The following is a 144,179-nucleotide window of genomic DNA, read 5'->3' as shown; positions in this document are numbered from 1 at the left end:
CACCTGTGACCCCAATTATGGAGGAGGGGGGTGTTGGATGGGTTGGTTGTACTTGTCTCGCGGCTGCTGTACTGACTATTCATTTTCCAATTTGATGGATTATGATAGATGATTACGCCAGTAAAATCGGGCTTGGTGTTCGTGCATCTGGAAAATCTGGGTGTGGGAGCACCTGCCCAGTTGTGATCAGGCAGAGTTTTATCCCACCCAGGTGTACCGCTATGGTTGATGCATAATCAAATCAATTGCACGTCCCTTACTTCAACATTTCCCCAGTGTAAGTAGCCAACCACTTACCAATGTACCCCTTGCATTGGCCCTTCACGCTGAAGCTGTGTGGCATCGAGCCAGTGGGGTCGTTGAAACTTGTCCTGCGGGAGCAACAGGGTAAAATTACGAATATCATATAAGTGGTCATGTCATCAGTTGAAGATGAGCCGAGTCACACATTGCTGTTGGGAGAGTTAGGGATACAGGGTACCAAGTCCGAATACTATGTAGAGTCAAAGCGGGGCAGCATCGCCCACCAACCATGCAAGTCTAAACACCTTCCCAACTGACGCACCACACAGTCTAGCGATTACTAGCTTAGGGTCACTGTGGTGGAGAACGGGAACAATGCAAACATATCATTAGACGGCATCCTACCTGGAAGGCCATCCTTCACATGGAGGATCCCCTTAGTAACCAGAGAGAGGATTTGGAAAAGATAGTTTATATATATATATATTGATTCACTTAATTCAAACAAAGAAGGCGCAACCACCCTGCGAGGCAAAGAGGAGGATAGAAGGCCAAGTTGCAAATCACAATAGAACACGATCCTACACTATGCAAAAAGAACAGAAATATACACATTGAGCGCAAATGGGGCCATAGGCTAATATATGACATAGAGGACCAGATTTACTAAGACTCATGCAGTGCTGCATTGCATAGCGTCAGAATGCATTGTGCTGCGCAAGCCACTTTTGAGCATCATGGAGACGCAAGGGCATATTTACAAAAAGTGGCGCATCCCTGCATATCAGGAGAGATGCGCCACTTATTGTGCGCCATACCTCCGCCACCATGGATGCGCCGCATTTACAATGCGGCGCACCATGGGGCAAAAATGGCACAGATGCGTCACGCATCTGTGCCGTAAAAGTGGCGTATTGCTGGAGTTGTGTCGCATGCGCGACGCAGCTCCAGCAATGCTCTGGGGGGCCCTATCTTGTTAATGCTGCGTCAATCCTTATGCCTGCTTCAAGCAGGTGCAGGATTTTGACGCAGCATGGACCCCAAAGTGACTGAGTGAAATCTTGTAGATTTCACTCAGCCACTTTTAGGAGGTGTTCCTGCACCTGAACCCCCCCACCCCCCTGTGCAGAAACGCCTCCTTCTGGTGCAGGGCATTACAATGTGACGCATTTCCTAGATGCGTCATGTTGTAAATACCCCGCACCATGGCACATCTTTTGCGCTGCCGCTGTGTTACAAAAGTGACAAAACGGTGCTGTAAAAGAGGCGCAAGTGGCTTGTAAATCTGCCCCGCAGTATTTACTACACGGTGCACCTGACGCAGGGCTGAGAGATGCATCGCGCAGGGTGCCGCAGAGCTGTAGTTCCAGTGCACCGTGAGGTAATGAAACAGGTGCCAGCATGAAGCACAGCTGACTTGTGTGCTGCAAGACACCTTTACATGGCTCAAAACAGATTTGTATCACGCAGGAGGCAGTTGTGTAGCATGATAGTTCAAAAAGCCATGTAGCACCAAACAATTGTTAATTCCAACACACCGCCATTTTGGAGGCAAGGAAGGAGCTTCAGGTAGGCAGGAGGGCACCAACCCTGAAGACTGGCTGAAATCTAGGTCAAGGAAGTGGAAGGTCAATTTCACAGAAGAGGAAAGTCACGTTTTGATCACTTACATGACAATAAATGAGCACCTTTTGTTTGTTACCTCTGAATTACCATTAGCCAAGAAGGATGCCTTATGGCAAGTGGTAGTGGAAAAGATCAATTGTGTAGCATCAACAAGAAAGGATGAGGACAAGAAAAAGCAATATGATCACAAATGAAGGAAAAAAGAGAAACTGGCCAGGAACTTGAAGGCTGCAATTAGGACTGGAGGAGACACCGATGTCCAGAAAGAGTTGATCCATGTGGAAGAGCAGGTGTCATCAGTCATTCCAGCTTAGTTGGTTGCTGGATTCGAGGGCATGGACAGTGCTGACATTGAGGACCAACAAGATGTTCTGGGTGATTGGTAACACAATACATGTAATATATATGTTCAAATTGCCAATATTATCAGCTACAAATACATGGCCAGATTTACAAAGATGTCAAACAACCTAATGCTTAATACCCAAACGTATTCATATATCTAATAACGGATATCTACCGTTTAAATTAATACATCAACACTGACCCAAATAAGGAGAAAGTAAATCTTTAGTAATCACCTTTCTTCTAAGCATTAATTCTGCAAAGTTGTAGGTATGCTGTCCAAAATATACAATTACAACGAATACAAATAGGGCATAAATAGTGATGTTGTGACTGAGTGATATAGGTGAAACAACAAATATACATATATAAAGATGAACTTTGTTCAGAAATCCACTGTGAAACACAATAGTCTCAAGAGATTAAATTTGTGTCTTTTGGTCTTTGGGACTTTGTACAGTTGGATGTTTGTTAAAAGTACGTCCACGTTTCGACCCTAGTGTTGATGCGCTGATTTATGAGCATCCGAAGCGGGTCTTCATCAGGACTGGGAGGGTTGGACAGCCTTCTTGTTAGGTGTGGGATTCATCTGTTCCTTTCATGATGATGGTGCTTGTCAGCCGACAGGCACATGTAGTGCTGATGATGCACTGCTTCCTATATAGTAGGTTGTTCTAAACCAGCCGGTGGGGAGATTTCATGGGTCTGGGTGGCTGTGGCAATTGCTCTGGTGAGGAAGGAGGACGTCTGTCAGCGTCAGGTCCTGGTTGTGAATGAAAGGATACCATGAACCCGTTGTGACTTTCAATAATAATCTTGAGAAATTGGGCCATACATCTTCACCTTCTAATGTTTGTGCATCTGAGCCATCTACCATCATCCCTCCTACAGTAGTCCAACAACAAGAAGGTGAGGTTGAGCAGTCATCAGAGGATGAAGATGTACAGTTCCCCATTTGAAACCTAGAATTTCTTGTTGAACATTAGTGAGTTATTTTAGGCCATTATTTATTTTGTCATGTGTTCGGCATTCTGCCACCTTCTTTTCAAACTACTGCAGTCTTAAATTGGTGACATATAGTTTATCTTGTTGTCTGGTCCTTTCATAAAGCATCCCTTTTAGCTAATGGTAATGCTCTCTAGTGTACTCATAAGGTATGTATCTCAATTTGTGGGTGTATTTTTTTTGCACTATTGAATTATTTAGATGTTGCTTAGCTTACCTCCTTTAAATCAAACTTTAATAAACATAAGTTCCCCATAAACGTATGTGGGGGACAGCAGCATTGATAAAAAACATAAAATTATCCTAACATGTCAAGAGCATCTATTTGTTGTTATATTATGTGTTATTTCAGATTCAATGACATGCCGCTGCGATGCGTTAACAGAATAGAGACTCTGCACCACACCATAATACCGAGGATTCAGCCACACAAATCTGGGTCTGAACTGAGGTGGAGAAGTGAGCTAAAGACTGATTATGGATGCAATCCAAATCTGTGACTAGGGGTGAGTGGCTGAAAAGTTTCAGTGTTCTGTCCATTATCTCCTTGTGTTTGCTTTGTTTGCCCTACGTTGGCAGGGTATGTCCAGACGTCGGTCCCTTGCTCACTTTGACACTGGATTCAAGCTAGCATGGCTGATGAAGGGTGTTACCCAGAAACGGGTCCCAGGATGCTTGTTTCTGGTTCAGGGAAGACCGGGCTTGGCAGTTCGGGCTGGACTGTTGCCATGATGCATAGGGTCAAGACTGATTTGCATATAGCTGGATCTGAACTGAGGTGGTGAAGTGAGCTTAAGAATGATGATGGATTCAACCAAGATCAGTGACTGGAGGTGAGTGTCTGAAAAGTCTCAGTGCTTCATCCATCATTTCCTTGTGTTTGCTTTATTAGGCCTAAGTTGGCAAGGTATGCCCAGATGTGGGTCCCTTGCTCACTTTGCCACTGGATTCAAGCTAGCCTGGTTGATGAAGGGTGTTACCCAGAAACCAGTCCCAGGATGCTAGTTTCCAGTTCAGGGAAGACCTGGCCTGGCAGTTCGGGCTCGACTGTTCCCATGTGGCATGGGGCCAAGACTGATTTGCGCATAGCTGGGTCTGAACTGAGGTGGCAAAGCGAGCTAAAAAATGACCATGGATTCAACCCAGATCTGTGACTGAGGGTGAGTTTCTGAAAAGTTACAGCTCTGTGTCCATAATCTCCTTGTATGTGCGTTTCACAGATACAATATACAATATCTAATTTTAGATAAACATTTCACAGATACAATATATAATATACAATATTTAATTTTAGATAAACATTCAAAGCCGTGTGGCTGAACAAATATTTTAGTGTACAAACACATGATTTCCCCTGAGCATCGGTTTGTGCACAAAAATATCTTAACCTGCATTCGCATCTGGTACATTTCACAACAAAAAATGCCTACCCTCTTAAAGCATGTCCAAAGCCAAGTGGCTGTTTTACATAAAAATCTGCTATTGTATCTTGATGAAGCAACCACCATTTTAATTTGTAAAAATAAAATCAACCAAAAAAAGATTAGCCCACAGCCAATCCTATCCCATAACAATGGGCGCCTTGACGCCCATTGGGCTATGTTTGCGCATGATAAGACCCCTTTTATTATTATTTCACCTGCCATCGCCCCTAATGAACATGTTAGAAAACAAATATGTGCAACCTTAAGTAAAACATAAATTCAAACGTGTTCAAAACAAACAATACCCCACTAAAACATCTCTATTTCATTGGTCCATGCTTGGTTGGAAACATAATAGTGTGAAGCTGCAGATTAGAGTTGGAACAAAAATACCCAGCAAGCAGCTGCCATTATTTACCAAACACTACGTTCATCGGGCATCATACTCCAGGGGAAACATTGCCATACCACTATATATTTCTCAAATCCCCATAAGGAAATTTAAGAAAATGGGAGAAAAAAAGGAGAAAAAAGAATTAACAGAAAATACAAAAAGCAATGCTTATCATGATCAAATATTGTTGTTGAACGGCTCAAAAGGAATGCGAACAATAATTGCAGTATAGCTATACTCATGCAGTTATCCCAGGTGTACATGCATCTCTTCATCCAAGTTAAGGGCGCAAAGTAACCTCTGTTCAGCTGAATGATATATTCTGATTTCAACCTTCTCAGGGAACCCTTGTCATTTCCAAAAAAGGAAATCTCATGAGAGTCCAGGAATGCTGTTGGTGCCAGTGTCGTGCAATTGGATTATTGGGATCTCTGTTTCTAATTATGCGTTGGTGTTCAAGGATTCTCTTCTTCACTGGGAAGGTGGTACTCCCCACATATTACAACCTGCAAGGACACATCATGAGCTAGATGACAAAATCTCTCTTACAATTGATAAATGTCTAGATCTACATCTTCCTACCAGTTATTAAAGTGTGTCTATTTGTTTGTGATGTGTACATATGCCTTACAATTACCACGTCTATAGAACCCCTGTTGTTCCTTAAGCCATGAGCCTGTGTTACCCTGATGACCAATGGGGTAACCATGCACCAACATTTCTTTAAGGGACCTGTTCATCTTGTATTTTACTTGTGGATGTGGGCTCACAAGATGCCCTATGACATGGTCCGATTTGATCAAATTCCAATGCTTGCTCACCAACCATCTCAGTGAGTCGGTTTCATTGATAAATGTGGTTCTGGGTCTTAATACCTTATCCCTTTATTGTTTAGGCTTTAGTGTAAAAAAACTTTCTCTGTTTGTACCTGTCAGCTTCGTGCACGATGTTTTGATGACCTCATCTGGGTAACACCTGGCCTTGAATCTACCCACCAATCTGGTTTGCTCTGTCTTAAAGGCCCCAGGTGTGCTGTTCTTCCTCTTTGCTCTGAGCAGTTCCCCTTAGGCGATGCTTCATTTCAAGTTAATTGGGTGATGACTTTCCAGCATGTCTTTTCTGAAGAGGCTTATGTGAACGGTTCCCTCTTTTACCCTAACCAGAATGCCAATTAACTCCATGGTAGTCTTATGTGACTTTCAAGTGAACTTCAAGTTCAATTCATTGCTGTTCATCCAGTTTAAAAAGGATTCTAGTGTTGTTTTACCCTTATGTCCTTAGTCTTCCAGCTTTTTGCAGGGACAGTACAGTTTTAATCACGAAAATAAAAAATATCCCTTAGAAAGCCAGTTACATCTTAGTCACTATTGATGTGGTGTCTTCATACACTTGTATAGACCATACATTGGGGATTGAGGCCTGCAGGTATTTTTTCGGGGACAAACCTATTTCTATGTATGGCCACTCCAGAACGCTTCTCAGCATGCTGAGATTTTGTCTAAAGAATAACATATTTCGCTCCTGTACCTGTTTAAACATGGGTTCCTGGGTGGTCCAGGTCAGATGGGTGTGCCTGCACCTCCAGATGATAACCTGACTACTTAGGTGTGCAATTTTTAAAAGAAGGGTTCATGACGAGCCTGCCAAATCTCACAAGACAATTTGAAGCCGCTTCCAAAATGGAGCACAATTGAGCGGGCTCAGCACCCCAGTGCTAAAAGCGCCTCTGCTATCCTGCAGTGCATGACAATACACTACCTAGACGTAGGGTCACTACCCTTTCTAACCTCACCCGTGCCTGGGGACACCCTTTCCTACCAGGACATGCGCCAGTAGGTGCAACCGCAGAATAGAGGCCAAAAGAACAGGGCCATCACCCAGGTGATAAAAGCGTTCTGCTATCCCACCATTTGGGACAATACTGTTGCAATTAGCAATTGAGGTTCACAATACGTACAGATCACAAGCCCCTCATGTTTATATTCTCTGTGAAAGGTCTGGAGAATTGCACCCCACGCATCAGTAGATGGATTCTAGGTTTGGAGCATTACAATTTCAAGATTGAACATGTACCAGGCAAAGAAAATACCATTGCAGATTTTCTCTCAAGATCACCCTTACCCGAGGATGGAGAATCTGAGGAAGCGCTGGACAGTCCGATCATGATGATGGATTTCCCTGCCATCACGGAAAAAGAGTGGGAAGATGGAATGAAGGATGACAAAGAGCTGGCTGTCTTAATAGAGCATGTCAAGAAGGGGTGGCCAAACAAGAAGAGAGATGTAGAAGCTGGAGTGGAAGAATTTTGGGAGATCAGAAATTAATTAAGTGTCATCGGAGGAAAGGTCTATTGCAATAACAGGGTGATACCTCCCAGGAAACTACGGAAGAGAGTCATTGACTTGGCGCACGAAGGTCACCTTGGGCGTTGTGCCACTAAGGCAAGAGTAAGAACCAATTTCTGGTTCCCAAAAATGGATGCCATGACAGAAGAAGTGGTAAAAGAGTGTGGAGCTTGTGCTAAAAGCGACAAGTCCAAAGTGATACACAAGTCCCCGCTGTCTCCGGTGAGTGTCCCGAACAAGCCATGGAACAAGTTGGCAATGGATATCATTGGACCCATGCAAAATCTGGGTGTGCATAAAAGATTCATGTTGGTTCTGATCGATTATACTTCACACTGGATTAAGCAAATGTTTGTGCACAACATCACTACCAAATCGGTGATTCAATTCTTGAAAGAGGTGTTCTGTGAGGAAGGTATACCTTCCTCATTGATTACTGACAATGGGGTACAGTTCACCTTGGAGGAAATGCAAGAGTTTCTGAAAACTTCGGGCATAAAGCATGAAACCACAGCCCTATATTGCCCAAAAGCCAACGGTTTGGTAGAAAGAGCAAATAGGGTCATCAAAGAAAATATTCAGCTCGCTGCCATCAATGGGCATGACGTAGAAGACTCTTTGAGGGAATGTCTGTGGGCCTACCACACATCACCCAACAAGGTAACTGGAGTCTCTCCCTTCGTGTCTTTACGTGGGAGGGAACCATGTACCAAGTATAATCCCAGCTGGTTAAATGGTGGTGAGGTCAGGGAAGTAGATTGGGAGGGGACAGGAGAAAAGGTCAAGCTACATCAGACCAAGTACAAACAGTGGTATGATCAAAAATATGGAGTGAAGGTTCAAAAGTGGGAGGTGGGAGACATGGCGCAAGCCAGAAGAAACACCAAATTGGGAACCACTCTTAGCAAGTTTCACTCTCCGAGCAAGATTGTTAAAGTTTTAAAAAATGTGGTTCAGTTTGAAAATGGTCAATGGTGGAGTTTTGACAACATTGTAAATGTACAGCCATAACCGTGTACTAGGTATCCTGCTGTTCCCCATTGTCACCATTCAGCTTCCTGTACCCTTTTCCCTTCCTGTTCCTCAGCGTTATAATTGTCCTCATTATAAGGGAAGGAGAAGTGTTGCAATTAGCCTTGTTGGTATCTTTCTTCCACCCTCATCCTTTCTGCCCCATTGGTTTCTTCCATACTGAAGCTCCTTGTAGAATGTTGATGTGCTCTCCCGTGAGGAGAGTGGATGGCCATTAAATGAGCTTGTATTCACTTCAGCGTCCTGTCATCATTTACACTTTCAACAAATACACTACCTGGACTTGGGGTCACTAGCCCCTTTTGACCTCACCTGTGTCCGAGGACCCCCATTTTCCACCAGGAGGAGCACCACAAGGTGTGACTGCAGAATGAAGCCCAAGGGGGTGGGGCCATCCTGACAGCATAAAAGCTCTTCTGCCATCCTACTGTGCGGGACAATATACCACCTGGACTTGGAGTCACTAGCCCCTTTTGACCTCACCTGTATCTGGGGACCCCATTTCCCAACAGGATAGATGCCAGGAGGCATTACTGCAGAAAGGGGCCCTAGAGGGAGGGGCATCACCCCTGCACATCTGATATCCACTGTCAGTCAAAAGAGGAGACCAAGAATTTAAGAGCCATTAATTGGTAATTGTAAGCTTTAATGGCATATGTTCCAATTTCTCTGATATTTGTTTATATACCAGCTACTTCTAGGTATCCCTCCAATCTGAGATGCTCAGTGGAGAACAGACAGCAAGAACCCATGTAAGGTCGGAGTCACAACGAGATCTGGCGCTCGCAACCAAAAGATGTAAAAGACTCTTTGAATATGGATATGGATGACAATATCAATATTGTGAATTTTTCTGATCATGTGTTGACTAATACTGAAATAAAAGTACTAAGCAAGGGACTTGGTTTTTGTCCTAGCGCCACATCTGACTTTTCTGTGTTTCACATTAGTTGTTTTAAGTTTATCAGAAACATAAAGCTGTTTAAATATTTTCGAGACAGGTTGCAGCCTACAAACAGGGGTTTACGAATGAACATCAATGACTCCAATCCATCTATTAAGGATATTAAATATGTACATTTAATCTTGAGTTTAGACGATCAGGGTGATGTTCCCAGTTTGGAGTAGGTAGCTGTGGATTTGGATCTTAAAACATACACAGATATAGACAGTGGTTTCAAAGTCAAGTCAAGATTCACACCTCACTTACAGGGAGGTAACAATATTGATAGATTTCAACAAAATGTCATGTCTGATCTATATAAGCTTGAAGACAAATACCATACAAATCATAGATTCAAAAGGCAGAACATTACTTTGGAATTACGTAAGGCAGTGATGAATCTCAAGAGAAAGGACTAGCTTGTCATCCGAGAGGCTGACAAGGAAGGCAATATAGTACTGATGAATCATCGAGACTATATTGTGGAGATTGTCAGACAGCTCAGGGACACAAGAACACACATACAATTAAGTGACAATTTCATCAAAGAAACCAAAGAAGTAATATACAGTCAACTGAAGTCTTGGAATGCACAATGTCTAATCTGGGATATAGAGATGAAATATCTGTATAATGATGTACCAACATATCCGAGCATTTACTGCCTATCCAAAGTACATAAGGGAGGGGATTTACCCCCGGGGACACCCATTATAGCTGGAGTTGGATCTCCCACCGAAAATATCTCGGAATATATAGATCTATTCCTTCAGCCTTTGGTGAGTAATTTGCCCTCATTTATCCAAGATGCTGGGGATGTCCTCAATAAAATCGGAGATGTTGACTGGGTATCTGGACATTATGCATGTATGCTCGTTATATACGGTAGCTTGTCTCCTTTCTGGTGAAGAATTGGCTTGGTAGTTTAGTCTGCCCTGTTCCCATGATGCACTGGGCCAGGGACAGACTGATTTGCATATAGCCAGGTTCTGAGCTGGGATGGTGCAGTGAGATAAATAACGGTGATGGATCAAGCCCTGATCTTTGGACTGGGTAAGAGTGGTCTGCTTAATTCAGACACTCTGTTCATCACCACCCCCCTTTTCTGAATCGTTTTTGGCCACTATAGGTGTGGCAGGGTATACTCAGACATGAGTCCCTTTCTCACTGTACCATCAGGATTCAAGCAAGCCAGGCCGAAGACGGCTGAAATGCCAGAAGCCGGTCCCCGGTAGCTTGTCTCCTTTCTGGTGAAGAATTGGCTTGGTAGTTTAGTCTGCCCTGTTCCCATGATGCACTGGGCCAGGGACAGACTGATTTGCATATAGCCAGGTTCTGAGCTGGGATGGTGCAGTGAGATAAATAACGGTGATGGATCAAGCCCTGATCTTTGGACTGGGTAAGAGTGGTCTGCTTAATTCAGACACTCTGTTCATCACCACCCCCTTTTCTGAATCGTTTTTGGCCACTATAGGTGTGGCAGGGTATACTCAGACATGAGTCCCTTTCTCACTGCACCATCAGGATTCAAGCAAGCCGGGCCGAAGACGGCTGAAATGCCAGAAACCGGTCCCCGGTAGCTTGTCTCCTTTCTGGTGAAGAATTGGCTTGGTAGTTTAGTCTGCCCTGTTCCCATGATGCACTGGGCCAGGGACAGACTGATTTGCATATATCCAGGTTCTGAGCTGGGATGGTGCAGTGAGATAAATAACGGTGATGGATCAAGCCCTGATCTTTGGACTGGGTAAGAGTGGTCTGCTTAATTCAGACACTCTGTTCATCACCACCCCCCTTTTCTGAATCGTTTTTGGCCACTATAGGTGTGGCAGGGTATACTCAGACATGAGTCCCTTTCTCACTGCACCATCAGGATTCAAGCAAGCCGGGCCGAAGACGGCTGAAATGCCAGAAACCGGTCCCCGGTAGCTTGTCTCCTTTCTGGTGAAGAATTGGCTTGGTAGTTTAGTCTGCCCTGTTCCCTTGATGCACTGGGCCAGGGACAGACTGATTTGCATATAGCCAGGTTCTGAGCTGGGATGGTGCGGTGAGATAAATAACGGTGATGGATCAAGCCCTGATCTTTGGACTGGGTAAGAGTGGTCTGCTTAATTCAGACACTCTGTTCATCACCACCCCCTTTTCTGAATCGTTTTTGGCCACTATAGGTGTGGCAGGGTATACTCAGACATGAGTCCCTTTCTCACTGCACCATCAGGATTCAAGCAAGCCGGGCCGAAGACGGCTGAAATGCCAGAAACCGGTCCCCGGTAGCTTGTCTCCTTTCTGGTGAATAATTGGCTTGGTAGTTTAGTCTGCCCTGTTCCCATGATGCACTGGGCCAGGGACAGACTGATTTGCATATAGCCAGGTTCTGAGCTGGGATGGTGCAGTGAGATAAATAACGGTGATGGATCAAGCCCTGATCTTTGGACTGGGTAAGAGTGGTCTGCTTAATTCAGACACTCTGTTCATCACCACCCCCTTTTCTGAATCGTTTTTGGCCACTATAGGTGTGGCAGGGTATACTCAGACATGAGTCCCTTTCTCACTGCACCATCAGGATTCAAGCAAGCCGGGCCGAAGACGGCTGAAATGCCAGAAACCGGTCCCCGGTAGCTTGTCTCCTTTCTGGTGAAGAATTGGCTTGGTAGTTTAGTCTGCCCTGTTCCCATGATGCACTGGGCCAGGGACAGACTGATTTGCATATAGCCAGGTTCTGAGCTGGGATGGTGCAGTGAGATAAATAACGGTGATGGATCAAGCCCTGATCTTTGGACTGGGTAAGAGTGGTCTGCTTAATTCAGACACTCTGTTCATCACCACCCCCCTTTTCTGAATCGTTTTTGGCCACTATAGGTGTGGCAGGGTATACTCAGACATGAGTCCCTTTCTCACTGCACCATCAGGATTCAAGCAAGCCGGGCCGAAGACGGCTGAAATGCCAGAAACCGGTCCCCGGTAGCTTGTCTCCTTTCTGGTGAAGAATTGGCTTGGTAGTTTAGTCTGCCCTGTTCCCATGATGCACTGGGCCAGGGACAGACTGATTTGCATATAGCCAGGTTCTGAGCTGGGATGGTGCGGTGAGATAAATAACGGTGATGGATCAAGCCCTGATCTTTGGACTGGGTAAGAGTGGTCTGCTTAATTCAGACACTCTGTTCATCACCACCCCCTTTTCTGAATCGTTTTTGGCCACTATAGGTGTGGCAGGGTATACTCAGACATGAGTCCCTTTCTCACTGCACCATCAGGATTCAAGCAAGCCGGGCCGAAGACGGCTGAAATGCCAGAAACCGGTCCCCGGTAGCTTGTCTCCTTTCTGGTGAATAATTGGCTTGGTAGTTTAGTCTGCCCTGTTCCCATGATGCACTGGGCCAGGGACAGACTGATTTGCATATAGCCAGGTTCTGAGCTGGGATGGTGCAGTGAGATAAATAACGGTGATGGATCAAGCCCTGATCTTTGGACTGGGTAAGAGTGGTCTGCTTAATTCAGACACTCTGTTCATCACCACCCCCTTTTCTGAATCGTTTTTGGCCACTATAGGTGTGGCAGGGTATACTCAGACATGAGTCCCTTTCTCACTGCACCATCAGGATTCAAGCAAGCCGGGCCGAAGACGGCTGAAATGCCAGAAACCGGTCCCCGGTAGCTTGTCTCCTTTCTGGTGAAGAATTGGCTTGGTAGTTTAGTCTGCCCTGTTCCCATGATGCACTGGGCCAGGGACAGACTGATTTGCATATAGCCAGGTTCTGAGCTGGGATGGTGCAGTGAGATAAATAACGGTGATGGATCAAGCCCTGATCTTTGGACTGGGTAAGAGTGGTCTGCTTAATTCAGACACTCTGTTCATCACCACCCCCTTTTCTGAATCGTTATATACGAGCATACCTTGTGAATCTGGTTTGAAAGCAGTACGCCACTTTCTAGACACCAGACCAATTGAGGGCTGTGAAGCACTGTGTTGTAAAAAAAGAAATAAAAACCACATTTCTCTACACATCGCGACTTCCTTGGAATGAAAAGGAGTGTGCGTGCAAGAATATGCATTGGACAAAATTGTGGATTGCACAAGGATAAAAGTGACTTTAAGTGATGTGCGCGGGTGTTTTCTGTTCTTTGTTGATGTGGCAATCTGCTACGCAGTTGGTGGGCAGATGGTCATTCTTTAATGCTTGAGGTGGATAAGCATTTCACACCAAAGTTGCACTCAATGTTTAGAATTCAAATTGTATAAGTAGGTGGATCGTTTTTCGGAAAGAAAAGAGACACATTTTGATGTGCAGATCTGGTTAGCAAATCCGTCCTCTTGTGATGTTCATACCCATGTAAGATAGACTAGGGATACCATACAGGAATGCCACATCTGCCAGTTCAGCACATGGTCACCTCCATCTATTCACCCATTCCTTCACCTGGGAGGCTGTTCTGGGAGAGGTGGGATAAGAAATGGTACATACCAAGTGCACCCCATGCCCTGTTGAAATCTGGAGGCCTTCCTCATGCCCCCTCCATAATACCCTCTATCCTCACAATAGTGCACTTCTGAAAATCACCTAAGAGAGGCACTCAGGTGGGGAGGGTATGGGAGAGGTCAATGAAAGAGGAGATGGGTGGTCTCACAAGACGGCAAGTGAAAATCAAAAGGGTGCTAGTGATGCACATTATTGATGATGTGGTACATCTTAACCAAACAAAGAGGCACTTACTTTATATAGTTAAGAAAGAGTATTGCTGCTTGTTGGATATTTACCTCTTTGTAGTCTTGTGTTTCTTCTCTATTGGAGAATTCATATTATCACAGATATCTGGATAAAGATGCACAAGGAACAATTATATTGCAAAATGCACACACGGTCGCTGGAGACATTTGCTTGTGGTCCATTACACAGATGTAATGTAGAATGCTCATTGGACATTTACCCAATCTGTAGTTCTTAGTAATTAACCAGGAGAAAGTACTCCAGTTAGGTACACATTTTGTTGAAAACTCTGTTGTCTTATCGGATAAAGGGGCAGGGGAGGATTCATTCCTGTGCAGTCACTCACACAGCTACTGACACTCCCACACAGACACTTACATACCTACTCACAAACCCACTTTGCCACTCCAACATCTACTCACAGATCCATACAGGCAGCCACTAACATCCACTGACCAATCCCTGCACCACTCACACACCCACAAAACCACTTACACACCCACTTACAGAGCCATACTTCTACTCACACACCTACTCACAGTGGAATACAGCCACACACACACACACACACACACACACACACATACACATACACACACTAAATGACATATACAGCTAGTCACACACCTACTTTCAAAGGTCACAGGTTACAGTTAGCAAATAAAAATGTTCGAAAACCTTAGAAATTCAGTAAAAATCCCAAAGTTTACAGAGCCATTATAATCAGGAAAAATAATAAAAATAACCTTAGAAATTCACTGAAAAAACTTAAGGTTTCAGGGCCTTTATAGTTAGGAAATAGAATTAACAAAAACCTCAGAAATTCACTAAAAAAACAAAGGTTACAGGGACGTTAGAGTTGGGAAATAAAATTAACAAAAACCTCAGAAATTCACTAAAAAAGCAAAGGTGACAGGGATGTAAGATTTAGGAAATAACATTTTAAAAACATTAGAATTTGGCTGAAAACAACAGAGAGTACAGGGATGTTATAGTTAGGAAATAGAACAAAAGAAAACCTAGTCAGGCTCAGATTTCACTCATGCAAAACAAGTGAAATCCAGCAGTTATAGTTCCTTGAGCTAACTTTAACTAATGCCCTCGAAATGCACTGCATATGGTCCCACTTATTACATCACTCATGATATGGTCAGTGACATTACTGATGACATCTCAAATGGCATCACTAATGACATTACTGATGATATCATCCACATAACCACCCACTCACACCCCTTACAACATCTTGTATGCTCACTCACACAACCACTCGCATACCCATTTACAGACCCATACAAGAACTCACACAGCCACTAATTCCTCCAAAGAGCTACTCACACACCCACTTATTCAATCATAGAGCCATTCACCCACTCATTCAGCCACTCATACAACCAGTCACTCACCTAAACAGTCACTCACACACCTACTCACACAACAATACAGCCTTTCAACACAGCCAAGCACTCACCCATACAAGCACTGACTCATACAGCTACACAACCCCTTACATAACCATTCACACATCCCTACAAGCACTCCCATATATGCTCATTCACTCATATAGTTATCACACAGACACTCACTCTCAAATAGAACCACTCAAACACCAACTCACTTAACCAAACACTCAATCAAACATCTTCTCAGTCACACACATCCACTTACATACCCAGTCACTCACTCATATAGTGATTCAGACACTCACTCACTCACCCACACAGTCACTCACACAGCCACTCACTCACCCACTCACTATTGCAGTCACTGGTACACTCACTCACTCACATAGTTACTCACAAATGCACTCACCCACATAGCTACTCAGAATGCTATTATACACTCATACTGCCACTCAGGTACCCACATACACCAATACAGTCACTCAGACACCCACAAAACCACTCACTCACACACCCATGCATCCATTCAGATATCCACACAACACACCAATACAACCTCTGACACAACCACTCACATGCCTACAGACCTAGCCTGAAATCCACACGCTAATCCATACAGTCACTCATGCATGTACTCACACACCAATGCAGCCACTCACACTCCCAGTCACCATCTGATACAGTCAGTCGGACACCCACTCAGATTACACATGTTAGAGATAGTATCACTCATTAGTACTGCAACTGGTATACTAATCTAACTGAGGGCCACTCTAGTTTAATAAACTGTGATGTTGCTATGAGATTTAACTTAGCCTTTGCATTTGTTACAAGGAGTACAAAGCGGCATGATTATGTACCTTATGTGTAAAATTTCAGACATTCGTCTGACAAGTATCCTTTGTATGGCCTGGAATTTTGAACATGAACATATACAAACTACTGTCAAGCTAATACACTACTTTGTACATGCCTTCTACACATTATAACTGTCATGAAGAACAATATTACATTTATCTTTAAAAGTAAGTAAGCAATTCATGGCATAACTGTTGTAGTCAAACCTTTATTAACAGTCTCTCATATGGTTTCACATTCTTCATCCAGTCCACAGAACATGGTATGGATAAGCCCTTATTGTAAAGTAAACCATACCCTTGCTCCTCACATCTAGAGTGATTGTGTATTTGTCTAATAAGATGGTAACAGTACCTATGATCCAATTTGAACAAACAAGTATCGAGATGTACTCAAATGTACCAATGGCCTGGACATAGCAAGCTACTACTGTGCCAGCAGCACTATATTTCGCACACACTTTAGTGTTCCTGCAAATATGTTATAACCATAGCAGTGTGTAGGTGTACTCTCAAATTACCATTTAGGTACAATTTAATCAAATATGGAGTCATCACCCTTATTGGCCAATTACTACAACTCACATAAAGCATTGTAAGAGCGACAATACCTTCATGTCATGTTTCACTATCATCATAGCCAAAGCTTGACTCAGAACATATAGAATAAACAGTTAATATCTTGAAATAATGCATTCTTATACACTGCAACACATAGAAACATTCTGGTGAATAACCTTTCTCTGTGATGTCACTCAAAAATGTTGAGCTCTGACAACTGTATGGCTACCAGGGAGCCTATAATGCATATAACTTTAAAACCATGCACATGTATTTAATTTGCTGTGCAATTTTGGTCTCATGCACTGTAAAATGACAATGACTCAATGATCTGTATGATGTACACCATAGTACAAAAAATGCTAATTCTGGTTCTGTTAGAGTTCTAAATATTTGAAAGCTCTCCATATTACTGATTGGGCATGACAGACACTTGTGATATTGTCAAAAAAGAAACATGTTGCTGCTTCATACTTGCTAATTTGTGAATCTAGGGAAGAATTTAGAAGTGTACAGTGATTTTCTTAAATAAATAAGAAGTGAAATAACATAGCCAGAAATATTGAACAGATTAACATGTAAAGCAAACTCCTAGTCACAATAGGAGTTTCTAAGTAAGCCTAATGATTTTTAATTAGGCTTTTCATTAGGCTGGGGATATTTAGCCTCAGTTTCCTACCATTATTCACAGATATACTAACAATGTTCAAGGACTTTTCTTTTTTAGGAACATTTCTAACATCAGAGGGTCCTGCAGCCACGGTAACAACTCCTTTACAAGTTTTCAGTGAAGATGCAAACCCTGCTGGCCCTTATCTGGAAGAGGTACAGCCTGGTCCAATATGTGTATCGGGAAACGGCAGCTAAGGGGAATCTCACTCAATTCAACACACCATCTACAAAAGTTGATGTGTCCCCCTCTCAGTAACATTTATTAATAGTCTCTGCTGCCTGTCGCCTATCTGCAACCTCAACATTGTCAGTGCGCATCCAGGCTTAGATCTTGTTTTACCATTGACTGCTGGTACAACTACATCTGCAGGTCAACCAACATCCAGTGGGATGTTGTCAATCACTTAAGGCCACAGGGTAATAGGGGGGACCAACATCAACAAACCAGAGTGAGCTCACTCATACACATAGTTTCGGGGTAGCTATGGGCTAACATACTATTGGAGCCAACTCCGGCATGAAGAGCAGATGGGCCAGTTTATAGAGCTCCTTAAAATTACCAAGGATGTACTGAGTGACATTAGGCAGTTGCAGAGGGAGTACAATGTTTGCTCTTTTTCTGGAGTGGTGCAAAATGGATTTAGGGACATATGTTGGGCTATGTGTGACACCACTACACCTGTATGTAGGGCCTGACCATCAGTGGAAAAAACACCACCTCCTTCTACAGAAAGAGAGTCCCTGCAAACCCAGCAGACACCTGCCATCCCTGGAAACCCTGCAACTGATGACCCATTGGTCACTCTGAGGAGGGAAAGTTCATCAGGACCAGTGGCAGACGATCACAACAGAACAACCACCAAGAGGCGCAAGTAATTTCCTCCTGTGCAGCTGCAATATTGACTCATCGGACAGTTTAAATCTTATATTTCCCTTTAAGTACTATATGTAAATTGTACTTTTGGCCCCAACCATTTACAACTGAACTTAGAAAGATCTCACACACCCCGGCTGTCAATTCTGTTTCTGATATAATGTTGATGATATTTTGCTTTGCCAAGAAAAGGTCTGCTTTGTTCTCCATGTAACCACTTTAAATGAATATATGGGTTTTCAATAAATCAGTACCATTCTTGCACTCCATGTCATTTCTTGTGTCTTACCTCCTTTGTGTGTTATGAAATTGTGTTGTGTCAGTAAACATCTTACCTTCTCTCCTGTATCTGGATGAAGTTGTATACCAATAATCATGCCAAATCTCAACTACTACAACATGCACACAGACCATTTTACAAACAGTAGTACATTCAAAATAATTGGTAGAGACAAACCATTTTCAGGTGTAAATAAATGTTAGTCACATAATACTGGAGATGTAGAACATCCTAGTAAGCAGAAAGCTTTATTTTCACAAATCAAAAATTTCCCCCATACAGAAGTAAGTCATTCCTGCTAACAGCCAATGGCATAATGCTACCTGTTACAGCTGAGACAGTGTTTTTTACACGCAAAACTGAGTACCACAGCAAGAAGGAATTTCAGACAATTTCAACATCTGTATGCACAAAGTATGCTACCTAAGCGGTATGAATCACAACAGGTGTAGCAGTCCACAACCTGTAACTCTAGATAGTAATATGTGCACATATGTCAGTTTACTCTTATTTACCATTATGGGGAGAAGTTGACAATGACTTCTTGATGCAAATCATGTTGTTTTTCTTCACCACCATCATTTTCATTTGTCAATATTTAAACCTTACCTTATGACTTCTCCTTGTAGTCATCATACTAGATGAAAGGAATATTTCACAGCAGGGAAATGCTGAGCAGCATACAACAGAGAATTGTTATCTAGCACACTTTCTCAGGTGAGTAGATGAGGGCTCCTTCAGACTTGTCCACACACCGGAATCTTGCCTTCAGATGCCCAAACGTCTGCTCCACAGGCTGAAGAATTCTAACATGTGCCTCATGGAAGAGGACTTATCTTGTTTTTTTTTTTTTTTTTTAGTCCTCATACGCCAAAAAAGATATTTTCAGAGTGAGTTGTTCTGCGAATCTTTATGGATGCTCTTTTTGCAGACACCCACTATGTACCTCATGGTACTGCCAGATATATATTCAGCTCAGTTCTTCCAACTTTCCAGACCCATGAACTGATCTTAGGGTGGTTCACTCTGCAAAAAGGCATAATCATTGGACAAAGTCGTTCATAACCTATCCAACCAGTTGATACATGGAATCCAAAAATGTTTCCTTTTCTTCCAAGCCACCTTATCCAATCTAAGAGTATGCCTGATTGCTCTAATCCAATCTACATATAGCGGTGCAGTAGCACTCACCCTAAGTTTACATATTTCTCTATGCGCAAGAATAATTAAGTAAAGAAATAACTTAATAATGTCTTGAGGGAATTCCTCATAATTGAAAGGGATTCCAAAAAAAACTTGTTGTACACTAACCTATATATCATAATCAAAGAGGACTTTCATACCTTCTTCTATTTCAGACCAAAAATTCATAAGCGCAGGGCAGGTCATAAACATGTGAAGATCATCTGCTTTTTCCAGGTTACACTTTGGACAACATGGAGTAGGTCCCTTGGAAAATTTAGCAAGCCTGGCCGGAGACCAATATACTCTATGGAGAGAAAACAAGTGATTCCGCTTTAAATTGGCAGGTGATACTGTAACATGTAGTAAATCAAAAGATGCTTGCCATAAATTCTGCAAGTCGACATCCAAAACTTGGTCCCTCCAAAGTTGTTCTGGGAGACCAAACTCTCCATCTTCTCCTTCCAGAATTGTCCAATAAAGCACGGATGTTTCTACTTTTCTTGTTTTCTTCAATAAAAGTTCCTCCAGAGCCCCCTTGGCACCAATATCCACTGTCATAGCCTGGGCCCAGCTTCTGATTTGTAAATATTTAAATTTAGATAAGTTTTTATCCGTAAGATCAGAAATCTCCTCCCAGCTCAAGAGGTCCCTTCCGGCATAAATTGGCCCCATAATTTGATATTTGCGCTCTGAAGTGGAATGGATAATGAGTCTTTGGTCCACTCTGGAGAACATGGTGAATCCCAAATTGGAGCCATCGCAGAATAATATGAAATGTTCAACACCTTTCTTACTCTGGCCCACACATATGCCATATCTCTAAGGACCTTTAAACGCACCTTCTTAAAAAAACGCGTAACACCAAACTTAAACAAAAATCCCTGAGTCCCTCCCTGAGTCTCAGATAACATAGTTCAAAACATAAAGTCTGTTTCGGTCCCTCCTGGAGAATCAAATAGCCTTATTCCTGCCTTAAGTAATAGAGTTCAGGCATTCCCCTCTTCAGAGCTTTTTCCATGCAATCCTTATGCCCTTTGAGGCCCAAATAAATGAGTTCCATTTAGCTTGAATCTTAGTTAATCTAATTTCTTTAAAAGCATATTGAACTTGCTAGTGCCCTGGACTTCTCCCAGTCAGGGTTCCGCCCAAATATAGCACAGAGTCCACCCTCCTGTCTGTCACTGATGATCTACATATGTACCAGGACAAGGGCTTCTCAGTCATCTTGGTTCTATTAGATCTGTCGGCAGCGTTCGACACCGTGTCTCACGCCATCTTGACGGAACGGTTGTCAAACGCTGGCATTAAGAACAAAGCCCTTATCTGATCGCACCCAGAGAGTCACCATGGGTGCGTATCGCTCAGCGGAAGTAGAGATCTCTAAGGGGGTGCCACAGGGCTCCTGTTTGAGCCCCACCCTCTTTAATATTTACGTGGCACCCCTGGCAGGAGTAATGCATAGGTACGGCTTCATCCCCGTATCATACGCAGATGATACGCAGCTCCTTTTCCCTTTTAAAACTCTCTCCGCTGAGGTTAGGAACTCTTTTTCTTCAGGCATGAAGGCAGTGGCAAAATGGATGTCCTCCAACTACCTCTAATGCAATGTCAGCAAAACGGAGGTCATGTTGTTTAGGGAGGCTAAAATGCTATGGACTCCGGAGTGGTGGTCATTAGACTTAGGAGCAGTTCCTGAACCTAAACAGGTCGTGAAGAATCTGGGATTCGGTTTGACCAAGATCTGTCACTCAAACAACACATGAACTACATTTCAGGAATATGCTTCTATACCATCAGTCTACTACGCAAAGTTTTTCCGCTGCTTCCCGACTCTGCTAGGAAAACCCTTGTTCAGGCAATGATCCTTAGTCGGATCAACTACTGTAATGGCCTGCTGCTTTCTGCCAATGAAGGGGTGTTGGCTAAGCTACAGGTCATTCAGAACACAGAAGCTCGCCTTGTTCTCAATGCCCCCCCCCCCGAGAACTGCCTCGAAACCCCTTCTTGAGCAGCTGCACTGGCTCTCAATCCGACAAAGAGCCAAATTTAAAATATGCTGCCTGATTCATAAATGTCTGAATGGACAGGGGCCCATCTATCTCGAGCAGAAGTTTATCCCCTACGTCCCAACACGATCTCTCAGATCTAGTAACAATCTCCTCCTAGTGGTCCCCCGTGCCAAAAAATCCAGACATGGATGTAAAGCTCTGTCCATTACTGGACCCAATCTGTGGAACAAACTCCCTCTGTCTCTGAGACAATGTAAAGAACACCTTACATTTTGAAAACTTCTGAAAACCACACTGTTCAAAAATGATATCTAGTTTCCATCTCACGCCTCCTGTTTACTGGCTTCCAAAAGCTCAGAGATACTCCAGTTGGAGTGGATTCAAGCGCTATACAAACCAACAAATAAATAAATAAATAAATAAATAAATACATATTTTGAAATATAAATATTATTTTAGGTAACAGCATCATTTTAACAATATTGACTCTTCCAATTAAGGTCAGGTGACGAAATGACCAGCTTTTTAAGGATTCCGCTATTTCCCTCTCAATTTTTGCGAGATTTTTATCAGCGAGTTGGTGTATATCCTGCATGATTTGTACTCCCAAATATCTGATTTCATGTTTTAAAATTGGAATTGGAGTTGCAGATGTTATATTCCAACACATACATTCTGATTTAGATTGATTAATCTGATATCCAGAGATTTGACCGAACTGCTCTGCTGCACTATATATAAGAGGGATTGCCTCAAGGGGATCTGATGTATATAACATCAAATCATCCGCATATAGAGAGACTTTTTTCTCCCAGTTGTTGTATTTAAATGGTGGATTATTCTTATCTTGTCTAATCTTTTCAGCGAATGATTCAATGTATAGATCGAAGAGCAAGGGTGAGAGAGGACACCCCTGTCTTGCCCCTCTTTTGATTTTTATGGGAGAAGATAGGCTTCCATTTATTAATATTCTAGCTGTTGGAGCTTGGTAAAATGCAGCTATTGATCTACAAAAGTTCCTACCCAAATTAGACCTTTCTAGTACTTTAGCCAGAAATTCCCAATTAACGCGGTCAAAAGCCTTAGCGGCATCTAATGTAATGACCACCAGTGGAGTTTTATGGAGAGAAGCAACATCAATTGCACCAACTAAAGCTTGTATTAAATCTTGTATAGAGCGACCTCTAACAAAGCCCTTTTGATCTAAGTGTAATAAGGAACCTGCTACCCCATTCAATCTCTCAGCCAAAATTTTTGCCATAAGCTTGTAATCTGAATTAAGAAGAGAGATTGGCCTATATGAATCACACTGTGACGCTGGATTCAATGGCTTAAGGATAAGAACAACTATAGCTTTGCTCCAGGAAACGGGAATTTTGCCACCTTCCTCGAAAATAGATGTAAAAATCTTCTGCAGAACTGGTGTGATTACAAGTGCTAAGACTTTATAAATCTCAGAAGGCAACCCGTCCGGACCGGGGGCCTTGCTTCTTTTAGCTGAGTCAATTGCCGAAGCTATTTCGGTCAAACTAATCTCTCTGTTTAGATTCTCCGATGACTGGTCATCTAAACTACGAACCTGATATTGATTAAGCCACGTCTGAATTAATTCTTGATGTGGAACTAAACCCTCTTTATATACTTCATAAAAGTGATGGAAAAAAGCCTGTTCAATATCAGCACTGTTCTCTGAAATCGCATCAGTATTACTCAGCTGTACTCCTTTAATATTATTCTTCTGCTGTTCCTTTTTCGTCTTCCAGGCTAAGAGCTTCCCGCTAGCTTCACCATATTCAAAGTGTGCAGAGAGCTAGCCTGCCATCGTTTCCTCAGTCTTTCATCTAATATCTCCTCCAGCTGCAATTTACATGCTATTAGATCTTCTTTAATATTGACTCCTGCTTCTAAAATGGGATCAAATAAAGCTCCTTCTAGGACCTTAATTTTTGATTCGATCTGCGAAATCTGTGCCCTATATGCTTTGTGTTTAGCAAGTTGAAATGCCAACAGCCGCCCTCTTAAAAAAGCTTTATATGTATCCCAAACGACCGGAAGTGTAGCTGTACCTAAGTTAAATTTAAAAAACTCATTTGATTCAACAAGCAACTTCTCTGTTACTTCTTCTTCCAAAAGAATACTCCTATCTACAGTCCATCTTTTGGTACACTGTGGGCCTAACAATTTAAGAGTTAAAGTAACAGCGGAATGGTCTGAGATATGCGCACCTAGATGTTTTACCTCCTCCACTTGCTCACATAGGTATTCTGCAATTAAAAAAAAAGTCTAATTTAGATTTACGACGTAGTTTCTTATTGTGGAATGTAAATTCTCTTTTAGTGGCGTATTTCTTCCGCCATATATCATTCCAACCAAACTGGTTGATTGCATTTAATAATACTAATCTAGTTTTAGGGTTATGAGAGAGCTTTGATTTATATGACTTATCCAATTGTGGATCAAGCACTAAATAAAAATCCCTTGCAAAAATCACAGGATCCTCAAAATCCAAAAGCTCAACCAAAAGTTCTTTAAGAGGGAGTGTATCATCTAAATTCGGACAGTAATATCCTACGATTGTGAATTTATATGAATAGTATTTTATTTTTGCTATGACCCATCTCCCTTTTTTTATCAGACCTTGAAACTAACAATGTAAATTCAGGATTGGATTTAATCAGTATAGCCACCCCTTTATTAGAAGTTTGCTGCGAAGTGGATATCACATGCTGAATCCATTTTTTCTTAATACATATATCTTTTAACTCTTGTTCGGTAGAGTGAGTCTCTTGTAAAATAAAGATATACTCAGGTGCAGCCTTTAAATATTGAAATATCCTCTCTCTTCTATGTTTGACCCTTAAACCATTTACATTCCATGACATAATCTTAATATATGCCGAAATAGCTATCCTATCCTGTGACATTTTTTCTTCAATAAGTATGAACGACTAAGCATAAAATTTGGCGATTTGGGCATTTTTTTTTCCCCAAATGCTCCCCACCCAGTGCCCATTCCTCCCCCCCCCCTGTACAGACCCTCCCGTGCTCCCCTGGAGAACCCCCCTTTTTCTCTTGGCCTAACTCAGGCCATTGAGGCTCCTTCCCCGGGTGTCCGGATATCATTAAATGTTGGTATAGCTAAGAATATATAGCTGAGAATATTAATGATAGATCTATAGCATGTAATATTAAATGCCTTGCTCCCTTTTATTGTCATCTGTGAGTAGTTGGAGATATTCTTCCGCCTCATCAAGCCTTTTTGAGACTTTCATTTTATTTATGTACATCACTTTTAAGGATGCAGGAAACTTGAGTTGAGCGGTAGCGCCAAGTTGTTTAAAGGGATCAAGTAGTTTACCAAGCTCCCACTGCCTAGATGCTGTAATTGAAGATACATCAGATCTAATCTGATATGAAAAGCCATCTACCGACAAAGAGCTACTTTTTAAAGTCCTATTGATTATCTCTTCTTTTAGGGTGTAAGTCAAAAAGTTAACTATAATCTTTCTGGGTCTACTTTTATTTGGATTCAGTCTGAATGGGTCCCTATGGACTCGTTGAATGTCTCTTATTATTTCTTCTTCTGACAACTCAACCTGGATCATTTGTTTTATTAGTTTAGCCACAAACTCTTTGATATTTCCCCCCTCGGCCCCTTCCGGGACTTTCAGGAGGCGCAAATTATTCCTCCTTTGCACATTTTCTAAGGGCTCCATTTTTTCTTGATATCCCTGTTCATGCTGTCTAAAATCTTCAAGTTTCCTAGAGTGTTGAGTAGCAAGCACTTTGAGATCTGCTACCGAGAACTCTAGTGCAGTAGTTCTGGTAGCAAGTAGATCAAATTTTTCTTCCAGCTTCTCACAGTACAATTTTATCTATTGCTGGTTGTTCTGTGACGCTAGGAAACCACTTTTAACCTCATGCCTAAGGGCTTGTAACTTTAATATGACGGACTGATCCGTGGCTGATATATCTGAGGGAGTTGATGGTATATCAACCTCACTATTGGTATTAGTTATTGGAGTGGAGGCCTGCCCTTCCAGCTCAATTTCTTTAATTTCGGACCTTTGCATTGTGTTGCGCTTTAAGGTTACTGTCTGCTCAAAACCTTGATCTGCTTCTAAATCTTCCAAAGACTAACATTTGTTAAATGTTTGTAACTCCCTTAAAGGCTCCACTGTTGAGGTCCTATCAGAAGGTTTAAGTTCCAGTACTGAAGGCACTGATTTAAAATAAGCCCTCAGTGACGGAGGCGGTTTAACCTTCGCAACAGGCTTCTGTGTTTTAGAAGTACTCTTTTTACCAGCCTTTTTTTACAGATTTCGCCTTAGATTTGGCCAGCGCCGCTGATGGAGTATCTATAGAGCCATTTAAAGCAGCCTGCTTTCCTCCCTTACTTCTGAGCATATAACCCGGAAGCCTGGCTTTCTTGAGTCTCTCTTCCTGACATACGCGATGAAAAAGCTGATGACACTATCTCACCATCAGTTGACAATGACTTCTTGATGCAAATCATGTTGCGCTTCTTCACCACCATCATTTTCATTTGTCAATATTTAAACCTTGCCCTATGACTTCTCCTTGTAGTCGTCATACTAGGTGAAAGGAATATTTCACAGCAGGGAAATGCTGAGCAGCATACAACAGAGAATTGTTATCTATCACACTTTCTCAGGTGAGTAGATGAGGGCTCCTTCAGACTTGTCCACACACCAGAATATTGCCTTCAGGAGCCCAAAGGTCTGCTCCACAGGTTGAAGAATTCTAACATGTGCCTCATGGAAGAGGACTTATCTTGGTGCTGTTGGATTTCTCATTGGGGGTAACAGCCATGGTCTACTAGGATAGGGAAAGTCTCCAAGAATACATACAAATACCATATTTAATCTATAGTACAGAGATGCAGCACAGTTTAAGGAAGTATCAAAAGAGATTTACACATGTATTGAGATATAGCACCTACCAACAAACAAGGCATTCACATTTCTGAGTTGTGCCATTTGCTACTGGATGCTGATATTGTGTGGTACAAAAATAATGGGTGGATCCAATGAATTTTGCATGGACCCTGGAGATGTATAAATAAGGTAGACACACTTCTTGATCATTTATGGAATGAACGTTTTTCCTGTTGAAGTACACATGTTCCCTGAGGTGTGGTGGCATCAGGGCAAGGTTAGTCCCATCAATGGCTCCTAAGATGTGGAATGCGACCCAAATCATAAAAGTCTTTCTTCACACTGGTTATTTCCTTATCCGTTGTGGAAATTGAATGAAACTGTTACGGTGCCTCAGCATTGCTTCCAGGAATTCACTGAGCATACCACTAAAAGTCACTTGGAACATACCATTGCAGTCACCTGTGGTGTGCTGGAATGATCCACTGGCAGCAAAATGGAGGACTAACATGGTTTGCAGAATAGGTGGTATGGTAGTAGTATTTTGGTTTAGTGGCTGAAGTTGCTGGTCAGGTTGATGGGTTAGATGTACTACTGTTTGACTGTTTAAGCAATAGTTTTTATGCATTGTCTTTCCTGCATGGTGGCTAGGTCTGGGAAAGGAGGGAACATCCTACGTGCCTTTGATGGTGTTTTCGAACTCTAGTTTTTTATTATGTTCACTACAGCAGTCATGCTTCCCTGTAAAAATCTAAGAATGCAGTAGTGTACTTTTTTTCACCTCATTATCCATATGCGACTGAAGATCCTCACATTTCTTGCTTTTGGCCTCATCACTAAGCAAAAATTCTGTAAATGGTCGCCACATGGATAATATAGCATTCACTGCCTCAAAGATTAAGAACCACCGGATAAATTACACTGTTGGGAACTCTTTCTTGATGCCACTCAAATCATAAAATGAAAAATATTTGTGTTTTGATGCCCACGCATAACCAAATAGTGCACCAGAATAGACTACAAAGTCAATAGCATTCTTTATTACCTCTGATGACTGTGAAGGATGCTTTTAGCATACCATCTAGCAAGTGGCTGGGATCTCTTATAGGGAAGCACTACAGCTCAGGTATCGATTTTGACAGGTCATCACACATCTTTTTCATATACTTAGCTGAATCACTGCAAATACAAACAATATGACTCCAATGTTCGTTTAACTTGATAAGAACTTTTTGCTGCAGCATTCTAAGTGACACTGCGTTCCATGTTTTCCAAAAGTCTGGTGCCATTTTTTTACCACTATCCCAAATGCTTGGTGACAGCACTCTTTTTACATATACCTGTCACTACACCTTGCATTGAATGTTTGAATCTTGGGGTGTTTGGCAATTTACCTACTATCAGTTATGACTCACTAGAAAAGATGGTTGTTATATCAAAAGTTTGAACCCATTCTCTGTCTGTTAGTAAATGAGATGGTACATATTGGGAAAGATTCTTATAAAACCAACCATTTTACCTATCAGGGAAAGAATCAAACGTAGCCAAAATATCAAATATGATTTTGATATTTCCTAATCCTCTATAGTTTATCAAATAATTAAAAAAAAGACCTAAAACATGCTTCTAAACCCTGCATCTTTAGACCAAAATCCACACAAGTGGAAAAAGCAAAAGGATGAAGAAACATTATTTTAGTGACATCCCGAAACAATGAAACTCAAGAAGAAGAATGTTAGCCCTGTCTTTCTTGCTGCTGCCTTGTATAGCAAAGTTACATTGTATTGGCCCCTTAGGAAGAAATAAAAACGTCTCTTTCATTCTACTTTTCCTTTCTTTAAATGGCATTTAGTTTGTGGTTGTGCAGGTGTTTATCACTGTTTATAAGTATACATTGGTGACGGCTGTTTCCCTTTAGGTGGAGTTTGATCCATTGTTATAGGTTTAAACCTAAAACAGGATAGCCTACAAATACATAATGCTAAGCTATATAATTGAAGATAAAAGTAAACACCTATATTAACCAATTAGTCCTCTACATGTGTTAAACTTCCAACAAACAGTCCACTAAATGGGTTATTGACATACATTCTTTGTTCTATGAGTGTATCAACCGACACTCACTCATGTGCACATATATTGAAACCTAATTTTTACAGGTGACAAATGAGGTTGTGACATTAGATATAAAGGTTGGATGGTCAATTACTAATATTTTTTTTTACCTTCAATTTTGATATTCATTAATGGAGATGTGATTTATACCATGCACAGTATATGATTACAATCCACTTGTACCATTGCACATATAAAATATATTTTAAATATCGTTTTTATCACTTAAGTTTCTTCTGTGTTTCCAAGATTATTTCAAGCATATTAGCTTGTGCTATGTTATTCCAAACAATATTTACACTAGTATAATTTTTGTATTGCAGTGCTTGACGACTGAATCAGTACAAACAGTAATAGTATGACAGGTACATTTACCTTTCAGCTACATTGGTTAACATGGTTGATTGGTTCTAGAATGTCCAATAGGTATGGAATACATCTATTGACACAGGTAAATGTATCAATGATGTAAACGTTTTCCAATGGATTTTCACTTGCCTCCTAGCTTTGATATGGGCCAGACTTCATGAGAACTGCTCCCACAGAACTGCGGGCTACCATGGCAGAACGTACTGGTGACAGGGCCCCTAACTTCACTCCCAATGAGTTGGGCATTCTGATGGGTGAAGTCCAGTCCCAGTACACGCAGCTCTATGGAACACCACACCAACAGGTAAGCAAAATATAGCTCTATTGTAATGAGTAATCCAACTCCTGTTTAATTTCACAGGTCTGCTTCTATTTGATTATACATATAATGTAGATATGTGTGACATGTAGAAAATTTGTATGCGCAAAATAAGTTTTGTGTTATTCTTTTTGCCTCTTTTCTGGTTCTTACACTTGGACATAGGATTCAGACAAACATCTCACTGCCTCTGTTGGATATGCCATTTACTTATACTCCGGATTGGATTGCTTTGGTATAATAGTAATAAAAGGTTTATTCTGTAGGGTGCAATTCTTCACATTTTTACATGTATGGTATGTGTAATCATAGAGGATGGCAAAATGTATATGTTGTTCAGATATGCAGGTACTTAATGGGCCAAGTATGTTTCCTACCGCATTATGCATCTTTGCAGGATGTCTGTATAGGCATACAATATTTTGGAATACCGGTCATGAATGCTGCCTTTAGTACAAAATCAATGTTGCCAATGCTTAAAAAAACATAGGTTATATATACATTGGTGTATATCACAACAAATATGTACTAAACACCATGTTGCACTGTAAGTGCAATGCATATAGTTGATGATAATTGAAAACTGATTTTCAGAAAAGTAAACAGCATAAAGGTATGAGTTTTAGATTGTGAAATGTCACACTACTGATACATGTAACCCTTTGTTATCTTATTTTATATGTTCCATTTCTTAGGTCTGCCCCACATTGAAAAGGAAATATGTGTGGCGTGGTGAGGATACGAATGGAGTGAGATGCACGACACCGGGTATCCGCTCCACCGTGTCCTGATACTGCTGTTGTTCCCAGCCGCCGGGTCTGCTAACTGGGGCAGGGAGCTTTACCTGGAAGCAGTGGCACTATGGGGAGCTTCTGGACGATTGAAGGGGACTCTGTCGTGCCCAACAGCCTGAGAGCCTTGGAGGTTCTCCCAGAGTTCGCTCCCACTGCCATCTTGGGAGATGTAACCTGCAGCGTGAAAGGCTGCTAAGCCACAAGCCAGGGTCTAGGGTACTTAGGTGAGGGGGTACCACAACAGAGGGACCCCAGAGTCGGTTCTTGCCCTTGGGGACATATGGACACTGGGGGCCATGCGGAGGCGCCTTTTACACTCACCATGTCCCGGTGCTCCTGTTTGTGCCTGTCAGACTGGGAACGTTGGAGGCTCCCCCGGAGATCCATTCTGCCACCATCTTGTGAGACGGGCCCTGCAGTGTGAAGAGCCGCTGAGCCGCTGTCTCGGGACATGCATGTGAGGAAATAGCGTACCGGGGTGACCCCGGAGTCGGCGTTTGCCCCCTGAGACTTTCTGGACACCGGGGATGGTGTGGTGGCGCCTTATGCCTTCACCACGTTCCGGTGCTGTTGTTGTTCCCTGCCTGTGGGGCTGCTAACCAGGGCAGGGTGCTTTGCCTGGAGGAGGTGACACTGAGAAGAGCTCCTGGCAGTTTTAGGGAGACCCTGTCATGCCTGGGAGCCTGCAAACGTTGGTGGCTCCCCCTACAGATCGTTTCTGCCACCATCTTGGGGAGTGAGCCCTACAGCGAGAAAGTGCTCTGTGCCGGGAACCCAGGCCTGGGACATGCTAACCAGAGTGACCCCGGAGTCAGCGCTTGCCCCCTGGGGCCTTCTGGACACTGGAGACAGTGCAGCGGTGCCTTGTACCCCCATGAGATCCCTGATGACAACGTAGCTGGGCCCGGCCGACTGGATCCATATGGTGCAGCGACGACATATAGACCAGGGAAACACGGTGAGTTTTGTAGTGTGATTGAACTGGGGAGGCCCCGTTGAGCAGTGGGAGAGCCCTGCGATGCCCCGGGCCTGACAGTACATGCAAAGCATGGCCTCCCACTACCATTTTGTGGCTTGACCAAAGCGGAGAGTCCCGATAGGTTACAACTGGGTTCTGAATCCCCCTCACGCGAGGCGAGAGTCCCCCCTTTTTTTTACTTCATGACCTGTTTCACAATCTGTGGAACAGAGAGGCACCCCAAGCTACCTCCCACTTCATGGGCATTGCTGTGGATCAGGGGACCTCACCTGGCATATACTAGCAATGGAATAGTCAGCTAGGGGCTATTAGAGAGCTGTTGGACATCTATTATCTCCTTGACCAAACCCAAGTCTAATCTGACCATACAGGGTAGGGATTACCACACTTGTGCTATTAAACACCCTTTCACTTTGCCTTGGGGGCTGGGTCTCATCTACAGTTGGAACTACGGGCTCCACCAACCATTCCGCCATACCTCCTAAAAACAAAGCAAATAAGGATGCTGAATCCATCGCGTCACGGGACAACCCAGTGACGTCCCTTTGGTCCAAAACAAACTTGCAGGTTCAGGAAGACTCTAACTCCTCCATCCCGGCGTCAGGGAAACCCAACTCAGAAGTGCCAATCACCCAGGCATTTATGGCATCCTTTCTGTAGGAAATCATGGATGAAATTGGATCCCTTAAACAGGACTTCAAAGCTGGGATGCAGGATATCCGCCGGGAGATCACAGAGATCGCTGGTAGAGTGGACGATGGACACTAGGGCAGAGGATCTTGAAAACTTGTAAAAAAAACTGACAGAAATAGAAGAGCAACATATCACCCTACAGCTGAAGCAAGAAGACCTTGAAAATCGCAGTAGGCAAAACAACTTGCAAATTAGGGAGGTCCCACTGGGGACGGGAGCAAAGGACATTATGGCATATACGGCAGAAGTTCTACAGACTGTCAGAGAGAACAAAGACGCGATGCCACCTCTGCTTGATAGGACTCATCGAGTCTTCGGCCCTTGCAGTCAGCCTGACTTTATCCCAGACATCCTTACCAAAGTTCATTACTTTGCTTACAAGGAAGCCATCTTGAAAAAAGTTCAAGGAATCAAATATGTTTCATATAATGAAACCTCAATTCAAATCTTCCAGGACCTGGCTCCGGCCATGCTCTGGCAGAGAAAAGACTTCAAAACGGTGATAAACAAGCTCAGGGACCTCAGCATTAAGTACCAGTGGGGCCACCCCATTGCTCTGATGTTTGTCTGGGAAGGCAAACAATGTGTCATACGCTCCCTGCGGGAAGCACAACAGCTTTGGCAGCTTCCTTCAGAGCCTACGGGAGAGGACATGTTGTCACCACGGGAAAGGAGAGATGGGCCCCTCTGCCCGATATAGTCCACAGTCATGCCGCCCCGGTCCAAGCACCGCAAGCAAGCACTTGAATCTTCCCAAGTCAAACAAGATATCATAAGCCACATCCATTCTCTGAGCGGTTCTTCTTCTACAGCTCGATCAGCAGACTATAAGAAGTGAAATTTTCTGGATATGCCTGTTCTCAGATCTTCCCTGGCGACTCTTACAGCTAGTTTCCAATGACACCTAAACTTCATCCTGTGACATAAAGTCTTGATTCCCCTGCCTCCGATAAGATATGAGATGTTGCATACACCTGCGGGCAGCACCCTGATCTTCAACATGGCGCGGGATGGCTTGGGGCATCCCCGCCATCAACATTGATGTAGATTTCGGTTTAGATGGCCCTGTGGTCGGAGCAACCAATACCTTTTCTTGTACTGTCACGGGCCGGTGGCAGTTGAGACCCACAAACCGCTTTCAGCTGCTGCCCCACCCCTTCTCAGAGTTTCTTAGGAGAGGGACTTTTCCTGAATAACCCGTCGGATTTACAATGGGCTGTTCTTAACAGACTTTGATATCGTGAGGCCCAGTTGGCCATTTGGTATTGTATTTCTTATGTTACCTATCTTTCGCCCTTCCCCACTTGTTAATTCTTTCTTTCTGGATGCAGTTTTTGGGGGACTGTGGGATGGGTGTGCTTCTTTGTGGCATTTTTGGTCTGGCTCGAGAGTGTTCTGTTGTTGTGGTGCTTCGTGAAGAACACCTACGGGGTTGTGGTGGGGTATTGGGATAGTTGCATGCTTATGGTCTTACTATGAAAGCTAAAGAGGGTTCTTTTCTTCTCTGGAAATCTTATGGCTAGTCCTATCACATTTCTCTCCCTCAATGTAAAAGTGCTGAACTCCCCTAATAAGAGGCATCAGGTTTGGCGATATTTACTGCAGCAAGATCCCGATGTTATCTTTATACAAGAGACTCATTTTCTTTCATCAGATAAGCGCCTCATGGCCTACCCTAAATACCCTACTCAATATTGGGACTGTTCCCTTTCTAAAACCAGGGGGATAGCACACCCTTTTAGACCTGACTAGCAGGCAATGAATACTAGGGATGTGATGGATGATGATGGGAGGTTTATTAAAGCTCAAATGACATGGGATAGGTGGTCTCTAACCTTCGGTAACATATCTGCCCCTAACCAAAACCAGGAAGCTTTCTTACGCCTACATCTTATAGATCTCTTACAGACAGTCACAGCACCGATTCTTCTTGGAGGGGACTTTAACCTGGTTTGGAACTTGGAATGGGACTGTACTGCACAGGCACATCAGGGAACTGGGGCGATGTCGACAGTGGTGAGAAATTTCATTAGGACTTAGGCTTAGTTGATGCATGGAGACATCTACATCCGGACACTAAAGATTACTCTTTCATCTCTCATGCACACCGGTCATATTCGCGTATTGACTATTACTTTCTCTAAACTTTCCTTGATATATGTACTGAGGAGCGCAGAAATATCTTATATATCTCTATCAGATGATGCGCATGTTCTAATATCGGTACAACCCCCAACCCACGTAGGGAGCCCATTCCTCGATGGTAACTGCCCCCCAGGTCCTGTGGGATCCTGTAGATGTGGCAGATATCCAAAAAGAGATAGAGGCCTTCTTTCTGACCAACACCCTTATTGACACCTCTGCAGCCACTAGGTAGGATGCTTTTAAAGCCAGCATTCGAGGGGTCATCACATCCATCTCTATCCCCAGAACCTGAATAGTGGAAACCACCCTCTCTAGGGATATTAAAATCCTAGAATGCAAATATCACTTGCAACCATCCCTCCACAATAAACGCCTCCTTGCTGTATTGTGGGGCCAATTGCAGCGGAGGTAGTACTTACCCCCAAGCCAGGTAAAGAGCATTCCCTACCTACATCATATCGCCCTATTGCTCTTTTAAACACAGACGCCAAGATCTACACAAAAATTATAGCAAACTGCTTGGAACCTCATCTTCCGGGTCTCGTTGACCCTGATCAAGTGGAATTAATCCGCCAGCGACAAGGGCCAGATAATATCCAGCGGGTAGCCCACTTGGTGGAAAAAGCACACTATAGAAACATACCTGCCTGCCTGGTGTCCCTCGATTAGGAGAAAGCCTTTGATCAAGTGGATTGGGGTTTCCTCAGAGCGGTTTTCTAGAGGGTGGGACTGGGCCCGTATATGATGTTCAAACTAATGGCGCCCTATGCGCAACCTATCACTCGTATTCGCTTCAATGGGCGTCTCACTGTCCATATCTCCATCCATCGAGGTACCAGGCAGCGGTGCCCCCTGTCCCCGTTATTGTTTGCTTTAGCGGTAGAACCTCTGGCCATTGCCATCCGCCGCAATCAGACTATACGGGGTATCCCTATGGGGGATTATGAACATAAAGCCTTCCTCTTCGCTGATGACCTCCTTCTATCACTTTCTTCCCCCTCTACCTCCCTCCCAGTGGTAGCTACTCTCTTGCAGTCTTTCAAAGAGGCATCAGGATACCAGATTAACCTAACCAAGTCCCATGCCCTTAACCTTACTCTTCAGACCGTAGAGGTCCAGGGCCTGAGGGAACTGATCCCGCTACAGTGGACTGATGAATCTATTAGGTACCTGGGCCTAGATCTAACTCTCATGCTCTCCACATGGACTTTGTCCAAGTTGCCTAGATATAAACGCGCTATCCGGGAGGAACTACATAGATGTAAGGGCCTTCTTCTTACATGGCTTGGCCGCATTAACACTATAAAAATGTCTCTGCTCCCCAAAGTATTATACCTCTTTCCGTACCTCCCCACTGCAATACCACAGTCTGACATCCTGGCCTTGCAACCGGATTTCACCAAATTTTTATGAGGGAAATCCCGACCATGCTTCTCTAATAGGATCTTGATGCTGCTGCAATACCGGGGAGACTGGCATGTCATAATCTTCTGGAATACTACTGGGCTTGTCAGCGCCGGTACATATCGGAATGGGTGGTTCGTGAGAGCGAAAAGCACTGGTTTCACTTAGACCATGCAGTATCCTGCAGACCTTTATGGGACTTGGCTTGGCTCTTGCGTGGGGCTCGACCTCGCAGTGCATACATTGCTACCCCCACGAATAAAGTCTGGGAATCTGGGATAAACCAGCAATACCCCGGGGGATTAATACATTCCCCTCCTCTAAATGCCTATAGCATGTAACTCTATCTTTCTTCCTGCTATACCACCACAGGCATTTCTTGCATGAATGGATGGTGAATGCTGAGTCATTCAGGACCTTTTTCGGGGCGACAAGTTCCTTACATTAGATCAATTCAGACAGGCTATTCATCTCATGGAAGGGGCACAAATGCAATATTACCAGATACATCATTGGCTAAATTCTGAGACCTTCACCCAAGAGGTCACCAGAGAACTTACTGCTTCAGAATCCCTGGTTTGCAAATTTGAGTGCTCAAAAGGTCTAATTTCCCACACGTACTCCATGCTACAGCATTCCCAGAGCCCCATACCTCACGGATATCAAACACGGTGGGCTTCAGATTTGGAAGCGGATATACCACCAGAGGGTTGGGACCGACTATGGCGGGATAACCCAAAGGTATACCATAGTATGCCTCAACGCGAATCAGCATACAAGGTAATGATGATGATGGTACTATACCCCAACCCTCTTGCACCAAATGTTTCCAAACTTCCCTCGACATGCTGGAGGTGCCAGGGAGGTAGAGGAGACTTTATTCATATATAGTGGTCATGTCCGAACCTCACAATGTTCTGGAAGAAAGTCCTCAGTGACATCAAGGAGATAGTGGGGTTTCCTATTTCTTCTGCACCGATAAGTACCCTACTGGACATTAAGCCTTTAATACTAACTGCGATGACACAGACAGTTTTCTTCGACTTACCAACAGTAGAACCCCATATATTGCTTGAGATATTGTGGTTCTCCTCCCAGTGTCTTTAGTCTATCACTGGAATGTGAACCCACTCGAGATAACTTGTGATAGGGGGTGACACTACAATCTGCCCCTTTCTACCATAGCATCGCTCTAGGAGACTGATCGAGGGATGTATTAGATAGGATTGATTCCACCATGTATGCTCTTGTCAGAATGTAATACTATGTAATGTGGATAACTGGCCTTAATTTGTTGTTCTTCTTACAGGGAAATGGGTCCTCAGGTTGTTTGATCTTTGTTGTCTGTTATATATTCAATAAACAGAATTTGCAAATAAAAAAGGAAATATGGAGGGCCACTGCTGCTAAAGTGCAGACCTTGGGGGTCCCTAATTACCGTAACTTACACTGCTGTATGCGTTGGTAGGACCTTCAGCACTGGACAAAGATGGTGGCAGAGGTCCAGTTGGGTAAGTCCTCCCAGCAGAAGAAACGGGTGTTGCGCACCCGACCCCCTTGATGGCCTGCATATTACTAGTGGCCTATTCTCTCCTAGATGGGGACCTAAAGGCCAGATAGCAGCCACAAGAGAGTAAGTAAGCTGTTGAGTGTTTTGCCTGTTATCTGACTTTACTTTTTCACTAGTAGGTGGAATACATATATAGATGCATATGTTTAGGATTAGAAACTAAGGGCTAGATGTAGGTAAAATAGATTTACCGATTTTTAATTACCGAATTTTACCGATTCGGTACATAAAAATCGGTAAATCTAAGCTGTGGACATGTAGGTATTCCAGATGTGCTGGAATACCGAATTGGCAGTATTCGGTATTTACCGATTCAGTAAATACCGAATCAGTAATGCCCATTCATTCCCATGGGCTTTGAAGCCCATAGGAATGAATGGGCATTACCGAATCGGTATTTACCGAATCGGTAAATACCGATTTTCACAAGGGTGCAGGGGGTGTCACTTTGACACCCTCTGGCACCCCCAAAACAGGCTTGGGTGCCATGTGGCAGGCATACATGCCCTAAGGGCAGGTCTGCCTGTCACATGGCATAGGTGTACATGCACACATGTGCATGCACACCGGAATCGGTATTTTACCATCAAATTGGATTTGATGGTAAAATACCGATTCTGTAAGGCCTCTGGGACTCAGAAGAGTCCCACCTACATCTGGGAGCCTCAGATTCGGTAAATTTACCGATTTTTTATTTTACCGATTCGGTAAAATTACCGAATCGGTAATTTTACCGAATCGGTAAAAAAATGCCCCCTACATACCTGTCACCCATTTACCGATCGGTAACGGACAAAATCGGCCGTTACCGATCGGTAAATGGCCTGAAACGGCCACTTACATCTGGCCCTAAGAGGTTACAGATATTTAGGCAACTGTCATTTTATTTTATGTGCATAGAATGAATATAGAAAACAATTTTTCTGAAGCAGTTCATTTTCAAAAGATGAACCTCATTCAGGGGTCGTTTAGTTACAGGGACAAAACATAAAAATAAAATAGAGAATAGGGTGTATTTTGAACAACATAGGAAGTCTATTATCATACATTTGCAGTCAGGGACGTGGCCCGCAAGATGATCGACCAGCAACGTGAACAGGGGGCTCCCAGCCTTGGAAATGAATCTTGCAGCATCCTGCCGATCTGAGGCTACGGGGAGCCCGGTAGCGAGTGGAGCTGTTCAGAGATGACGATGGGGCACATTTGAAGCCCTCTCAGAACCACCGTGAATGACGGGACACCTGTGATTGAGTAACCTCTCCACATGGAGCCTATGACGGTTGGGAAGCCTAACATGGAGGCACGTAATGGGCCCTGGCCGTGGCCGTGTGACTCGGGCACTGAAGCCTGGAAGGCTGGCGGCATAAACTGTACATGGAGAGGACCCCCCACTGCACCCGGAGGCCGCTGCTGGAGGAGGGAAGGGATAGCGTGTAGCAGAGGGAGCTGCTACACTTCAGCTGGACTGGTGCCAGCCCTAGGGGCCTACATGCACAGCTGCTTGCAGCAGAGACAGATGAATTTAGGAGATGTGACAGTGAGCTGAGGCCCGGGAGCCCACGCCAATGTATACTCTTAGGGACATTCCTATGGGACACTCTTGTCCCCCCTGCTCTCGGACTGCCAGTTCCCCCACAATCGTGGGGGAGCACAGCAGGCGCGCAACACCCATTGGGCTCACCGGGCTACAGCCCCCCCCCGTCGCCTCCTCTGCCCGGGCTAAGATCACACGCACTGAAATGGTGCAAGAAGGCTGCGCATCAGATCCGAGAATGTGATTGTTTTAATGATTTCTGAGAGGCCCAGCAGCCCGAGCCAGACAGCGAGCCTCTGAAAAGTTTCAGCGAGTGAACCCCCTGCCCTGACCTCTTGTGTTTACTTTAGAGTGGCGCAGAGGTGAAATCCTTGCCTGAAGGCAGGGATTTCACCTAAGCACTTGATGGGTTGTGAGCATGGGGTGTGAAGATGTGAACAGCAGGGGGAAGGCATGGCCAGTTAAGGTGATGCTTTTCCTTTGTAAAGGAATTTCTGCTGGCATCTTAGCCCAGGGTGTGCTGTCTGTGCACTTGTATAGATGTGTATTCCATACAATTGCACAGACAGCAAACCCTTGGCTATGACGCCAGCAGGAATTAATTTACAAAGGAAAAGCTTCACCTGCACTGGCCATCCCTTTCCCCCTGCTGTCTGTGCATTTGACCCACATTGATCTACACAGTGAGACCTTCGGGAGGGGCTGGATGCCAGGACACAGTGCTGCTGATCAGCCAGACTCCACAGTATAGTATCAGAAGAGCAGGCAGCAGTTTTTTGTGTAAGTTCCAGTAACTTTAATGCATTTTTCAGCACAGCATTACCTACTGCCTGCATATCAAGGTTACTGTGAATGTTGTTCTTGACTTACATACATAGAAACGTCAAAGAGGACAGTCCCCTCCAAATATGCAAATGTAGTGTAAGTTTGTATTGTTCATTTTTTTGGGGTGCTAGTAGGTAATTTTAGAGTTCAGGGTGGGTATGGGTTATGGGGTGCCAGGGGGGAATTTATGGTTCAGGGTGGGTATGGGTTATGGGGTGCCGGGGGAATTTATGGTTCAGCATGGGTATGGGTTTTGGGGTGCCAGGGGTAATTTTAGGGTTTAGGGCAGGTGTGGGTTTTCGGATGTCAGGGGGCTATTTTAGGGTTCAGGGTGGGAATGGGGTGCCAGGGGACATTTTAGGGTTCAGCGTGGGTATGTGTTTTGGTGTGCCAGGGGTAATTTTAGGTTTCAGGGCAGGTGTGGGTTTTGGGGTGTCAGGGGCAATTTTAGGGTTCAGGGTGGGTATGGGTTATGGGGTGCCAGCGGGGAATTTATGGTTCGGGTGGGTATGGGTTATGAGGTGCCGGGGGGAATTTATGGTTCAGCATGGGTATGGGGTTTGGGGTGCCAGGGTAATTTTAAGGTACAGGGTCGGTGTGGGTTTTGGGGTGCCATGGGATTAATTTTAGGGTTCAGCGTGGGTATGTGTTTTGGTGTGCCAGGGGTAATTTTAGGTTTCAGGGCAGGTGTGGGTTTTGGGGTGTCAGGGGCAATTTTAGGGTTCAGGGTGGGTATGGGTTATGGGGTGCCAGATGGGAATATATGGTTCAGCATGGGTATGGGTTTTGGGGTGCCTGGGGTAATTTTAAGGTTCAGGGTGGGTTTGGGTTTTGGGGGGCAAGGGGGAATTTATGGTTCAGCATGGGTATGGTTTCTGGGGTGCCAGGGGTAATTTAAGGTTCAGGGCGGGTATGGGTTTTGGGGCTCCAGGGGGGTGATTTTAGGGTTCAGGGTGGTTTTGGGTTTTGGGGTGCCAGGGGGTAATTTTAGGGTGTGGGGTGAGTATGGGTTTTGGGGTGCCGGGGAGGGATAATTTTAGGGATAGGATGGGTATGGGTTTTGGGGTGCCAGGGGTAATTATAGATTTCAGGGCGTGTATGGGTTTTAGGGTGTGAGGGGGTTAATTTTAGGGTTCAGCGTGGGTATGTGTTTTGGAGTGTCAGGGGTAATTTTACGATTCAGGGTGAGTATGGGTTTTGGGGGGCAATGCATCAAACTAACAAAAATGTGTGCTTTAATTGTTGTCCAGTTTCAAATGCAGAATTTACCACATTTTTTTCTCAGCTTGACCTGAGCATTAACCGATCCTGATTATTTGCCATTTTAGCTCCGCCCCATTGATTTACATTAGCCACGCCCCTTCATCTGCCATGTTAGCCCCCCCCCTGAAATTAAGACCTAGTTGCGCCCCTGGAGCACAGCACAGACCTGGTGGGGCGCCTGGAGGGAGATGTTGAGGAGTTGGCTTTGCACATTGAAGATGCCAGGCGGACAGGGTACCAGTACTTGCAGTGTAGGCCAGGCCTTAACTTGCAAGGGAAGTTGTTTAGCGGTGGGCGGAACCCGTGGAGTTTTACTCCATGGAAATCCACAGAGTCACATAGAAACTCAGCAAGATTCTGCACCCATGCCTCATTGAAGAGAGGAATGTAGAAAAGGACCTTAAAGGTCAGACACACGTGCACGCACAAAGGTGCACAAACATGCGCTTATCCTGGTGTGTCACAGGCAGAGATAAATCATCCCAAACTAGAGTCAATCAGCATTTACTCACAGATGTATATATTTAAACAGACCCACTGGCAGTGTACACATTTGAGAGGGCAGTAAAGCTTCCATCGCTCAGGCGTGGTATTTTGAGGAGAGAAGCATCAGCGGAGCCTGCGTGCCCCAGTGGTGTCAGCGTGCTCTGCTATTGCACATCCATCACTCAGATTGCCTTCTCCTGGTGACTGTAGAGGTTTATATCCCGGCTGTCTGCCGTGGCTCCTGTAAAGTTTTCTCATTACAGGGCTACTTGTGCTCAGTTAGACACAAATGGAACAGTCAAAAACAGGCCCACCCCCTTTTTATTTTCGCCTGTGCAAACCTAACATTTGGCATCCATTTCAGATGAATATTAAAAGAACTTTCTCAAATGTTTAAGAGGAGCATATATAAGAAAGGCCTCACCAGCACCATCCCACTGTGTGTATGTTTGCAACAACATCATAAGCTTGTTCAAATCTCACGTCCGGTTGTGGCAAGTCTGCAAACTCTAACTTTATCGACCACAAGTTAGCCTTTGGGACTGTGATAACATTGAATGTTATTGCTGAAAGTTTTAGACATGCCAGCCTATGACACTATGGTGCAAGTGCACTTGTCTGGCTGCAGCAACCTGTGGTATAACTGGGAAACACAAGCATAGCATTTTATGTTGCTCAGAGCATTTTTATTAATCCAGCTTTGAGAGGATGGAAGCACCTAGGGCCTCATTTATGAAAAGTAACGCATCGCTGCGTGAAAACAGCGAAGCGTCTCTTTTCACTGCGCCCTCCTTGCGACACCAATGATGCGTCATATTTACAGTATGATGCATCATGGCGCAAGGAGTTACAGATACGTCAGTATTTCTAACGTATCTGTAGGTGCAAAAGTGACGCATTGCTGGAGTGTGTCACAAAAGTGACGCAACTCCAGCAAAGTGTCCTTTCACATGGGGCAAGCCCCATGTGAAAGGGTCTGCGTCAGTCTTTCGCCTGCTGTGAGGCAGGCGTAATATTTTGACTCATTTGAGTCCTAGAAGTGGCACAGTGAAATCTCATAGATTTCACTGCGTCACTTCCATGACCCTTTCTTGCGCCAATACGCCCCCCTTGCATACATTATACCTGGCACAGGTATAATGTGGCGCAGGGGTTTACAAAGTGACGCATCTACCTAGATGCGTCACTTTGTAAATATGGTGCAACAAGGTGCATTTTTTACGCCACTGGTGCGTCACATAAAGTGACGCACCGGCGGTATAAAAGTGACGCACAGCCTCATAAATGAGGCACCAGGTGCGGGCAACTACATTTGTAAACTGATTTGCTCTTCGCTAAATTACATTTTCAAAATACAGACTGATGAACAGTTGTGGCAAGTCTGCAAACCCTGAAAAAACATTTGCATTATTAACCGCAAGTTAGCCTAATGGCTGTGCTAACAACACTTACCAAACAAGGGAGCAAGGAAACCCCCCTTATCCTTACCCCAAAGCTTTCCTTCATCTACAATCTATTGCCTTCACTTTTTCCACCCTCATTTCTTCACCTCAAGAACATGGACTTGCAGCACATTGCCCTGAAATCACTAACCTGTCCATGGCTCATTGTTGGGGTGATAGGTGGATAGACGGCACTCAGCGTCTGCAAATCCACATCCCTGCCCCATCTCATGAGCCAAGCAGTCATTAAAAAATCCAGCTTGCTGATTGGCCAAAGCCTGCAAGCATGTGCCAACCGGTGCATTTAAACTTGCCTTGTTTGCTACTTGTACTTTCATGCTATACATTTAGGCCTACCCTGTTAATTGAACTTGTTTTACAAGTTTATAAATGCAAAAATTCTAGCTCCCTTAGAAATTTACTGTACACGTTTGTCGCAGATCTTTGGGTTTCCATTTTGCAAAAAGCAAATCCAGCCGCCACCGGTCTGCTTCATCACTGTAGGGTGGGTGCACAGGCAAACGCCGCCATTCAGCAGATGGAAGAGTTTTTGCTAAGCTCAGTTCTCCAAGTGGAACGTGGAGTAGCAAAACTCTGTAAATTCCTGGGGAAGTCCTCCATCTGAGCCACCCACAATGGTGATGCTCGCAGTGTGCTGGGGGACTGCCCACCACTGGAGCTGAACCCCCAGATAAATCCCTAGTGATGCCCCCAGTGCTAAACTGCTCGGGTTGGAGAAGGGGCCTGGCAGGAAGATCTGAAGAGAGTTACTAGGGGACTCCGGCGTGACCTGCGGTTTGCCAGAGCTATGGACTGGGAGTGTTCCCTGAATTTTTGTGATATTGTGCATCCAGACGGATGAGTGCGAGGAGGTACTAGACCCTGCTGGCAATTGTTCCATACACACCTGGTTACTGTTGGGCACTGTGAAGTTGAAGGAGGCAGGTGCTTTGGCTGTGGTGATGGTGAGGGGTGTGGGTATGGTGGTAGCCCAGTGTTTATTGTGATTCCTATCAGACTACGTGTTGTTACTGTTTCACTATGGGCTGGTGGTACAATGCCCTAGAATCCCTTTGTGCCAACTTCAGACTGAGGCGCAGGGAGATCCCCATAATATGGAAGATATTCAGACAGTCCTGCAGTTGTATTTTGAAGTAAATTAAGAATTGACGATGCAGAGGAGGACCGAGTTGGGTGTCCTGAAGGTGAAGGTGGTGAAGAGAGCCTTTCTGAGTTCTATGACACTAGACAGAGACTGGAACAGTACCTGCTGGACGATGAGGAGATATTGACCCAACTCGAACGGAAGGTGAGGAACCATCAGGTGGGGTACTGGTATCTGAACAGCACAGGGTAGCAATTCAATTCAAATAGTCTATATTCGATTACATAATCATAAAAGACATTTATAATTTAAAACAATAACCATCAAAACATTAGAATTCATTCCTTACAAAATACAGCACAGGGTAGCAAACCTATGGGACATATTGGATTTCTACACAAGGCAAGAGTATAGACAGCTGCTTCACAAAGAAGGAAACATATTGTGGTGACTACTAGCATGGCTGCTCAAAAGACAGAGACCCCCTTGTTGATTCTATCCTTGGTCTGAGCAGATGGAACTTCCGTAGATTGCCAACGTGGTATAAATGTGTCATTACCTGATCACCTCGTAGGGGTGTACGGGACCTGTGCTGAGGACACAGTAAATAGGGTGTGCATCTTCCTCCAACGAGTTGTTGTGCCCCGGCTCACAGAGACCCAGAGGGAGGAGTTGGAGGGAGCTCCAAACAGAAGAAATACAAACAGTCAAATGCAACATGGCCCATGAGAAGTGTCCAGGTCCTGATGGTATTCAGGAGGACTATTTGCAGGCTTATTCCAATTTACTGATCCCCAAACTACTGAAGACATTTTTGGAAGTCAAATGCCAAGGTACACTACCACTGCCAATGTATGAGGCTGTTATATTAATGCTCTGATAAGCCAGTCAATGAACCAGAAGATCTGGGGTCCAACAGCCTGCTGTCCATATTTTATGTGGATATTTAAATTCTTTGCCTGTGATGAGATTGCAGCGTATAGTGATAAACCTGGTGGTTAATGATCAATATGGATTTATGCTGGGATGGGGTACTCAGAAGAACCTCTGACGCCTTTCTCATGTGATGCACTCGATTCAAGGGATAGACATGGAGGCAGCCCTAGTGACACTAGATATCCAAAAGGCTTTTGTCACCCTGTGATGAGAGTACCTGTGGTTGATGGTGCAACGTATGGGACTGAGGCCAGGTTTATAATCCTGGGTGCAACTATTGTATACAGCACCCACTGTGAGGGTACAGACTGGGAACATTGTGTCTGACATTCTCCATATAGGGAGGGGTACAAAACAGGACTGCCCCTGTCCCCATTCCTCTTCTCCTTGGCCATTGAGTCACTGGGAATCTTCCTGGGACAGGAATTTAGAGATCAGGGAGTGCATGTCAGGGACACTATCCATATCATATCAATGCATTTCAATGACACCCTCATATACTTCACTGGCTGGCTGGAGGACTCACTGCCAGTGTTATTGGGAAAAATAGAGGACTTCGGGCAGCTATCCGGATTACATGTCAACAGGCATGAGACAATCCTCTTTCTCTTAGGAGGTTTGGTGGCGTGACCATGGACTGACCTCCCAGAGGTGGGTTTACCCTGGGAAACAGAGAAGTTCTGGTATTTGGTATACAGGTAGCATATGACCCAGTGTCATAGCGCATCAGCGTAGGGAAAGCAGGGGCAGCCTTAGGCATGTGCAAGCTGTGCACCTGCACAGGGCCACCAAACCCCAGGGGCCACCATGCCAGGCCTAAGGCTCTTAAGAAATGGTGCGGGCCATTGCCGGGGCCCCTGAGGCTCTTAAGAAATGGTGCGGGGGCCCCAGACGGGGCCCCTGATGCTCTTAAGAAATGGTGCGGAGGCCCCGGCCGGGGCCTCTACCTACGCTCCCTGCCTAGGGCCACCATGAGCCTAGAGCTGCCCCTGGGGCAAGGCTCCGCCCTTGAACACTGACACAAGGCAAACACCGACGAAATACAGTTCCCATTAACCCTCGCCGCACAGGTGCGTGCACACAAGGACGTTACGGGGAAGTTCGCTTATAGAGCTTCTGGGCTCTGATCCAGTGCCTTTTGTTCTTGGAGTTGGAGCTACGTCAGACAGATACAGGTCGGATAAGGGTGCTAGGTGCACCAAACTCACTGTTTTTACTCTGGCTTGCTATATTCCGTATTGGAGATACTAGATACTATGTTGTTAAAGCACTGCTCAGTATGTGAGCACGGGCATTTGCTTGAGCCTCTGAAAGACTTAATTGGAGGAGCATTCCTTGCCCGTGGACTGCTTTCAATCATGGTTTCAAGCTGGATATTCCTGGGGCTGTGGCAAAGTGAAAGATATTGCATGAACCACTCCTGTTCACTCGTGTAGGTGAGCTTACAAATATGTTGCTCATATCGAGTGAAAAGTGGAGAATACGTTTGTTTCTGTGGTACTCTGGATAACGGTATTTAGTGGTCCGCTTTTACCCGCTGATGGTGGCTTTCCTTGTTCTCCTAGATTGAGGATTCATATACCACGCACCATAGGAATTAAAATGCTGATTATTGTGGATCCAGTTACTTCTGTTTTCCCCTCTAAGAAGCATCTTATGGAAATTTAGTGGAGCAGGATCAGGGAAAAGAGGGTGAATTCTGTTATGGGAAGCTGTATGACTGCTTTATTCCTTGCCATTAAGGACTCTCCCCACTACGAGGAATACTGGGACATTATTACAAAACCGTTAGATCGTAAACTTTATCACCAGCTAAGAGTAGGTTCTCTCCTGCTCAGAGGGTTAACCTGCTCGTGGAAGTCTGGTAGTTCTGACAAATGTCCCTATTGTGTGGAGGAGGTGGAAACAGTCGACCGCTTCCTCTTCTGTTGCCCAACGTATTCACAACCCAGAAAAGCCTGGCTGAGGCCTGTATGTTGCTCGCTGGGTACCAGATCCGCATTGGTTGCCAGAAGAATTTTACAATCTGAAACCTCAAAATGTATTATTATATGCGTATCTAAATTTGTCAGTTGGGCGTGGATAATTCGGTCCCGGAATATGAGACCCTAAACATTGTGTATTTTATGAACTATGTACATTAGCAAGATTGTCTACTTCTCATGAATTTCGTTTTTAATCACCCTATGTTTTATTGATTGTTCCAGTCGCGAGTCTTTGTATACCCAATTTAATAACTTTTTATTCTTGTTTTTAATATGTTTCGTATTTATGGATCTTATCATGATATTTTACCTGGATTTGTGCTGTATTGTATAGTATGTCTTTTATGATGCAAATCGAATAAAGACCTTCTTGACTGACTGCCGATTATTGTGTTTCATGGGCAAGACTATCATATGATGTTGTGACAAAAAGCAAGAATAGGATGATTGCCTTTTGATGTTTATATGGAATGGATATTGCCAGATTTTTTTCCGTTTGTTTTGCAACAGGGGTTGTTCGAGAGTTCCAAAAAGGCACTGTCTCTCTGCCCCTGTCAAGATTACCAACCACGCCTAGTGGGTATGTGAAAATATGTTACTTCCTCTCTGATTATTTAAGCCTTTCCTAGGCACCACATTAACACGTCCAGCCTTGTGGTTAACAATGTGTTTTCTCTTTCTTGTTTTTGGGTGCTCATAGACTAATGTAAATTGGATCAAGAATCCTTACCTTCACTTGGCAAACCAAAAAGGCCACATCTTATTTTATTTTTAGGTATCTCTATTGTGTGGTTTGAATAAAATACTAGCAAGCAATTCTGAGAAATACAAAGCACTTGTTGACATTGTACTGATTGCATTCTTTCTACCTTGTCTCCCTCCCGCTGTTCCTTTTCCTACCTTCCCCCACTTGATCACCTCTAGTGTCTGTATTTTACCAATCAGACACTGGGGATATCAGTAGGTGGACCATACTAGCATCAATCAAATCCTGAGGATACAAGGCACCGTGACACCCAGGCCCTCAATATGATCTCAATCTGGGGTGGGGTGGAGATAATTTAAGTATTTCCATTCAGTTCTGGAACACACTGCCAGTTTCAATGACGGGCATGGTTGTCTTGAATAAAATGGTGCTGCTGCCCTGGTGTCTCTACCCGATGCAGTACTCTCCTCTGTGACCTGCTGTGCTCCCTGTTCACAAAACTCAATAGCCTCCTGGTGTCATTGGTGTGGGTGGGTAGAAAAGTAGAGTCGGACTGGATATCTTATAAATGGACCCTGTGGCGCGTGTGCTGGGAGTCAGATCTGGGGCTGTTTTACATGGCTTGGCTCCAGCGCTATGTGGCATTGTAGTGCGCATACAGCAGTAACTGGGGAAAACACCTCCTGGCTGGCCGGAGATTATGCCCTCCCCAGACTGTTGACTCGCAGCCTTAAGGGACCTCTACCTGAACAGCACCTTTGTGACTGTGGAGGAGGTTGTACCTTTGTTCCAGGTAGGCCCCAGAACTATTTCCAGCAATACTCCAAACCTCCCCATACAGCGCAGGAGATCTGGGTGACATTTGCGGCGGTACCGGAGGAGTCATGCATTCTTAGTGTCAGACCGGACCGGGGCTCTAATAGGGATCTCATCTTCAGACTTTATGCATTCTAAAAGAGATGAGATACCTTGATATTCCATCAGTCCACAATAGATGGGCTGCGGATCTGAATGAACCACTCACAGATGAGATTGGAAGCATGCTTGTGCCCAAGTGAAAGACACAACTAGTAATGTGCATTTTAAGCTCACACAGGGGCATATTACCAACAAGTAGCGAAATTTATCGCTAAATTGGCTTAGCAATGATTTTTTTATCGCTGCCTATCGCTGGATATGTTTAGCGGAGAAAACATGCTATTGGCAGTGTTTTTCTCCATTGTGCTAAAATATCCAGCAATAGCGGCAAAATGCGTGAATATCGCTGACAATACAGCGATATTCACGCATTAGCGACGAAATTCTCTTAGCCATGTTATCCACCTCCCATTGGATATCATGGCTAAGAACTTGTCTGAGCAGGCGTTAGTTTTTGGCGATAGCGGGAATATTTCCATCGCTATGCCTGCCTTGCTAATAGACGATAGCGACGTTAGCGACTGCTTTCAGTCGCTAACAGGTTGGGTACGCCTACGTTGCATGTCATTAGCGATAAATCTCGCTGACATGCAAAGCGGGCCCCAAACCACTCGCTTTCGCCTAAAAGCTGTCGCTAACATCAGTTAGCGACAGCTTGCTAATAGAGCGATAGAATTATCGCCGCTAAGCGGCCAAAAACGGCTGCTAAATCGGCGATAATTGCCTATTGCCCCCTTGGTAATATGCCCCACAGTTCTTTTATCTGCACCCAGCTTATCTTAGGCTGCAGGGTTTGCACGGAATATCCTCAAACCAAGTAGAGGGATGCGGCCCGGCTAATTTTATTCTTGTGGCATGAGGGTGCCAGAAACTTGAGTCCTACTGGGCATGGGTAGTACGGACACTCCAGGGGGGGTAACTGGTACCAAACTGGAGCTAACCGCTCACCATTGACCCCATGGCCTCCATCTAATCCCCAAAACAAGGAGGAAGATTTTCTTTACTAGCAGGTTGCTCATTGTGATTAATTGGATTAGTATACAACCCACCCAAAATGACCAATGGACCTACGGGAGTGGACTGTAGTTGAGCGATGGAGGCTGAAATGGGTGAGAACTAATGAGCATGCAGAGTGTGACCAAGATGTATGAGGAGAGATGGCGGAGCCATTGTCAAGAGTGGAAGGGAAGGGTGGAGATCCTCAAACGGTATACTCTGATGTGGATGCGGAATCCCATTTGGTGGATACAAGCAATTGGTAGCAAAGTGAAGTTGTTGGGAGGCTGCACACCCCCTTCTCCCCACTGTAGAAACTGGAGTAGTGTATGTCTACTGGGCTTGTCATCTCCGGTACATATCTGAATGGGTGGTTTGTGAGAGCGAAAAACACTGGTTTCTCTTAGACCGTGCAGTATCCAGCAGACCTTTATGGGACTTGGCTTGGCTATTGCGTGGGGCTCGACCTTGCAGTGCATACATTGCTACCCCCACAAACACAGTCCTGGAAATCTGGGAAGACCAGCAATACCCTGGGGGCTTAATACATTCCCCTCCTCCATATGCCTACAGCTTGTAACTCTATCTTTCCTCCTACCATACCACCATAGGCATTTCTTGCATGGACGGATGGTGAATGCTTATTCATTCAGGACCTTTTTCGGGACGACAAGTTCCTTACATTTGCTCAATGCAGACAGGCTATTCATCTCATGGAAGGGGCACAAATGCAATATTACCAGATACGTAATTGGCTAAACTCCGAGACCTTCACCCAAGAGGTCACCAGACAACTTACTGCTTCAGAATCCCGGGTTCGCAAATTTGAAGGCTCAAAAGGTCTAATTTCCCACACATATTCCATGCTACAGCATTCCCAGAGCCCCATAACTCACAGATATCAAATACGGTGGGCTTCAGATTTGGAAGAGGATATACCACCAGAGGGTCGGGACCGACTATGGCAGAATAACCTGAAGATATACCATAGTATGCTGCAACGCGAATCAGCATACAAGGTAATGATGATGATGGTACTATACCCCAACCCTCTTGCACCAAATGTTTCCAAACTTCCCTTGACATGTTGGAGGTGCCAGGGAGATAGAGGAGACTTTATTCATATATGGTGGTCATGTCCGAACCTCACAATGTTCTGGAAGGAAGTCCTCATTCACATCAAGGAGATAGTGGGGTTTCCTATTTCTTCTGCACCAATAAGTACCCTACTGGACATTAAGCCTTTAACACTAACTGCGATGACATACACAGTTTCCATCGACTTCCCAACAGTAGAACCCCATATATATTGCTTGAGATATTGTGGGTCTCCTCCCAGTGTTTTTAGTTTATCACTGGAATGTGAACCCACTCGAGATAATTTGTGATAGGGGGGGACACTACAATCTGCCCCTTTCTACCATAGCATCGCTCTAGGAGACTGATCGAGGGATGTATTAGATAAGGTTGATTCCACCATGTATGCTCTTGTCAGAATGTAATACTATGTAATGTGGATAACTGGCCTTAATTTGCTGTTCTTCTTACAGGAAAATGAGTCCTCAGGTTGTTTGATCTTTGTTGTCTGTTATATATTCAATAAACAGAATTTGCAAATAAAAAAGGAAATATGGAGGGCCACTGCTGCTATAGTGCGGACCTTGGGGGTCCCTAATTACCGTAACTTACACTGCTGTATGCGTTGGGAGGACCTTCAGCACTGCACACAGATGGTGGCAGAGGCCCAGTTGAGTAAGTCCTCCCAGCAGAAGAAACGGGTGTTGGGCATCCGACCACCCTGATGGCCTGCATATTACTAGTGGCCTATTCTCTCCTAGATGGGGACCTAAAGGCCAGATAGCAGCCACAAGAGAGTAAGTAAGCTGTTGAGTGTATTGCCTGTTATCTGACTTTACTTTTTCACTAGTAGGTGGAATACATATATAGATGCATATGTTTAGGATTAGAAACTTAGAGGTTACAGATATTTAGGCAACTGTAATTGTATTTTATGTGAATTTGCACGTTTGCAAAAGGTGAACCTCATTCAGGGGTCGTTTGGTTACAGGGACAAAAAATCAAAATAAAATAGAGAATTGGGTGTATTTTGAACAACATAGAAATTCTATTATCATATATATGCAGCCAGTGGAGTGGCCGGCAAGATGATCGACCAGCAACGTGAACAGGGGGCTCCCAGTCTTGGAAATGAATCTTGCAGCATCCTGCCGATCTGAGGCTAAGGAGGCCGGTAGTGAGTGGAGCTGTTCAGAGATGATGATGGGGCACATTTGAAGCCCTCTCAGAAACACCGTGAATGACGGGACACCTGTGATTGAGTAACCTCTCCACATGGAGCCTATGACGGTCGGGAGGCCTAACATGGAGGCACGTAGTGGGCCCTGGCCGTGGCCGTGTGACCCGGGCACTGAAGCCTGGAAGGCTGGCGGCATAGACTGTACATGGAGAGGATCCTCACTGCACCCGGAGGCCGCTGCTGGAGGAGGGAATGGATAGCGTGTAGCAGAGGGAGCTGCTACACTTCAGCTGGAGTGGTGCCAACCCTAGGGCCTACCTGCACAGCTGTTTGCAGCAGAGACAGATGAATTGAGGAGCTGTGACAGTGACGTGAGGCCCGGGAGCCAACGCCAATGTATACTCTTAGGGACATTCCTATGGGACACTCTTGTCCCCCCTGCTCTCGGACTGCAAGTTCCCTCACAATCGTGGGGGAGCACAGCACAGACCTGGTGGGGGGCCTGGAGGGAGACGTTGAGGAGTTGGCTTTGAAGCCAGAGGCCTGTGGAATTTAGAATGCACATTGATGATGCCAGGCAGACAGGGTACCGGTACTTGCAGTGTAGGCCAGCCCGAAGAGGGGCTGCTGGCTTAACTTGCAAGGGTAGTTGTTTAGCGGTGGGCGGAACCCGTGGAGGTTTACTCCATGGAAATCCACAGAGTCACATAGAAACTCAGCAAGATTCTGCACCCATGCCTCATTGAAGAGAGGAATGTAGAAAAGGACCTTAAAGGTCAGACACACGTGCACGCACAAAGGTGCACAAACATGCGCTTATCCTGGTGTGTCACAGGCAGAGATAAATCATCCCAAACTAGAGTCAATCAACATTTACTCACAGATGTATATATTTATACAGACCCACTGGCAGTGTACACATTTGAGAGGGCAGTAAAGCTTCCATCGCTCAGGCGTGGTATTCTGAGGAGAGAAGCATCAGCGGAGCCTGCGTGCCCCAGTGGTGTCAGCGTGCGCTGCTATTGCACATCCATCACTCAGATTGCCTTCTCCTGGTGACTGTAGAGGTTTATATCCCGGCTGTCTGCCGTGGCTCCTGTAAAGTTTTCTCATTACAGGGCCACTTGTGCTCAGTTAGACACAAATGGAACAGCCAAAAACAGGCCCGCCCCCTTTTTATTTTCGCCTGTGTAAACCTAACATTTGGCATCCATTTCAGATGAATATTAAATAAACTTTCTCAAATGTTTTAGAGGAGTATATATAAGAAAGGCCTCACCAGCACCATCCCACTGTGTGTATGTTTGCAACAACATTATAAGATTGTTCAAATCTCACGTCCGGTTGTGGCAAGTCTGCAAACTCTAACTTTATCGACCACAAGTTAGCCTTTGGGACTGTGATAACATTGAATGTTATTGCTGAAAGTTTTAGACATGCCAGCCTATGACACTATGGTGCAAGTGCACTTGTCTGGCTGCAGCAACCTGTGGTATAACTGGGAAACACAAGCATAGCATATTTTGTTGCTTAGAGCATTTTTATTAATTCAGCTTCGAGAGGATGGAAGCACCTAGGGCCTCATTTATGAAAAGTAACGCATCGCTGCGTGAAAACAGCGAAGCGTCTCTTTTCACTGCGCCCTCCTTGCGACACCAATGATGCGTCATATTTACAGTAAGATGCATCATGGCGCAAGGAGTTACAGATACGTCAGTATTTCTGACGTATCTGTAGGTGCAAAAGTGACGCATTGCTGGAGTGTGTCACAAAAGTAACGCAACTCCAGCAATGTGTCCTTTCACATGGGGCAAGCCCCATGTGAAAGGGCTTGCGTCAGTCTTACGCCTGCTGTGAGGCAGGCGTAATATTTTGACGCATTTGAGTCCTAGAAGTGGGGCAGTGAAATCTCATAGATTTCACTGCGTCACTTTCATGACCCTTTCTTGCGCCAATACGCCCCCCTTGCATACATTATACCTGGTGCAGGTATAATCTGGCGCAGGAGTTTAAAAAGTGACGCATCTACCTAGATGCGTCACTTCGTAAATATGGCGCAACAAGGCGCATTTTTTACACCACTGGTGCGTCACATAAAGTGACGCACCAGCGGCATAGAGGTGATGCACAGCCTCATAAATGAGGAACCAGGTGCGGGCAACTACATTTGTAAACTGATTTGCACTTCGCTAAATTAAATTTTCAAAATACAGACTGATGCACAGTTGTGGCAAGTCTGCAAACCCTGAAAAAACATTTGCATTATTAACTGCAAGTTAGCCTAATGGCTGTGCTAACAACACTTACCAAACAAGGGAGCAAGGAAACCCCCCCTTATCCTTACCCCAAAGCTTTCCTTCATCTACAATCTCTTGCCTTCACTTTTTCCACCCTCATTTCTTCACCTCAAGAACATGGACTTGCAGCACATTGCCCTGAAATCACTAACCTGTCCATGGCTCATTGTTGGGGTGATAGGTGGATAGACGGCACTCAGCGTCTGCAAATCCACAACCCTGCCCCATCTCATGAGCCAAGCAGTCATTAAAAAATCCAGCTTGCTGATTGGCCAAAGCCTGCAAACATGTGCCAACCGGTGCATTCAAACTTGCCTTGTTTGCTACTTGTACTTTGATGCTATGCATTTAGGCCTACCCTGTTAATTGAACTTGTTTGACAAGTTTATAAATGCAAAAATTCTAGCTCCCTTAGAAATTTACTGTGCACGTTTGTCACAGATCTTTGAGTTTCCATTTTGCAAAAAGCTAATCCAGCCGCCACCGGTCTGCTTCATCACTGTAGGGTGGGTGCACTGGCAAACGCCGCCATTCAGCAGATGGAAGAGTTTTGCTAAGCTCCGTTCTCCAAGTGGAACGTGGAGTAGCAAAACTCCGTAAATTCCTGGGGAAGTCCTCTATCTGAGCCACCCACAATGGTGATGCTCGCAGTGTGCTGGGGGACTGCCCACCACTGGAGCTGAACCCCCAGATAAACCCCTATTGATGCCCCCAGTGCTAAACTGCTCGGGTTGGAGAAGGGGCCTGGCAGGAAGATCTGAAGAGAGTTACTAGGGGACTCCGGCGTGACCTGCGGTTTGCCAGAGCTATGGACTGGGAGTGCTCCCTGAATTTTTGTGATATTGTGCACCCCAACGGATGAGTGCGAGGAGGTACTAGACCCTGCTGGCAATTGTCCCATACACACCTGGGTACTGTTGGGCACTGTGAAGGTGAAGGAGGCAGGTGCTTTGGCTGTGGTGGTGGTGAGGGGTGTGGGTATGGTGGTAGCCCAGTGTTCATTGTGATTCCTATCAGACTACGTGTTGTTACTGTTTCACTATGGGCTGGGGGTACAATGCCCTAGAATCCCTTTGTGCCAACTTCAGACTGAGGCGCAGGGAGATCCCCATAATATGGAAGATATTCAGACAGTCCTGCAGTTGTATTTTGAAGTAAATTAAGAATTGACGGTGCAGAGGGGGACCGAGTTGGGTGTCCTGAAGGTGAAGGTAGTGAAGAGAGCCTTTCTAAGTTCTATGACACTAGACAGAGACTGGAACAGTACCTGCTGGACGATGAGGAGATATTGACCCAACTCTAACGGAAGGTGAGGAACCTTCAGGTGGGGTACTGGTATCTGAACAGCACAGGGTAGCAATTCAATTCAAATAGTCTATATTCGATTACATAATCATAAAAGACATTTATAATTTAAAACAATAACCATCAAAACATTAGAATTCATTCCTTACAAAATACAGCACAGGGTAGCAAACCTATGGGACATTTTGGATTTCTACACAAGGCAAGAGTATAGACAGCTGCTTCACAAAGAAGGAAACATATTGTGGTGACTACTAGCATGGCTGCTCAAAAGACAGAGACCCCCTTGTTGATTCTATCCTTGGTCTGAGCAGATGGAACTTCCGTAGATTGCCAACGTGGTATAAATGCGTCATTACCCGATCACTTCGTAGGGGTGTACGGGACCTGTGCTGAGGACACAGTAAATAGGGTGTGCATCTTCCTCCAACGAGTTGTTGTGCCCCGGCTCACAGAGACCCAGAGGGAGCAGTTGGAGGGAGCTCCAAACAGAAGAAATACAAACAGTCAAATGCAACATGGCCCATGAGAAGTGTCCAGGTCCTGATGGTATTCCGGAGGACTATTTGCAGGCTTATTCCAATTTACTGATCCCCAAACTACTGAAGACATTTTTGGAAGCCAAATGCCAAGGTACACTACCACTGCCAATGTATGAGGCTGTTATAATAATGCTCTGATAAGCCAGTCAATGAACTGGACGATCTGGGGTCCAACAGCCTGCTGTCCATATTTTATGTGGATATTTAAATTCTTTGCATGTGATGAGATTGCAGCGTATAGTGATAAACCTGGCGGTTAATGATCAATATGGATTTATGCTGGGATGGGGTACTCAGAAGAACCGCTGACGCCTTTCTCATGTGATGCACTCGATTCAAGGGATAGACATGGAGGCAGCCCTAGTGACACTAGATATCCAAAAGGCTTTTGTCACCCTGTGATAAGAGTACCTGTGGTTGATGGTGCAACGTATGGGACTGAGGCCAGGTTTATAATCCTGGGTGCAACTATTGTATACAGCACCCACTGTGAGGGTACAGACTGGGAACATTGTGTCTGACATTCTCCATATAGGGAGGGGTACAAAACAGGACTGCCCCTGTCCCCATTCCTCTTCTCCTTGGCCATTGAGTCACTGGGAATCTTCCTGGGACAGGAATTTAGAGATCAGGGAGTGCATGTCAGGGACACTATCCATATCATATCAATGCATTTCAATGACACCCTCATATACTTCACTGGCTGGCTGGAGGACTCACTGCCAGTGTTATTGGGAAAAATAGAGGACTTCGGGCAGCTATCCGGATTACATGTCAACAGGCATGAGACAATCCTCTTTCTCTTAGGAGGTTTGGTGGCGTGACCATGGACTGACCTCCCAGAGGTGGGTTTACCCTGGGAAACAGAGAAGTTCTGGTATTTGGTATACAGGTAGCATATGACCCAGTGTCATAGCGCATCAGCGTAGGGAAAGCAGGGGCAGCCTTAGGCATGTGCAAGCTGTGCACCTGCACAGGGCCACCAAACCCCAGGGGCCACCATGCCAGGCCTAAGGCTCTTAAGAAATGGTGCGGGCCATTGCCGGGGCCCCTGAGGCTCTTAAGAAATGGTGCGGGGGCCCCAGACTGGGCCCCTGATGCTCTTAAGAAATGGTGCGGAGGCCTCTACCTACGCTCCCTGCCTAGGGCCACCATGAGCCTAGAGCTGCCCCTGGGGCAAGGCTCCGCCCTTGAACACTGACACAAGGCAAACACCGACGAAATACAGTTCCCATTAACCCTCGCCGCACAGGTGCGTGCACACAAGGACGTTACGGGGAAGTTCGCTTATAGAGCTTCTGGGCTCTGATCCAGTGCCTTTTGTTCTTGGAGTTGGAGCTACGTCAGACAGATACAGGTCGGATAAGGGTGCTAGGTGCACCAAACTCACTGTTTTTACTCTGGCTTGCTATATTCCGTATTGGAGATACTAGATACTATGTTGTTAAAGCACTGCTCAGTATGTGAGCACGCGCATTTGCTTGAGCCTCTGAAAGACATAATTGGAGGAGCATTCCTTGCCCGTGGACTGCTTTCACTCATGGTTTCAAGCTGGATATTCCTGGGGCTGTGGCAAAGTGAAAGATATTGCATGAACCACTCCTGTTCACTCGTGTAGGTGAGCTTACAAATATGTTGCTCATGTCGAGTGAAAAGTGGAGAATACATTTGTTTCTGTGGTACTCTGGATAACGGTATTTAGTGGTCCGCTTTTACCCGCTGATGGTGGCTTTCCTTGTTCTCCTAGATTGAGGATTCATATACCACGCACCATAGGAATTAAAACGCTGATTATTGTGGATCCAGTTACTTCTGTTTTCCCCTCTAAGAAGCATCTTATGGAAATTTAGTGGAGCAGGATCAGGGAAAAGAGGGTGAATTCTGTTATGGGAAGCTGTATGACTGCTTTATTCCTTGCCATTAAGGACTCTCCCCACTACGAGGAATACTGGGACATTATTACAAAACCGTTAGATCGTAAACTTTATCACCAGCTAAGAGTAGGTTCTCTCCTGCTCAGAGGGTTAACCTTCTCGTGAAAGTCTGGTAGTTCTGACAAATGTCCCTTTTGTGTGGAGGAGGTGGAAACAGTCGGCCGCTTCCTCTTCTGTTGCCCAACGTATTCACAACCCAGAAAAGCCTGGCTGAGGCCTGTATGTTGCTCGCTGGGTACCAGATCCGCATTGGTTGCCAGAAGAATTTTACAATCTGAAACCTCAAAATTTATTATTATATGCGTATCTAAATTTGTCAGTTGGGCGTGGATAATTTGGTCCCGGAATATGAGACCCTAAACATTGTGTATTTTATGAACTATGTACATTAGCAAGATTGTCTACTTCTCATGAATTTCGTTTTTAATCACCCTATGTTTTACTGATTGTTCCAGTCGCGAGTCTTTGTATACCCAATTTAATAACTTTTTATTCTTGTTTTTAATATGTTTCGTATTTATGGATCTTATCATGATATTTTACCTGGATTTGTGCTGTATTGTATAGTATGTCTTTTATGATGCAAATCGAATAAAGACCTTCTTGACTGACTGCCGATTATTGTGTTTCATGGGCAAGACTATCATATGATGTTGTGACAAAAAGCAAGAATAGGATGATTGCCTTTTGATGTTTATATGGAATGGATATTGCCAGAATTTTTTCCGTTTGTTTTGCAACAGGGGTTGTTCGAGAGTTCCAAAAAGGCACTGTCTCTCTGCCCCTGTCAAGATTACCAACCACGCCTAGTGGGTATGTGAAAATATGTTACTTCCTCTCTGATTATTTAAGCCTTTCCTAGGCACCACATTAACATGTCCAGCCTTGTGGTTAACAATGTGTTTTCTCTTTCTTGTTTTTGGGTGCTCATAGACTAATGTAAATTGGATCAAGAATCCTTACCTTCACTTGGCAAACCAAAAAGGCCACATCTTATTTTATTTTTAGGTATCTCTATTGTGTGGTTTGTATAAAATACTAGCAAGCAATTCTGAGAAATACAAAGCACTTGTTGACATTGTACTGATTGCATTCTTTCTACCTTGTCTCCCACCCGCTGTTCCTTTTCCTACCTTCCCCCACTTGATCACCTCTAGTGTCTGTATTTTACCAATCAGACACTGGGGATATCAGTAGGTGGACCATACTAGCATCAATCAAATCCTGAGGATACAAGGCACCGTGACACCCAGGCCCTCAATATGATCTCAATCTGGGGTGGGGTGGAGATAATTTAAGTATTTCCATTCAGTTCTGGAACACACTGCCAGTTTCAATGATGGGCATGGTTGTCTTGAATAAAATGGTGCTGCTGCCCTGGTGTCTCTACCCGATGCAGTACTCTCCTCTGTGACCTGCTGTGCTCCCTGTTCACAAAACTCAATAGCCTCCTGGTGTCATTGGTGTGGGTGGGTAGAAAAGCAGAGTCGGACTGGATATCTTATAAATGGACCCTGTGGAGCGTGTGCTGGGAGTCAGATCTGGGGCTGTTTTACATGGCTTGGCTCCAGCGCTATGTGGCATTGTAGTGCGCATACAGCAGTAACTGGGGAAAACACCTCCTGGCTGGCCGGAGATTATGCCCTCCCCAGACTGTTGACTCACAGCCTTAAGGGACCTCTACCTGAACAGCACCTTTGTGACTGTGGAGGAGGTTGTACCTTTGTTCCAGGTAGGCCCCAGAATTATTTCCAGCAATACTCCAAACCTCCCCATACAGCGCAGGAGATCTGGGTGACATTTGCGGCGGTACCGGAGGAGTCATGCATTCTTAGTGTCAGACCGGACCGGGGCTCTAATAGGGATCCCATCTTCAGACTTTATGCATTCTAAAAGAGATGAGATACGTTGATATTCCATCAGTCCACAATAGATGGGCTGCAGATCTGAATGAACCACTCACAGATGAGATTGGAAGCATGCTTGTGCCCAAGTGAAAGACACAACTAGTAATGTGCATTTTAAGCTCACACAGGGGCATATTACCAACAAGTAGCGAAATGTATCGCTAAATTGGCTTAGCAATGATTTTTTTATCGCTGCCTATCGCTGGATATGTTTAGCGGAGAAAACATGCTATTGGCAGCGTTTTTCTCCATTGTGCTAAAATATCCAGCAATAGCGGCAAAATGCGTGAATATCGCTGACAATACAGCGATATTCACGCATTAGCGACGAAATTCTCTCAGCCATGTTATCCACCTCCCATTGGATATCATGGCTAAGAACTTGTCTGAGCAGGCGTTAGTTTTTGGCGATAGCGGGAATATTTCCATCGCTATGCCTGCCTTGCTAATAGGCGATAGCGACGTTAGCGACTGCTTTCAGTCGCTAACAGGTTGGGTACGCCTACGTTGCATGTCATTAGCGATAAATATCGCTGACATGCAAAGCGGGCCCCAAACCACTCGCTTTCGCCTAAAAGCTGTCGCTAACATCAGTTAGCGTCAGCTTGCTAATAGAGCGATAGAATTATCGCCGCTAAGCGGCCAAAAACGGCTGCTAAATCGGCGATAATTGCCTATTGCCCCCCTTGGTAATATGCCCCACAGTTCTTTTATCTGCACCCAGCTTATCTTAGGCTGCAGGGTTTGCAAGGAATATCCTCAAACCAAGTAGAGGGATGCGGCCCGGCTAATTTTATTCTTGTGGCATGAGGGTGCCAGAAACTTGAGGCCTACTGGGCATGGGTAGTACGGACACTCCAGGGGGGGTAACTGGTACCAGACTGGAGCTAACCGCTCACCATTGACCCCATGGCCTCCATCTAATCCCCAAAACAAGGAGGAAGATTTTCTTTACTAGCAGGTTGCTCATTGTGATTAATTGGATTAGTATACAACCCACCCAAAATGACCAATGGACCTACGGGAGTGGACTGTAGTTGAGCAATGGAGGCTGAAATGGGTGAGAACTAATGATCATGCAGAGTGTGACCAAGATGTATGAGGAGAGATGGCGGAGCCATTGTCAAGAGTGGAAGGGAAGGGTGGAGATCCTCAAACGGTATACTCTGATGTGGATGAGGAATCCCATTTGGTGGATACAAGCAATTGGTAGCAAAGTGAAGTTGTTGGGAGGCTGCACACCCCCTTCTCCCCACTGTAGAAACTGGAGTAGTGTATGTCGGTTAGACATGGAACTTGGACTGAGTCACTGTAAGTTGCAATTGGTAGGACAATAAATAGATCAATTACACCTCCAAGTCTGAACATCTCAGGCAAATTGTGTATTGCTATTGAAGATAATGCTGCAATGCTTAAATGTTGATGAATTTTCCCAGCACACGATAAGCCAAATGTTTATGTGTCCTGGGTGGGAGACGCAACATCATTGATGCCTGCAATCGCAGACGATGGTCCCTACAACACCTCGCAGATCAGGTCAATTGAGCACAGATGTTCCTCCGTATTCACCACAGCCACTGCTGTGGATGTATGAGTGTCATCCAAGGAATGAGTATTTGTTGAGGAGCCAGTGTCCTTTGCTACAGGAGGCTGTGGAGACTCTAAGAATGCAGACATCAACATTGGAATACGCTGAGGACACTGCAGAACATGGGCCATTATTGGTTCCAGTAAAGCATCAACGTCCAGTGGCACAATTGTTGGAAGTGTCAGACAGAGATCCAACACACATTCTTGTCTGCAGAACAGGCATTGGAAGACAGGCACAATACAGTTGATCAGACTGGTCTAAATGACAAGAACCAAGACTTGCTCCGTTCTCGAAGACGAGGTGTGCCCAGATGGATTACCACGCAATCCCTGTATCAGCGCTCCAAGAGCATTTTTTCTATCTCCTTTGTGATTGAGACGTCCATTGCGTAGCAGAAAAATGACAATCAGGATACCTGCTATTAGAAACAGGATCAAAGTAAACACTCCAAAAATGCTTCCGAAAACGAAGTGTATGAATTTGGGAATACCTCCTAAGAGTGTCTGAAAGGTGCTTAACAGTCCAGAACATATGGTCCTAAATCGGTGGACAATACCTGTCATATCAGACATGTTAAAGATATGTTGTACCATTTCTGTGAAATGGAAAGGGCAGTTTGCTCGTACTAGTGCCTGTATCTCACTCAAGGACCTTGCAACCTGGCTATCATAAGTTTCTTGGGCGGAGGTTAAGGGCACGATTTGCTGTAACAGTATGGTTTTCATTCGGCTCAGAGTGTCAAACCGTATAAAGTAAACATTAAATGAAGGCCCTAACAGTGCCTCACGGACTGTATGGGTTGGTGGAAACAATACTTGCATTCAGCAAATAACTCTGGAGTTTACAGTGACAAGATATACAATTCCCGGGAGCATCCCACAACAACCGTGATAATTCAGCATCAAGTATTCCCATTGGAAAGCAACTCGAAAACTGGATTAATCACTGCAATTGTGGACCCTTTCAAGTGACAGGATAATTTAGCAACTGAACCATTACAGGCCCCAAGAAGCATTATATCCTGGTATATGAGAGATCCACTTAAGGAATTCTTGCAGTTGGTCCTGCTTAGGAACACTTCCATGTCCCCATTCCTACAACAAAATCTATATGGCAATTACCAAGATTCCTTGATGAATTCCCCACCCATTGCTTTATGTCTGCCTGCCTGTCATTCTAGGCAATACTGAAACTGGAAAGCGGTGACCGGTGATGTGATATGGCAATGGATTAACCATATTGTGGATGGTGACTCTGCCACGGTAAAAGGTAACATCCAGTTTTTCAATACGCAGCAATGTATATTTTGCTCCCCCTTGTACCATTGTTATATGCTTCTCAGTTAGATTGTATGCAGAGAACAAGGACATACTGTTGATAAATCACCAAGGCACATAACCAGTGCGCAATGATGGCTTGGCAGTTCAGGCTGGACTGTTCCCATGAGGCACAGGGTCGGACTGATTTGCATATGGCATTTCTAAACTGGGGTGGCAGAGTGGGCTAAAGAACGGTGATGGATTAAACCCAGATCTGTTGACAGGGTGTAAGTGTTTGATTGGTTCATATGCTCCATCCATCACCACCCCTTTTTGTACGGTGTTGTTGTTCTAGGCAGTACTGGAACTGGAAAGTCGTGACCGGTAATGTGATATGGCCATGGATTAACCATAATGTGGATGGTGACTCTGCCACGGTAAAAGGTAACTTATCCAGTTTTTCAATACGCAGCAATGTATATTTTGCTCCCCCTTGTACCATTGTTATCTGCTTCTCAGTTAGATTGTATGCAGAGAACAAGGACGTACTGTTGATAATTCACCAAGGCACATAACAAGTGCACAATGATTGCAGCGTCCAGCATAATAGCATAATAGAACATAATTGTGATTGTCTGTGTTGTAGTATGGACCAGTCTTTTTCCAGTATATCTATAGCAGAAGATACAATGTTGCCCAGTGAATTTATCGTGGAGGTTAATGTAGTCATACCATTGTCCACTACAGCTAACATATTTTCTAGGTTAATTTTATCTATTTTATGAAGTCTCTCCTCAGCATCTTGTTGGGAGATTTTCCAGATGTCATTATAGTAGTGTAATAGAAATGTTTCTGATGTTGCTTTCGGAGACCTAATAAAAAATTCCTTAAATCAACCTCATCTGAGAGTAAGGATGAGTGCTGTTTCACCTGGGACAGTGTTGAGGTTTTTAGCCAATCAAGGCACAACTTCATACCACTGTATGATGTTACTACCCCCGGATGTTCTCTTTGTACATATTGCATGTCTGGCTTATGGATACTAAACCCTTTGGTGGTACCCTCAAATCTTGAATGACATCGGTGGGTGTCCGTGGGCCAAACTGAACATCTCTTCCAATTGGGGTCTGAAGTATTGTACTGCATGATGTCATCTATTGCATCCCCCACACATTATGTAAAATTGATGTGTGAAGGTGTGGGAAACCGTTGTGTGTTCAAATCTGTGTTCTTTGCTAGTCCAAGTGAGGAAGTCTGTTGCACTGTCTCATTCAGAAATATTATCTGTTGCGGAATGAGGCACGCTGAGAATAGTGCTTCTGTTACCTGAACTTGCCATTCTTTAGAACCCCAGACTAATTTTGTGTCTATAGTGTCCTTTCATAAGTCGAAACCCTGATCAGATAGTTGGGCAATAAAGGATGCAGAATAAATCTGTTTAGTATTAGCAAGTATATTTTTCTGTGCAGGTGTAGGTGCAAACGTATAGTATTATGAGGTCAGTACCAATGTGTTAAACCCTGAAAAATATTAGAATTTCTGTGCAAACGTTTTTGAACTACCTTTTGTTGGTGTCAGGCAATGTTTCTATTGGTGATATGTGAAAACATTTTGTGCGATACTGGACTTGTGTATAACGTGATGACCATAATGATGGTATCAGTACATGTTATCAAAGTCAGATGTGTTTGCTAACATTTCATTGCTAGAAAAGGCAGAGGAGTTTATAAATCAGACAACATATTATTTACAGTTTCAAAATCCCAATCATCCGAAAATGTACTAGACGAAATTATATCATTTGGCGTAATTTTAAAAAAATGTTCTTATTTTCAAAAATTCAGTGGGGCCAAATACATCATAATCAACCTTGTCTAAAACTATAAATTCAGGAATGGACTGGGATAAAGAGAGAAGGTATCAAAATCGATGACGTAGTTAGATGCCGTTCGATCTATCTTTGGTAGGTCAGCAGATTTACTTGAACTGGCAGATGTCTCTTGTTGAGGCATATTGATGTAGACGTCGGTGTTAGGCAGAATTGATATTTGTCTTTTATTTGTAGTTTGAAGTTCTGTTTCCAGAGGAATGAGCCCCATTGCATTGTTGAAAATTCCATCATTTTGTATTGGTGATGCTTCTAACATTATGAGTCTTTCTTTCTGAACTTCCTGTATGGTAGCGAGATGAGGGCGTTGGCTACCCAGGAGCCCATGAGGCCTACTTTTCAGTATTGGCCACATAGTGTGGTTTGATTAGATCATTGGAGACTAATCTCTTTTCTTATTTTCCCGGCAAGATGCGGATGAAGTACTGTTCTTGTGCCTTCAACAGCCAGGACAGGTACAGGCTTTCTTGTATGATGGCCCAAATTCTTTCTCATCCTCGATCTTTTCTCTGACCAGATCCATGACTTTTGGGATCCAGACAGGTGTTGCTTTGACTGATTTGACTTCCCCAGTGGTTGTGCGTCTTACTTGCACATTGTTTAGTGGTGCCCAGGATTCATTCAGATCTTGTAAAACAGCCTAACGTTTATTGATATCAAATGGTTTCTCATCCGCTGCTGTGCCTTCATAATCGAGATCAGATACCTACATTCTTGTCCCAAATAGGACCTTGTAAGTAGGGACACCCCCTAGAGAACTTCTTGGCATATTTTTGAGGGCTCGCTGTTCCTCGTATAAGTGATTGACCCAACTACGACCGTAACCTAATACGCTTGCTGTTAAAGATTGCTTTAAGTCCCGGTTTTTCCTTTCCACTGACGAATTTCCCTTGGGATGGTACGGAGAAGAGTACTGCAAGGCTACACCCAAACATTCCATGGCTTCCTTGTAAGCCTTAGAGCTAAACACGGGCCACAGTCAGAATGTAATGTGCCAACTGCGTATGTCCCTATAAAGACTCACAAACCTTTTATAACACTTCAGGCAACTGCTGAGCGCTGAGGCCATTCCCATATGACTCTGGAGCATTATTATATTGTCACCAAGATATACTTGTAAGCCCATCTGAGTGTAAGGGGCCGCAGTGTTCCAAATAGGCATATGCAAGTGATCTGTCTGATATCAACAAAGGTGTCTGATCTGGAAGCACCACGGTGGAACCCTTCATCTGCTGGCAGATGCCACATTTTAAGACAAAATTCTTTGTCTGTTTTGTCAAACCAGGCCACCAACAGCATTGTTTCAGTAAAAAAACTGTTGCAGTAATTTCTGCGTGAGCAGAACCGAGACACCTTGTATGCAACTAGTATTAAGCGTATTCTGCAATTCATTTTTGCTTTTACTCTATCCCCCACTCCTGGAATTTGAGCATACAGAATGTTGTTTGCATCTAACTTATAGGTGTATTTGAGTGGAAAACCTTTCACAATGGCTGGCCTGCTTTTGCGTGAAGCAATGATGGCTACCATTATCTGTCGGTCTATTCTCACCCTTGAATGAGAGATTGCAGCTAAGAAAGCAGTACGTGCGGCCCCTTTTGCTGCTTTATCGGCCAATTAATTCACTTTAACGTAATCGCATTATGTTGATTACTCAGTGTGTGTATCACTTGAGCACTAGGTAATTCGCATAGCATTAAATGCTTAATTGTGCCACCTTTTGAGCCTTTAAACCCATTTTGGCCACAGTAGTGAAGATATTCATTGTATGACTGGGTACAAAAAAAATAATCGCACACGATCAGTATGGGGAATTCCCGATCTGTATTTATAAGTGCCAGTAATAGGGCTATTAGGGCCACATACATCAAGGAAAAAAACATCCTCAAACGGGCAGAGTCTCAGAATCTGCCCCTTTGAGACCGGTATTTTTGCATTCGGGATGCATGAGCCCAAATGCAAAAATCGCAAATTGCGATTGCATTTAAGGAATCACAAATTGCGATGCCTTGAATGCAATGCAAGATGCCATTTAAAATTGCGATTTCGCTATTAGGGTCTGCTAATTACCGGAATATTATTCCTGATGGTAAATAGTGGAAAATTTTAAAAATGCACTAAAGTGGATTTTTCAAAGTTCCAGGTTACACCCACACATGCATGTGTGTGAGCAACATGTGTTCACACATCAATTTTCAGAGGTGCAACAGGGTGTCCTTTTGGCACCCTTGAAATTGCATACGCAATTTGCGAGTACCTGTTGGGTACTCGCAAATTGGGCATGCAATTTCTATTGATTACTATGGGCCTAGAGGCCCATAGGAATGAATGGGGAGCAATTCCTTAATTGTGACCCCTCCCCCTGTCTCCGGCTCCCCTCCCCCCTCTGCTGCCGTCTTACAGTCGTGGGTCAGGAGCACCGCGAGCCACTGCGGCAGGAGTCCTCGTCATAGGATCGAGAGCGGCGCGCGGAGCCCTAGCAGCCCTTCACCAGCCCCGCCCCTATCGCCGACCGCAGCCCGGGGAGCGCAGCGCCCGACACACCGCGGCACCATGGGAAACGAGGCAAGCTACCCCCTGGAAATGTGCTCGCATTTTGATGCGGATGAAATTAAACGACTAGGAAAAAGATTTAAGAAACTTGACTTGGACTCACAATTTGCAAACGCAATTAATGAATGTTTAGGATTCACTATTTTTGTAAGGATTCCTACATGCATAAGCAGTGGCGATTCCTTATTAGCGAATAGTTATTTTTCGCTAATTAGGAATCGCAAATGACATTTTTGATGCCTTTGCGTGCTAGTTCTGATAGCTGGGCCTGCAGTCTCCTTGAGACAGTATCTTCGTATTGCTGGGATGGAACTTGCCATCACACATACGACCCTTTACAATCGCACATGCAATTCTGTATTGTTGTTTACTTCCTATGGCAGGCTGAGCAGATCCATAAGTGTAAACAATATATGCATGCTGACCTATAGGCATTATTTCATTTGGTACAGAATGTTCTTGTTCATATTGCAGGAATGCTAGTGTTTTTAGCTTTGGGTCTTTGGCCTTATCTGTATTCTACATCTTTCGCAGTGAGAGAATTAGCCAGTTTTATCCATGTTGGATGTAAAGCTTTAGAATTAGAAATGCTAGCATTTGTAGCAGCTTACTGTACTGTAGGCAGCTACAAAGGCTGTACTGCTGGCAGTATTTTTTCAGTAGAAGCAAAGTGCATTTCAGCGTTTGTGTACCATTGTGATTGGTAAGCTATAGGTACAGTTTCTTTTTGATTAAAGGTTAGGGAAGTGAACCCCGATTGACCAGCTTTAAAGAGGATCACCAGGCAAGCTTACGCATGTCTGCATGTGTTTTGAAGCTATTGTGTCAGCTTGTAGGGAATGAAGGATAAAGGTGTATTCCTGTGTCAAATTCCCAACTGAAAAATCACGTCCTATTAAGTCGTAGAAGGATTTTACTCTTTCTGCATAATCCAAAATGTATGTTCTGCCAAAATTTAAAAATCCCAATATGGACTGTAAATTCTTCAAAGATTTAGGAGGTAGGAGCAGCACACACTTTTTAAAAATGTTAGCTGCAAGGCTTTTACCTTCACTTGATAGCTCGTATCCCAAAAATAGGACATTGAGGTTGAGTTTTTTTGATTTGTTAAAAATAAATTTGTAGCCCTCCGAGGCGAACCCAAAAATGATGTTGCTCACCCTGGACAAGTGATCTTTTAAATCATCATCCATCAGATAAATATCATCTACATACGACAATGCCTCTTCATCCAAATTTCGAAGTAATTCTGTTACCCTAGTGCTGAACAACCCAGGGCTATTCTTATACTCTTGGGGAAGTCGGCAAAATTGAAACGGACAGCCTAGCTGAAAACAGCCTAGTGGAAAATGCAGTTAAATACCTGCTTTCAGCTGCTATCATTTGGGAGAAGAATCCAGTTGAGATGTCTAGTCTTGTTTTGTACTTTTTCCACACAATGTTATTCATTAATGCGGCACTATGTGCATTCGGTACTGCAAATATTTTTGTGCATGTGTTCGGATATCTATAATCTAACCCTGGATGGTATAAATTATCGGGTTTCATTATGAGAAACAAAGGATAATTAATTGGAGAGGTGAAAGGTTCAATTACACCATGGTACTCAAGTTGATCTAAGATCTCTCTGACATGTTTTTTCTCTTCTTCTTTTATTGGGTACTGTCTCGGTGGAGTTGGAGTTGTTTTCACTGGGATTATTATCTCTATTGTATTGTATCTTCTTTCGAGGGGCTCCTGCTGAGACTAAATCCCTCAGGCGTTGGCGTGTTGCCCCTGTTGCTACCTCTCCTTTTATATTTGCTAATATTATAGCTGATACCTCGGCAAAATTACCTAATAACTCCATCCCTAAGTTCAGAGAAGGTTTTGCTACATACTTAGTCTGTATGTTTCTTAATACATCTGGCATTACTGCATATGAAGGGATAATGACAATTCTGGTATATATGGCAGCAAAAACCATACCCAAGTGATACAATCCTCTATTTGAGGAGCTATCCCCATTGGCAAGCATATTGTTAGCATTCTGTGTTTTTCTTGAGGGCTAGTTGTGTTGAAATACTGCCGCTAGCTGTGTTATTTTCTAAGCTATTCAGAGAGGCATTTGTTCACGTTTAGTGGCCATTTTACCCAGAACTGCGTATAGCGTTTGTATAGTAATCTTAGTTGTAGAACTCTGAAATGGTCTTATTTGTATAGCTCTTGTTGGCTGAAGTGTGAGTGTTCTCATCACAAACTGTTTCAGGTTTCTGTAATTTTTATGATTTCTTTATGAAGTGGACGTAAGTCTGCCACCAGCATTGAATCAATGTATGGATATGGTGTGTAAGCTGCTATGACAGGCCAAGTGACTACAACTCTTTTGAGCAGACCTATTCTTACTTTGTATTGTATGTGGGGGAGGGTGGATTTAAATCAGTTTATGTGCTCCTGGTAGATGATGGGAATTTCAATGTCCTCATATGGACAATATTCATCTGGTGTTTCCTCTTTAGTGTAAGAATGAAATGTATTTGAATGTGCAGCTGCTAATGGGAATTTAACCCATGAATAGAATACTTCTCTTCTGTATGACTCATGAGCCTCAATCACGAACGTTACCGTCTCACCCCTAGCTGTGATTCCATAGTCTATTAACTTTTGAGTAAGGGCATTTCTAACATTTTCTAAAATGAGGATTTCACCTTCCTATCCCTCCTTCCTCTCTGCACCACGTTGAGCTGGTACAGCGACATCTTAGTCAGCCATTATTTTGAAGAAGGAAAATAATTCAAGGAAACTGAGATAAGGTTTAATGCACAATTTGAACTTTTTCTCCTTCAAGCTTGATAAACCTACAGCCAATACATAGAATATTCCTACTCAGCTGTGGCGGATATCTCCCTTCCCACTCCAGGCATCTCTGGGGAAATGTGGGTAGGGGTCTCTGAGAATAGCATGACTGAACTACTTAGATTTGACCGTTAAATAAGTACCAAACCAACTTTGGTGGCGCCATGTCGTGTAGTTCCGATAAACCTATATAGGATCTGCGGTTTTGGACAACATACACTATAGGATTAGTGTCAGACCGCGATTCTAGACACCCCTACCAGGTATGTTAGCTTGTATACCAGCTAGCTCACAGTGCCACTAGAAACCACTCGTATTAAGGAGAAAACAGTTCTTGGCAACTATCGAAAATTACAACCATGTCCCATCAGGGATCCTTGAAACCGTTTGATACTTTTCGATCATGCTCACTTTGTCTCAGGGAGATACACAGAATAAATGGTGGGAATGTTTTTCAATAAGCAGTTCCTGAGCCAGGGCCATTCTAGTGTAAAAGAGGTGTGCTGATGCAATCAATAGACAGTAACAGATATAAATGATTATAAGTACTAGCAGAGTAATAGGATGATAGATTTCTACCATCGGGCTAAAACAATGAATGCAAGTATATAAAATAAGTGACAGTAGAATATGTACTTCTACGGTGTGAACTTAACTAGATGTTATGTTATGTTATTGGAGGTTTTATAGCGCGCTCAATTACTCTAGAGTATCCTGGCGCGTAAAGGCAGAAAGGCATGATAGCAAGAGAGTAAGAGTAGCTAGAGGGCTAGTACCTAAGTGTACCTAGCATGTATGTGGGTGTTGAAGCCAAGAATCCCTTTAGGATAAAGTCAACCCTATTACCTGAAGTGAGAGACTTTGGGACCCCATCTTGGTTTCGAGATGGACATCCTGCAAGGAATGTCAGACCACTGCGAGCTTGAGTGTCTGCATGCAGGAGCCTCAGTGTCTTGCATCGGTGTGTCGGCATGGAAGTCCTTTTCTCCTCTCACTAGCTCAGCAAGATATGGTGCATATATATATATATACATATATTACCTACTGGCGGTCGCCAGTAGGTATATATAGTTAGGATTTTTTCTCTATGTAACTTTTGAAAATTCTATGTCTAATAACTTTGGCGTTTGTGGACGGAATCGGCTGAAATTTTCAGGAAAATGGCACATTTTGTTTCTGAGCAGCCCCTTAAAATTTTGGGGGGGGTTTCGTCAAGGGGGGGCCAAGAAAAAAGGGGGGTCCCAAAACGCATTTTTAACATTGAGTTTTCCATAGGGCGTTTGGCCTCACTTTTAGCTCGGCTGAATGGATTTGCACGAAACTTGGCAGAAGTGTAGGGACTGTTAGCCCGATGTGCCTTTGCTGGGTCTCAATATATGTGCTCCAGTGGATTTTGAGAAATTAACGTTTAAAAAAAATTATATATCTGTGACAGCGTCCCGGGTAGCGCTCCGGTTCGCGTACTTGTCGCGTTACGGAGCTTTGCGAAGCGAAGCTGATTGGCTCTCCGGTGTCTGTCAACATTCTAAACAGTCCGGAGCGGCCGCCATCTTGTCTCTCGGTAGGATCGAGAGAAAAGAGGAGGAGAAAAACTAAGGTGGAATTTAATGAAAGGGGGCAAGGTAGACCCCTCTTGACCCACTAGGAATGATGTTGTGGTTAATAAAGGGTCCCGTGGGAAAAAAAAAAAATGATTTTTCACGGTAGAAGCGCTTCCCGGTTCGCGAACAGGTAGCGAAACGGGAATTCGCCAATTTGTATTTCGTTTTAATTAAATTACAGGGTATAAGGGGGTACGGGAGACGTATCCTGACTCTTTATGTTACTCTGAGGGTGGCTGAGGAGACTCATATATGTTGATACATGTCTTCCAGCGGCTGCGTGTGAGCGTTTTTTTTTTTTGCTGCGTGACGTCTGTTAACGTTCAATTCGAAGGAAATCAGGAAGTGTTGACCGCCATTTTGTCACTGCGAGTAAATATTTTGTTAAAAATAATTGTTATAAATTAATCCGTATTGATAAACATTGTCTGCGCCATCTTGCCTTTTTTCCAATACCACAATTTTGTCGTGCACGGCAGCCATTTTAGATGCCGTGTCCAGACCCACTCTCTGCACGTCGCCGATCCTCAGCATGGCTCCCTGCCCTCGCAAGCATCTCCCCCACGCACTGGTCACCCCCGCTCTCTCTCTCATGCATGGGCCATAAAACTTCCCCCATCTGCGCTGTTCTTCCCTGAGAATCACACCCTGTGCCCGCCCGACACCTCCCTTTCACCCTATTCACTACCGCACCCTCTGACACTCCTCTTCCTCTGTGTCTAATTGTCCAGGCGGGTCCTAGGCTATCACCTAGCCCTGCGGATGTAGTTTATGGCCCCAACTTTAAAGAATCACCCCTCTTCAAAGGAGTTACAGTAGATCAAGGCCCCCACCTCATGAGATCCGTCACAGCACACGCGTTTTTACTATCTGATAACCATCCTGTATTGTGATTGGGGAGGGGATTCTCACTGTGAGGGTGTGTGGGACCGAGCCTGAAGCGGAAGATTCCAGGGATGCCTCTTTGTACATCAAAGTTTTTACAATTATGTGTCACATTAAAAATATATAGCACTCCAACAAAATAGTAGGATTATAAAACTTTAATAACTTATAAATATATACAACGCAACAAAAACAGTAAACACATTAAAAAAAAAATTTGAAAAAAGAAGCAACAATGGTCAGTAGCTGTCTTTTGTGCGAATAGTCCCAAGGCAGCACAACGTGCTGAGTTCTGGACGGCACCCAGGTGATGTCACCTGGGTGCCGCACTGGTTTTTGGTATCCTACAATGCTGCTCCGAAAAATGGCGTGGGGCGCCCCGGGGGGGGGGGGAGGCCTCGTCAGTAGCGGTCTGTTGTGCGAATAGTCCCAAGGCAGCAGAACGCGCTGAGATGTGGATGGCATCCAGGTGATGTCCAGTAAGTTGCCGCACTGGTTTTGGTATCCTACAATGCTGCTCCAAAAAAACGCGTGGGGCGCCCGGGGAGGGGGGGGGGCCGCGTGAACGGGCCTCCCCAGGTGGAGGCTCGTCTGCTGTAGTGGGGCGCCCCTTTACCGTTTCAGTTGCCATTCCGCCCGCTTTTGGTACACTGTGCCAAAATCCGCCATTCAGCTGAGTTGCGCCCACTCTTGCGGTGCAGCGATAGGCGGCTGCCACAGGACTCTCAAAATGGCGGCAGGCTCTACGGATTTGGGCCTGGTCCACTAAAATGGTCCTGGGACACCTTGGAACTCGGATGCTTGTCTGCTAGGGCTTGGGCTCCATTCTCGAAAGCGTCCCCTCAGCCTTGAAGATTCTACAAAAGTCTTGGGGGCCCCCGACTCCCGCAGGCTTCCGGTGGGGAGCGGCTGCCATGATTGCTTGCGAAATGGCCACGACGGAGCTACGAGATGGTGGTGCTCTCATGCTGACGCCAGCTTCAGTCTGAAACATCCAGAAACACTGTAGACTATCAATTCGATGAGTTCCGGTGGGGCTTTCATGGATTTTTTTTTTTTTTTTGCGCGATGAGCGCCTAGTACGCGAACCGGAAAGCGTTCTGGGCAGCGTACTATAAGGATAATAGAATGATACACTTTTCAAAGACTGTATGTTAATTGTTTGTTGTTTTTGTTGTTTTTTTTTTTTTCTTTATTTTTAAAGTTTTTTTTTTATTTTGATTGTTTTTCATAATTTATTAAACTTTCTAACATTTCAGTGTCTGAAATGTCATTATTTTCTTGAAATATTGTTTGCAATCTGTGAGGTTGTAAAATGTCCTCATTTGCAAGGAGGGCATCTACTGCTTGGACACATTGCAGCAGTTCATTATCCAAGCTTTCATCCATAAATTCCATGTCAATTTGTTCAATCAATTCCTGGCTGCTCTCTTGCAGGTCCATTTCAAAAGAAACTTGGTTTTCGCCTTCCATTTTGCCTGAAATTTGGATTAAAAAAATATATATTAGTAGAGATAGGGCACTGTTGGGATTAATTTTAGATAGGCAGTTTTTATCAGTGAATTTATCTTTTGGCAGTGTATAGTATCAGAGTGGAAATAGGACTATAAAAAAGTGTATGTGATTTAACCAAGACAAGCCTAACTCCATTCATAACTATAACAGAGAAGTCTATCTAAATACATTACTACTACAGAGGGATAGTGTATATCTAGCAGAAAAAGTCTATTATATTAAGTTATAGTGCACAATATATTTCGTTTTTAAAAATTATAACTTACCTTCACAAAGAAGTTGAAGTTTTTGGAAGCTATTGAAATGTGATGTACAACAAGAAGTAGTAGTCAAAATGGCTGTGTTTTCTTCTCTTCCTTTATATATATTCAAGTATATAACCAATCAAATGTTAGGTAATAAAAGTAGAAAATGAAAGTAACATTTTCATTGGTTGTCAATTCCAACAGTTCAGATGTGTTTTGTGAAGTAATTTACCTCACGGTACTTGGAGAGGTCTAAAGGCTAAATGGCTAAATGAAATTTCAATCAAATTTGTGAGAATGAAAGGGATTGTTATGTAGTATGAGCTAATTTATATTTGGTGAGAGTGTCTGTAGTCGTTTTTCTGTAAATTACTTTCCCACCTTTTTTTTGGACTGCTTCCCGGAAAGCGGTCCGGTCCGCGAACTAGGAGCGTAACGGGAGTCCACCATTTTGTGTTTCGGTCGAATCAAGGTATAAAATGGAGGGTAAATAATGTTCTGAATGGGTAGAAGGGGGCATGGTACAAGTATTTTGCCCCCCTACGTTTTCTGAGGGTGGCTGAGGAGGACTATATGTGCGAAGAAAAAACTTTTTTTTTGAAATTTTGCGCGGTTAGCTTCCAGTTCGCGTACCGGATAGCGCTCTTTGAGCGTAGTTTGTTGAAAATTACAGAAAAAAGTTAGAAAAAAAATAATAAAAGTGTGTGATCAGATGAAGGGTAGCTCTGAGAAGAGCTTTTGGGTTTATGGTACATTTAGGTACTTATAAGTAGGTACCAATGCACAGTCTTAAATTCAGAATGAAAATTCTGTTGCCCTCATCTGAGAAGTGAACTCCATCTCCTCTGTAGATATCTTGCATGTAGTAACGCAAGTTATTGTTGTACAGAGAGCCCATTCCATGGTCTCTCATGAAAGCTGACACAGATTTGTTTACATGCTTCCTCGCTTTCTCAATTTGTGGACAAAATTGGTTGGACCACCTCCGTTTCTGTCTTTGGCATATATTGGAATATACCAAGGCAGTTTGAGGAAAAAGTGCCATTAATTGCTCAAAGGTGTCCTTTAAAAGCATTTCCAGACCTACCCCTGTCAAAGTGCCCAAATCATTACCTCCACAGTGCACTATTAACAGGTCACGTTTTGGCAAATGCATAAAGGTTTTCACCAATGGTATCAATTGGTGACATTTTAATCCTCTTTGGCCCAACCACTTAATTTCCACATCCTGTAAATTGAGGTTAGGTAAATTTCTGTTCTCAGCATACCTTTGAGCCCAGTGGATGTAACTATGTCCAACAATCCAGACCTTAAACATGGTGGGAGAAGGTTGTTCTGCAGTCAGATGAAGTGTGGTAATGAAAGGGCAGTTGAAACAGTAGGAGTTTGTAAAGAAAAAAAACTGTGGATTTCCAATGCTAATGAATCATTAGCAGTGATTGGTGCATTTCCATTTCTGAAAACAGAAAGTTAGGGTGCATGGATGTGTTCTTTGAAAGATGTAATTTGAATGGTCAAGGAAGAAACATTTAATGAAAGATTGCACTGGATACGCAGGTGCACTGAGAGTTCAGAGTTCAATTGAAACATTGTTGTGTGAATTTGCAAACATGAGAGGTCTTCCAGGAGGTGGTTGCTATGGAAAAAAGGCAGAGAGGGCAGAGGGGGAAGGGTTTTGATTTGAAAAAAGTGAGGGAAGAGTTATGATTGGCTAATATGAGAGATATGTGAAATGAATATCTGTATTTCTGTGCTTTCAATAGCTGCAGCCTCTGGAGTGCATCCTTTTTCTTCTGCTGAAGACAATTTGGTGTATTTCTGAGACTGTTTTCAAAACTCAAAAAATATTTGCTAAGGTGAGAAAAGATTTATTTTATTTAGATAGAGAATAGTATGATTTAAGGAGAAAATGATGAAGAAAGCTGTGTTTTTAAAATGTGGTTTTGTCTCTAGTGATATACAAATAGAATTAGTTTCTTTGAGAAATTGTAATTGCATATTCGGTGTAGCATTCTGGCATGCAGTAACACAAGTTATTGTGGTACATGGAGCCCATTCCATGGTCTGTTATGTAAGCTGAAACAGATATGTTGTTTTTAAAAACGATTTTAGAAATCAATTACATTTCTGGATATGTACTGCTAGAGCTTCATAGGTTGTTTTGGGCCATATTTATAAGGCATTTGAGTGTCTTTGATGTTATGTTTTCCTTTTAAAATGGAAAGCGTTCCTCATGGGGCAAGTGTCTTGTAAATACGCTCCCACTTGCGCTTGGCAAATTTAGATTTTGATTATGGGAGTTACCTAGCCATGTTAATAGTGTCCCAAAAATGGTGCTAGGGCATTCCAGAAAACACTTTCATGTGTCTCAAGGACATTTTCAGTCATTTCTTCATGAATGCAGGTATACAATTGATTTATATGCTGTGTTTAAAAACGAATTTTGAAATCAATTAAATTTCTGGATATGTACTGTTAGAGCTTCATAGGTTGTTTGGGGTCATATTTAGAAGGCATTTTAGTGTCTTTGATGTTATGTTTACCTTTTTAAATGGAAAGCGTTCCTCATGGGGCAAGTGTCTTGTAAATACGCTCCCACTTGCGCTTTGCAAATTTAGATTTTGATTATGGGAGTTACCTAGCCATGTTAATAGTGTCCCAAAAATGGTGCTAGGGCATTCCAGAAACACTTTCATGTGTCTCAAGGACATTTTCAGTAATTTCTTCATGAATGCAGGTATACAATTGATTTATATGCTGTGTTTAAAAACGAATTTTGAAATCAATTAAATTTCTGGATATGTGCTGTTAGAGCTTCATAGGTTGTTTGGGGTCATATTTAGAAGGCATTTTAGTGTCTTTGATGTTATGTTTACCTTTTTAAATGGAAAGCCTTCCTCATGGGGCCCTGAGCAGTTCTTAGCCATGTTATTTAATGGGAAGTGGATAACATGGCTAAGAGCATTTGCTGGAAAATGCATGAATATCGCTGACTTTTCAGCGATATTCATGCATTGCGGCCGTTTTTTTTCGCATTTGCGAGCAGTTCTTAGCCATGTTATCCAATGGGAGGTGGATAACATGGCTAAGAGCATTTGCTGGATAATGCATGAATATCGCTGACTTTTCAGCGATATTCATGCATTGCGGCCGTTTTTTATCGCATTTGCGATAAATCTTGCTAAGGAGAAAATGATGAAGAAAGCTGTGTTTTTAAACTGTGGCTTTGTCTGTAGTGATATAGAAATAGATTTTGTTTCTTTGAGAAATTGTAATTGCATATTCGGTGTACCATTCTGGCATGCAGTAACACAAGTTATTGTTGTATATGAAGCCCATTCCATGGTCTCTTATGTAAGCTGAAACAGATATGTTGTTTTTAAAAACCATTTTTGAAATCAATTACATTTCTGGATATGTACTGCTAGAGCTTCATAGGTTGTTTTGGGTCATATTTATAAGGCATTTGAGTGTCTTTGATGTTATTTTTCCTTTTTAAATGGCAAGCATTCCTCATGGGGCAAGTGTCTTGTAAATACGCTCCCACCTGCGCTTGGCAAATTTAGATTTTGATTATGGGAGTTACATAGCCATGTTAATAATGCCCAAAAAATGGTGCTAGGGCATTCCAGAAAACGCTTTCATGTGTCTCAAGGACATTTTCAGTCATTTCCCCTTGAATGCAGGTATACAATTGATTTATATGCTGTGTTTAAAAACGAATTTTGAATTCAATTAAATTTCTGAATATGTACTACTAGAGCTTCATAGGTTGTTTGGGGTCATACACCATTTTTGGGAAATTATTAACATGCCTATGTAACTCCCATAATCAAAATCTAAATTTGCCAACCGCAGGTGGGAGCGTATTTACAAGACATTTGCACCATGAAGAACGTAAAATAGCATAATAGACACTCAAATGCCTTATAAATATGACCCAAAACAACTTATGAAGCACTAGCAGTGCATATTTCCAGAAATGTAATGGTTTTCAAATAATGACTTACTTCATTGGTAGGCCTTCACATGTATTTTCTCCTTGGTTTTTTTCAATCATTTAATCTATCACATTTAACATCTATTAGTTCTACTGCTTCATTTCTTTAATCTTTACTTTCCTGTGTTTGCTACTTCTCTCATTCCTTTCTCTATTACTTAATATTTCTACTCCTTCCAGTATTTTTCTCACTCCCTCTCTTCTCATACTTCTTCATTATTATTCACTAATTCTGTCTCTATTAATGTTACTGTTTCTGGATGATCTCCAAAATTTTTTAAAACAAGAACAGTAAGTATAAGGATAGGAAAAGACATTTATGTTACAAGAAAGACAGCTATAGGAAGTAAACAAAAAAAACTGTTACTCGCAATCCACTGCTGATGATGTCACTGACCATGTCAAAAATTATGTAATATATGACATGATCAGAAGTGAATTGCGGGTAACAGTATCTTTTCTTTACTCCCTATAGCTGTCTTTTTTGTTACATAACTGTCTGTTTCCTTTCCTTATACTTACTGTTCTTTTTTTTAAAAAAATTTTTTTGGTTCGCTCAAAGTTCGCGTACCGGAGTGCGAACTGGGAGCGAACTAATAGAAATAGAGCTTGGCAGAGTTCAAAGAATTCTACCAATTTTTTTTAATAATGGGGAGGTAGTTCTGAAAAAAACTTTTTTTTTGTTTTTGTTGTTTTAAATTTTTTTTATTAGTTTTCTGAACATTTTTTATATTTTTTTGTTTTTTTCTGGACATTTTGTATTTTTTTTTATTTTTTGGGGGGAGGGGGGAAACAAAAATGATTCATCGAAGAGGGCTCAACAGGAGCAACAAAAAAAAGAAGAATTTATTTTTGGGGGCGTTTTGGACAAACATGATTTTTGATGGCTCTAATTATAAGAGTTATGCTACTTTCGCGGTAGCATAATATTTGATTGCACCTCACACAAACTTGTTTCACTTCCCCCATGTCCATTTTAATATTTGGGATCAACTCCCTTGCTTCAGGTCCCGTAACTTCTGGCACAACCGATCTTCTGGCTATTGCTGGTGAATTCTGTTGTTCGTCTCGAAGCTGAGCTGCACTATAGTTATTTGGGTGCCACCTGCTCATGTGTCTGTGCATAGTAAAATTCCCATAACTATATTTTTTATCCGTGCCTCTAGAAAGACGATCATCACAGATACGGCAAAAGACATACCTGGCGTTCACTTTCTTTTGCCCTGGTGGAAATTAAAAAAATTGCCAAATGAAATTTTCCTTCCTGTTGTACCTCCTGGGCTCCTCTGGCAAATATTCAGGCTCTTCCTCCTCTTCCTCATCTTCCTCTTCTTGAAAGATTGGTTGAGTTGGTGGTCCTTTCTTTCCATGAGGAGGTGGAGGTGGTGGTGGGGGAACACTACCAGAAGCAACAACAGAAGCCATTTCTCTGGATTGTACAAAGGTCTTTCTCTCACCAAGATGAAAGTCAGAGTGAGGAAAGAAGGAGGGGTTTTCATCATTTGGGAAAAGCCAAAGTTCTAAACCAATGAAAAGTGTTAATTTTAGATCACATGACCTAGTATTACATCATTAGGAAACCAAAAGTGAAATGAACCAATGAAAAGTGTTATTACCGAGTCACATGACCTGCTGTGTTTACGTTTCGCGCTTTGCGCCGCTTTCAGTCCGCTTCCGGGTCCGCTAACTTGGCGCGTCCGATGACGTATTACCCGACAACGCAAAACGTCATTCTAACGTAACAGTTACGCTGAAAGAACGTTTACCGGTTCGCGGACTAGGAGCGGCTTTAAAATGAGCTAACGGAAAGCTGACCGGTTCGCGAACTGGGAGCGGAACAAAAAAATATTTTTTTAAAACATGTATTAAAAACATGTAAAATATATTTAAAGATTTAAAAAAGAATAGATTTTACAGCTACAGATATTAGCTTTCAAAAAACCATTGAAATTCAATGAAAAAACCATAGGTTATAGTCCATATATAGTTAGGAATTTGCATTTACAAAACCTTGAAAATTCAATGAAAAAACCATTGGTTATAGAACATATATAGTTAGGAATTTGCATTTACAAAACCTTATTTTACTCGCATAAAACCATTGAAATTCCATATATAGTTAGATGCGCTAACTATATATCGCGCACCCGCAATCCACTGCTGATGATGTCACATATTACATCATTCATGACATGGTCAGTGACATCACTGATGACATCACTCATCTCATTTGACATGACTGATAACATCACTGATGATATCATTCATGTGATAATACCACGAACCTCTTCAGACTCTAATATAACCTTAGATACAATCAGTGTAAACAGACAGTCACAGACTGTCACTCATCCATGGAGTTACTCACACACCTAGTCAGTTATGCAAAAAATCAATCACACCTCCATTTTCTCAACTATACAGTTATACACACCTTACTAATTCAAACATATAATAACACATATTTACTCTCTTATACAATCCCTGATACTTATTCACAATGATCCATAAAGCCACTCACACATTCACTGGCTCTTATGTACAGTTATTTATATATGTCAACTCTCACATGTACTGTGTTTTACATACGTACTTACTTTGACATGTAGCACTGAGATATCCATTCACTCACTAATACTCTCATGCACAGTCAACCGCCCATACAGCTGTTTCCACATGCACTTTTGAACCCATACATATAGTGAATCAACTACTCTCACATCTATGTACAGAGTCACACACCTCCCAGCCACCCATACACACACAGTCAGTTTCCCATACAAATACTTGGACAACCAATGAATAACCCATACAGTTACTCATATAGCTACTGATCAACATATGCAGCAGTTTGTAGAACAACAGATATAATGATGCACAAATTAAAACCCAGTCACTAACCCATGCACTTAGTGAGACACATTTAATCACTCACTCATACAGTCAGTCATGCACCTACTAAATCCTTCATCCAGACACTTATACATCCACTCATTCTTCAAAATGTAAGACATATTTTAACTTTACAGAAACATACAGTCACTGGATGTTGTCATCAGTGATGTCATCAGTGATGTCATTTGAGATGTCATCAGTGATGTCATCAGTGATGTCACTGACCATGTCATGAATGATGTAATATGTGACATCATCAGCAGTGGATTGCGGGTGCGCGATATATAGTTAGCGCATCTAACTATATATGGAATTTCAATGGTTTTATGCGAGTAAAATAAGGTTTTGTAAATGCAAATTCCTAACTATATATGTTCTATAACCAATGGTTTTTTCATTGAATATATATATATATATATATATATATCTATCCAAACCTTCTTTACTAAAGGATTCAGCCCACGCAGGTCACAGGAAAACCTTCAATTTATTTCAGCAGCGCAGGGTCGGCATGACCGGTTTCGGCTTCCATGCCTTTATCAAATGCCTTTCACCTACTCGTTTTCCTGCTGTCCGTTTTTAAATCAAATGCCCCACTTCGATTGGTGCAGGCATTATGAGGGATGGGGAAGGACTCTGAACTCGTTGCTCCTCACCTCGGTGCTCCGTGCTCAGCTGCTGCAGGTACATGTACGCAAGTGCTCCCTCAGTGGGCCGTGCCTGCAGCTTCACTTCTCCTTCCTTGATGGTATTAACGGATGAACTGTGAGTGATCCTGTGTCCATCATCCAGCCTCCAAGTCCCACAAGGCACCTTTGCGCACTGTAGTGTTTTAATATCAATGTCCGTGCATTTCATTTGTACAGCATGCGCCTTCAGTGTTCAAGCTGTCTGTGCAGTCACAGGTTTCCCAGCATGTGCCTAGAGGTAAGTGGTGGCGGTTCGGCGTATGTCCCAAGCACTTTGAGAGTGTCCATAAGAGTTTTGCCACTACTTACGCCGAACAGCTTAAGGAAGGGGACTTCATGGCGCGCGTGGCCTCGCACCTAAACTTCTATCCAAACCTTCTTTACAAAAGGATTCAGCCCACGCAGGTCACAGGAAAACCTTCAATTTATTTCAGCAGCGCAGGGTCGGCATGACCGGTTTCGGCTTCCATGCCTTTATCAAATGCCTTTCACCTACTCGTTTTCCTGCTGTCCGTTTTTAAATCAAATGCCCCACTTCGATTGGTGCAGGCATTATGAGGGATGGGGAAGGACTCTGAACTCGTTGCTCCTCACCTCGGTGCTCCGTGCTCAGCTGCTGCAGGTACATGTACGCAAGTGCTCCCCCTGTGGGCCGTGCCTGCAGCTTCACTTCTCCTTCCTTGATGGTATTAACGGATGAACTGTGAGTGATCCTGTGTCCATCATCCAGCCTCCAAGTCCCACAAGGCACCTTTGCGCACTGTAGTGTTTTAATTTCAATGTCCGTGCATTTCATTTGTACAGCATGCGCCTTCAGTGTTCAAGCTGTCTGTGCAGTCACAGGTTTCCCAGCATGTGCCTAGAGGTAAGTGGTGGCGGTTCGGCGTATGTCCCAAGCACTTTGAGAGTGTCCATAAGAGTTTTGCCACTACTTACGCCGAACAGCTTAAGGAAGGGGACTTCATGGCGCGCGTGGCCTCGCACCTAAACATCTATCCAAACCTTCTTTACAAAAGGATTCAGCCCACGCAGGTCACAGGAAAACCTTCAATTTATTTCAGCAGCGCAGGGTCGGCATGACCGGTTTCGGCTTCCATGCCTTTATCAAATGCCTTTCACCTACTCGTTTTCCTGCTGTCCGTTTTTAAATCAAATGCCCCACTTCGATTGGTGCAGGCATTATGAGGGATGGGGAAGGACTCTGAACTCGTTGCTCCTCACCTCGGTGCTCCGTGCTCAGCTGCTGCAGGTACATGTACGCAAGTGCTCCCCCAGTGGGCCGTGCCTGCAGCTTCACTTCTCCTTCCTTGATGGTATTAACGGATGAACTGTGAGTGATCCTGTGTCCATCATCCAGCCTCCAAGACCCACAAGGCACCTTTGCGCACTGTAGTGTTTTAATTTCAATGTCCGTGCATTTCATTTGTACAGCATGCGCCTTCAGTGTTCAAGCTGTCTGTGCAGTCACAGGTTTCCCAGCATGTGCCTAGAGGTAAGTGGTGGCGGTTCGGCGTATGTCCCAAGCACTTTGAGAGTGTCCATAAGAGTTTTGCCACTACTTACGCCGAACAGCTTAAGGAAGGGGACTTCATGGCGCGCGTGGCCTCGCACCTAAACATCTATCCAAACCTTCTTTACAAAAGGATTCAGCCCACGCAGGTCACAGGAAAACCTTCAATTTATTTCAGCAGCGCAGGGTCGGCATGACCGGTTTCGGCTTCCATGCCTTTATCAAATGCCTTTCACCTACTCGTTTTCCTGCTGTCCGTTTTTAAATCAAATGCCCCACTTCGATTGGTGCAGGCATTATGAGGGATGGGGAAGGACTCTGAACTCGTTGCTCCTCACCTCGGTGCTCCGTGCTCAGCTGCTGCAGGTACATGTACGCAAGTGCTCCCCCAGTGGGCCGTGCCTGCAGCTTCACTTCTCCTTCCTTGATGGTATTAACGGATGAACTGTGAGTGATCCTGTGTCCATCATCCAGCCTCCAAGTCCCACAAGGCACCTGTGCGCACTGTAGTGTTTTAATTTCAATGTCTGTGCATTTCATTTGTACAGCATGCGCCTTCAGTGTTCAAGCTGTCTGTGCAGTCACAGGTTTCCCAGCATGTGCCTAGAGGTAAGTGGTGGCGGTTCGGCGTATGTCCCAAGCACTTTGAGAGTGTCCATAAGAGTTTTGCCACTACTTACGCCGAACAGCTTAAGGAAGGGGACTTCATGGCGCGCGTGGCCTCGCACCTAAACATCTATCCAAACCTTCTTTACAAAAGGATTCAGCCCACGCAGGTCACAGGAAAACCTTCAATTTATTTCAGCAGCGCATGGTCGGCATGACCGGTTTCGGCTTCCATGCCTTTATCAAATGCCTTTCACCTACTCGTTTTCCTGCTGTCCGTTTTTAAATCAAATGCCCCACTTCGATTGGTGCAGGCATTATGAGGGATGGGGAAGGACTCTGAACTCGTTGCTCCTCACCTCGGTGCTCCGTGCTCAGCTGCTGCAGGTACATGTACGCAAGTGCTCCCCCAGTGGGCCGTGCCTGCAGCTTCACTTCTCCTTCCTTGATGGTATTAACGGATGAACTGTGAGTGATCCTGTGTCCATCATCCAGCCTCCAAGTCCCACAAGGCACCTTTGCGCACTGTAGTGTTTTAATTTCAATGTCCGTGCATTTCATTTGTACAGCATGCGCCTTCAGTGTTCAAGCTGTCTGTGCAGTCACAGGTTTCCCAGCATGTGCCTAGAGTTAAGTGGTGGCGGTTCGGCGTATGTCCCAAGCACTTTGAGAGTGTCCATAAGAGTTTTGCCACTACTTACGCCGAACAGCTTAAGGAAGGGGACTTCATGGCGCGCGTGGCCTCGCACCTAAACATCTATCCAAACCTTCTTTACAAAAGGATTCAGCCCACGCAGGTCACAGGAAAACCTTCAATTTATTTCAGCAGCGCAGGGTCGGCATGACCGGTTTCGGCTTCCATGCCTTTATCAAATGCCTTTCACCTACTCGTTTTCCTGCTGTCCGTTTTTAAATCAAATGCCCCACTTCGATTGGTGCAGGCATTATGAGGGATGGGGAAGGACTCTGAACTCGTTGCTCCTCACCTCGGTGCTCCGTGCTCAGCTGCTGCAGGTACATGTACGCAAGTGCTCCCCCAGTGGGCCGTGCCTGCAGCTTCACTTCTCCTTCCTTGATGGTATTAACGGATGAACTGTGAGTGATCCTGTGTCCATCATCCAGCCTCCAAGTCCCACAAGGCACCTTTGCGCACTGTAGTGTTTTAATTTCAATGTCCGTGCATTTCATTTGTACAGCATGCGCCTTCAGTGTTCAAGCTGTCTGTGCAGTCACAGGTTTCCCAGCATGTGCCTAGAGGTAAGTGGTGGCGGTTCGGCGTATGTCCCAAGCACTTTGAGAGTGTCCATAAGAGTTTTGCCACTACTTACGCCGAACAGCTTAAGGAAGGGGACTTCATGGCGCGCGTGGCCTCGCACCTAAACATCTATCCAAACCTTCTTTACAAAAGGATTCAGCCCACGCAGGTCACAGGAAAACCTTCAATTTATTTCAGCAGCGCAGGGTCGGCATGACCGGTTTCGGCTTCCATGCCTTTATCAAATGCCTTTCACCTACTCGTTTTCCTGCTGTCCGTTTTTAAATCAAATGCCCCACTTCGATTGGTGCAGGCATTATGAGGGATGGGGAAGGACTCTGAACTCGTTGCTCCTCACCTCGGTGCTCCGTGCTCAGCTGCTGCAGGTACATGTACGCAAGTGCTCCCCCAGTGGGCCGTGCCTGCAGCTTCACTTCTCCTTCCTTGATGGTATTAACGGATGAACTGTGAGTGATCCTGTGTCCATCATCCAGCCTCCAAGTCCCACAAGGCACCTTTGCGCACTGTAGTGTTTTAATTTCAATGTCCGTGCATTTCATTTGTACAGCATGCGCCTTCAGTGTTCAAGCTGTCACTGAAAAAAACATAGGTTTCAGGCCTGATGTAGTTAGGAATTAGCATTTAAAAAACCTTAGAAATTCACTGAAAAAACTGTAGGATCGTACAAAACCATTGAAATTCCTCCAATATAGTTAGTTGTACTAACTATATCTCGCGTGCCCGCAATCCACTGCTGATGATGTCACATATTACATCATTCATGACATGGTCAGTGACTGATTGCATGTGGTTTGGAGTATGTGGGCATGACCACGAGGCCTGTCAAAACGAGACTGGGTGAACATAAAAGCAATGTCCGCTGCAAAAAGTCCACAACTAAAATGGCGACACATTACTTGGAGAAACAACACTGTGTGAACGATTTAAAATGGACTGTAATCGAACACATGCCATCGGAATTAGGGGGCATATTACCAAGCAATAGCGATAATTATCACTATTGCTTGGTTAGAGACAAAAATTTACCGCTGAGCTGCGGCGATTTGTACCGCAAATAAACCTTGGTATTACCAAGGTTTAACGCGAATGCGATAAAAATCGCCGCAAAGCATGAATATCGCTGAAAAGTCAGCAATATTCATGCATTACCGAGCTAATGCTCTTAGCCATGTTATCCACCTCCCATTCGATAACATGGCTAAGAACAGCTCAGGGAAGGTGTTAGCTTTTGGAGATATTCGCGCTTAGCGCGAATATCTCCAAAAGTTGGTAATAGGAGATAGCGATGTTAGCGACTGTTTCCAGTCGCTAACATCTTGGCACGCCCACTTTGCATGTCATTAGTGATAAATATCACTGACATGCAAAGCGGGGCCCAAGATGGTCGCTATCTCTTACTAGCTGTCGCTAACTGGTGTTAGCGACAGCTAGGTAATAGGGAGATAATTTTATCTCCGCTTTCTTGGCTTTTAAAGCCAAAAAAGCGGAGATAACCCCCTTTGATAATAGTCCCCTAGGTCTATTCCAAAAGGAACAGAGATGGGTGTTCCGTCTTGGCACACACATCCAGGGTCTGAACGATGACGTCCCTTGGGGTCAACTGTCCAACTAACTAAAAAATGCCCCTACAGAAGAATTGGTCAACAACCTAGAAACCTCTGGTGGCTCAATATATCGATTTACCTGCATGACATTACTGGCAGACTCCTCACCTATGGGGTCTATTGTGATCTTGGGGATATATATATCATGTTCTCACAATTACATAACTGTAACGAGGCACATAGCGACCACTTTTTGACTTAAGGAGTACTGAAACATAAAACTATGCTGTCCCCGCTATGTATTGTGTTAAAGAGATCAACGCAGGCGCAAGGAGGATCGCTCACGCTACAACAGACGCTTTCCCCACAGCACATGCGCACTACAAAGAACAATCGCGCATGCGCGCTTCAGAGAGACACTACCGCACTTACGCTGAGCTGTTACGCTAATACCGGGAACAAACGATTGCCGATTCGACCGGATATACCTTATAAGGTGTGAGAATTATCCACAAACAAGACGGATTATCCTTATTTGGGCATAAAGCACATCGGACAATTATCCCACGATCGCAAAACCAATTAGGGAATCTGAGTATAAATACCGCACGGCATGCATCCACAGTCACTACCAGCGGAGCAGCGTGTGGGGTAGCACGGAGGAAAACTCGTCCCAAGTCTGTGAGTATAGGGTACAAAAACACAACATTTCCTTCCAAAAAAGTGAGTACAACGTACTAAAACCGATTCTTTATCCATCTAGATTGCAAAAATCGTAATCAACCCCAGACGTTCTTGAGTGCTCATGAAGCAAGACAGCTTTTAACAATGAGTATGACCGAAGTGTTTCAAATAACTTTATGTGTGTTATCTATGTTGTATGTTTTGTCTGTCATTTACCTTTACAGGGCTATTGCGCCAATGGTTTTCCAGGTGACTGCACCTGTATGAGCCACCCTAATTAGAGTAACCATATCCATTTTTCTCTTTTTTTCTTTTTTCAGGTCATGCAAATGCATGTGTCCTGAGCCAAAAAACGCTGTAGGCACATTATAGCCTATAATCTTTTATTAAAACACTGTAAATAGTCCAGCACTTTTTTGTTATTTACACAAAAGTAATAGAGATACGTGAGTAAGGAGGGGAAGTTGTGCCCCCGTCCTGAAGAAGGAGCATATGCTCTGAAACATGTTGACACACACCTGAGGTACTGTCCATAGTCACGACAGAGAACTACCTCGCACTGCACTTCTTTTAACAGTACCAGCCCGGGGTTGTGAATAAAGTTTTTTCCTATACACCCACGAGCCAGGTACTTTTTAAACCTTCACTATATCCCACCACTCACATTAATACCCCAACCACGTACACCACATGCACCACACATAGTCCATACTATTAGTGCTCCCGCGTAGTCTTAGGCCGCAGCACGCTGCATCCCGTTAGAGGGGTATGAAGACCCCTATGATGAAGCATGACACCAAGGGGCCTGTTGGTGTGTGAGGGGTATTTTACAAAACACTGAGTGCCCCCACACCCCTGTGGTTGACACTTTCCCCTTTCACTGCGAGTAGGATTCCTTTTGTTTATATAACTGTGCCCGTGGAGTAAGAATCCTACTTCTATACTCTACCTCCCTCTCCTGATGTTTTTTTGTATCTAGGCAGCGCAGAGCTGCGGGAGTTTTTCTGACACACTACATACACAGAGTAACACACAATATATTAAAGAAGCCAGCGGTTATCACACAATGGAGGATGAACATGGCCTCACGTTTGGGGAAGATGAAATTGATAAGATCTTAACGGCCATCAATCCCTTTGAAGGCCTCAGCAATCCAGAAACCGGTCCAAATATCAACGATTGGAATGAGTTACTGAATCTCAGACGGAACCAAATAAAAGCAGCCCTTTATGGTCTGTTCATGACCGAATATTTACGGAACAAAATGGCGCCACCAGGATTGATTGTTAAAAACGAACCATTAATTTACCAGAATGACCTTGTGTTTAAAAAAGAGTGGTCATTGATCTCTTGGCACTGCTCAAGAAACTGGTTAGTCCTAATAGTTAAAACAGCAGCTAGGATCACCCAAGAGCTAAAAATTGAGATTAATAAAATAGAGGTACAGCTAAACACATACATATCCCCCGCGGATCTGAAAACAAGACTGGATGAACTAAACCAGCAAATGACAGATTTTGAATTCACCCTAAAACAGAGCAAATCTAACAAATTAACTAAAGACAAGGCCAAATTCACACCAGAGGGTGCATATCCTTATACAAAACCTGACTATGTTCCCAAATACTCCAACAGTGATGTTGACAGCGATGTTTCGGACAATGGGTCCTCAGGCTCGAATTCCAGTGGCAACAGAGGGTCCAGACCATGGAGAGGAGGTTGGAGACAAAGGAGACAGCAATTTCCCAGACAACGTGGATGGGGAGGATACCAGGCCCAACCTCAATACCCACAATACATGGGCCCACCACAATTCACCCCCTTCCAATATGGACCTCCATCCGGAGGACAAAATTACCAACAATGGAATCCTGACTACAATGAGGGATTTTACGGTTAACAACAACCTTTTTTAGGCACACGCCCCGGGACACGGGGAAGGAACAGGAAAGGCAACAATGTTGCATGGGAAGACCAAGACCAAGCCAACTCCCGAACCACCAGGAGCATGACCGGATCCCTCCCGAACCACCCATCGACAAGCAAGAGGGGGACCTAGTGGTTAACCTCACACCTTGGCCCTTATCGGATACACAGAGAAATGTGTTGAACAAAGGACTAGGTTTTGTGCCAACACAAAAACACGATATCTTCAAATTAAACATGGAACTACAGGACTTTACACGAAAGTTGAAATTACAAGCCTTCTTTCAGGATAAACCATCAACCGCAGGGACAACAGACACAGGCTTAAGGCTAAAGTCCACGTTTACTCCTCCAGACTCCGCACTACCAATTGAACTCTTAACTTTTGAAAAGGCCATCATTACTGAAGTCAACAAATTGAACTTATTGGACAACAACGTTTTCCTTAATACCAGTGGAGAAGAACAAAGAGCAATCAGAGAGTTGTCTAACAACAAAGAGTTAATCATAAAACCGGCAGACAAAGGCGGAGCCATCGTCCTACAAACCTTGGGCGCATACGATACGGAATGTATGAGGTTACTGTCAGACAAACAAAATTACAAGGTCTTATTGGAGGATCCTACCTAGATGTTACGCACCAGAATTGGAGGCATGATTGAGGAAGGGCTAGCACACGATTGGCTAAGCAAAAAGGAAGCAGATTTTCTACAACAACCCCCACCACGTGTTCCATACTTTTACTGCATCCCCAAAATACATAAGAACATCAATAATCCACCAGGAAGACCTATTGTATCAGGGATTGGCTCCATCCTCGAGCCACTTTCGAAATTTGCTGACGCCTTTCTACGCCCTCTGGTACAGTCCACCAACACTTACCTAAAGGACACCAAGTCAGTCCTACAACTACTGGAGGATAAACCTTTTGACCCAACGAAGCAACTAATAATGGGCCTAGACGTGGAGAGTTTATACACTAGTCTACCACATGATGAAACACTCCAAATCATTGAGGAAGTTCTGTTTACCACTCCAAGAAATTACCAAACACCACGTGGCTTAGTCCTCGAGTGCATCTCTCTGGCATTACAGCACAATTTCTTTCAATACAAACAGACAATTTACCTACAGAGCCATGGTACCAATATGGGCAGTACTTTTGCTCCAAGTCTAGCTGGACTATATGTCCATCATCTAGAGCAAAACAGGATATTACATACAGACAACCCATACAGAAACCACATTAACACCTGGAAAAGGTATATTGATGACGTCCTCATCATCTGGGACGGTGAACAAGAAACTGCCGTCGATTTCGTGAACTGGCTCAACAACCAGAATGCTTATCTGAAATTTACAAGCACGATCTCAAATCAATCCATGGTCTTCTTGGATCTTAATATCTACGCAGAAGGGGACAGACTCAAGAGTACCACCCATTTCAAACCGACGGCTAGAAATTGCCTTCTGAGGTATGATAGTTTTCATCCCAGACATTTGAGGGAGAACTTGCCGTACGGACACTTTTTGCGGTTGAGACGCAATTGCACATAACTTACTGAATTCAGATCACAAGCTGGTGACTTGAAAAAGAAACTGATACAGAGACAATACCCTATCAGGATTATCGACAAACCTATGCAAAGGGCCAAAAACAATCATAAGGAGGCACTCCTGGAGGACAGACCACCAAAAAAAGATGAAAATAAAAGACCAATATGCGTCACGACTTACTCCACTATGTCCAATGAGGTTTCCAAAATTATAAACAAACACTGGAGGATACTAAATTGTGACAGTCCCAACCTTGAAAAACCAATGCATGCACACCGCCAAGGCAGGAACCTCAAAGACATATTGGTCAACACCAGACCCAAACCAAATACCACGACGAGGCAAAACACAATTGGGATACAGGGACATTTCCCCTGTGGCAATTGCAGCAGTTGTCACCTCACACAGAAAAGCAGCACCTTGACATTCAGAAATGGCACCACATGGGAACAACGACAATTCACAAATTGTAATACAAAGAATGTGGTATATATGATTACATGCCCATGTGGTTTGGAGTATGTGGGCATGACCACGAGGCCTGTCAAAACGAGACTGGGTGAACATAAAAGCAATGTCCGCTGCAAAAAGTCCACAACTAAAATGGCGACACATTACTTGGAGAAACAACACTGTGTGAACGATTTAAAATGGACTGTAATCGAACACATGCTATCGGAATTAGGTCTATTCCAAAAGGAACAGAGATGGGTGTTCCGTCTTGGCACACACATCCAGGGTCTGAACGATGACGTCCCTTGGGGTCAACTGTCCAACTAACTAAAAAATGCCTCCTACAGAAGAATTGGTCAACAACCTAGAAACCTCTGGTGGCTCAATATATCGATATACCTACATGACATTACTGGCAGACTCCTCACCTATGGGGTCTATTGTGATCTTGGGGATATATATCATGTTCTCACAATTACATAACTGTAACGAGGCACATAGCGACCACTTTTTGACTTAAGGAGTACTGAAACATAAAACTATGCTGTGCCCGCTATGTATTGTGTTAACGAGATCAACGCAGGCGCAAGGAGGATCGCTCGCACTACAACAGACGCTTTCCCCACAGCGCATGCGCACTACAAAGAACAATCGCGCATGTGCGCTTCAGAGAGACACTACCGCACTTACGCTGAGCTGTTACGCTAATACCGGGAACAAACGATTGCCAATTCGACCGGATATACCTTATAAGGTGTGACAATTATCCACAAACAAGACGGACTATCCTTATTTGGGCATAAAGCACATCCGACAATTATCCCACGATCGCAAAACCAATTAGGGAATCTGAGTATAAATACCGCACGGCATGCATCTAGAGTCACTACCAGCGGATCAGCGTGTGGGGTAGCACGGAGGAAAACTCGTCCCGAGTCTGTGAGTATAGGGTACAAAAACACAACATTTCCTTCCAAAAAAGTGAGTACAACGTACTAAAACCAATTCTTTATCCATCTAGATTGCAAAAATAGCAATCAACCCCAGACGTTCTTGAGTGCTCATGAAGCAAGACAGCTTTTAACAATGAGTATGACCAAAGTGTTTCAAATAACTTTATGTGTGTTATCTATGTTGTATGTTTTGCCTGTCATTTTCCTTTACAGGGCTATTGAGCCAATGGTGTTCCAGGTGACTGCACCTGTATGAGCCACCCTAATTAGGGTAACCATATCCATTTGTCTCTTTTTTTCTTTTTTCAGATCATGCAAATTCATGTGTCCTGAGCCAAAAACCGCTGTAGGCACATTATAGCCTATAATCTTTTATTAAAACACTGTAAATAGTCCTGCACTTTTTGGTTATTTACACAAAAGTAATAGAGATACATGAGTAAGGTGGGGAAGTTGTGCCCCCGTCCTGAAGAAGGAGCATATGCACCGAAACATGTTGACGCACACCTGAGGTACTGTCCATAGTCACGACAGAGAACTACCTCGCACTGCACTTCTTTTAACAGTACCAGCCCGGGGTTGTGAATAAAGATTTTTTTTTTCCTATACACCCACGAGCCAGGTACTTTTTAAACCTTCACTATATCCCACCATTCACATTAATACCCCAACCACGTACAGCACATGCACCACACATAGTCCATACTATCAGTGCTCCTGTGTAGTCGTAGGTTGCAGCACGCCGCATCCCGTTAGAAGGGTGCGAAGACCCCTATGATGAAGCATGACACCAAGGGGCCTGTTGGTGTGTGAGGGGTATTTTACAAAACACTGAGTGCCCCCAGACCCCTGTGGTTGACACTTTCCCCTTTCACTGCGAGTAGGATTCCTTTTGTTTATATGACTTATCACCACATTGTAGTGTCACACGCAATTATATGTAGTATACTGCTTAGCATATTTTAGAGACAGGAACACTTTGAAAATAATGTTTCTAATTATGACATGCTTTTTTCAAAAGTCCCCCTTCAGAAAGCATGAACTTACACCCACATTCAAAAGAATATATGATGTTACCCCGTTAACAAACACTCTGCATACCATCACCACAACATTTTTACAACTCAAATTCAATGACCATGCAAACTTTTACCATGACTATGCCTTTACCACGCACGCCATTACAATGCAAAGGCATGCCTGGTAAAGGTATACTCCTAGTAAAAGTTTTAAAGGTAAGTGAGTGTACCCTACCCTGCCCTACACCCTGATGTGGTACCCCCGCATAACCCTCCCCAACACCCTGTCCCAGACACTACCCTAAACCACTACTCTGCACTACACACACGCAACCCCCCTGACACCCAGTCGGTCCCTACATCTAAACAGTACCATGCATGACTCCTCAACACTACCCTAAACCCTAAAACACTACCCCCACCTCAACCCTCCCCACCCCCAGTCTTGTCTTCACACTCAAACACTACCCTGCACAAACCCCCTATACTACCCTTAACTCTAAAACACTAACCTACACTACTCAAACTCACAACACTACCCTAAACCCTCAAACACTACCCCCAGCACGATCCTCCCCAACCCCCAGTCTGGTCCCTACACTCAAACATTACCCTGCAAGACCCCCCAACACTACCCTAAACCCTAAAACACTACCCTACACTACACAAACACCAAACCGCTACCATAAACCCTAAAACACCCAACCCCCATTCCAGCCCCTACACTGAAAGACTACCCTGCACGACCCCCCTTGACTTAACTAAACCCTAAAACATTAACCCCCACCCCAGGCCCAATCCCCCTTACCTCTCTCTCTTCATGGTTCCTCTCTTCTCCTGGTTCCTGCTTCACATAGTCTGTCTCTGAGGGGCGGTGCACATCGTTGTGAGGAAATGGAAGAGCCTTTGTTACTGCACAATGACGTAGATCGCCCACATTTTTCTTTATAAGGCATGTGCATTTACCATACCTTCACAATGAAATTCTTGTAAAGGCATTCGTGGTAAATGCACACAGGTTGTAAGAAAATGCGAAGAAATGGTATGCGGGGTAGGTACACTATGCGGCGCAATGGTATGCTGGGTCAAAGTGCTCATTATAAAAAATATGCTGTGAACGATATTTACCTAAGCAAAAGATTAAAATACTGCATGGTATTTCTTTAGATCACCAACAGTCATAGACACTGTCAAGGTGTTTGAAAATAACTTGACCTGTTTATTAAGATTTTTACAGAAGACATACATTATGATATTGGAAAAAGAGCCCAAAAATATTCCATTGTAAAGACAAAAAAGATATTTTCAAAAATGTCTGGAAAATATATTTTTTAAATAGTCTACCCAAGATTAAAATTAGAAAGAGCAATTATGTGCTTATAAAAAAAAAGCACTTTGGCACCAGTATTTGTGAACTCAAATTTGAAGTTCTAGCAGGACCTGTTGAAATTTGAATAGGGAAAGAAGCCGTTATTCCAGGAGTTTATTTTGTTTGTTAACAAAATGCTTATCTCCAGTTACCTGCTGATTGCAAAGCTCTGTGCTGCCTAGTTGTCTTATTGTTTTCAAAAAGGTACCTTGTAAATCGCATAAATGTTTTGACCATGACATCATCTCACAGACATACACAAAGTGTTTATGATTTACCACTATTATTTGGAGACATATTTAGAGCATTTATACCACATGTAGAAGTTATTTTAAATGATGAAAAGATCAGAAACAGTAGTGAACAAATTGAGATCTAGTGCATATGGAACTTTTTGGGCTGCTAATACAGAAGTAGTTACTGTCATATCAATGGTTTTACAAAATCCATTAGCTTAGACATTCTACTGGCAGAGAAAGGTGGAAGTTGTAAGATATTAAAAGCTGAACATTGCTGTTCATTCCTACTAGACGAGAGACAAGAGACAAAATAATTTGCGAAGAACATATCTAACCAGAAACCTGAACTAGAACCATTTGAAACTACTACTCTTTTAGGGGCCTTAAATAAAGGCACTTCTACTATTGGTATTTGATTTGCATCAGTAGGAGGAGGATTGTAATTATTATTGTTAAACCTGCAGTCAAGCCTTTGGACCTATGACACCCATACTTGCAGAACCCATGGTTGTGCATAAGTAGTTCCCCCATCTGAATATGCCCTCTCTGTAATTGACATAAATGAACATTATCTGGCATGTAACTGTGTGAGACCAAGTCTCTAAAGGCATGCTAGCATCGCTTGGAACTACTTTTTGCAGTAGATTGTGCTTGATTGTTTACAGGGGCAACAACCCACGTAGCCTCACAAGATTACAGCTCGTGTGGTCGGATGCAGCAACTATCGCGGTACACGCGCCAAAAGGCTCCGAGGTCCCTTGAGTGAGCTGTCCATCATAGTGGGGAAAGGGTGGGAATACATTTCATAGCGCTAGTGTGTGTGGCAGGGCCAAACGGACGGGGCTTCAATTAAGCATGGGCGAATTTTGCGAATCTCGCGTTCGCGAATTTTGCGGATTTGCGAACTCGCAATCCGCAAAATCCGCGAATTCCCGCGAATTTGCGGATTTTTTTTTTTTGTGTTCGCGCGTGTTTCTGCCAGTTCGCGAGGGTTTTTACAATTTCGCAATATGCGAACTTACCTGTCGGGTCGCAAGTTTTGCGAACTTGTTGTTTCTACGTGTCCAGCCTGTTTGGGACACTCTTCTTCATCACTGCCACTCTCTGTCACCACTGCCACTCTCTGACTACTCATGCCACCCTCTGGCCCACCCATGCCACCCTCTGTTTCATCACCACACCCTCTGGTTGTCCAGTGTACATTATTTTCGGCAAAGCAAAGCACACCTTCCCTGCCTCAAGTGACCTGAATTAATTTGGGGCTGATTAATGTGTCACAGAATATTTTTTTAGCTGGCACCTGCTTCCTTAGTGCTTCCTGATTAGTGATCTTTTGCACTTGCTAAGTGCTTTCATTGTTGCAAAATTAGTTACAACACCTGCCCTGCCCCAACTGACAATAATGAATTAGGGGCTGATTAATGGATTTTAACTTCCAGCCTGGCTCCTGCTTGTCTCCCTTAGCTGTAATTCAGGACCTTTGTGGCATATGTGTAACTAATCTGAGGTTCAGAGCAGGGTCACATAATAGTTGCAACTGGCAACTGAACTCTGGAGGGGCCCCTCAGGAAGCACTACAGGAAATGGCTACTAATGATGAGCCTGAACTTTTGAACCTGGAAAGTAGTTTCAGTTTTGCTAAGATCGTATTTCTGCAATTTAGCACTTACTCGCGGGGTGCGAAGTTGTACTGGCAAACAGTGCGAGCAAGCCATAAAATCCGCTGCTCGCGGATTTGCGGATTTTGCGGGAGATTCGCGGATCTCGCGGATTGCGAATTTACCGAAAATCCGCAAAATCCGCAAGCGAAACGGATTTTCCGCCCATGCTTAGCTTCAATGCGAGTTCACATGCCTCTTGTTTATAAAGGGTCAGAGACCGAGCAGAGCAGCAGATGGTCACAGGAGCTACACGGGGATGGCGTTTGGGAAACTCATAGTTGCAAAGACCTCCTCATTAAAGCTCATTTTCTGCTGCAAATATGGGGATAAAGGACACTTGCCCAGCCTCCACCTTGCTCACAATTTTTTAGGGCTGATAATACTTTACTGAATTTGAGCTTCAATTCGGGCACCTGCTTAATTTGTATCTGTAAGTGCTTCCAGTTGAGGTTTAATTTGTGGGACAGGCGCCTCGCTGCCTACTTGTAACTATTCTCTGACCCTGCTTTGAGTGTCAGAACAGGGTCAGAGAATAGTAAGTAAACTTTTATTGTTTTAGGTTAATTAAAACCATTACAAAAATACATTTGAGTGCACGTATCCTCAGGTGAAAGTTGAAAGAAAAACTTAAAAACAAGAAACCTTTAGTTATAAACGTAGTAGTGCTAAAAACAGCGGGGTATGGGAGGTGAGCATTGTTCATTGCGTCTTGTCTTTGCCGTCGCTCCTTAGTCTAATCAGGGCCAAATTCTTGGCTTGTTAGTTTCAGCTCCACTAGTTTCAGGAATTTCACCAACTTTCCATTTAGTGGCGGAAGACCTGGATCAAAGCAAGCGAGAACTGCTTGTCTGCGTGTGTGAATAATTTGTTCATTAAAGGAAGTTTTTAGCAGGGCTACTCTTTCCTCTTTGAATCTCGGGCAGGTGCATAGCAGATGTTCAAAGTCTTTATTCTCTGAGCCGCACAGCCTACATTTTGTCCCGCAGTTCCTTCTCAGTCATGGTTGTAGATGTGGTATGGCTGGTAGGATTCCTAGCCTATGTTTTAAAAAGGCTTCTTTAGTTTTCCTGCCGTACCCCAGGCCAAAGTACGCTTGTAGCCCCAGTGATTTGTATGTGCACAGAGTCATCCACGCGTGGCGCCTCTGGGAAAAGGTGGCTTTATCTTCCACAAGTGAGTGTCTCTTTATACTCTTATTTACTACGTGCTTAAATTGCGCATGCGATAGTGGAGTTTCCCATAATTCTTTCAGTCCTGTGACAGTCAGGGACTCCTCCAAGTATTTTTTCGCCGGCATTTTGGAGAAGCTGCTCAGGTCTTGCCAGAGCTGATGGTTCAATGTATTTTCTGGTGTGTTCTTTATTTTGTGCCAGCACTTTATATATGACCCACTTCGTGCAAGCATTTGGCTGGTCAGTCCAAATTCTAACCGGATCTGGGCTTGTGAGGTATAGGTTGGCAGGTTAAAAAGAAGTCTGTACGCCTTTGAAATGATTATGTCCAGCAGTTTCGCATCTGTACCTCTTAGTGCCTCACTACCATACGTGATAGATGACTCTATTTTGACTTGAGCCACGCGGAGCAGTGGCAGAAGAGTTGGACCGTTCAAGTTTGTCTTTAGTTGTTTGAGTGTTGTAGCTATCAGCATGCCTTTCCTTTTAATGGCCTCTAGGTGATTTGAGTAGCGACCTCCTTTGTCGACTAAGATTCCAAGGTATTTGTATTCCGAGCAATTTGCGACTACCTCTTTTCCAATTAACCAAGTGTGCGGCTTTTTATTCCCAGTTATTGACAAGACTTTGGTCTTGTCAAGAAAGGTGTGTGCCGTGTGCCTAGAAAGGTGTGTGCCGTTCCCGAGCTTTACCTGAACCCACGTGTTAGTGTGCAATTCAATCAAAAGGTTTAATTGAGGTGCACGCATCCCCCAAGAGGCCAGTTTTCTCCAAAGGTTGCCTCGGTTGACATTGTCAAATGCCGCCTTGAAGTCCACAAAGCAAAGGTGGAGAGCCTGTTTAGTCACCTTTGCCTTGTCAATAAGTAACGATACTGCCAGGAGATTTGTTGTTGTTCCCGTGTCTCTGCAGAATACCGTTTGACGAGATGGAATTATGTTGCAGTTTGTTGCCCATTCGCGCAGCTGGGTCAGTAAGAGCCCCGCAAAGTATTTTGCCTCAATATCCAGAAGTGCTATAAGGAGTTCTTTGGTAGTGTTCTGTCCCCCGCCTTATATATTGGTGAGATGATTGAGCCCCTTCACGAGGCAGGAAGGCACCCAGAATAGCTGACAGACAATAGAGGGGGGTCAGCGTTTCTGCCCAATATTCCGGCTCAAGTTTAAAGAGGGCCAGAGGAATTCCGTTTGGCCCTGCTGCGCCATCCTTCCTTCCTTTGGAGATTAATTTCCTTAGTATAGCCGCAAAAGTTTCGATTTTGACTTTTTCACATGATGTTGTTATTTGTTGGGGTTGGCCCTCCGGAGCAACCTGGGCCTTGCTTGTTATAGCGGCCTGTTGGTTAAAATGTGTGTCAAGGAAAGATTCCCATGTGGATTTGGTTATGTGAGATGTTATTCCGCTATGTTTAGGATTTAACAATTTGTTTATTATAGACCAGAACTGGGCGCTGTTGTTTCCCTTTGAGTCGTAGTGAAGTTTGGCCCAGAAGTCTTCTTCATTGGATCTTTTGACCACCCATTTCAGTTTTTTGAGGTCCGCCCGGTGCTTGTGAAGCTGTGCAAGAAGAACCCCATCGCCCGGGCTTTTCCGCAATAATCTTAAGGATTTATTGATCGCTTTTTTGTGGATTTTTAAGGCTAGTTTCTGGGTGCTTGAGGTCTTTCATGTGACCCTGGAGCCAGAAGATGGGAAGTGCCACACTGTTGTCAAATATTTGTTTGCAAAATCGGCCGTGAAATTTTCCCATTCGGCTACTGGGTTGCCCAAAGGATAATTTAAGCTGTTTAGTTGAAGTTTTGCTGCTTGAAGTACCTCCACTGTGTTTGCGACCGAGGTTTTAATTTGTTTAAGGTTTATGGTGTGACTGGCGTGTGGTCCTATTGGGTTTGAGAGAATTAGGTCCGGAAGGGCACAAAAAGAGACTTCTTGGGGGCGGTGGTCGCTATCTCCCTTGTCCCCTAGATTGAAGTGTAGTCTATTGTAGAGGTTGTGTTGCCTGAGTTAAACGAGGCCACAGATGGAGAATCTTCAGGGAATCTTCCATTTAGAACCCTCTGGCCCGTGTTTTCCAGGTCTTCCAGCAGCTCCTTTGCATGCTTGGGAATTTTACTTTGGCTGCTGAAAGATTGGTTTGGAATATTCCAGTAGTAAGACTGGGCCTGAATGTCACTGTTTGAGGATGACCCTAAGATATATTGATTGAAGTCTCCAGAAAGAAATACATTGGATGAGGTTTGCGTATTCATGACATAATATAGATGGTCCATTAGGAGTTTCCCCTCTTGTTTCTTATTTTTTGGGTTGATGTAGATGTTAATCAACTGAACCTCTTTCTTCTTTCCCCCAAAGTTTAATGAAATCCCAACTGTCTTGTTTCTTATTTTTTGGGTTGATGTAGGTGTTAATCAACTGAACCTCTTTCTTCTTTCCCCCAAAGTTTAATGAAATCCCAACTGTGTTTATAGCCGGAGAGTTGGCGGTGAGTGCAGTTGAGATTTTGATGTAGGTTGCTAGGCCTCAAGCCAGCCATCCGAACTTGCTTTTCCTTGTGGCTGGGGAGTGGTAGCAGGTGTAGCCTTCTATGTGAACCGGCTCCTCCAGCCATGTTTCCTGGAGGAGGATGATATCGAATGATTTCACATATTGTAGGAAATCGATGTCTGCTGCTTTGTTATTGAGCCCATTTAGGTTCCACAAGCATAGTTCCAGATGTGGGGGGGGGGGGCGAGTGCAGGCCTGGCTCCATTAGATTTCCTTGTCATTGAGGATTGCTTGGTGTATTGCTTATTCTGAAGAGCCGGTGATCAAGTGAGCTGTACGAGTTAGCGACCGTTGAGCTGTTTTTGATCAGTGTCGCCTGAGCTGTTGTAGGGGATCGACCCAGTGCGCCCCTTAGCACAGACCTTGTCATCGAATTTGTTGTAGGTGTTCCGTGTCTAGGTCTCTCGAGCAAGGGCAGCGGATATCCTATGTTGTGTTATATAGCAGATTTAATCTCCCATGCTTTAAGGAGATTTTGCTGTTCTAAGATTTTATTTACAATTTCGGACGAAATCCATGTTGTTTTTGTCGCTTCGTTGCCGTATGTCTTGTCATTTTCTATGAATTCTATAGGAAGAAGGTCGGCTGAGGATAAGTCGTTTAAAGCTGGTATGGTGCTAAGTAGCCGAAGTAGGTTGCCTCTATTCAGTATATCGAATGGGCCCTTTGATTCGTACTCTGGAGTAAAGAGGATAATGGTAGAGTTTCTATTTGGATCATTCGACTGGGCTGTTGGCGGATTGGTAAAGACTTGGGTCCTTCTGTTGTTGTTGTCAGACTGTGGTAAGATTTCTATGAGAGTGTCCCCGGAGGAGAGATTCTTGGAAGCGGGGACAGAGGGAACTATAGGGACACCCACTATGGTGGAATATAGCTGAGTTTGGGGGCACAGGGGCCCTATTTCCCTCGATTCTTGAGCTCGGGATCTTTCACAGTGGGTGATGATTGAAGATTCTCTTGCCGAGTCCGTGCTATAATTTGGCCGTGCCCCCCTCGGTTCTAATGTCGATAATAGTTTGAAGGGGCTAGTGTCGTTCTCTTTTTCCAGGCCACGGTTTACCATTGTGTTTAGGTTTCCAGTATCGCTGCCAGGCAGAGCCCTACCGTCCTCCTGCGTAGATGCCCCTATGGTAGCTGTACTCCATTTGAGGAAGGTCTATGTCCCATAGAGATTGGTTCTCCGCTGGCGTCGTTTACTGAGGTCTTGCTGCTCCTGGTTTTTTCCTGGCCTAAAAAGTGGGTAAACTTCTGGCATGCTTGTAGTTGTTACTATTTTACGGACTTTCCTTCTTTGCTGCCGCCGACCTTTCGCGTTAAGGGTCAGTGTGTTAACCTTTGGAGGTGAAGAGGAATGTGTTGTCAGGTGGCCCGGTGGCGGCGCCAGTGCAGCCTTATCTGCAGTGCTGGCTATAATTGGCCCCCCTGTTAATGGTGCGAGGAAGGTTGTTTCGCCAGGATTGATGTACTGGGGGCTTACATTAGGCCCTTTTGGCAACCCATCTATCAGAGAGGATTCTATTTCTGGACGTTCTGCCAGTTTGTCGATGATAGGACCGCAGCTGCATACCAGCTTTGCCTCATGCTGGGCTCTGCTAATTAGAGAGTTTAATTGGCCAAGTTTCTCATCAATCCGCCCAACAAAGACAGTCAAGGTGTCAAGTGAAGTCAGCTGTAGGTCCATTTGATCAGATTGGAAGTGGAGAGTGTCTACGGTTCGTTGCATGGTGTTTAGAAGGATGTCCCACGCGTTTGACACGTCTGATGCTTGAGTCCTAGGTAAGGACCTTTTTTGGGATGTCGATTTGTTGGGTGTTGACGACAGAGAAGAATTCGGTAAAGTGATTGAATTTGACAAGATGCCCTCCCGGTCAGAGCCCCTTTTGGTAGAAGGGGTTTTGTTGATTGATTCCTCGGCGGGCAAGGATGGTTTAGTCAGCGTGGTTGGAATGTATGAGGCAACTAATTCGGCCCACTCCTGTGATCCCAAATAGGTTAAATTAGCGGGGCCATCGCTCCCAAGATTTGGTATGTTTACCACACCCTCCTTCCGGTGTTCATCGGAGCTCTGGTCTTTTGCGGTTTCTTCAGTTGGCTGTTGGTTAGATTTTAAGCTATCCAGTTGGTCCAGGAGGCTTTTATCAGTGATCAACGAGTTATCTGGATTATCACTGCTTAGAGCTTCTTTCCATTGATAGAAGTCCTTTCCACTACAGGCTGTGAGGTTGTGCGAAGAATGCTTTAGTTTCTGACTGGTTAAAGGTGAAGGTAGAGTGGTTGGTGTAGGTGGGGAGTTGGTGTACTTGAGAGAGGAAGATAAGTGTGGGTCTGACATAGCCGCTCTGTCGCCTGACCGCGGGGCTGGTGGGCTACGAATGGCCATGTTTGTAAGCTCGCCTTCACCCACGGGCCCTATTTTCCCCTCAGCAGGTGGAGCCGGTGCAGGTAGGCCGTCTGTTGTGGGAGAGCAGTTTGTGATACCACTTGCTTGACCCAAGGATTGGTCTTTTTGCATTTCACAAGGGGATAGTGGAAGAAGTGAATCCTGGAGGCCCAGGATTTTTCCACTGGACGAAAAGATAGTGGAGAGTGGATCCTTCAGAAAATTAAATTTTGATGTAATTTTTGGTTGTCGAAGGTTGGGGCGAGAAAACGCCACCGGTAGGGCTTGATCGCTACACACCCCGATTTCTCCTAGAGATAAATCCCGACTCCCACAGGCTTCGTTTACGTTTTCCTTTTTATTGGCAATTGCTGTGGAGTTTAAGCATGAGCGAATTTTGCGGATCTCGCGTTCGCGAATTTTGCGGATTTGCGGATTCGCAATCCGCAAAATCCGCGAATTCCCGCGAATTTGCGGATTTTTTTTTTTTTTGTGTTCGCCCGTGTTTCTGCCAGTTCGCGAGGGTTTTGTACACTTTCGCAAATTGCGAACTTACCTGTCGGGTCGCAAGTTTCGCGAACTTGTTGTTTCTACGTGTCCAGCCTGTTTGGGACACTCTTCTTCATCACTGCCACTCTCTGTCACCACTGCCACTCTCTGACTACTCATGCCACCCTCTGGCCCACCCATGCCACCCTCTGTTTCATCACCACACCCTCTGGTTGTCCAGTGTACATTATTTTCGGCAAAGCAAAGCACACCTTCCCTGCCTCAAGTGACCTGAATTAATTTGGGGCTGATTCATGTGTCACAGAATATTTTTTTAGCTGGCACCTGCTTCCTTAGTGCGCCCTGATTAGTGATCTTTTGCACTTGCTAAGTGCTTTCATTGTTGCAAAATTAGTTACAACACCTGCCCTGCCCCAACTGACAATAATGAATTAGGGGCTGATTAATGGATTTTAACTTCCAGCCTGGCTCCTGCTTGTCTCCCTTAGCTGTAATTCAGGACCTTTGTGGCATATGTGTAACTATTCTGAGGTTCAGAGCAGGGTCACATAATAGTTTCAACTGGCAACTGAACTCTGGAGGGGCCCCTCAGGAAGCACTCCAGGAAATGGCTACTAATGATGAGCCTGAACTTTTGAACCTGGTAAGTAGTTACTTTCAGTTTTGCTAAGATCGTATTTCTGCAATTTTGCACTTATTCGCGGGGCGCGAACTCACGCGAACAGTGCGAGCAGTGCGAGCAAAATCCGCTGCTCGCGGATTTGCGGATTTTGCGGGAAATTCGCAAATCTCGCGGATTGCGGATTTCCCGAAAATCCGCAAAATCCGCGAGCGGAACGGATTTTCCGCCCACGCCTAGTGGAGTTCTGTTTTGCCTTTGCCTTGAATTTGGGCTTGTTCTCGAGGTGGACCCTTTTCTTGCTTGACCTCATGCTTAGATTAAGCCAATAAGTTAAGCCAATAAGTTGAGAAAGGTGGTTGGCTATGCAGGCTTTTGCTCCAAAAAGCTTATTCAGTGTCTGGTACCACAAAGGCGAGATGCAGGTGGAAGGGACACAATCTCGCAATGTCCCAGTATCACAGTATCACGGTATCACAGTATCACCTCGCCCCACTGTCCTCAAGCCTCAGGGCCTCTGGCCCCTCTCCCTTCAGGTATTCCGATCCGCTCTGCTCTAATCGGCTCTGTTGGGACAGCGGATGGATTTGGCAGGGTTTTTGAGGATGCTCACGGACCGCTCAGAGAAAGAAAGGCTCACAATGTACGTGCTGCTACCGTCCCTTCCCTTTCCCTTGTCGATCGTTTTTCCTTTTTCCTTCCTTCTCCTCTTTCCACTCCTTCCTCGTAGTGCTGCTGCACCCTTCCCGCAGTCTCTCTGCTCGCCGCCCTCAGCGGGGCCGGCAGACAAGCTGACTGAGCTTGGCTGGCAGGCTGGATCGTCTGTTTGATGTCTGTTATGCTGTTAGCTGTTATGCTATTAACTGTTGAGCAGGCAAAGGGCAGTGATGTGGTAAGGGGGAAGGGAGCAACCCGCGGTCCACAAGCCTATGTTTTGCCGGTGGTAGCTGGTGTTTGGTGGCGTTTCGGTGTCGCTCCAATGGCTCTAATGCTACAGCACACGAGTCACACGAGTCACAAGTCACAAGTCACAGCAGCTCACCTTCCCCCACTGACGCCACCAATGCCGCTGACACCTCCGCCGCTGCTTCTCTAACTTCCCCACTCCGCTGCGTTCCGAGCTCTGCTCTGCTCCGCTCCGTAACTTCCTGCAGCAAATCTTCACCGCAGCCTCTTAGCAGGAGACTCAGCTGATTCAGCCGATTTGGGCTCCGATTTAGGCTCCTGCCGCACCGCAACCGCCGAGGTTCTCACAACGCGGTCCGGCTCGGCAGTCCCAGCACCCGTAGCTCTCCCAGTTTTTATGGCACAGTTTAATCACTGCTTGTTCAAGATGCTCGGCCCCCGGGATCGCTGCATTCTCACCGCCGTACCCGGGGAGCTCAGGGCCGCCGGTATCGCGGCTTCCACCCCGCAATACTCAGAGCCGTTTTTCTCGCCGCTTCTCAACACCGGCTCCGGCTCCGGCTTTTGCTCTACGGCTCCAAGGGTCCCTCAGACCCGTTGCAGAGCCCCGCCGGAGCTATTTCCTCTACTCTCCTCTCTCGCGGCTGCTCGTGGCTAGCGGTCTGTGGCTTGTGGCGTTTGCAGCGTTTGCAGTTTGGGTCAGAGAATAGATGCAAGTAGGCAACGAGGAGCCAGGAAGCACTTACAGGGTTACAGCAGCAGGTGCCCAAGTTGAAGTTAATTTCTTTGTAACCCTTTTGTAAATGGTTACAAAGGAATTAGCTTCAACTTGTGCACCTGCTGGTGTAACCCTGTAAGTGCTTCCATGAAAATTCGTCCCGCTCGCGAATTCGCAGATTTTCTGCGATTTCGCAAGATTCGCGGATCGCGAAATTGCGGTAAATCCGCAAATTCCGTGAGCGGAACAAATTTTCTGCCCACACTTAGTAATGTCAGGGCTATCTAATACTAAAATGCTTGTTTTTCACTATACAAAACAGTTGTGCAAGTTGTTGGTCTTCTTTTTACTGCAGACTTTGCAGGTGTGGAAGTTGTTGTTTATTGCCTAATGAATAGACATTTGTTGTATTCAATGACTGATAGTAAGATTCTCACCACAAAAGATGTAGACGACAGGGAGGATGAGTCATGGGAAATTATATATATATTTTTTTATTTTCAAAAACCTATATTCAACATATAGTATAGTACACGAGATGTAGCACGCAGTAGTGGCGCGGGCATCCAGTGTAATTCTGCACAGCTATACCATGTGGTCATATTTAACACAGCCATTTAGCCGGCATCCCGGGGGCCCGGCGGCAATCAATCCTCAAGCTGACCAGGAGCCCCTGATACCATATGCAGGCACAAAGTATAATATCCGCCTCAAGTGTTCTGTACAAGAATGTATATACATGCACGTACTTACACATAGCTGTCTCAGTGAATCACATATCGAATGTCGTATAGATATACAGTTCATAATCTTTAATGAAACCTCCTACCCCAACAAACCCCCACCCCTCCTGAGTGCCAGCTACTAGGCTCCCTATTTATGTACCTGTGTGTGTGCCATTAGCTATCTCTACCCACTATCTACCAACACGAAGTGCCTATCCCCCTTTCAGAGTCAACCTAACCTGACGTAGAGGTGGTGCAGAATATTCCTATTACCCGCTCAGCCCCCAAACTTGGAGCTTTAAAAGTGTAAGTTACTCCCTCCCTCAGTTCCCCCTGTAAGCGGTTACCGCACTCTCTCAGGTCCAGGGAGCAAGGAATATTCCTATCTCGTGATTGTGTCTCCTAACACTCCTGCTCCGTCCGCTCCACAAGAGATTCTAGTGTATCTGATGTCTTGTCCTGCTGTATTTCCGCCTCAACCCCTGTGCGTGTGTAAGTCAGATATAGGCCCCAGAAGTTTTTAGGACGGCTCCTAGGTGGGAGCAGTATGTTTCCGATTGTGTACAACAATACAGCAGGTCACCAACCCACCTTTTCTTGGTCGGTAACGGGCCTCTCATCCTGCACATGGCAACCACCCTCCTGGCTATGAGAAGGGCCATATCCACTAGTCGTCGCTGGGCAACCGGCAGTGGCTTGGAGTATCCTAGTAGCGCTAGTTCCTGTTTTGCAAGTATCTCCGTGCCCAATATCAAACTAATTTCCGAGAAAACTGCAGTCCAATACTTGTGCACACCCGGGCAGTACCATGCCATGTGGATAAAATCTGCAACTTGGGCGTGACAACGCTCACACTCCGCCGTTTGCCGAAGCAATCTCTCTGGTGTATAGTAAACCCGTTGAATAAATTTAAAGTGTACCAATCTGTGTCGCCCGTTAAGGGACAGTTTTCTAGTGCTAGTGCAGCAGTACTTCCACATCTCATCGTCTATTTGTAGTTGTAGATCGCGCTGCCATTCTGTCCTAGCCTTGTAACACTGGAACTGTTTGTGTTTGACACCTAGTTTATTGAGGTTGGTGACCAGCTTGCGAGATGACGGCGTGTTAATTACGTATGTGAGCTCAGGGACTTCTGGGGGTTCCGCCATATCGGGCCCAAAAGTTCTAGTAATGCACTTCGGACCCTGTGAAATTGAAAACGCAGTAAAAGCGAAGCTTCCGTCTGCAAGGGGGCGACCTGCTCCCAGGTTTTAGGCACCCCATCTACAAATAAGTCCTCCATTTTTACAATTCCCAGTGCACGCAGCGCTTTTACGACTCCCTTTTCTTTCAATGGCGCTAGCCACACTGCCCAGTCCAACTCCATTAGTGGGGAATACAGAAGTTCGCAGTTCTGCGCCTGTGTCAGTGCATGCCAAGCATGATTGGTGGTCTTGATGGAGTCTAGTTGGCCAATGGCGCGTCTACCGGGAAGCAGGTAGTTGCCGGCAAGGGGGAAGGGTCCGCAAACAAGCGTTCAAGGGTTACGTGCGGGATGCGAGGGTCCCCATGTATCCATGTCTGTAGGTGGGCTGCCTGCGCAATTCTATAGTATCTCTCCATGTCCGGCGCGCCCAGACCCCCCATTTCGTAAGGGAGCATTAGGGTTTTCCACTGGACTCTGGGCTGTTTGCCCCCCCATGCCAGTTTAATGAGCACCTGCGTCAGTTGTCTGAAGAAGGCCTTGGACAGTACCACCGGAATAGTATTAAACAGGAATAGGAATCTAGGCAGGACCACCATCTTCATAATGGCTATCCTGCCCATTAAGGACAACGGGAGCCTACACCATGCGTCCACATCCTCCACAAGTTTGGCATAGTTTTCCTTGATCAGTATGTCTGGATCAGTGTGGAGCTGTATCCCTAGGTATCTGACAGAGTCAGTGGTCCACTGTAATGGGTATTCCATCTCAAAGGGGAGGGTTACCGGCGTCAGCGGAAACGCAACTGACTTGGCCCAGTTCACTTTCAACCCCGAGAGGGCACCAAATCGAACAACTTCCCTCAGTATGAACGAGAGGTTCGTCTCTGGGTCACGGATATAAAGGAGAGTATCGTCTGCGTATGTAGAGATACCAATTTTATATGTTGGGAAGCTAATACCCTCCAGACTGTGGTATTCCCTAATTGCGCATGCTAGAGGCTCCGCCACGAGCGCGTATAGGAGGGGTGAGAGTGGGCACCCTTGTCTGGTACCCCTACTTATGTTAAAGGGGTCTGTGACTCTGTCTCCTATCTTCAGTCTCGCTGTGGGTTTGTAGTACAAAGCCCCCAGCATCTGGAGAAAGGGTTTCCCCCAGTCCCAGCTTCCTCAGGACTCTAAGCATGAAGGGCAACTCCACAGAGTCGAAGGCCTTCTCCATGTCCAGGAAGATTGCAAGTGCGGTGTTTTCCTGGCGCACATGCTGCATAGTCCCCAGTACAGTACGAATATTGTACGTTAGATTCCTATTGGGGACAAAACCACAGCCGGTTCCGGTGCTACCAGTTCTGGCACCAATAGCGCCAGTCGCGTGGCCAGGACCATAGCAAATATTTTGGCGTCCACATTTATCAAAGAGAGTGGTTTATAAGAACTACATGCAGTTGGGGGTTTACCAGGCTTTAAAATAGTTATGAGCAGTGCCTCCCTCATGGAGGCAGGCATACTACCCTCCTTGCAGATGTCGTTGAATAAAGTAATCAGGTGTGGGACAAGTTTGTCTTTGAACGCCTTATAGAAGCCTACAGTCAATCCGTCTGCCCCTGGTGCGCTACCCGTGCGCATACTTGCCAATGCCTCCAAGATCTCATCCTCCTGTATGGGTGTCATGAGGAAATCCTTGTCTGAATCAGGCAAGAAGGGCATTTTGATGTAACTGAGGTAATGGTCAATTTCCTCCTAAACCTGCAACGATCTAGATGTATATAAATCAGCATAGTACTCTCTGAACTTTTGAAGAATTTCCTCCTCATCAGGGACAGTCTCCCCCTCTGGTGTGATCAATTCTTCTATTATCAGCGGTCGTCTAGTACCACGCATCATTCTTGCCAAAAGTGAGCCAGGCCTCTCCCCCCCACCATACGTACGGGCCGTGGCATCATTTGCCCATATGTTGTACTTCCCTATCTGCCTCCTCATGATATTCAGAAAGTAAGAGTTTGATTTCTGAAGCATTGTCAATGTCTGAGTTGGTCTGTGATCGCCTCTCCATATCGGACAGCTTGGTTTCTAGTTGCTTAAGTCTTTTCCGTATAGACTCAAGCACACTCGAATGCTTGGACATAGCCATGCCCCTGATGTAGACCTTAAATGTGTCCCACACTGTCTGGAAACTATCTACAGAGCCCAGATTCACCTCAAAGAAGGTGTCTATATCTTCTGCAAGCTCTCCCCTGAACACGTCATCCTGAAGGGAGTAGGGAGGGAACCACCAGGTGAATGGGGTAATTTTTTTCCTCGGAACTACTAGTGCCAAGAGTATAGGGGAGTGGTCAGAGAGGGTGCGGGGGAGTACCCTGCACCTCTTTATGCTATTAAGCACTGCCTGGGACGCTAGCCAGTAGTCTATTCTTGTGTGGACATTATGATAGGCAGAGTAGTGTGTGTATCCACCTTTCGTGGGGTGCCTACTTCTCCATACATCGACTAGATATAATTTAACCAATTCTGACTGCATGTGCAAGGCCCAGGCTGCTGGTCTATGGGTCGGTACAAAACCCAGGGCCGACCCATAGACCGATCAACAAAGGGAGAGATAGGGTTCAAGGGCACTCTTAGTCCCCAATCAATAGATACAAAAACAAAGGAAGAGTGTCCGTCAGTAAGGCGTGAGTGTGATCGAGATAGCACGTATAGATATAAGGCCAGCTGTAGTTGGTCAGAAGGCTGGGCTAACTTTCAAGAAAAAACTCATTATTTCTTCAAGAAACCCTCACTCACCCTAGTGGTGACATGCTTCATCATCGGGTCCACTCGGGAGATCGAGTACCTCCCGAGTGTGCTACGACGCCAGGAGACTGCGGAGCAGGTTGTTGTGAGAGTGAGATGTGAAAAAAAGTGTAGTTAAAAATGTCAGCGGTTGTACCAAAAAATCATTTATTCGCTGGTCAACTTGACATATTAAAATTAAAGGCTATGTGCAGGGAAACTATCCAAAAGAAATACAGGTGTTTCCCTGTTAGGGGAAGGTCAACATGTTTCTGCCCTTTAAGTGTGTGAGTTTACAGGGCTTTCGTCAGGACCAATAAGCGGGTGTTACCTCAACAGGTATAGGCGCGCTAAGGCCTACCCTGCTGTAGGTTGTGAAAGTTAAAAACAGTGGCACTATGTGTAAAAATAAGTGCGTGGAAATACAAACCAAAAGGCTTGGGGATTTGCCTCTGTTGCGAGGAGCCCAGAAGTTTGTATTCAGTATGAACCACACCCCATAGATTCAGAGGGGGGGTGGGAGCGACAATGGCACACCGCCCGCAACGCTCAGCACCCTCTCGGCACCTAGCTGTCCCCGCTGGATCTCGTGGATCCATGCGGTACGTGAGTGCGTCAATTTTGGTACCTATTGACGCCATACTGTCTTGCAGACCTTTTCCCATGGACACCAGCATTTCCCTGATGTCCGCACACACTGTGCTCTCTGGTGTCGCTCGGGCGGGGATGCCTCCAGTGGCTGAGCGTCAGGCCCCTTCGCTCTTCGTTGATCGAATGACAGTTTGGTCTGAGTCCTGTCACCCTTACCCATTGTGGATCTGCTGGGCGTGAACTGCACTAGTAGCACAGTACCAGGGTCTTATCAAAGTCCGGTCGAGCTCTTCCAAGTATCCGGCCTGTGTTCTTCTGCTCTCTTCGTAGCAACGTGGGCAACACTCTGCTGCACTTCCTCTTATAGTGTAGCAAAACCTACGGTGTTACTCAGTTTTCTGGGTATCGCGTACCCTCGTCGTCCTGACAGCAAACCACTGCACCGTCCGGGGAGGAATCGCTGTGTTCACTGCGCCCGTCCAGCCGACAGGGTCCACAGGCCAATCACCCCCCTGTTCAGAGAGGAGGCCCCTGCCCCGGCAGCGCTGATGCAAGACACGTGGCAGACCGGGTGTGGGCGCGCCAGCACTCCCTATCGCCTCACTGGGCAGCGCACCCGCCGTCCCCGGAGGGGCATCAGTATTATACTGTGCACAGTGTTCCCAGGTCCACCTAGCAGTTCAGCGACTCCACTGTGCGCAGCTATGGGTTCTAAGGGTCATGCCATACCACAGAGCCGAGTCGGGGATATAGCTGTCTCAATCCGAGGTGCGGCTCCGCAAGCAAGCACCGAATGGCGGCAGGCCCACCGCCCAGGTACCTTAATGCAAGATGGCGGCAGTGGGGGGAGGGGCAGTCATCAATCGAGAGGGCCCGGGGATCCAGCTCCTACACAGCGCCGGTGGCTATCCACTGTGGCTTCTCAGGAGCTTGCCCCCTTCCCACACAATATACATCTGCTCCTCAGTCGAATTGCAGTGCGAGCACGCCGCAATCAGGCCTCCTCGGCAAGGGGCAAAGGGTGCACCCCGACCATGCGCATCCGTTGTGAGGCCAGCACAAAGTCCCAGGTTCCCAGGCCAGGAGCACGCACGACACTCCCTGTGCAACCTAGCCTCTCACCCCCGTGCCGGCTGCTGAGTTTCCGCGATCCCGGAGCAGCGGGGGCTAAGGAGTAATTCCCGCCTAGGCTCACGCTCCGCTACCACCTGGCCTCAGACAGCGCCGCAAACTGCCAGGGAATCGGCGGCTTCGTATCACCCAACACCCTTCTGGACACAGATTGCAGTCTCGCCCCCCCCCCTGGGGGGTTTCCGGTGTCAGTACCTTTCCGCCGCAGCCTTGTGTCGGGAGCAGGTCCGAGCGATCGGGACTCCTGCAGGTAGACTCGCCGCACGCAGGGTGACGCACTCCGGGGAGCGACCCAGGCCAGCCCGGGGATGACGGCCCTGGTCCGCAGTTGTTTCTGTTGTTGCCGCTTCTGAGCCAGCAGTCCTCGTATCGGACCGGAAAGTTCTCCAAGCGATTCCGTCGGGGTCAGCAGGCGGACCCCCGGTTGGTAGCTTCTTGGCTCCGCCGAGAAGGATTGTTTTCAGGATCGTAGTGGGGCAATGGCAGGGACCTCTGCTCTCAGATGTCCGCCATCGACGCCGGCTAGCTCCGCCCCTGGGAAATTATAATTACACACAATAAATTATGTGCCTGCAACATTCAAGGGCACATGGTTGAACTCTGGTGAGAAGATGGGGACTAGACCTGGTTCAAAGCGTGTGGTAAAATCTTATTGGTCAAAATGAAGAAGAACAAATATTAACGTTCAACATAGAAAACATGACTTTATTTTAGTGTGTGTTTCTAGATTAGGCAGCAGATTTTATGAGGGCAGATGCTTCCACCCTTTGATGAAGAGCAGACTGATTTGCTGCCTTTACCCAGATTTAAAGTATCATCTCATTTTGTTTACGTTCTTGACTCTCTGAGAGGAGACTCTGTACTGAGTGCTCCTGGACATCTTCTTCATGAGGAGCCGTAGTCATTTCTGGATCTGTTATTATCTGAGCTGAAAATAAAATCTAGCTTGTTTTGTCAAAGATTTATTCTTATGCTCGATTCTCTCATCAGAACACTTCATGAGTATTATGAACTGACACCTATAATCCCTTTTGCATTAATTTATTTTAGCTTAAGAATAGGGACGTTTTTTTATGGAAAATGCTTGTTACAATTGTTCTACTGATTTTCTAATACATGTTATTGAACTGACTCACCTTACTACTAAATACTGATTGATTGTTAACCTTTGTTGATGAACTTTGAAGAATAATACTTTGATAAAAACATGATGAAGTAAAATATTTTAAAACAAAACATTTTCAATCAATGTGGCTCTCTTTATTGACTGAACTAAAGAAATGATAATTGATAATGATTTATTTTGAGGTTTAGCATTGACATCTCAGCTGACATCAAAGATCCATCAACTTGATGTGCGTGGGGTTCACACAGCTCATTAAGTGATGAATTGAACCCCATACTCAAGCATTATTCATTAGATCATTGTGCTTTCTTTCTATATCTGGAACTGCTGGGAGTATTCTGTAAGCAGCTATCAGATCTCCAGCCCTATTATGATTGCTGTTATGAATTAGGTGTATCAGCAACTGTCTCAATTATGAGATTTCTATGCAGAGGTCGTACATAGTGATATTCGGGGGTGTGAACCTCAAATAATTTCCCAAATCGAAAAGCAATGGGCCACAGGGTGGAGGGGGCAGATGACAATTTTTCGGGTAGACTTTTCATGTAAGGAACAGGATCAGTACTGACTCGCATTAGGTAGACCATTGTCTAAAGCTGCATAAAGGGAGAAAAACAATGGGTCAGAATTCAGGGTGTGCAAAATTGATGTAATTTTCTTTTGAGAAAATATTTGAAATTACAGCAAAATTACACATAATTATGTCAAATAGAAATCCATTACTTTGTTCTATATTTTAGCATGAATTGCATACTCATGTCAAATTTCATGTTGAGGATGCATTTAAAACAAGAGCACCATTAACAACAGCCACTCACATTCTGTTGTTCCTGTGCATTCGTGGTATATTTTTTAACACAAATGGCATCATTTTCCGTACATTTTTACAACAAATTGCACCATTCGATGTAAATATTTATGGCACATACTTACGTGAAGTAGAGTAATAGTGTATTTTCGGGTATTTCGCATCACAAGAGTAACGTGTAATTTCTGAAATTACACTTGCATATTTAGCATATTTCCCAGGCCTAGTTGGAATACTTTCCCAACTGACTGCCAGTGGTAAGCCAATTTTTAAGAATTGTTTCCATCAACGTTTGGGTGTCTGATTGTCAGTAGTATGCCCGGATACCTGAGAATGGTGCAGCTTTCCAAGCCTTCTATTACAAACGTTTGTGAATTCCAAAAAGTAGTAAATTTGCACCCATAAAATAAATACATCTATTTTGTTTTTTGGTAAAACAGTCACTTTATATTTAAAGTCCTAATCCAAAGTATGAAGTAGTTAAAACCTCTCAGTGAAATGAGAACAGTAAGTAAAACCTACTCAAATACAGATGTCCCGGCTCCGGGACCCTAGACCCAAATGCCAAGCCAAGAATGCATTTATTTGGAGTCAGTCACACCCCCAAAACCCCCCACCTGAAGTTACCCCTCTGTTTCTATATTTTGTATTTGTTTCAATTAAAATTGTTCCAAAAAGAAACTGGTTGGGTTCAATCTTAAATAAGCATGGTCATTTCATTCAACAAGTCTGTTAAACATATATAAAACATAATAATTTCAGAGCCATTCTGATAATTACAGCAGTAAGACATAGGTTAAAACTACTGTTTGTCTCTAGTCTCTGACTAAGTCATTGTGTAGTAGATTTTTCACCTTGTGAGCAAATTTCGCTAGTCTTGATAATTCCATTGGGATCTCCATCTTAAAGAGAAATTTCATAGCGCCTGTACAGGTGCGTATCCCATATTTAAAAAAGAGGGGTTTCAGTAAAGTGCGATGTGCATAATTCAAACGATGGCATAAGCAGATCATGTGAGTCATTGATTCCTCGTGCTGGTGGCTCTATCTACAAGTAGTGACCGACTCCAGTGCTTTCCAACGTCTGTTGATGTCTTTTATCGGTGGTACCATCAATCTCACAGGCAAAATTTGCTTTAAAATGGACTTGTTCAGAGTCAAGGTATGGCTGACTCAGTTTATCGTGGAAGGAACTGGCTAGTAGACAGAGGTTGCTACTAGAGGACTCTAGTTCCTTCATGTCCTCTTCCTTGGATAGTAGTCTAACTTGTTTCTTTCAAATAGTTTTTAAAATTCCATGTTGGTAAATAAAATCCTGCCAGTTGGACAAGTCAAGGTGCAATTCAGTGCAAGCAGTAAAAAGGCCGTTGGCCCACGAGTTGTTCCTTTTCATACAAATTTCCTTCAAGATTGCCTTCATTGTGTTTGAGGGTGCAGCGCAGACCCCTCGATATTACCGAACAATCGAAGCCCAGTGTTCATAGCGCTGTTTGTTTAGCCCAAATTCAAGCCGTACCAAGGTGTTGCGGGCATGAGCAGGTATATGGAAGATCTGTTTAAATGCCCGGCAGTTGGCACGTTCCATGATGTTGATTGATGCTGAGGGGAATGCTAGTTGACCATATGAAATTGAAGGGAGTAACTTAGCTCTTATTACCTTTCTAATGGGTCCAGTTGTTGGGCTACTTAGTTTGGAGTTCAATTTGCAAAGGGCGTTCGTCACTGCCTTAGCTTTTGATTCCATGGATGCATGTATGCTGCTGATTTCCCACTGCTCATAATCCAAACCCCTAAGTAGTTGCATTTGGTCGTTGTTGCTATTTTAGTATTTTCAAGTTACCCATCTCCATTGTTTTTTTTTTAGTTTATTTGCATACTTCCCGAAAATCACTACCTTTGTTTTCCCTGTGTTTGCTCTTAAGTAATTTTCGTTGTTATAGATGCTTAATGCATTCAGTGTTTGTTGCATGCCCATTTTGGTATGGTCTATGAGCACCATGTCGTCTGCATACTACAGTAGAAACAGTCTAGTAGATCCAATTTTCGGGGGGTACCCGATTGGCTTTAGATGTTGTTTTGCCAAGGTCTGCAGTGTAGAGATTAAAAAGCAAGGGTGCCAGTACATACCCTTGTTTTAATCCTCGGTATGTGTAGATTTTTGTGGTTACTGCGTTCGTCGATACCTTCACACGTACCCAAGTTCCAGTGTAGAGAGCAATATTTGCTTTCAGCAGGGTAGTCGGAATCCCCCAATCTTGTAATTTCCTCCACAGCAAATTCCTGTTGATTACATCGAATGCCACAGAATAATCCATGAAGCATGCGAAGAGTGGAAGCTGGTTTTCCTGAGTGGACTGTTCTACCAGGTGGGCAAGGGCTATGATGTTATCTAGTGTCGAAACTCCTGGCCTGAAACCGGACTGGTATGCTGGAAGTATTTCATTCTTGTTAGCCCAATTTTGCAGGTCTTGCAAGATGAGGCTTGCATATCCCTTTGCCTCAATATCCAAGAGGGTTATCAACCTATAATTAGTTGGGTCCCCAGTGTCACCCCTTTTGTGTATCGGTTGAAGCAGGGAGCCTTTCCAGGCTTCAGTCACCATTGAGTTATTCAGGCAGAACTGATAAAGTGTAGTAAGTAAAGTTCCCCAGAAATCCCTGTATCCTTTGAAAAGGCATTCAGGCAGACCATTGGGTCCCGGGGCTCCATCCTTTCTGATATTTTTTAACATTAGTGTCACCCGAGGTCCTGCGTCAAGAGTTTCAGGTGGTTCTTCTGTGTTCATTATATGAGGGTTAATTGAACTGGTGTTAGTAGAAGCTCTTTGATGGTTTGCTTGTCTGTGGTCCGGAACACTACAGTACAGTGTAGTCACATAGGAGGCCCATGTGCGGCTGGCAACCCCATTACACCGGTCGTGGCCGGAAAGCCTATTCATATATGACCAAATTTCAGCCTGTCTGTTTGGCATCAACAGGCTAAAAATATACAACCATTGCGATTCTTGTAATTGCCTTTTATGAACCCATAGGTTTTTCCTGTGGGCTTTTCTAGCTAAAACCGGTTTTGAAGTGTTTTATTGTTACCCTCTCTCGTATTGTCACGGTTGGCTTGTCTTAGGTCCTGCTTACTTTGTGCAATTTTTTCACATCTTGGTTGAATTTTGCAGTACTCCTTTTCTACACAGTCTTGCTGCTGGTGTGGTCTTTTGCCTGACAAAAAACGAAACAATTCTGGCACCAGGTTGGTCCAATTCTCACATATATTGCCAGCTGTAAAGTCTTTAGCGAGTATGGGCCAATTGCTTTTCCACTTTGACAGGCTAGTTGTATTATTTTATTCCATTTAAACTTTCTCGGGAGTACATGTATTTCCTCTACTTTAGAGTGGCCTAAGATGGGAATATGCAAAAGACTGGCTGTTTGCAGCGAGATGGCTATGGCTAATGGAAAATGGTCACTGGACTGTAGCGCTGGATTTGGGAGTTCTGCAGCTTGATCACACAGGCAATTGAACATGAAGGTATAATCAATTGAGGGTTTGGTCTTCCCCTGTGAAGGCATTTTTCGTGGCATAGTTGGTAAGTTGTGGGTCGTGCGTTGACCTTAATCTGTACATGTTTAAAAATGTGTTTTATAAGGTCCCATCCCGATCCATGTGCAGTGATGCATATTTTACTTTCCCCAAGTACTGGGTGTTGAAGTCCCCGGCCAATATGATCCCACTATTTGAGTGGTTACTAAGCAAGTTTTCAAGTGTGTCTACCATTGCCCTCACCTCTGAGTATCTCAGTTTATCTTTACAATTAAAATAAACATTCAAGAGGAGAATTGTAAATAGACAGCCTTCCAATTTTAATCCCTGCAGGTAGATATCTTGAACATTGTCTGCGGTTAGCACGGTTTTAGCTTGTATAGTGTGGCTCAGGGGTTAGAGTGGAGAAGTGTGGCTCAGGGGTTAGAGGCGGCAGACCCGGAAGCTGAGATCGGCCCTGGACCAGGGTTCAATTCCCCGCCTCGGCGGGTCTTGGGCTAAAAATTCCACAGACTCGATAATTCTCGCTCCGGTGCCTTCTCGACTCACGGGTTCACACTCTGCGACTCTGGGCAATAGCTTGCTTAATCTCCACAACGGCCCCTCGCGGCGGGATGCCTGGCTTTCACCTTGTGGATACCCTGCCGGGGTTATCTCACAGGCGAAAACCAGGACGGGTTCCCTAAGCAAGCGCCGGGAAACCCACTGCGGGTAGCTGTGCGCTATATAAGCTCAAATACATTTACATTTACATATTACGGCCAATTTGTATGTATATGGATAAGCCCCCAGATGCCCTACCAAATATATTGTACTTTTTTGCTGGTTGTTGGAATTCTTCAAAGCCTGGGATGACAACTGGAACGAGTAACCAGGTTTCTTGGAGACACAACAGATCCCCAGACTGTAAGAATTCGAATGGAGCTCTGTTTTGCAATGTAGTTTTTAATCCGTACACGTTCAATGAGATGACTTTCATAGTGGTGATCATTCAACTCCCCAAGCGATCGCTCCTTATTGTGCTAGGAACAATTCGATTTTATGCATGTACGGGCTATTATAGTTCCATTTTGGGGCTTTCTAGATCAATCAATTTGTCCTCTTTCTGTTTGGTTGGGTTTTGGTGAGAGATGTATTCTTAAGTTAAGAAACACTGATGTGCGGGGAACTGGTTTGGTCCCTGTTAAGATGGTCTTTCTTGGGGTTATTGTCTTTTTGTCGTTTGAACTACTTCCTAACATATGTGGGTACTTTTCCTCTTTTGGTATGTATATATTGATCCCTCATTTTGTAAATTGATCTCTTTCTTGCATGATTTTGTAGGCTATCGAATTATTTTACCATTTTGTTATTGTTGACTCTCTTGTTGTATTACACCCTAGAACCTTGAATTGGATTTGAATGAGGTCTTCAGTCACAATAAAAGAGAGCTCTGGGATATGTCGGAGGAATTGTAAAATATTAGATCTGTTTAATGTGTCGGCACTTCCACGAGATATATATTCAGGTGTGAAAATGATGATGTTATTCTCCGATTCCCTTTGCACCTTAACCCTTTGACCGCCGGCTGGGGGTTGTATTTCCAAACTTTGAACCGTTGTTGTGGTTACTCTGTTGTCGTCTAGTCCGGCCTTATTCGCCCATGTCCCGAGGTTTTTAACTAATGGGAAGGATGTCCTTTCTCTGCCCCTAGCCTCTGGGGATGCAACCAGTTCTTGATTTTCTAAGTGCTGTTCTATAAGGTGACGCTCCCCGCTATCTATTTTTAGTGAAGGTTCAGGCTCATGTTGGGCTCTAATAGGCTGCTTATTGTTCTCGAAAGTATAACCAGCATCGAGATTTGTGCTTGTGGTTAATTTGATTGCTAATAATTTATTTAGCTTGATTTGAATGGCGGTATTTTGTTTGGCTGATCTTTTCATGGCCTATACTTTTGAAATAAAGGATAACATTTCTGTGACTCCAGAAGGCTTTTGTGCCCAGGCCTTCTTTGGGTTCGTTTATTGACTCTGGCTGCCGTGTAATGTGACGAGGCCCAGCTGTTATTCCTTTGCACGGCTATGTTGTTTATAATTTTTTGCTTGCTTCTTCAAGCGTTTTTTTGCTCTCCTTGATAATGCTTTGGCAGGCTCCGTGGCTTCTTGCGACTTAACTGAATGGTTAGAGTTGCTATGGAGGGTCTTTCCCATCACTGGTTCCTCGTGGTTGGATGTATTTTGGCATGTTACTAATGCCATCTGCATCTTATCGGAGGTGTGTCCGGCCCTAAAGTAGGTTTGCTAATTTGAATGTTATTGTCCATAAAAGACTTGACTTCTGATCTTGGGATGTGGTTCGCGCTTTTCGTTGTTGTTTGATGTAACAAAATGAAGGGGTGTCAGCCCCTGCTGTGGCATTGATACCATTATGTTTTGCTTGATTTGGCGCTCTTTCAGCTATGTTTTGATTAGGTTTGTCTGTAAACTTGAATTGTCTTTACTTTAGCTCTGATATTATTGATGTTAAAACTTCTGGAAGAGAGCTAAACTTCTCGACTATTGGCAGACAAGAACACCTAGCAGTTGTCTGCAGCTTCAACAACTCCAAATTTCCTGCTTATGTATCGATTTTACCTTCTATGTTGATCATAGCTGTTGCAATTGCCTGCATTGTGTCCATTTGAATTTCAAGTTTTTGTGTTTGCCAGGTGATAGCCTCGATGGCCATCCTCAATGTGGAGGCCTTTAGGCCCATAGGAATGAATGGGGAGTTATTCTTATTTGAGATTAGCAATTAGCTAATCGCAAACAAGGAATCAGTGGGAATCGCAAATTCAATAGCGATTCCTACATGAATCCCGTTTTGTGAGTCCTTAATAGCGAATCCTTAAAATTCGCTATTAAGGACTCGCAATTCCTTACCTTGATGAATCTGGCCGTATATCTTTTAAATACAAAGGTTTTACATGCTTGATCACTCCTTCTTTTCTAATTTTCCAATATTCCAGAGTTTAGTTTGATGTCATTTGGGATAGATGGGTCAGTTTGTTTGCTGAGTTTTTTCGAGGCTGTGCTGGGCAGGAATCTGGTGTTCACCGCCTCCTGTGCCATGCTTGCTGCTCACACGACTAGCGGTTAGAGTGAGCACAAAGCACAGACTGGACCGGGTTAGTCAATAGCAGTATCAGGAGCTGGAAAGGTGCCACTTTGTTTCAGAAAGAGGAAGCAGGGCGAGCGGGAGCAGGAGTGAGCAGGTCACACTGGTGAACCACGGGCTGCACCCAACCTAGTTGGCCCGCCTCCGTGGGTTCGAAGGGCTCGCAGTCTGCGGCCACAGCTAATTGCACCCGCTCTCGCTCCTTGGTGCACACACCTTGGTGCACCGGTCTCACCGCATGCTCTCTGTGCACCGTTGCTCTCTGTGCACCCGTACTGCCGTGGCCGGTCTGAGGTAAGCACTGAAGCCCCAGATCTCCACAGTCGTGCTGCTGTTCCCGGCTCCTCTGTGCTCACTTCTGCACGCTGGCCATTCAGTGCGCGGCTTTGACCCCCGCTCCCCCTCGGCCAATCGGCGCTCCTCCGAGGCCAAGGGAAAAAAGGGGCAGAGAAGCTGTGGGGCTGTAACGGCTGTCAGGGGCCTAGAGCCGGAAGTAGAGAGCAACAGTCTTGGCGTCCTTGCTCGGCTTCCTCTTTGGGGAATATGGGGAGCGACACAGACACCGACAGCGAAATAGTGTGAAAAAGGCAGCTTTTATTGAAACAGGTGCACATCACAATTACAAGGCCCTTGGCATAATGCCTAACAAAACTACAACCTCACTATACAAGCTGTTACCTTTGTTACGCTACCCCCACCCCTAAGGTTCTCCCACACAACATTTAAAACCTGCCATTCAGTACCACCTACTGTGACCTTTCAGTTTTGACCTTTGAAGGTTACCCTTGGTGTGACCTTTCAGCCTTTCCCTTTGACCTTTGACCTTTGACTTTTGAACCCTTGGTGTGACCTTATAACTTTTCCCTTTTCCCTTTGAACTTTACCATTTTACCTTTGACCTTTCAACCTTAACCTTTACGACTATTAACCTGTCACTAACCTATTTCCTAAAGCACCCAAAGATCCTACCACGTGAACTTGTCTGCCCGTACCCTTTCAGCCTGGATTGCCTCTGTCAATAGCAAATAAACTTGGAAAAAACATGTCAACTTGAGTGCCAACCGCCACCCAGAAAAAAGGGGGGGTAGACTCCCCTTTTGTCTGCCCCCCAAAAACAGGGAACCAATCGAAACGCTGCAAAAGAAACCTGCACCTAACACTCCGATCCAACGAGAAAAGGGAACCTCTAAAAACCTTAAAAACCATCTTATGATTAAGGGATAATGCAAGCCACATGAGCATCGAAAAAAGAAGTCCTGGCAGCACAAACCCCTTCCAAGTCTTCCAATTGCCATGTGTACAGACCCAACCGATGCCCCAAATGGCCAGTCCACAACCCACCTGGCCGTCGCTCAACCGATGGAATGACTCACCTGTATGTAAAATCCTAACAACTTATCTTAAGAGGTTAGCAGCTACCTCTCCCAGTCCCCCCTCTCCTCACAAAGCCATGTGCCAAAAAATATGTAGAGAGTCACAATAAACACAAAAAACGCCTCTCGTTCATGCTAGACTCCCAATACCAAGGCTCCTCCAGTAACAAAACAGACACCCAGGAGCCTCCAACTATGGCCGAACCTGAAAACAGAAATTGTTCAGAAAATGAAGTATCTAGAAACACTCCCCCCTGACAAGAACACATTGCTAACAGCAGTACATGCCTGACTCCCTAATACCTAATGCCTGCTATGCGCCGAACCCATGGGCAGCCTTCCAATACCCTGAGTGCCAGCAAACCCCACAGCAACGCGGTTAACCTAGGACCAATCCACCCCAATGCGCCAGAACAAACCCTGCCCAGAGAAAACCTTCACACAGGGAAGAGCCACACGTCCCAGAGCCCAAGCCAACAAAAAACTACATACTCGCGCACTGCAGCCCCACCTAACCCTCTCCAGACATATGAAACATGTCTAAGAAAAACCTACTGCCAGGAGACACCTAGGTGAAACATATAACCTAAGAGCTCGGATACCAAAAAGGCCCCAGAAGAAAACAAGCCTGTTCATAAAACAAGCGTACTTAAAAAACCCTCCCTGCAAAATACAGGCAACGCCCCTAAACTGAAAAACATCCCCTGATCACCCCCATGACTCCTCCCACTGACAAGCACCAGATGCCGTAAACTGTCTCCAGGCCAGAGAAAGAACTGCGCAAGTAGGAGCTGACAATGAACCTACCACCAGCTGAAAGACCCTGCGTTGTATACATACCACAGCTGTTCTGGTATTGCGGTCGGAATCCAATCCACCTACATGGCCAGTACACAGAATCCCCTCCTCTGCGAATGAGACCAAGCAGCAGCAAATTTCCCAGTTCACACCAGGGATAAAAAGTGCCCAGAACGCCATATAAAGCCTAACACAGCCAAGAACAAACCTGCAACCAATTCACAAACTGCACAACCCTAGCCGCCTGCTTGTAGATAATTTCCACTGCTGCCAAGATGTAAATCCTGAACCAAACTTTCTAATGTGCCGCTTCCTCACCCCACGGCAACAAAGCCACCAGCACAGGAAAAAGGCTCAAAAACGTTGATGCCCCTCCCACCAAAATACCACCGCTCAGACACGACCTCGAAAACCAACTGCCTTGTCAGAATATACCACACCCATCCCCACCTGCCGGTCCTGAAAATATTTGAACATCCCACTGAAAGTCATCATTTCGAAACCATAGTAATCTGTCAAAGGAATGCAAAATTGACCTCCTCATGCGCAGGTCCACCTGCACACCATCCAACAAGCGGATATGGTGTAGAGGCAGCTAATGACCTACCCAATCTCTTGCAAAAAGTCCTACCAGCCCTGACTACCCTACAGGCAACATTGATATCGCCCCACAAAAACTGGATGTCCTTCGGTGTTAATTTATGCTTGCCCGCCTTCCTTCCAACAACACCAACATTTTTGGGTTCTTTTCAACCGACCCCCGTGCTTGCATTCCTACTAAGTCAATTTCCATGCCTAAGAATGACATGATCGACATGGCCCCATTGTTCCTCTGGTGCCAAGGGCCAACCCCAGCTCCCCCAAGAGCTCGTGGAAAGTGTCTAGTGCTACCTGGCCCTCCGTGGAGCCCGGGGAACCTACAAAAGAAGACATCTAAGTAGTGTGTTACCAGCCTCGGACCAGTGTGCTGGTAAAATACCCCTGAAAAAAGGTGCTGAAACACTTAAACAAAGCACAAGACATTGAACAACCCATCGGAAATGCCCTATCCACATGCCACCGTCCTTCAAACTGGAATCTAAGAAGACCCCAATCATCCGGATGTACGGGAAGCAAGTGAAATGAAGCTCAGCTCGTCATGATGTACACCTCTCATACACTCATGACGAGCTGAGCTCGTCATGAACAATGGGGATCTGAAGACTTCAGCACCTAGCGGGAATTACTATAGCAGTCAAGGTGTTAACCGATTCACCTACGGAGCTTACCACCCGGCTCCTCGTAAAAATACTTCACCCTTTGTCTCCACTGACACCATTGGTGGGTTGGCCCGTAGTACAACATTCTCACCTGGCTCTAACAAGGCTGCCCGACCAGGCGCCGATCTCCATGCCATTTGCTCAGCCTGGTCCACCGTCTGAGGAACCCTCACCAAGAGCCGGGCTCTCATCCGGGCCCCAACGCTGCTGCCCTCCTGGGCTGCACCGCCTCCGGTGCCTGAAAAAATCTAGGAGACACATGAGAAGGCACCCCCTTCCTCATTGTCCCTCCACTCCCCTTCCTCAGGGAAGTCATCATAATACAGTACAAACGATTTCTCTATCTGTATAGGATCCATCATAAAACCCACACTGTGGGCCTTAGCCGACCCAACATTACCTACATCAGCCCTAGCGGCCTGTGAAAATACTCCTGGCGGGAGAGCCGCTGTACTCGCCGATACTCCCCTCTGCGGTGACTGCAGCGTCTGTTTTACGTTGGGGTCAGCGAGGTCGCGCCTGACCTTCGTTTGCTGACCGCGCCACCGCCGGTACTGAATGTGCCACGCAAGGCTCCACCCCCCCTTCTCTTCATTGCATTGGGGCCGCATTTCGCCCTGCTGACTGAGTCCTGTTTTTCGTTGGAGCCAGCGAGGTCGCGCCTGACCTTCATGTGCTGGCCGCGCCGGGCTCCCCTGCCGGTACGGAATGTGCCGCGCAAGGCTCCACCCTCCCTTCTCCTCAGTGCATTGGGGCCGCACTTCGCTCTGCTGACTGAGTCCTGTTTTACGTTGGGGCCCGCAAGGTCACGCCTGACCTTCGTGTGCTGGCCGCGCCGGGCTCCCCCGCCGGTACGGAATGTGCTGCCCAAGGCTCCACCCTCCCTTCTCCTCGATGCATTGGGGCCGCACTTCACCCTACCGAGTCTGCCGACCTACGACGCTCCTCAACCTATGAAAAACAAATTTGGACTGGAGTGCTGGGAGCGCCTAAAAACTAACTGGCCTGCAATCTCCCCTGGCCCAAGGACCACCCTCGAAAAAACCGATCAGCACCCTTTCCCCCCAGAGCCATAACTCACCGTACTTATCTGGGAGGGCGGCAGAGGGGGAGGGGTCCCCCTCCGCCACATCCCCACTCCACACAAGCATCCTGAAAAAAACAGGCACAGGGGAGGCCCCCGCGTGTTGAACTCCCCACTCACCATAACCAACCCCAAAAGACCCCAACCTCACTTCCTCATCACAATGACTGAAATGCTGAACTGCGCCCCTTAAGGGGAGCTCACTCTGGTGGAGGGGTACTAAGGTACCTGTAGCCCCCCAAACCCAGAGCCCCCAAACCTCTTTCACCCAAGAAGAAAAGAGGATCTATGCTCTCCCAAGCGTGAACCCCTGCCACCGGAACCAATTCCTCCTCTGAAAATCCAAAAGACCTCACATCACCCTCTCCCCCTTTCAGGACCTGCTAAGGAGACACCCCCGAGGCTGATACTCCCCCCACCCCCCAAACTGGGCCCATTCCCCCTCCCCTACAAAATTGCCACCCAATGACACCACCCCAGCCCCGCTTACCTTGCCCCCGCTGCCTTCGCCACCGGACATGATATGCCAAACTGGGGCCGCTTTTCTAGACCGCAGGCGGTCCTGCTCCAAAACCGGGTTCATTGTTAGGCAATACGACGTGCAAGCAGCCAACGCTGGTGTTATGTCGCCAATTAATAAATCCCTGTGACCTGCTCCGTCCAGAAGCCGAAGCGCTTAGAGCCCCTAAAATCTCCTGATGTTATCGAAAGACACTTGAAAACTCTACCATAACAAGCCAAAAATAACTACACTTCAGCGCAAAAATTTCCCTGACTAAAATAAAAAATTTCCTGACTAAATGCTCCCAGCCGCCAGGTCACCAAAGAAAAAATTCTAGAAAGCTGGGGACCAGCTACCGGAAATACTCAAAATTGTGACAGGAACACACAAAATGGAGGAATAAATATCCCTTGGGCTAGAAAATAGCCCAAACAGCTCAAAAAGCCCAACCAGCCCAAAAAGCCCAACCAGCACAAAACGCCCAACCAGCCCAAATGGAGGGGGGAGCAGAGTCCTGTGCCGCTCCCATTCCCCAAACATCCCGGGAAGCAGACCTCCCTACGCTCGGCTGCCCCCCAAGACCCCCTTGCTCACTACAGGCTCAGTCTGACGGCTCAGTCGGGCGTCGTGAAAACACGGTGTGGATGCTCCAACAGACCGAGGAGTGGTATCACCCTCGCAGTTAATAAGGACGTCTCTGTTTCTATAGCATCCAACTCCTGCCCTTAGCTACTTGCAAATCCTTGGAAGCATGTATGCAATACAGGTCTCAGTATTTTGCATTGCATTTGGAAAGGTAGGAGTTTGCTAAAACCTGTTCTAAATTTGTGTGTATTTTTGTGCAGTCTTCTAATCAGAATGGGGGAGATGGAAAGGGAGATCCTTTCAGTTTCCATAAATGCATATACTAATCAGAGGAGAAAGGGTCACTTGTCCTGTACAACCTTAGGTCTGCAGGAGAAACGGCCGAACGTCCCAAAGTAAAAGACCCTCATGCACGTGATGGGTATGGTGGTATTCAAGCGGTATATCTTGGTTCTCCGCTGTTCAATCACGTGTGTGCATAATCATTAGGTCGATGAGTTATGCAGCCTCCACCAGGAGGTTCTTACCCAAAGTTGGAACAGTAGTGAGCCAGTGATAGGGGATCTTAAAAAGCCCGGAAAACCAGACGGATAAGTTTCTTAGGTCTGGGTTCGGGTCTGGGTAACTCTGAAAAAGTGCATCTTATGATTTAGTTATGAGTCGTAGATGCACTTAGAGTAATAGAATTAAATATTGTGAGGGGGAGTAAAAATTGGTCGACATGTTTCTGCCTTGTCCGCCTTGATTAGGACTTACGGGCATTCGTCAGGACCGTTATGTCAATAACGTGAGGGGAAATGGGAGTAAAGTGCTCTCAAGAAAAGTGATTAGAAAATATGAAATGTGACCTGTTTCCTTATGATAAAGGTCTCAGTGTCCTCTAGGTATTTGTCGTTATTTTCATGAACTTGTTATGATGATGCAGTATCTTGTACTCTGCTTATTTCTCTTACATGTGCTTCCTGCTTAAAATTGAAAACATTTCTGATAGTTCAGTCTTTCATTCACATCTTGCATTAGAACAAGCATTGGTAAGGAGAATCATTCTCTGTTGTGTGTAGTGTAAGCTTCACAGCACAACAAAGGTACAACAGGAGCAGTAGCAGTTCAATCTGTCATAACACAAGGAATAAGTAAAGGACAGGTGTTGGCAGCAGGAGGAATCTTACTCTGGTCTCTCACTGTTACAGAAAAGGTACAGGAAGCTAACACATTAAGGAGGAAGTTAGATTAGTTCAAGGACTGTTTTATCCCCTCTTTTGAAACAACATACGGAAACAACTAAACCTCTTTGGAATTAGCATACATGCATGTACTCAAATAGGATGGTGATTTTTGCCTACCTAGGGCCTGATTATGAGTTGGTCGGTGTATTTTGACCTATGCGGAAACTTCGGTTTACGCACAGGTTGGAATTACAAGCTTGGCTGCATTTAATGCATTGGATAATTATCAAATGTGTTAAATACCTCAATTGTAGTTAAATTTAGGCAGGTCAAACGTGCCAAAATTTATTATGGGAAAGTCATACGATATTTAGCGTACCATGTGGAATTTGGTGCATTAAAAATTAAAATAAGCATGTTATTCCCCACAAATTTGTAATTGGTGTTATTTATCACACTCAGTAAATAATGCACTCTGTGATATCGTTATTCATCAGGTGCGATAATTAACAGCTAAACTCGTAAACAGAGCCCTGATATGGCATTCCTCAAAAGAGGGCTCCATCTGTAGCACTGTGAAGCATCTTAGAGCACTCCTGTTCACTGGTTGAATTATCTCTTAATTATTGGATGCCTAGTTTGGTTGAGGTTATGCCCCTTATGTCAACATTCATATTCTTCCTTTGTTATACCGTCATCCCTATATCAATTTTGTGTGAGTGAGTAAGGTAATTTGTTTTTACTGGTGTCTCCATGCCACAAATTAATTGTGCACCGGACCCTGTTTCTTATTTCCACTGACCTGTATCACTGCTCGCAAATTGGCTCCTTCGAGGTGAGATAAATTCTTCATGAATGTCTCTTCATAACCCACATGATATATTGTTGAAACAGTGCCCATTTCATAGGGCATTTTATACCATCACATTCAATATATGTCTTTAAACAAGAAAGAGAAAGCAGCTAGGGATAGAGCGGCCGCACCAAAAGAGACCATCACCTAAGTAATTCAAGTACAGAAAGCACAGGTTGCCTACCTCAAACAGCTGCTCATTGATCAAAATATAAACATAACTTGAAAACAGAATTAGATTAAACCTTATTGATGAGTTAGATGTCACAAAATTGACAGTTATAGAAAAGAATAATCGCAAGTCTTGAGTGATGATTCTTCTCTTTAATCATTTAATAATTATTCCCTCTTATTTTTTCACAAGAGCGCAGCCAACGTGTTTCACCTTCAAAAAGGGTTATTGCCCATCAGGGCAAGATTTTATCACGCACTTTAAGAGGATATTGGTCCTCTTTAATGGACAGTCACACTTGATCACATCGGTCATAAAAGCAAACATCTAGTTGCTCCACGTTCTTCAGTAGTTTCACCAAAGCACACACTAGTAAGTTGAGTGATGCCCCAGGTACGAAAAAGCGCTATAGGCAGCGTCTTTTAAATCTCACCTGTAGTTTCTGCAGGAGCACTATAGGTCCGAGAAAAGGGTCCCAAGTTCCCTTGCCCACTAAACCTGCCCATCAAGGTCAAATCAAGACTTTTAAGAAGATGGAAGAGAGGAAACAACGGGAGAGAAAGACAAATGCCCCAGAGCGTATTTCAGTGAGGAAGGTAAGTTTCAGGATAGTCCTATGTGTTCCCTTTCTGTAAAGAACAGAATAAGAACATTAGGGATGTGTGTCAGTATTCCATTATTACACACAATTTACATCTAGGTATCTATGTAGTAATTACGTTCACTACCTGTTAAACTCCCCTATTTCACATATAACTCAGTGACTGTATTTACAGGAGCAGTGTGCAATCTATAAAATAGAAAAGATACATATTGTGTGTACCCAGCACAGTAGATTAAACAGAGGGGTGGAAATAAATGTAACAGTGCAAACATCCACCTAAAATCAGGTTATAGCAGGGAAACAAGAATGGCCCAAAAAGGTCAACAAATCCATAAGAGGAATAGAAGGCAGTAAATAGTACTTGAGTTATTCCTCTTAGTTAAACAAAATAAAACATGCAAAACTATGCAGGGCTATGTGATATAAATCTCCTTTCATCCTCAGCAGACACTAATGAGCTGCTTTCTTTATTGCAGCTTCTTCTACAATGAAGATCTCCAAAGCTGTGAGGACTATAATCAGGTAAGTAATACTCAAAATATAAATAGAGCTAAATTCAACAGTGAGTTACTCCATTACAGCTGGAAGCAATACTTTAATTGTTGTCTTTTGCAGGGTGCCATCTGATGAATGGGGACAGAGCTGTTGTGAAGTTTGACCACAAACCAAACAACAGGAACCAGAAAACACTGCCAAACCAGGAGCCCAATGAGGGACGTTGACTGCAACACTTCGTGGCCCGGAAGGAACATGTAAGTGAACTGGAAGCAGAAGAGATGTGTGCATCGAATGCAACACGAAGAGCATTTTCTCTGGAATGGAATTGGGTTATACCTGGACTGCTCCACCTCTGCCACACAGCAACCCGGAGGCAGAGCAAGCCCGACAGCCAGGTGCAGGAAAGCTCTAAAGGCAAAGACGACCAGGCAAAGAGAAATGCTAAAGGCAGCGACAGCCAGGTGCAGGAAAATGCTAAAGGCTGAGACAACAAGGTACAGAAAGTACAACTGTACTCACCAAAGCGAATGAGAAAAGTGCCACCCAGCCTCAATTCGAGACATGGCTGGGGGCCGGTGCACTCAACGTAGCACACGGCATCCACAGCAACCCAAGCATAAGCATGTGGTTTGGGCTCACAAAGCTGTTGGTCCCCAGAAATACAGCCGCAGAGGTGGCTGATTGCACTCAGCACAACTCAAAAGATCTTCAAGACTTGAAACTCCCTTAGTCCTGAAACCACCACCTCCATTCGACACCGCCACATAGCAGAATATATGCATCAGATGGACTGCCTGGATCGAAACATTAGATGACTTCATCAATGCTATAGAAAAAGTAGATAGCAAAAGGATAATAAAATACTTGAAGAACCTTGCAGGTGACAGAGTAAAATAAGTGAGAAAGAGATCACAAGCTGATGAAGTATCATACCATCAAAATAAGAAAACGTTGAAGGTCAAGTTCAATCCAGTGCCAATGTTGACAATGAAAGGTGCACTTTCAACAAAGCAAGAGAGCAACCTGGTGAATCAATGGATGAGTTTGTTGAGAGACTTGATACGCTCATTAGGCACAGCAAGTTTAATGAATTCATGGATTAGGAAGCCATGCGTCTTAGAGTTTTAAATGGTTGCCTATCCAATTTATTCCGATGATGCATGCTGCGAGAAATGCACAGTTTGAGAAAGTACTCATGGCTGCTAGAGTGGTGGAACATGTTGATCAACAAGCTGCTGACATGGAAGCTGGAACATTTCAAAATTAATCAGCTTTGGATATAAAAAGTAAGCAGAAACACAAGGCAGAGGCCCACAGAGTGGTGTCTCAGAAGAAAAATAATTTGTTTATCTGCTGTGGGTTATCCTTTTCAAATGAAGGTAAATTGCCTGCCATTGGACAAATAGGCAAAGGCTGCGGAAGGAGTACCTGTTCATAATGGTTTGTAGGGAAAAAGAGAAACTAAGAGTGTCACAGAGAGACAAGAAGATGGATGCCAGAAAATTCTAGAAGCACTCAAGCCTCTCCCACATGGTCAAACATAAACATGACTAAGGCAAGTGGAAATGAAATGAAGTCAATTATTAAAAAAATAATTTTCGAAAGGTTTGTTAACATCGTCATCGAGTGACTGTGAGGAAGATGGATGTGTAATGGTGATGTCATTCACAGACCAAAGTGTGCATGGAGGATTGGCTGCTTGAAAAGAAAAACACAAATGTAGAAGAAATCGCCAAACATAGCACCAAAGTTCGTTTCATCATTGTCCTAAAATCATGCTCAAGGTGAATGGTTGCCCTGCAGCTTTTATTATAGACAGTGGTGTGTTAATAAACATCATGCAGGCAGAAAAGTACATAGATTATTCTCCAATACCATGTCTTACACCATCAAGAAGAAAAAGCATACACCTGGGAAGCTGTGGAGTAAGGGATCCATCATCCTTTATGGCGACAATGCTGCACTAGAAAATGATTGTGCAAGCATTGAATCATGTACGCCCAGGTACATTGTTGAGTGCATGCTTATAAAGTTTCAACACTGCTACTGACTTTGGACTGATTTCTATTAACTACGACTTGAATACCCATTCTGAAATAGTGAGTCAATTCCCAACATTGTTTCATGACTTAGGAAACTTAAGGCAATGAAGGTACAGATTCACCTTCAATTAAGATATTTGCCCCTTTGCACACTGACACAGTCAAATTAATTTTCAATTACAGGAAACTATAGAGGAAGAACTAGAAACAATGTTACAGCATGACATCATCTTATGCTCTACTGGTGCAACATCAATCAATCAACCAATCAATCAATCAATAAATCATTCATAGAATTTATAAAGTGCACTACTTACCCATGTGGGTTTCAAGGGGCTGGGGGATGGGGAATGCTGCTACTGCTCAAAAAGCCAGTTTTTGAGGAATCTTCTGAAGGTCAACAGTTCTTGGGTCTGCTGTAGGTGGGTGGGGAGGGTGTTCCAGGTCTTGTCGGCGAGGTGGGAGAATGATCCTCTGCCAGAGGTCACTCTTTGGATGCGGGGGACTGTGTTGAGGGCAAGGTCGGCGAAGCGGAGCTGGCGGGTGGGGGTGTAGAAGCTGAGTCATCAGTTGAGGTATGCTGATCCGGTGTTGTGGAGTGCCTTGTGTGCATGGGTGAGGAACTTGAAGGTTATCCTCTTGTTGACGGGTAGCCAGTGCAGGTCTCTTAGGTGGGGTGTGATGTGGCTACGGTGAGGGATGTCGAGGATCAGGCGTGCAGAGGCATTCTGGATACATTGAAGCCGTTTCAGGAGTTTGGCCGAGGCTCCTGCATAGAGTGAGTTCCAATAGTCCAACCTGCTGCTGACGAGGGCCTGGGTGACCATTCTTCTTGTTTCGGTGGGGATCCACTTGTAGATCTTGCGGAGCATGCAGAGTGTGTTGAAGCAGGAGGAAGAGACGTGTTGACCTGCTTAGTCATGGAGAAGGTGGAGTCGAGGATGATCCCTAGGTTGCGTGCATGGTCGGTGGGTGTTGAAGCTGTTCCCAGTGCGGTCGGCCACCAGGAGTCATCCCAGGTGTTAGGAATCGGGTCTAGTCCTCTTTCAGTGACCATGAACTGTTATCACATGGCCTACCAGTTTCAGGATATAGGTCAGTCCTACCTTAATGTCATTGCTTGTTATTGCTAATGTGTGGGTTCCTGGATGCTCGTTCCTGTGTTATCTGGATCTGCTTCGTTTGTTCTCACGGGCTCGTGAGAACTGTTTTGTCCCCCTTCTTTGGATTTCGAGTCTTGGGCTTCTGATGTCCTTTTCCCTTCTCTCGTTTTCCCTGTTTAGTGAGCTAGTGAGATAGAGTCTCCTTTTCCCAGTTTTTTGTCCGTTTCCAGTGCTTTTTATATTTCCCGTTTTTGTTGGACTGGGGGTTCTAGGGGCTCCTGTTTCCCTCCCGTCTGGCAACCTGTCCATTATTGTTTGCGAGTAGCGAGGTGCGGAGGAGACGCGGCGGTTGTATCAGCGCTTACCTTCGTTTTGCGCAGCTCCTCAACGCACCGCTCCACATCGTTACTCGCGGAAGTGATGTTTTGGGTCATTCCGCGAGTGAGACCCGATCCTGAGTGTAGGAATAGCCAGCTCACTATCGTAACACTGAAAGTCCCATCCCAAGTGCCGGTTTTAACGCGTAGTTTAGAGCGTGAAGGGTTTTTTGTTCATGTCATGAGTGAGACATGTTTTTCCCCTGAAAACGAAACGTAAAGAGGGACACCCTGTTTAAACAGTCAGCTACTTGAAACCAAGAGACGTTATCTTGGATGGGAATTGCTTGTTGACTGAAGTCTCCACGATACCAAACCTGCACTGTCAACTGGTAAGCGCAACATGATTGTTTTAGCAGGACATGATCACTGATGTTGGGGTATCTGGGAAAGGTATGTGATTGTGAAGTGTATTTTCCTTTTTTGTTCAGGTGCAGAAGCGTGGAGGAGGGAGCAGTGAACTCTTCAATCTACAGGGGTGGAAGACTTGGTGTCTCCTCATAATCCACCCCCTTTCCTGGGTCATTGGTACACTCATAGTTGACATCTCGTGAGTGGCTGGTGAGTCGGGGAAGTGGATTGGAACATACCTCGTTCCTGCAGTGTGTGGGCTGAGTGGAATCCAACAGAATAACAAGCCCACGAATAATCACACTGCCCAGACGGGTATGGATGTGGATACAGGCGTTCTCCCGGGTGGGGGCGCTGATGTTCCTACCATGCAAGACGTGATGGGGGCTCTAGCGGCTTTGCAGGCTCAGGTACAGAACTTACGCCAGGAAAATGTGGGCTTAAGACAGGAACTGGGGGCTGTGAGGGCTAGAGAACAGTCACAAACTAGGGGGCATGGACCTGTGATACAGCCTGCAACATTCCAGTATGGAGGAGGGGCGGGACAGAGTACCAGTGGTAGTGGGGCTCCTATAGCGGTTACCGTGACATCCCCTGTTCCTGTTCCTTTGGCTCCCCCTGAGAGGTACACTGGGGACAGTGATAAGTTTGGGATGTTTATGAATCAGTGCCAGTTACATTTTATGTGCAAGCCTGGTGCCTTTCCCGATGACTCTGCCAAAGTCGCTTTCACTATCTCATATTTGGCTGGCACTGCTGCTCAGTGGTCTATTCCCTTGATAGAAAGAGATGATCGAGTGCTGTACAATTATGCGGCTTTTAAGGAGATGATGCGGGGATTATTCGCTAAGCATGCTTTTATGCAAGCGAGCGATACGGAACTACTGAAGCTACGACAGGGCAGACAGGATCTCTTAACGTACATATCTTCTTTCAACCGGTTGGTGTCTGAGACTCATTGGCCGATGGAGAAGCGGACCTCCCTGTTCTATCAGGGTCTTTGTGAGGACCTCAAGGACGTGGTATCACAGGTGGTGAATCCACCCGATGACTGTGCTGCGTTCATAGATCTTGTTGTAAAACTAAACCATCGACTGTCGGAGAGGCGTGGGGACCGTACTCGTTTCCAGGTATCCAGGGGTAGCTATATGAAACCTGAAGTTAAGCCACTTGGGGAGCATAAGACAGCACCTGAACCTATGGAGATAGGAGGAGTAAGAGGGCCCTTGACTCCTGAGGAAAAGAAAAGGAGAAGAGAGTTGAATCTATGCTTGTATTGTGGTCAGGGAGGCCATTTTGCCAGGGAATGCCCTGTCAAACCGTCAAGAGTTGGGTATGAGAAGAAGGTAGCATTTGTCCAGGTGGAAGGATGCTTGAAACAGGAGGAGGAGCTGAGGGGGCAGTATGATGTACTGGGGGCAATAGATCTGGCACCTAGGCATTTTATTATTACTGCCCATCTTCTGCTTTCCGTGCACAATCGAGTGCCGGTGTCCGTGTTGTTGGATTCCGGTGCCACCGGAAACTTCATTGATAGTTCTTTGGCGGATAAACTAGGGATTCCCTGTCACTACAAGAAACAACCAGAGCCAATGAGAGCCATAGACGGGACTGAACTGACATCAGGGTGTATCACCCGTCAAACAGTTCCTTTGCGGTTACTGTGCAAAAATGGGCATACTGAAACAGTGGTTTTTGACTTAATAGATGCCCCTTCTTTCGGTTTGGTGTTGGGGGTTCCTTGGCTGCAGGAACACAATCCCAAGATCGATTGGGTACAGCGTTTGGTGACGCTGGATTCCATATTTTGTTTGAGACATTGTTACAGAGAGGCCAGTGAACGGATCACCCCTTTGTCATGTGCGGTGGCAGAGGCGGGTTTTGTTCCGCCACAGTATTCCACTTTCAGAGATGTATTTGATAAAGGACAGGCTCAGGGTCTTCCCCCGCACCGATCATTTGATTGTAGGATTGATTTGGTGCCCGGTATTCCTTTGCCATGAAGTCGCATATACGCATTATCAGAACCCGAAGAGCTGCATCTTAAGGAATATCTAGACGAGATGTTGAAGTTAGGTTTTATCCGTCCCTCCTGTATCATCAGCGATTTTCTTCATACCGAAGAAGGAGGGGACGTTGAGGGCCTGTGTGGACTATAGGACCTTAAACAAGGCCACGGTGAAGAACAAATACCCTCTTCCACTCATCCCCGTGTTGTTGGACCAGCTCTGCAAAGCCACGGTGTTTACCAAATTGGATTTGCGGGGCGCCTACCATCTTATCCGTGTTTGACCCAGGGATGAATAGAAGATGGCTTTTAAGACCAAACATGGTTTGTTTGAATACTGTGTAATGCCGTTTGGCTTATGTAATGCGCCAGCGGAATTTCAGTTCTTCATCAATGAGGTCCTTAGTGAATACCTGGATAGTACTGTCATCGTCTATCTGGATGACATTCTTGTATTTTCCGAGGCCGGTGCTGACCATCAAGAACATGTGACACAAGTGCTACGGAAATTGCAGGAACATCATCTGTATACCAAACTAGAAAAGTGTCAGTTCAGCACCTCTGAGGTGGAGTTCTTGGGATTCATTATCTCAGCAGAAGGTATTCGAATGGGCCCAAAAAAGATACAGGCGATTGTGACCTGGCCCATACCATCTACAGTTAAGCACATTCAGGTTCTTTTAGGGTCCGCCAACTTTTATCGGCATTTTATTTCTCATTTTTCTGATATAGTGGCACCCATGACCCGCCTGTTGAGGAAGGGGGTTCCCTTCGTTTGGTCTATTGAGGCTCAGGACGCCTTCCAATTGTTACTCAGGAAATTCACGTCAGCACCTGTTTTGACGCATCCTGATCCTGCCCTGCCGTTCTTTGTTGAAACGGATGCTTCATTGTGTGCAGTGGGTGGGGTGTTATCCCAACGGGAGGAGGGTACTGGCCATATGCACCCCATTGCCTTTTTTTCTAAGACCTTGCTTCCAGCGGAGCGCAACTATACTGTGGTGGAGAGGGAATTATTGGCTGTGAAGCTGTCCTTCGAGGAATGGCGCCATTATTTATGGGGCGCCCGGCATACAATTACGATCTATACTGACCATAAAAACCTGCAGTTTTTTCGGTCTGCCCGGGCTTTGACTCCGCGTCAGATGCGGTGGGTCCTATTCTTTAACGAATATGACTTTGTGATAACATACAGACCTGCAGCACAGCAGATCAAATCTGACGCTCTTTCCCGGATCCATGTTGATCTGAGAGAGGTGAGTCCCTCGAAGGAAGATAGACCGATGATCGATGGTGAGAGGATCATAAAAGTCCTAACAGCTGATTACTTCCCTTCTCTCGTGAAAGAGCGCTTACGTCAGACGGATTTGGCTCCTTGGCTAGCATTACCCCAGGTGGTATCTCAGGATGGGTTGTTGTACTATGAGAGCCGGTTGTTTGTTCCCCCTGTTTTGAGAGAGATGGTTCTGGAGTGGTGTCATTCCTCTGCATTGGTGGCACATCCTGGGATGCGGAAGACAAAGGAGTTATGTTTGAGATGGTTCTGGTGGGAGTCTCTGGTGAGAGACATTCAGGAGTACGTGACCGCTTGCCCTGTTTGTGCCATTAGTAAGCCTTCACACTGTAAGCCCTCTGGTCTTTTGCAGCCCTTAGAGGTCCCTCCTACTCCTTGGCATACCATCAGTATGGATTTCGTAACTAACCTTCCATTTTTGGACGGAGCTTTGTTTGGTGCTCAAGACGGAAATACGGTTGTCATCGGTGTATCATCCGCAATCCGATGGTCCGCACCAACCAGACCATGGAACAGTACTGAGGTGCCTGATTTCGTCCCTGTCTTGCGACTGGGTGACTGCTCTTCCCATAGCGGAATTTCCCTATATTAATAGTCTGCATGCCGCCTTGGGCATGACTCCTTTCTATTGTTCATTGGGGTATCATCCTATAGCGTTAGCTATTCAACCCACTGGGCATGTGCCAGCCATTGATGACGTGTGTAAGAGGTTGAGTGACATCTGGGAGGTGGCAAGGGTGCGGTTGCAGGAAGCTAAGGCGGATATGAAACTGCAGGCTGATCGGCATCGGGCCCCTGCCCCCTGTTATCGGGTGGGTGACCGAGTTTGGCTAGCTTCTTGTAATCTGAGAATGCAGGGGCCCCGTAAATTGCAACCTCGGTTTGTGGGCCCTTTTCCGGTGCTTCAGGTGATCAATCCGGTGGCTATGAAGCTCCAGTTGCCACAGGACTTTAAAGTCCATCCCGTATTCCACACTTCATTGTTGAAACCCTATGTCCATTCTGATCAGGTGCTGCCCCCTCCCGCTCCCTTGCTGGTAGATGGACAGGAAGAGTTTGAGGTCCAGGCTATTCTTGATTCCAGGCGTAGGAGGGGACACCTATATTATCTGGTGGATTGGAAGGGATATGCCCCTGAGGATAGGACGTGGGAGCCGGCTGGGGGGGGTGCATGCGCCTCGCTTAGTCAGGTTGTTCCATAGACAACATCCCCTGAAACCCCGCCCGGTGGGGAGGATCATGGGGGGGGGGTACTGTTAGGAATCGGGTCTATTCCTCTTTCAGTGACCATGAACTGTTATCACGTGACCTACCAGTTTCAGGATATAGGTCAGTCCTACCTTACTGTCATTGCTTGTTATTGCTAATGTGTGGGTTCCTGGATGCTGGTTCCTGTGTTATCTGGATCTGCTTCGTTTGTTCTCACGGGCTCGTGAGAACTGTTTTGTCCCCCTTCTTTGGAGTTCGAGTCTTGGGCTTCTGATGTCCTTTTCCCTTCCCTCGTTTTCCCTGTTTAGTGAGCTAGTGAGATAGAGTCTCTTTTCCCCGTTTTTTTTCCATTTCCGGTGCTTTTTATATTTCCCATTTTTGTTGGGCTGGGGGTTCTAGTGGCTCCTGTTTCCCTCCCGTCTGGCAACCCTGTCCATTATTGTTTGCGAGTAGCGAGGTGCGGAGGAGACGCGGTGGTTGTATCAGCGCTTACCTTCGTTTTGCGTAGCTCCTCAACGCACCACTCCACATGACGTTTTTGGTCATTCTGCGAGTGAGACCCGATCCCGAGTGTAGGAATAGCCAGCTCGCTATCGTAACACTCAAAGTCCCATCCCAAGTGCCGGTTTTCACGTGTAGTTTATAGCGTGAAGGGGTTTTTTGTTCATGTCCTGAGTGAGACATGTTTTTCCCCTGAAAACGAAACGTAAAGAGGGACACCCTGTTTAAACAGTCAGCTACTTGAAACCAAGAGACGTTATCTTGGATGGGAATTGCTTGTTGACTGAAGTCTCCACGATACCAAACCTGCACTGTCAACTGGTAAGCGCAACGTGATTGTTTTAGCAGGACATGGTCACTGATTTTGGGGTATCTGGGAAAGGTACGTGATTGTGAAGTGTGCTTTCCTTGTTTGTTCAGGTGCAGAAGCGTGGAGGAGGGAGCAGTGAACTCTTCAATCTACAGGGGTGGAAGACTTGGTGTCTCCTCATAATCCACCTCCTTTCCTGGGTCATTGGTACACTCATTGTTGACATCTTGTGAGTGGCTGGTGAGTCGGGGAAGTGGATTGGAACATACCTCGTTCCTGCAGTGTGTGGGCTGAGTGGAATCCAACACCAGGCTGAGGAGGTGGATCCGAGGATGAGGACCTCCATCTTGTCTGAGTTCAGTTTCAGCCGGCTGTTCCTCATCCATTCGGTGACGGCCTTCATTCCTTTGTGGAGGTTAGTTTTGGCAGTGTGGGATTCCTTGGTGAGGGAGAGGATCCGCTGGGTGTCATCGGCGTAGGAGGTGATGTTGAGATTGTGCAGTCAGGCGACGTGGGCAAGTTGTGCCATGTAGATGTTGAACAGCTTTGGGCTGTGAGGTTCCGTGACAATTGTAAGTGGTGTTTTCGACTCGCACGAATATGGTCGAGTCTGGTATCTATGAACCGCAAATGACGTGTTTAGTGGGTGTACGCGTTTTCGCTGTGCTAACCTAAACCGTTCGTTTGTTTCGTGTGTTTCTTCATCTGAACCCACGGGTTCCATCTTAGATACGGCATCCATTTTGTTTCTTGCCCTCAAGTAGCCAGCGAACGGACGCTGTCCGCTTCGCGACCCTGGGATTCCCAAACTCTTGCGGAAGACACGTGTTCCTTTGAAGGTGTCTTTATGATGAGGGGGGATGGCACTGTAAGGCAGATGGCCCTGCTCGAGGCTCATCTTGCCGTGCCGGTCTATTGTCTTAGTTGTGCATTCATTAGACACGTCCCCTTTGATGCCTGCAACTCGTGTTTCCTGGCACCACCCCTTTTACACCCTCTTCGATCTGTTTGCTATCCTCGTCTTCCTCTGCACCTGTTTCTGTCTCTTCCTTGATTCGTTTACAGCCGAACGGAATGTACTAATGGTGGGAAGATGTACTTTTACATTTGGGAACTGCCAAATGCTACTGTAATTATGTTCCGGGCCCTGAATACATGAAAGCGACCCCATATGACCTTTATGATGGGAACCAAATTGTAAACCTTTGTGCACCATGTTATCCTATGCTCGAAAACTGTATAAGAAGAGCGATCCACAGATACAAGTTGAAGCAGTCTCCGTGAACTTACATGCTATGTACTTCTCGTGACTTCTGTGTTCCCTGCAGTAATAAACCTCGAATCTTTGACGTCGAAGGAAGTGTCCCGTGTCTCTGTCATTTGTACGCCGGAACAGGTTACCCACGAAGGTTTTAGGTGTTATCCCTGGCACCGCTGGGCCTTAGAAAAACCCAGTCCTTCAGTTGGCGCCCAACGTTGGGCTGCATCAGTGGTACCGGTCCAAAGCCCGACGATCGTGAGGAACTTCGTGTGAAATCTCCGAGGGAAGGTGCACCCCGCTTCATCGATCCTGTTGTCGAAACAAGTGGCCCGACGACTTTTCCCGCGAAGATCTCCGCCTCCTGACGGCTGCGACGGACTGCTGCCCTGACGGTAGACCTGTTTTGGCGCCTGGCGTAGACCTTGGTACAGCGAGACGATTGACGGGCCTTCCTGGTGACGCCATTGATCTTTGAGTTAAGTATTTGTGGGTCGCTCCCAGAGTCCTTCGTTGTGGGTGCTTAGTTGTTGCATGGTTCCATTGCATTTGTAGTTCTTGGTATTTTGTTCTTTGTTGTACTATTTGACGTCTGCAGTCGCCAAAAACCGAGGGTTTTTGCTCTTTGCAGGGACATTGTAATCCTATAACCCTTGACGTTTGTGAAACTTTGTTAGTGTGCACGATGCCTGGCCGTAGTACTTTGTTCAGTTGCTTTAGAAGTTGTGGTGCGGATTCCCGACTGGAGGACTCGTGCCCGATACCTCCGGTTGGAACTCCAACTTACGAGTTGTACAGTCGACACGGTTTGGGTCCGATTACATTCAATGAGTGTTGGGTTCGTTACACTAAAAAAGACGGTGTCCTTAGTTGGCCACCTCATGGTAGTTTTGAGGCCCCGATTTTAGATAATCTTGAAGCTAAATTGTTCCAAAAGAAAGCAAGGCCGGCCATATTTGATTCCTTTCGGTTGTGGCGTAAAGAAGCCAAGCAGAGAGAAATCAAGCAGATTAAACGTAATAAGAGAGAAGGGATTGTTACAACGGTAAGAAACGCAGAGCAGTTCCAGCGTGATAAGGAGGAAAAGGAAAAGGAAGTTTTCGATAGATTGCAGCGCATGACTATTGATAAGTGTTACCCCGCTTTACCGACGGATACGGATAAGAAGGAGGAATCAGTAGAGGACCCCTTGTTGTCCTATCTCTTGAAGTCGCCACCTCCGTACGCACAGGGTACCACAGTTCCTGTGGTTCCCCCTGTCCCTGTTCCTCCACCTGCTCCTTTTCCTGTACCCCAACCTGTTCCCGTTCTTCAACCTGTTCCCGCTCCATTACCTGCTCCTGTCCCTACTGCTCCCCCGCTTGTACTTCCTCATACTCCTGTTCCCGCTGCTCCTACTGTTCTGGCTACTCCTGCTGTCCCTTCTGTTCCTGACACTTCTCTTGTTACCCCGTTGTGTTACTCTTTTTCCCCATCTTCTCGACGTTGTGTCCCCTCTGTTGCTGCTAACTTTTTCACTTCCCTTGGACCGTTTCTTGAGTCCGCTGGTTCTGATGGTCCTCAAAGGCGAAGTCAGCTTCCCGGTAGTAGGGAACGTGACTCGCTGTATAATATGGCGATGGGATGGATTAGATACCCCCTTAGGAATCCTCCCCGTGTGGTGCTTGATACGTTTTCTCAATTCAATGAACCGACACAAAGGTTCGTGTTTGAGGAAATGTGCAAGCTTTTGCGTGATCAAATATCGGCTGATGCATCTGACGATGTATTGACTGCTCTGACTAATCTTCAGCTCCAATTTGCAAGCGGAATACTGGTGGGTAGCAATGTTCGACGTGCTGTCGAGCAGTTGCTGTCTTTTCGTCCTTCTATAATGCCTCAGGCATTGTTTTTAGAAGACATTGAGGAACCGCTAGCAGCGCCTGGTCAGTATCCCATGCACGAAGTTCCACCGGTGTGGATGCCTGGTGATCCTAATGCTAATCCCATTATTCCACCATATTTTCAGAGAGTGTGGATACATCTTCCGTGGAAACGGTCAGAAGTTTTGCAGGTAAAGCAATCTTTGCCTGACCCACGCAAAAACCCTGCAGGGTAGAATTGTCTCAACTAGTGGATGCGACGGTGATGAATCTTGCCGACATTGATATGTTGTTTGGCAATGTCGTACCGCAGCCGGTATGGGCAAAGATTCGTCAGGAAGATCATGCGGCAGAATTAGGCGGTGACTGGGCTGCACTTCTTGCTGCGGATGCTTTGCAAGTTCGTGGGGCTAAGCCCAAACAGTTGATCGCTAATCTCCCCCAGAGAATAATAACTCTTATGAAGACGCTTATGCCAGCTATGAAGGTGAATTGGGACAAGTTGTCCGCTTGCAAGCAAAAGAAGGATGAGAGTGTCTCCTATTTCTTTACGAGATTTGAGGAGGCATTCATTGATCATAGTGGCCAAGATATGGGCACTGAGGGAGGTCAGAGGTTGTTTGTGGACAAGTTTGTCTTGAATTTGTTGCCGGACTTAAGCAACAAATTACGGAATTCAGAAAGTGCGTGGGCTGTTTCCACTTCTGCTCAAATATTGGCCACGGCCCAATATTATGAGAATAGGGAGAAAGAGGAAAATGATTGTGCCGATAAAAAGATGAAAGAACTCAAAACTAAAGTGTTGTTGCAGCAAGCGTATCCTCCACGTTCGAATCAGAATGATTCGCAGCAGCGGAATCGATCGCAGTCTCAGTCGAATGGGTCGCAATCACGCAATGACTCCTCTTCGCAGAGATCTACGTTGGGGTACAATCAGTGTGCCTATTGTAGGGGAGAGGGTCATTTGAAATTCGATTGTCCAGTTTTGCATGATTGCAATAGTGGTAATTCATCTAGAGGAGGTCGTAGTGGTCCTCAACAGGCATCACGTGGTAGAGGCCGCGGTGCTCAAAATGATCGTTCTAATAATTCTTCTGATTCTAATAATTGTTTCGATCAGCGTGGATCGTCGCAAGGAAGATCTGCGCAGTACAATGTGGACGATTATTACGTCGATCAGGGCACTGACGACGGTAATTACTAGGACAGCCATAGACAAGGAGAGGGAGTAGTATCAGTTCCGGTTGATCAGAGAGGGCCTTACGTCGCAGTTGCCACCTCGGGCGTCGTTGAGCCTTTTCTGTTGGACACTGGTGCAGCGAAAAGTTCCATCATGCATTCGAAACTCCCTGGCGCACCTTTGTCTGGCTTAACAAATGTTTCCGTTGGATTCTCTGGCGCCCCTGTTAGCAATCCGGTTTCGCGCGCTTTGCCCCTTGCCATTGGGCCTCGTGAGCTGAAAGCTCCCTTGATTTTGACTACTGGTTGTGGTGAAAATCTCTTGGGCCTGGATTTGCTGAAACGTCTTTATGCGACTTTGTATTGTTCTCCTGCGGGAGTAAAGCTTACGTTGGGTGAGAAAGTTGTCTCTCCTATGTACTTATCCATTGACAAACTTCCACCGGAATTGAGTTCTCTTCCTGCATCTTTGTGGGCAACAGGTCCCAATGATGTGGGCCTGCTTGACATTTCCCCTTATGTTGTTCACGTGAAATCTAATGTGCGATTGCCACGTATTCCCCAGTATCGTATCTCCCTTGATGGAGAGCGAGCGCTGTTAGCAATCATCTACGATTTGATTGAGAAAGATGTTATCGAGGAGACTCGGGGAAACGTGTGCAATAGCCCTGTGCTGCCCATTCTGAAGCGCACTGATCCATCTAAGCCCCCTGTTTATCGTTTTGTTATCGATTTACGGGAGGTGAATAAAATTGTGATTCCTCAGTTCCCTGTGGTGCCCGACATTACGGCTCTACTGACTCTGATTCCAGCCTCTGCATCTTGGTTCTCGGTGATCGATCTGAAGAATGCTTTCTTCAGCATTCCGATTGCTGAGGAGAGTAGGGACCTTTTCGGTTTCTCTCTTGGTGGCCGCAGCTTTAGGTTTAAACGCGCTCCTCAGGGCTACTGTGAGAGTCCATCGATATACAGCCAAGCCTTGAAGAGCCAACTTGATGCGTTTGTGTTGCCGGCCGGTGCGGCCTTGATCCAATATGTCGATGACTTATTGGTGGCTGCATATACTCAGGACATTTGCAAAATTGCTACGGTGTCGTTGTTGCAGCATCTCTGTGACTTACATCACAAGGTGTCACCTTCTAAACTGCAATATTGTTGCCAAGAAGTAACCTATCTAGGTCACTTATTGTCAAAGGAGGGAAGGAGGTTGACCCCAGAGAGAATTGCAGCGATTGCTCGAATGACTGTGCCAACAACTCAGAGAGATGTGCGTGCCTTTTTAGGTATCACGTCATACTGCAGGCAATGGATTCCAAATTTTTCATTGCTAGCGAAACCATTGGTGGCTCTTACGTGCAAGGATGTTCCAACTCCTTTACCATGGACGAAAGAATGTCAGAAAAGTTTTTCTGAATTGCGTGATGCGTTGTGTTCGGCCCCTGTGTTAGGTACCCATGACTACAGTAAGCCGTTTACACTATACATTCACGAGAGGGAAGGTTGTGCTTTGAGTGTTCTAACGCAACAATTCGGTGGTAAGCAGCGTCCATGTGCATATTTTTC

This window comes from Lissotriton vulgaris, chromosome 6, assembly GCF_964263255.1.
Source record: "Lissotriton vulgaris chromosome 6, aLisVul1.2, whole genome shotgun sequence".
Taxonomy (NCBI): Eukaryota; Metazoa; Chordata; class Amphibia; order Caudata; family Salamandridae; genus Lissotriton; species Lissotriton vulgaris.
Note: the sequence above shows the minus strand (reverse complement) of the source record.